Below are 144,179 nucleotides of genomic sequence, written 5' to 3'. Positions count from 1 at the left end.
TCACAAGGGGAAGATGGCCCTGAGACTGCTGAAGCTGAGGCTCAGCATGTGCTTTCTGGGATGCGGGTCCTCCGGGCCAACATCTCCCGGATTCTCAGGGCGGAGGTTTGATGGTTCGGGGCTTAGCCCTTCCACCTCTGGAGAAGTTTGAGAAGGTCAGGGCTCTGGCTCTGACTTTCATCACTTGGTCGCTTGTCCAGGTACATTGGTTCCTCAGTTTTCTGGGGTATCTCAACTCCTTGGCATATGTGGTCCCCCTAGGGAGGATTCACATCGGACCTCTCCAGATGTTCCTCCTGTCTGACTGGGTTCCGTCATCCAGGAGGCCTGGATCCCGCTTACCCAGTCGGTCAGGGAGTTCTCTTGCTGGTGGACCATTCAGGAGAACGTTTTCCACGGGGTACCTCTGACCAAGCCTATCCCCTCTATGATCCTGTTCATGGACGCGTTCATGACAGGAATGTGAGCTTACCTCGATGGGGGAGTGGTCTGGCGAATAACTCTCGGAGCACATCATTGTACTCGAGATGAGACTGTTCATTTGGCTCTGCAGTCCTTTAGGGGTATCCTGCAGTCCAAAGTGTGGCTACCGACAACAGTTGTCGCGTATCTGGAGAGACAGGGGCCACCAGGTCTCATGTCCTGTGTGCCCTCTCCATCCACATCCATCTTCTCTGCCAGGACATGCAGTTGACCATAGCGGTCAAGCATCTTTCTGGCAGGCTGAGTGTGTTGGTGGCCACTCTCCAGGCGCCACCAGCCGGTGTTGACGGAATGGCAGCTGTGTCCCTTGATTTTCAAGGGGAATTGTCAGGCGTGGGACAGACCTATTATAAACCTGTTTGCCACTTCCCTGAACAACCAGCTGCTAACCTTCGTCTCCCCGGTCCCAGACCGTAAGGCGTGGGCTGTGGACGCCCTTTCTCTGGAATAGGAAGGGACGTATGCATATGCATTCCCTCCCTTCAACCTGGTGGGCAGGGTTCTACAGAAGTTCTGGGAGCATCACTGCTCCTTACTTCTGAGAGCCCCTCTGTGGCCGAGGCAAGCTTGGTTTCAGGAGCTCTTGTCGTTTCTGGTGGAGGAGCCCTTGGCTCTCCCCACCAGACCGAATCTCCTTCGCCAGCCTTGGCCCAGAACGACACACTCTTGACCAGAGATCCTCCACCTTCACGCGCTGAGGCTATCTCTGGAAGCCACGCCAAGGCAGGCTTTTCTCAAGAGGTGTCCGATTGCATTGAGCAATCAATCAGGGCTTCCTCTTCTGCCGTCTACCAGTCACGTTGGATGATCTTCTGTGATTGGTGTGTCGGCAAGGAAGCTTATTCATTCGAAGCCTCTGCATTTGATTGCGGAATTCCTAATCTCTCTGTTTAGGTACCGCTATCTGCCACCTGGCACTATTGCTGGCTATCGTACAGCTATTGCCAGAGTTCTTGCTTGTTATGGCAGGAAGGAGATCGGTTAGTCCTCCTCTCTTTCTGCCCTAATCAGAGGCTTTGCTATGAATAGAGTTGTTTTTAGCGAAGAATCAGGTTCCGGGGTTCTCGCACGATCCCATCAGGATCCTGACTGTGACTAGCTCGGAGGAGCGAGATAGGTTGCTTTGTCCTTGTCGGGCTCTTAGGTTTTATCTTGATAAAACCAGGGGGGGGCGGGGCTCTCGATCCCGTCTGTTTTGCCCATTAAACAGGGGCAACGAGATATCTCCTCCCAGTCGGTTTCCAGGTGGGTTTGCCAGGTGATTTAGTATGCTTACGAGCATTTTGATGATCTGGCTCGGGCGAGAGTGAAAGCGCGGTCTCACGAGGTCAGGGCCCTTGCTTCATCCTGGGCCCTTCTCTCAATGAGTCCTCCTTTCAGGAGGTCATGTCTGCAGTATTCTGGCAGGGCAGGGATACCTTAACAGATTTTTATCTGTGATCCCTAGCTTCCCACTCAGAAGGCCTGTATCATTGGGACCTTTGGTGGTGGCATAGTCAGTGGCTGGGCCTCCTCGTTAGCCCCGGGCCATGTCTTTCCGTACGGCGGCATGTGGGTACACCTGCTCTTTCACAGAGAGGTCCCTTCCTTCACTTTAGCACTCTGTTCTCCCTCCCTACTACTTTGGTTGTGCTGAAGGGGCTGCCTGGCTTCTAGTCACCACTACGGTAAGACGAATTCGCATACTAAAGTTATGGTAATTATTACTGAAATGAAATTGAGGTTTTTTAATGTAAAACCAATTTTCATGATGTAATACTTACCATAACTTTATGGAGTCCCACCCTATCCTCCCCTCTTCCTTATCTGCCTGGCTGCCCCTCTGTGGGGTTTACGCCATAAAGGTTATTAGAGGAAGGGAGATCACTCTGCGTTCCTGCCGTGATGGCTCATGGATCGTAGGGAGGGCGGGATTGTTTTTCTTTTGAATCTTTTGTTGTTGGGATACAAAGATGGGTGTAGGTACTGTATTTGCATACTAAAGTTATGGTAAGTATTACATCATGAAAATTGGTTTTACATTAAAAAACCTCAAGTTAATTGTAAAGTCTGAGTACACAAAAAAAAAAGATATTCAACAAAGAACTTAACGACTCGGAATAAATTTTGGAAAAATGCAAACAAAATAGATTTTAAGATAAATGAAGGGTTTTATAGAAATCTTTGAATAATTGCCATGTAATTTTTTTTCAACATTTTGGTCTACAAAATATGGATCCAAGTGCTTGTTTTGGTATTGATTCATGTCTGTAGATCAATTTCTGTTCAAAATTACTGCTGGGGTTCCCTTCACTGGAGATATTAGCATTAATCAATGAATTTAAAAGTCATCTTGTTGATCATCACTTCTATATAAATATGTGTATATGAAGAAAAAATATGTTTTCTTGTTTTCTGTATAGATTCATTTCTTTCTAACATAGTAGAAAATTTCAAAATTCTTTTGAAAACATTCAGTTGCCATAGACTTTGCCACATTCAGAAGCCAAAATAAAATTATTTTGTTTCAAAGATGGAGGTAATGGTATTACAACTTAGTTTTCATTGATATCAAATTGGAAGATGGTTTCTTGGACAGAGTCTAACATATAGAAATCAAACATTTAGGCTACCTAGAATGACTTTAAATCTTCTTGGAAGCTTTGAATGACCTCACTTGACCTTTTGCCTGGGATGACACTTGACCCCTGTACTTTGTAGGAGATATAAGGCAGATGCTTACTAGACCATCAGTAATAGGTGTTAAGAATTCATTCCCATCAAATCTCCATTTAACTCAATTGTCGTGCTAGGTCATCATTTCATTATTCAAAAACATCTCTTGGTGAAAAACTAGGATCTCTCCTTATTTGCCCCTTACCTGCACATATAACAAGCTGATGTGTTTTTAATATGATCTTGGCTTCCTGCTTAAGCTCAACATTAGCATTGTCACCGTTTACAGATATTTATTAATCTGGAGAGAGATAAGTATCGGTTTTAACTAAACATGTGATTAAATGATTCAAATCAGTTGAATCAGGAAGCACTCTTCAGAAATGTACAACCTTACAAGGGCATTAGATTATATTATTTATATCAAAATTATTTCCTTTTTTACATCATTAATGATTTCCTGTGAAGAGCAATGAATCTTATTTAAGATGAAAGAGATTTTAGTACCGCAATGCTCCATATAAATTGTTCACATTTAAGCAGGATTTTCTTTTAGTTGAATGCACTTGAGATTCAGAACATTAAATATCATTGTTTTTCATGGAAAAAACGAAAATGGAACAGGAAGGAGGGGTTGGGAGAAAATATAATGATGAGTATTCCACTGTGGGTTATCTTATTAGACAGGAAGTATGCTCAGTTTACCACGATCTGACATATATCTGGGACAAGTGCTGAGGGCTTGTGTACTAATGTGGTATAGTTATATAAAAATACTCAGAATGGTGGAAAACATATTTGTTCTGTTAAAGCATTTAGATATTGCTGGATTATAGATATTTCAATATAAATTATTCAAATGTCTATCATTACAATTCTTTCTTTCTTTCTCATCTTTTAGAGTGGTCTCGTTTGACCTATTTTCAGGGAATACAATATATATTTTCCTGCCATTTCTCTTATTTCTGTTCATCAATAGTCATCTTACGCAGCTAGTAATGAAGGGTGTTGGCCAAGATATTTAAGAAAATCTTCACAAAGTGTCTTCCCTGGAACTATGACCACCTGAGCTCTGTTATTGTAACATATGTATTATGGTAAAGGCCGTTTATCAATGTGTTACTCCCGGGGGGAAAAAAAACCTGGCTCTGTAGTGTTATATTTCTGCTAATTAACACAATTATAGAAAACAAGACAGAAAAGAGAAGAAATTTACCTCATTGATGACTACCCTGGTCGTCCAGTAAGCCAGTGCTAGACAGATTTTCATGAATTTAAAATTTTTGTTTTGCTCTTTTCAATTACGGTCGATAATATCTTTTGAGGGAAAAACATTGCATAGGAATTCAATTTGATCTAAAAAGTTAGAATTAAGGTCTAAAAATTATTTTTGAAATTTTTATTAGAATTGTTTCAAGTAATTCTTATGATTTGTTTGAGGATTAAAACCAGATGTAAGGACACATATGATATCCTGTAAATTTTCACAGCCACATGCCCAATTAGTAACAACTATACATATAGCATGCATAGAGAGTAGAACAGTATTGCTGAAAACTAAACCAGGTGTACTGTTGGCTGCTGTTAGGACCTCAGTTTGAAACACACAACCAGAGTACTGGGATGGGACTACATCACACTCGTTAAATCATTAGCTCCTACAGAAAAACAATGTAAATGTTTATTATAAAGCACTGAAGTACTTCTGAATGATAGACATGAGTCAGATTTGGAGGATGTCACTGACAGTGAGGAGAAACTGTTTTGTGTTGTAAATATAAAACATGTGTTTTCCAAAAAAAAAAAAGAGAAGAAATCTATGGCAGTACGATTTTGCTTGGTTCTTTTTGAATGTGTTGTACGATGAATGTGTGGAAATAATTCTGCCACAGGTGCCTATTTATTGGGAGTGGTTTGGAAGGGAAGGTGGGAAGTTGTGTGGTCAGGGGTCAAGGTCACATACTATTTATAGATTTTTTCAAAGTTTGATACCCGTATACATTTATACATTTGTCTTTAATGGACATTGATGAATGTTGTTTTTTTTTCAGTTCCCTCCCCCACTAAGTGTTCACTTAGATATAACAGCAAGATTGATCATATGACTAACTTAAAGAAGATTCTATAGATAGTCATGTTGTTGTTATTGAGGAAACAAAATACATGTATATAGTTCAGAATGTAGAATTGTTTGTTTGAAGTTAACATCTTCATAAAGCTAAGGTTCTATCTGGTGACTATCTAACTGAACATTATGCAGGATCTAGTATACTTGAAGAAAATATGTTTCTAGGGGCTCTATATATTCCTCACTTCTGCATCCACTGTGTTTGAAAACTATCAAAGCAATGTCCATAGATCATTTCTAAAGTCCTTTTAGAACAGAATATCTATCAAAGGCTTTAAACTATTTCAAACTAAATCAACAGGGTATGTTAGAATCTTTCTGTGAACTCTCGATGCTACTTAAGATGAAAACTGTATCAAGGAGGATGAAAACCCACTCAGATGTTCATTGATGCTGGAAAAATAACGACATTTGATTTTGGTATTGTACTGCATTACAAGCACTGTAGATGTAGGATGACTAGGGAATGTCTACAATATGGTGGAGTTACATAGTGTAATTTTCTGTGTGATACCAGGGCCCCAGATTTCATTGGGAATGTTTTGTGTTTGTGTTACACGAAACTGCATGGCTTACACGCATGTTAACAAACTGCGTTACTGAGAGGGTCTGGTATTTTATCAATTAATTGAAAAGTGCCCTCTTATCTGGAACAGGAGGAAGTTTGGGATGTTGAATATATCCCTTAGTTTTGTGTATGTTTGAAGGTACCTTCTCCAATATTCCTTTTTGTACACACTCTATGGAACACTATGTGAAAAGGTTGTTTTTATAAATGACCAGATGTTTAACTTTTTTATGAAAAGAGATGTTGATAAAGAAGAAAACTACTGTGGGAGGAAGTTTCTTGTGTTCCGTGTCAGAACTGTTTGTGGATTTATGTCCTTTGTATCTGTCATGAGGTCTACCTAAACCTTTTGACCACTGTGTTAAGAACAAAGGTAGGTACACATTTATAGCTCAAATTGCTTATACTTCGTATTGTTATCTAACAAGTTGACTCTGATTTCGTTCTATTATGTTGCTATTTTTCATAGAATTATGCTTCCTGATGTTTCAAAGAATAAGTTGGAGTACTTTGTTTTTAGTGTTGAATTGGCTGCTGTCAGAAATCTTGATCAGACGTTACCCATGGCAACGAGTCCCCCCCCCCCTCCCCCACCGCCCTTTCCCCTCCTTTTTTTTTTTTTTGAGAACTATAGTACTATATAATGCTGCCTTTGGGAATATGTTTTGTTATGACTATTACACCTCTATATATAAATCTACCACTCAGATATATATATATATAGAGAGAGAGAGAGAGAAAGAACTTCCTGACCCCTAACAGAAGCATGCATGTCAAACTTCAATGGTTAGAGTAATCCATAGTTCTTGGATTGTCTCTAATGGAAAGTTGCTTTAATGTGAGTAAAAATTTTATATATGTTTAAAAAATGTTGAGTAAAGAAGAAGTCCTCTGTGGTTAAATTGGTATTAACAAACTTTGGACATGTAAACTTCTCTGAGTAAGACTCCTAGAGCAGAAGCAATGTGATCAGGTGTCCTGAAGCAAGATTCCCAAGGCAGAAATGGAATGAAAGAGTGTTTTGATTTCTGAGTCAAGATTCTTAGGGCAGAAATGGAATAAGGAAGTGTTTCAAGTTCTGAGTCAAGACTCCCAGGACAGAAATGCAATGAGAAAGTGTTTTGAGTCCTGAGTCAAGACTCCCAGGACAGAAATGCAATGAGAAAGTGTTTTGAGTCCTGAGTCAAGACTCCCAGGACAGAAATGCAATGAGAAAGTGTTTTGAGTCCTGAGTCAAGACTCCCAGGACAGAAATGCAATGAGAAAGTGTTTCAAGTTCTGAGTCAAGACTCTCAGGACAGAAATGCAATGAGAAAGTGTTTTGAGTCCTGAGTCAAGACTCCCAGGACAGAAATGGAATAAGGAAGTGTTTTGAGTCCTGAGTCAAGACTCCCAGGACAGAAATGGAATAAGGAAGTGTTTTGAGTCCTGAGTCAAGACTCCCAGGACAGAAATACTTTTGGAAAATGTTTTTGAGTCCTAAGTAAGACTTCCAGAACTCAGAAACAGTTTAAGAAATCTATATAAACATATATATACTCAATCTAGGTTCAAACCTCACTCAGGTATTCATGTAGCAGGAAGTGATCAAACCATTGAACAGCTTTATGACGAGGATCCAGGTTAGACAGGAGACCATTAGTGGCAGTGAGCCAGGTGAGATACTCAGAAACTTGTGACATACTTATATACCTGTGTGTGTTTGTGATAAGGATTTCAGGGTACATATGAACACAGGTGTTTAAATATAGTTACACAGGTGCTTATATATGTACACAGAAAAATGTTTATCAGAACATGTACATGTATATTTATCTACTTTTTAAAAAAAAAAAAAGTTTGTACTATTTGTGAACTTCTTGTTAGATATAAGAACCTATGATGACCAGACACTTTAGTAGTAGATGGTTTAGTGTCTGTTACACTAAGTATCGTATCCTTGGAATTTCACCTATGTTCTATTGAATGAATTGATGTGGCTATGACTGTGAAAGACTTGTGTGTACATCCTGTACAAGTTAAAAGCCCTCTTTGTGATATTTAAATATCATTACCGGTCATAGCTGAGTAAAGTTTTACTATCTACTTATTTACATTGTGATACTTTAGCCAGAGTTATACTGGTAAAAACTCTGATATAAAATTGACACTGAGTAAACTAACCCACTTCAGAAACATGGTCACGAAAAAGATTCCTGAGGTCAACACAAAGGTCAGATATTATCGTGATACTTGGTCTTCGTGTTAGATATGAAAACAATCTTCAGCTTTTGTTCCAAGTGAATGTTGCATTTCACTGACGCACTTTAATATTTGTTTTTTAATTCACAAGGATATTCCAGCATGTATTCATAGTTTGAGTAGCTTCTAAGAAAACATATTTACAAAGAATTTTTGTAAACACTTCAATATTTTGAAAAGTTCCTAAAAATTGTTTCACAAAACCATTATTCTGTCACGGTTTTTCACAGCTTAAGAACAGGTTTTGGTGAGAAGACATAAATGAAATTTAAGTATTGAGGGAAAACTCAAGAGTTTGTAAGCACAAAGCAAATGAAGCCTGAATGTGCTAGCTAATAAAGTCTAGGTGTACTGGCAAATAAAGTCTAGGTGTACTGGCAAATAAAGTCTAGGTGCACTAGCAAATAAAGTATAGGTGTACTAGCAAATAAAGTCTAGGTATACTGGCAAATAAAGTCTAGGTGTACTGGCAAATGAAGTCTAGGTGTACTAGCAAATAAAGTCTAGCAAATAAAGTCTAGGTGTACTGGCAAATAAAGTCTAGGTGTACTGGCAAATAAAGTCTAGGTGTACTGGCAAATAAAGTCTAGGTGTACTAGCAAATAAAGTCTAGGTGTACTGGCAAATAAAGTCTAGGTGTACTGGCAAATAAAGTCTAGGTGTACTGGCAAATAAAGTCTAGGTGTACTGGCAAATAAAGTCTAGGTGCACTAGCAAATAAAGTCTAGGTGTACTAGCAAATAAAGTCTAGGTGTACTAGCAAATAAAGTCTAGGTATACTGGCAAATAAAGTCTAGGTGTACTGGCAAATGAAGTCTAGGTGTACTAGCAAATAAAGTCTAGCAAATAAAGTCTAGGTGTACTAGCAAATAAAGTCTAGGTGTACTGGCAAATAAAGTCTAGGTGTACTGGCAAATAAAGTCTAGGTATACTGGCAAATAAAGTCTAGGTGCACTAGCAAATAAAGTCTAGGTGTACTAGCAAATAAAGTCTAGGTGTACTAGCAAATAAAGTCTAGGTGTACTGGCAAATAAAGTCTAGGTATACTGGCAAATAAGGCCTAGGTGTACTAGCAAATAAAGTCTAGGTGTACTAGCTAATAAAGTCTAGGTGTACTAGCAAATAAAGTCTAGGTGTACTGGCAAATAAAGTCTAGGTATACTGGCAAATAAAGTCTAGGTATACTGGCAAATAAAGTCTAGGTGCACTAGCAAATAAAGTCTAGGTGTACTAGCAAATAAAGTCTAGGTGTACTAGCAAATAAAGTCTAGGTGTACTGGCAAATAAAGTCTAGGTGTACTGGCAAATAAAGTCTAGGTGTACTGGCAAATAAAGTCTAGGTGCACTGGCAAATAAAGTCTAGGTGTACTGGCAAATAAAGTCTAGGTGTACTAGCAAATAAAGTCTAGGTGTACTGGCAAATAAAGTCTAGGTATACTGGCAAATAAAGTCTAGGTATACTGGCAAATAAAGTCTAGGTATACTGGCAAATAAAGTCTAGGTGTACTGGCAAATAAAGTCTAGGTGTACTAGCAAATAAAGTCTAGGTGTACTGGCAAATAAAGTCTAGGTGTACTGGCAAATAAAGTCTAGGTGTACTGGCAAATAAAGTCTAGGTGTACTGGCAAATAAAGTCTAGGTATACTGGCAAATAAAGTCTAGGTGCACTAGCAAATAAAGTCTAGGTGTACTGGCAAATAAAGTCTAGGTATACTGGCAAATAAAGTCTAGGTATACTGGCAAATAAAGTCTAGGTATACTGGCAAATAAAGTCTAGGTGTACTAGCAAATAAAGTCTAGGTATACTGGCAAATAAGGCCTAGGTGTACTAGCAAATAAAGTCTAGGTGTACTAGCAAATTAGGTCTAGGTATACTGGCAAATAAAGTCTAGGTGTACTAGCAAATAAAGTCTAGGTATACTGGCAAATAAAGTCTAGGTGTACTAGCAAATAAAGTCTAGGTATACTGGCAAATAAAGTCTAGGTATACTGGCAAATAAAGTCTAGGTGTACTAGCAAATAAAGTCTAGGTGTACTGGCAAATAAAGTCTAGGTGTACAAGCAAATAAAGTCTAGGTATACTGGCAAATAAAGTCTAGGTGTACTAGCAAATAAAGTCTAGGTATACTGGCAAATAAAGTCTAGGGTGTACTAGCAAATTATGTCTGTGTACTAGCAAATTATGTCTATGTGTACTAGCAAATAAAGTCTAGGTATACTGGCAAATAAAGTCTTGGTGTACTAGCAAATTATGTCTATGTATACTAGCAAATAAAGTCTAGGTGTACTAGCAAATTATGTCTATGTATACTAGCAAATAAAGTCTAGGTGTACTAGCAAATTATGTCTATGTATACTAGCAAATAAAGTCTAGGTGTACTAGCAAATTTTGTCTATGTATACTAGCAAATAAAGTCTAGGTGTACTAGCAAATTATGTCTATGTGTACTAGCAAATTATGTCTATGTATACTAGCAAATAAAGTCTAGGTGTACTAGCGAATTATGTCTATGTATACTAGCAAATAAAGTCTAGGGTGTACTAGCAAATTATGTCTATGCGTACTATCAAATTATGTCTATGTGTACTAGCAAATAAAGTCTAGGTGTACTAGCAAATTATGTCTATGTGTACTGGCAAATATTGTCTAGGTGTACTAGCAAATAAAGTCTAGGTGTACTGGCAAATAAAGTCTAGGTGTACTAGCAAATAAAGTCTAGGTATACTGGCAAATAAAGTCTAGGTGTACTAGCAAATAAAGTCTAGGTATACTGGCAAATAAAGTCTAGGTGTACTAGCAAATAAAGTCTAGGTATACTGGCAAATAAAGTTTAGGTGTACTAGCAAATAAAGTCTAGGTGTACTAGCAAATAAAGTCTAGGGTGTACTAGCAAATTATGTCTATGTGTACTAGCAAATAAAGTCTAGGTATACTGGCAAATAAAGTGGTGTACTAGCAAATTATGTCTGTGTACTAGCAAATTATGTCTATGTGTACTAGCAAATAAAGTCTAGGTATACTGGCAAATAAAGTGGTGTACTAGCAAATTATGTCTATGTATACTAGCAAATAAAGTCTAGGTGTACTAGCAAAGTATGTCTATGCGTACTAGCAAATTATGTCTATGTATACTAGCAAATAAAGTCTAGGTGTACTAGCGAATTATGTCTATGTATACTAGCAAATAAAGTCTAGGTGTACTATGTATGTATACTAGCAAATAAAGTCTAGGTGTACTAGCAAATTTTGTCTATGTATACTAGCAAATAAAGTCTAGGTGTACTAGCAAATTATGTCTATGTGTACTAGCAAATTATGTCTATGTATACTAGCAAATAAAGTCTAGGTGTACTAGCGAATTATGTCTATGTATACTAGCAAATAAAGTCTAGGGTGTACTAGCAAATTATGTCTATGCGTACTATCAAATTATGTCTATGTCTTGGTGTACTAGCAAATTATGTCTATGTGTACTAGCAAATAAAGTCTAAGTGTACTAGCAAATGAAGTCTAGGTGTGCTAGCAAAAGGAGTCAAGGTGTGCTAGCAAAAGGAGTCGAGGTGTGCTAGCAAAAGGAGACGAGGTGTGCTAATAAATGATGCCCTAGTATGCTAGTAAATGATGTCTAGATGTGCTAGAAAAAGGAGTTGAGGTGTGCTAGCACGTAAATCCCAAGTGTACTAGTAAATGAAGCCTGATTTTATACACTAAATGTGACCATCAGTATTTCTGTCTATATTTAGGTGTTCAATAATAACTGCCTGAAAGCAGCCTTAAACAAACTTAGTAATGTTGACAAACTATTTCACTTCCTTGGCCATTAATTAAATACAAGGCGAATTTGAGAACATCTGAGCGGCTAGAATGAAACAGTTGCTCCATGGCTTGTTAGCTTAATGCATGGTGAAAAATTACAAATTTCTATTCAATAATGAAGAATTTCTTACAAATGTTGTATTTCAAGATTTAGAAAGGCATTGCAAATTAACCAGAATGCCAATGAATAATGTTTTGGGGATAAAGAAAGACAAAAATGATATTTGAAAATAACTGGTAAGTCTCTAATGTGTGTGAAAGCTTTGAGTCTCATTGATCCAGTATACTAGAGTAAGTGTGCTACAGAGGCAATCAGAATATCAAAATACAAGTCAATCATATTAATCTGTTGATAGGGTTGAAAAATTGTATTACAGTTTTAGCTGCATTCATGTCTGTTTGTAAACATTGTTTGACTCTCAAAGAAATAACATTAATGAAATAGAATTGAAGAGAAGTAGGCTTTAAATATTGATGTCGATCAAGTTCAGCTTAAGCAAAGTTTAAATTGTTATATACATTTACAGAATTAGTGATAAATAGAAGTGATGATTACACAATAAAGAAATTTGTTTATCTGCCTGTCATCCCAAAGGCAGATTATTTACAAACTCTTCTATTTTATTGTGGGCCCAGTGGATTACATAACAAGCTGGATAATAATAGTACAACTTGGTAGGAGATAACTAACCGGTATAAATCCATTTCCTGGAGAATATTGATTCACTTGCTTAAGGAGGTATGCTACAATGCTGTGAATTATACCACTCTTTGCTAAAGAGTTTCACACTGAAAAATCAGTATGATGTCTTCTCTGAATAGAAAGGACTTTCAGTTAGGTTTAAATTAAATAGATGGTGACAAAAATCACATTTATAAAGTACACAATAATTTTCGGGGGTTTTATATAATGATATTTAGGAAACAAGAATGAACAGATATTAAGTGTGAGGTTTGCAGAATTTTTGTTTTACTATCAAAACGTGTACGGCATGTGAACTATTTAAGATTAAATGGTAGTATAGTGGACCATAATGGTGTGATCTCATTCTCATCGTTCTGTATCTAATGCTTTACTTATCATGAACTACTGGAATTATTTTAGATCACTACTACATTATATTGCAATCAACATCAAAGCATGTGGCAACTTTAGTGTATGTATTGTATACATCATTTGGAACCTATCTGGATTTTACCCCATGGTACACATGAGAACACATCAGGATTGTACCATCAGTTTTTGTATCAGACATCTTTTACACTTAGTTGTTGAAGACAATAGGTCTGTGATAATATGTTTGAGTTATCTCCCTTATATGGATAAAGTTATCTCCCTTATATAATTTTTTTTATCCTGAATAAGAATTTACAGTTGAATACATATTCCTTTAATTATCTTAATTTAGTGGAAAGTTTTTTTGCTTAAATTTCTCAAGAAGACGTAATTCAAACCTTCAAATCCTGTTTCTAAAGATATTACCGTTAAACAGCCTTTAAGTGAATTTTCTCACTGGTGATTCCAGGCCTTCATAGATGAAAAAAGTCTTCAGCATGAAATAAAATGCACACAGTAATATTAGGCTCACTGCAAATATCACATTGAAGGATACTTAACTGCAGATTTTGAAATATTGTGATCCCTGGAGTTAATGATAAGTAGAGCATTTTTTACTTTTGGAAAAGAAAAAAAGAGATATAACTCAATCAGCTTTAACAACAAGGGGATCACAGGTAAATATATATATATATATATCAGACTTATTAACATCCTATGTAATACTTATCAAATGACAGTGTATATCACAAATCTGTATCAATGTTATAATTCGGTTTGATATTTCAGTCTGTTGGTGTAGAAGTATATCAGCTGTTGTCGGTGCTAATGACTAATTCGTGACTGTAGTAATTGTAGCAGGACTACAATATGATTGTAACTTTCATAGTGTATTTTTTTTTTTTTTTTGTGACAAATACCTTATACATTCCTTTGTCTCCCTGATTTACATAGGGATGGAGCATCTTGTATAATTCTGTAATGATTCCCATTAAGACTGACAAAACATTGATCAGTAACAGTCCTCCCTATCATTACCCCAGTATATCATCAGGTAATTCAATATTAATGGAATATTCACCTTACTTTTGTATATATAGATATATGTAAGTGTCACACTGGCCTGTTTTATACTCATACAATTTTTTAACCTTGTTTTAAAGTTTATATATACTAATAAATGCCCTGCAGACTTGATATTTAGTAAAGTGGCTTTATTAATGTAGCACAAAATTTCAAAGTCTGTAGGTTACTCTAATATAATGTTAAACGTAAACTAACATACACTGGGGTATATTTTTCTACTGTAAGTATAAATAGAATCAATGTTTTACCAAACCATAAGCTCTTTTATGCTTTGTGTGAAAAAAATAATGGATGGAGACATTATATAGGTGTTTTTTTTCTTAGGATAATTATTCACATATCTACTTTCCAGCAGTTCAACTTCCTTTGTCAAATTTTAATTTCAAAATGTATTTGAAAAGGGGGATTATTATGTTCTTTAATAAAAACATATGATTATAAGATTTGTTGAAGTGAAAATAACAATGAAGCTATTCTACCATCTCAAAAACCTCAGCCTTCTCATTCTGAATTTTTAATGTTTGAAAAAGATTGTTTTGCAAGCCTTGAAATTTTAATCAAGGTCTGAAATTAATGTTTTTAAAAACAGAAGAGTTTAAAAGTGATATTTTATTGTTGATAGCAGTTCTGGAATGTATCACCCTAGTTCTGGCAAAATCCTTGTTTGAATAATGATCAGTGTTGTTTGGTGTTTGACACAAACTTGCTTCAGCTGGTTCAAATTTTCATTTAGATGATTTCCACTACTAACATTTACTATTTGTCAAACAAGGATATTAAAGATGGGAACGACATTTTCAATTATATTTTAAAGAGTAAGATTAGAAAGACAATTTCAAATTTATTTTGATTAAATATGTCATTTCAAAATAATATGCTTTAAAATAAGTCAAACTACTATTAAGGAAAAATAGACTGCATTTAACACTGTTACTTAGGTTTTGTGTTGCCCTACCTATGATACCCCTTTTTTGGTTAGAGTTAACCCCCTTTATTTATCATTCTCAATCAATATTACTTTAATCAATTAGTTATGAGAACAGAAAAGAATTCCTCTTAATTCCATTTGAAGCATCTTTTTTTGCTTTTATATGTAAAAGATTGGCCATTCAAACAAAAAAGTTTTTTTCTGTTCCAGGGTTACTTCCCATGTTTTCTTCTTCATTTGGAACATTGATGTTTCTGAAAGTTGTAAAGATTAGAAAAATTTACTTAATATTTTTGTTGTTGAAAAACATTTTTCATTCCTTAACTCGTCAAACTTTATGTTGTAATTGCGTCCCCTGTCTGACAATATAGATGCTGATAGAAGAGTATTTTTGAAGGATATTTTTAGAAGGGACCATGATACATGATTCACTTACATTGCTTATGTCTCCATGTCTTTAACAGTACACTTCAGTACACTTGTCCTTTAAGTTGACCTGTGTTTGACCTTGGGATAGTAACTGTAGGCTATCAAGTTAACCCAAATTGTCACCTCTCTGATGATCCAGGTCTCTGTGTACTGGCCATCAGTTGACCACTGTCCACTGTAAGCTCCATGGTTGAGATTTAAACACTTATTTCATATCTTCATCTGTGAAAAATATAAGGATTTTGTATTAGATAAACTACATGTAATCTGCAGACGTAAATTACAGATGTAAATGTACATGTTTTGAAACTCAATGTTGTGTTATCTAAAAATCTGTTTAATAAGCACACTGTTTACTCAAATCTTTTTAGACGTGAATGTTTAACCTATTTTTTAGTTACCAAATCTTGTATCAACTAGACCAAGGCTAAAAATATCAGGTCTTTTTTAATGATTTTGAAAAGAGATATCTTTGTAAATCAACTTTGAAAAACCATTTGGTGTTCAAACTGATAATCAATTTTTTCTGAGTCCTAAAACGGCTATAAAAAAATTACAATTATGAGAAATCAATGTGAATGTCATCAGATTTCATTTTTTTTTTTTTTTCAAGGTTGTCAAGTGTGTGTTATATGGAACACACAATGTCATCAATTTATTGAGTCTCCTTTTACAAAAAATATGTGAAAAAATTTGTGCTGAAAATGTGAGGAACTCCAGACTTTTTAGTGTAATCCTTCATTTTAAGATTATAGAAGCAGATGGAAGTAATTCATTCTGAACGACCACTCCTTGTGTTTGTGACAAGTGTATTCACATGTATCAAAAATGAATTAATCGGTAACGGGGATTTGATGTCATTGCCCTGAGCCAACAAGAAAAAACACATCTGAAGAAAATTATTATTGGAACAAACCCTCCCCCTCCCCCCACTTCGAAAAAGTGTAAGAAGGCCTTTAATATAAGGCATTAGATGGCCTAAATGTTGTTAACAATCAATAAGATATGCGGAACAGTTTTATTTTGGTCATATAATAAGAAGCCTTACAGAAGGGTAGTGTTGAAGTTAAACAAACACCTGGAAGAGCTAGTGTTTACCTGTGACATATGTGTGTAGGAGCCACGTGTTTACCTAACCAGAATTAGTAGTGAGGCTATTCTCAGGACAGGCAGCTGAGTATAGCAGTGTGTCTATATAACACAGAGAGGTACAGTCAGCCAAACTGTCCCTGTTGTACCACTTCTATGGCCAAGTGTTGACATAGGACTTACTTAGGAACAAGTGGAACCAGCAAGTCAAAGGTCGACCTTTACACAGGTCGTGATATCTTGTATTTATGTCAAATGTACAAACTCAGAATCTATGTGTGACCATTTTTCACTATCAAAGCAGTTGGACATCAGTGGTCATTTCTTTGGGATTAAGTCACTAAGTCTTCCACCAATGGTTTGTATTCATGTATTTATAATCATGGCTATGTTGACTCTATACTTGTATATTTGCTGTGTGCTGTTGTTATTAACTGATTTGTGGGGTCAACTTGAGGTCATCTGGTGCTTATGTTATATCAATGATTTCCAGATTTTGTAATTGCTCTCCTAATGAAGAACATTTGTATATCCGAGAAAGAATTTTGGCAAATATTTATCAAATATTCTTTCATTTCAGATAGATGTAAGTGATATTGGTCATTGTAAACCATTTGTATTTATCAAATCCATGTGATTTATGAAACATTAAATTTCTTGTCCAGTTTATCAGCATTAAGCTTTGGAAGCAGTAAAACTTTAACATGTTGCCACTTTTGTCAGATAAAACCTGATTTATTACCTACATCATACAGTAAAACCTTATTATATTGTCACCATTATACAGTATAACCTAGTTATACTGTCACCATTATACAGTAAAACCTTGTTATATTGTCACCATCATACAGTAAAATTTTGTTATATTGTCACCATTATACAGTATAACCTAGTTATACTGTCACCATTATACAGTAAAACCTTGTTATATTGTCACCATTATACAGTAAAACCTTGTTATATTGTCACCATTATACAGTATAACTTTTTCATACTGTCACCATTATACAGTATAACTTTTTTATACTGTCACCATTATACATTAAAACCTTGTTATACTGTCAATATATAACAGTAAACCCTTGTTAGACTGTCACCATTATACAGTAAAACCTTGTTATACTGTCGCCATTATAGAGTAAAACCTTGTTATACTGTCAATATATAACAGTAAACCCTTGTTAGACTGTCACCATTATACAGTAAAACCTTGTTATACTGTCGCCATTATAGAGTAAAACCTTGTTATACTGTCACCATTTTACAGTAAAACCTTGTTATACTGTCATCATTTTACAGTAAAACCTTGTTATACTGTCGCCATTATACAGTAAAACCTTCCACCATTATAGAATAAGCTTTGTTATACCATCTTGATTCACTCAGAAGCTGTATACGGTAGTTGTGTCTTCATAACAAAGTATTGGTTCATTTGGTGTTTACCTTGGTTTTTACCACAGTTGTGAGGATCCTTTTAGAAATATATGTGGTTTATTCAAATGAATTTTTCCAATAACCAGCACAGTTCAGTGATATGACAGTACAGATTCTGTGTCAATGTAGAAAGTCCTAGAGGCTGCGGTCAGTGTCCTGCAGATTAGTGTAATATAGAAACAGCCAGGCGATGTAAAAATGACTTTTTAATGATCAACACTACCTGTTGGTGCTGAAAAGTCAATTTGTGTAACAGCATGTGTGAAATTAAATGGAAAGAAATTGAAAGTAGAAGAACTACCAATAATGCAAGTCCTCATTCAGTAAGCATGTCAAAACCTGGCATTTCAATTGACTGCAAAAGATATGAAGACCTCCATTGGAAAAAGATAACATTTTCCTACATCAACATAGTATAGGTGTGAAGATTCCCAATGGAAAAAGATAACATTTTCCATCATCAAAATAGTATACAGTCATATTTCTTACGTTTTGTAAAACTGAAAATATTGAGGAAAAAAAGAAAAACATAAACACATGTTTTAAGTGTTGTTATTGATATGCTTTGATTTTGAAAACCATTAGATATTCTAGGAGAGTGGAGGACACTTCTTTGGTATGAAAGTTGTGGTGAAAATATAAAAGGGCATGTAAACACAGTTGTTGAAATCTTTTATCTTTTTAATATGACACAAATTTCCAGTACACCTGACATTTTCCGAGAACAAAAAATTGGTACTCAGTTCTTTGACCTTATTACAACCTGTAAAGGTTTACTATGTACAAGCTTCTAAAAAATAGACATGACTGGTATTTTTATATGAAGTTCAATCGTAGTTATCTTTTATTATCTCACGTTTTTGTTTCAGCTTTTATTTAATGATTACATTTGCGTTTTTCAAAAGATTTGTAATAAAAAAAATATCAACATGGTGAAACAAGAAGGAAAATATACTGATTGATGGTGTAGGTTTGATAAGATATACATTAATGAAAAGATTTGGCTTCAAGACATATTTGGCGTAGCACACTACAAGATACATTAAAATAAGATTGATTTGATAAAATAAGACATTCCAAGCTGTTTTTGTCTTCCTGTTGTTGTTGCATAGCTTACAAGCATCACAGTGACTTAACCACCTGGTTCTTCAAAGTGTTTTAAAGTTTGAAGGTCAGAAGCTATATAATTGATACAAGTTGGGGTGAGAGGTTTATAACCTGTTGCCTTTGTCTTGTCAATATAATTGCTAACTTTTGCCTAATGGAGGCGATTCTAGATTACAATTTTACAGTTTGAACAGAGTTATCAAAACTTCATTAAAATTTAAGAGAGACAGTACACAAACTGCAGTTCAGGAGGGATTTAAACAAATTAAGTATAGAAACCAGATGTTCCTCATATTGTAGAGCAGGGCGCTTTCCAGTAGTTAGGGATGAGGCATTTTTGCCTCAGTTGGGAAGAAAAAATTGTTGAATTGGGAAGGAGGTTTTCAGGAATATATTACAAATTGAGAACGGGGCCCATTAATGGCCCCAAAAGTCCTATTAAAGGCCAAGTAGAGGGCTTTTTATGTTACATCATGAAATCTGGACCGTTGTTACAAGCTTAATGGTTGTACTACAATGACACAATTAAAAACAAAACTACAGATTGTAAATAGAGAATCAGAAGTTATTCTCAAAGGGAAAAAGCTATAGTTATTCTTGAAAGTCCACATTTAGACATCCTGTTATTTTAAAATTTGTAGACATAAGTTATTTGGTCTCTCAATGAAATACATAGGTTCAAAGCAAGACCATGTAACCAGCTTGTGAAGAAAGAAGTAATTATTGGTATTAACATCTGCATATCTGTCTGGTAATGAGCAATTTATTCTATCAATTAATTGGTATATTCCTTCTAGCTTACAATGAACAGAAACCAAACAGATACCAGTTGGTCCAAGAAAGACTACAAATGATTTCTACTGTTGGAAATAATTAACGGTAATTTGAAAGGCTTAAGACAGGTTCTTTTTCTTGTTTGTTAATTGAACAGAAGAGTTCTTGATGACAAAACCAGGGATGCTTTCACCCTGATTCAGAGCTAACAGAAGATTTTGTAAGTCAGAATAATGTGAATGAAACCTTAAAAATTCTGTTTTTTTTTAAAGTTTTAACTGAATTTCAGGAGCTAGCAATAAGATTTCGATTTAGACTTTAAACGCTCGTAAACAAGTCGTATTATATTAGCATTTGATTTGTCGTTTTTGTATACCATATTATTGTTTTGTTATACACTGTCTGTAATAGGTACAGGAAATAATTGTACAATCTGTGCAATTACAGGCTGTGTGTACATGACTTCATACCAGCTATATATTGTTCTAACTCAACAGTTTACTACTGGCATTGTTACGTTCCTTTAATCCCGGAGGCCTGTTTCCGTTCAAGTGTATATCATATGTTATAGGCGGTTGTATATGAATGCAAGTCGTGAAAGGAAATCTATATTTACACGATAAACCAGTCAGTTATGGATTGGAAAAAGAGATTTATAGTCGTGTCCGATTCACCATTCTACTTTGTCTACAAATCGTCCCTTGACTAGAGTTTCATTTCTGGGTTGTTGTGATTAAGGTTTTTTTGTTTGCCAGTTAGACTGACTTCATTGTTGCATTCCTATAATAAAAGTCACCCACCATACAACTGTTCAAAAAGAACGGTTATCAGTTTCATGTCATTCTTTTCTTCCATTTCTATTTTATTAGTCATGTAAAGGAATTATATTCTAATGTCATTGCATCATTGTCTTTTGTATTTTTTTTTCCTTTTTCCTGAAAGTTTCTTGCTTTTGCAGAGAAGAAAGATAAACAGCAAAATCATACAGAGTAATTACTTGTTTGGATACATTTGAAATTGTATTATAAAGTTTGAACAAATAATGATTGGCAGACATGCACTGAAGTTATTTCAATATAGGAGGGATTTACGTATCCATGAACATAGGAATTGAACTATGTAGAGGATCTTACACGAGTGTAATATGGAATTTATTGATGATATGTCGTCAACATTTAAGCAAGTGCCATATCAAATTATTAAATGATACATAGACTCAAATGTACAATTCTATTTATTACAAAACCAGATTTCTGAAGGGAGGTATGGCGGGGGGTGGCACTTTAAAGTTGGTTTTAATGTGGATGGTACAGTTTTTTTTTATACGACAGAAACAGTCATGTGACATCAGAACAAGATTTATTAATGATGTCACAAAAGGTGTAATTGCACCTGTCTTACATTATATTTATGATATGACTAAGCGTTGAGTTATATATTGTAATCAATTTCACTTATGATGAGCCCAGAGTGACCACTGTTCATCTGAATAAAAATACTAGTTCAGAGTTATCAAATGAAAACTTAAATTCCACCTTGTTTAGGTTCTGACTATTAAAGAAAGTTTATGTACCTCTGTGCATACACTTTTTGAGCTTACTTTCTGTAAGTTGTTTTTGTCCTGTGAAATATACTCAGGAAGTATGTTTGATCACAAATAAAATGAGGAATTAAGTACATAAACTATTTGATTTCTGTAATAAAATAATAGTATTTAGACTTAATAATATGTTTTGGATCCAATAACATCTTTCATTTACATTTCTACTTTACAAAATGGGTCTATATAAAAGCATGCACTAAACGGAAACAGTTTGATGCAGAATTAAAAAGATTGTGATTAACTTGACTTCAATATAACTTAGAGTACAATTACAAACTCATTTACAACTTTGTTTACACAAAATGATGAAATATTGCAAATCAATATATTGAAGACGGCTGATGTATCATATCCCTTTATCATACTTCCGAATCTTTAAATTGATTTCAATAATGTGTCGTCGTTGATGTTTGAACTTTACATCCGCCCATCTTGTCTACAGTACTGCCTTGTGATAGTTGGCACAAAATAAAATTGATTTTTCTTTTTTACAAACTTGCAATAACATGTGTTTACATATTCATAACCAATATGAAACTTAAAGGTGTTTGGTGACAAGCATCTGTCTGTGACGGTTGTGGTTATGGTTGGGTTGTGCAATTTTTTTTGGTTTTCACCTCATTTTCTGTGTTTATATAATACTGTATTGTTGTGGTTCATCACAAAATAGACACATATGCTTGTTATGTAAATATGATATGAAAGGTTGAAACTAACTGAAGTGTATGCCACACCCCAGATTGGAGACAAAATTTTTACTTATTTTCAACTCATTACCAGGTATTTGCCATATTTGAATATGGTAGCTTTAACTTTTTTGGCCTTACTTAGCCATGATAGTGAACATGAGATGAGTTTGTGAAAATGGCAGTCATTAAACCACTTCATACACTCAGTAATTCCACATGTGTGCTAATTCACTGCCTCAGAAAAATGTGTCATGTATGATATGCTGAATATATTGCTTACAAAAATCACATTTGATTATAGATTTGTTGTATAGATTTGTTAAAAACATTTATATGCTCCTTAAAAAGTTTCAGTGAAGCATATAGTTGCCACTTTGTCCATCCCCATTTGGTGTCCAAAGCATAACTTTTCCCACAAATAAGCAATTATCATGAAACTTTTTGTGTATATTGTCATACTAAGACAATGTGCAGTGTAACAAATTCAGAGCCCTCAACTCCTCAATCCCAGAGTTAACAGCCTTGGTGTATAAATTTTTCATACGAAGATCATGTGCATTTATTTCAAATTTAGGACCTGCAACCTCTTAAAAGTACAGAGTTATTGCCCTTTGTAAACATTTTCTGTCCAATAAAGTTGCATTCATCATTTTCAATGATGACCTTTTTTTCTATGGTTTGGGATCTTTTTTGCAAGTTTTAATGAAATTTATTGAAAACCAACCAGAAAAAATATATGTACCATCTAAAACGATAAAAGATGAAGTTTTACATTTGTCTACCATATCTATCCAGCAATAAACCAGTGTTTTGTAATAAGCCCTCTTCAACCTACTTTATTTTAATAGGCAATAACAAAATGGTTTTGTCTGCAGTATTCTCTAATAGGCCTTTACTTTACCTTTGAGTCAGATGATACTTTTGGTTGGTGATTTCCATTTTTAGCTTTATCAAAAACATATCTATCCACAGAGTACATAGTTACATGTACTATTCAGATATTGACTAGAATTAAACATTTCTGTACAACAGATACTTAAAATTTGTCTCCGTGCCAGTGATGTCCTGTCTTAATGTAATTTGGCTCAGTTTGACCATTCACTCTCTCTATTCAACATTCTACAATATCTCAGAACTCCTTTAATTGACAAAGATTTACATGTAGATGAAACAGAAGACACTTGCTCTTCCAGAACACCTGGTCTTCTACATTTTCCTAGTGCTTTTACAAGAGTCTCTGTGTAAATCTTTCTTTAGTTCATATTTTTGCTCTATTTTTTATTTAATTTGAGTTTGGAGTATGATATGTTTACATTTGGTGTTTTCTTGCATTTTTTCTTCAACAACATGTGTAAAATTCACATATTTTAACTTCAACTTTGAGTCAAACATCAGCTTCTCTTTGACAACTCTTTGTCAAATCCAACAATATTTCGAATATGATTGACATTGACGTTTTCACACTAGCTTTGCTCCCTTAAATCTTTTCCTGTTTTAGTTACCAACTGCCTCCACCTCTACACCTTTGTATCAATACTGTAATAAGACAAGGTGACTCAAATGGAATGGATTTTTTTGAATGACATAGAAATAACATAAATAACATTTGTTTGCTCTTCAATGAAACAGCAACAAAAATAGATGGGCTTATTACTATGCAAGGGCTTATTGCGGGCTAACATTTCCTGTGAGTTGTAAGCTCTGTTCCTGGCCCCTTTAAAACAATACTGTCAGCCTTTATAGCTTAATATTAGGTATTGAAGAAAGTGTGACAAACGTAAAGTGCTTGCTGTCAGCAAATCATTCAATAAATTCCTAAATTAATTCATTCAGTACTGGAGTTGAAAACTGGAATTAAGCCTTATAGTTCTCTTCCAACAGGAGGAAACAGAAAGTCTTAACCTGACATGCAGTAAATAACAATAGCTGTATAATAAAGAGTTTTAATCGATATCGGTAGGGAAAAAACAGGTAAGAAAAATCACCAGTGTTCACTTAACACTGCATCAGTGTTACTAATGTGAAATCTATTGGTGAAATGTTAATCTCCTGCTTGACGGAGACATGTGGGAATCGACAAACGTAAAAGGGGCGTTTTTTTATACAAGAGTTGTATTTTTGCCATTTTTCAACATGTTCAAGGAAGATTTACTGTCTGTTAATTAATGAATTAAACACTACATTTAATTGTTCGAGACGAGATTTATGTAACGATTTGAGAGGCGTTGTTTTCCTTATAATGGAAAAACACAATATCAATTTAGGCTGATATATTGCTAAAAGGAGTAGTTTGATAGCTACTGAAGGTCGACACAGAGAAATGGGCACCGATTTCGGAGAATTAAAACGAGCGGTTAGGTTTTAATTTGGTTATATTAACTGCAGCATCCAAAGAAGGCGTATTTGGTGGGCTGTTAGCCATCCTATGTGATAGTGTGTTAAAATGTTTCAACTCTTTAAATCTACATCGGGGCTACTTCATAGGGTAAGCTATTAAGACTTATAGGATAATGTTCTTTATATGAATCGGTCATAATATCTTTTTTAGATCAATTAGATCTACATATTTCTTTCTGACATTAATTTTTTTGGGGGGAGAGGGGACTTGTTTCACTAATAGGTCATTACAAAAGATGTCAAAATTTTGAGTTATTCAAAAACAGTTTTGATATTTTTAGCTTATTATTTGTGAAAACTTTGGACACATTCTACACAAAAATGTATCATAATATGTTTTATTATAGATTGATATTTCTGTTATTAAGTTAGTTAAATGAAACATCATCATTTTGTTTCAACTAGGATTCATACAATACTGTATTCAGCGTGAATTTACCTGGTTTTTAATTGATAATTCTTTTTGTTACAGTACCTCTATGACGACGCGGTAAAGATGGATTTGAGGTAAGATTTTTACTCCTAATTTGAAACGTCAGTGAAGAAAATTGTCGTCCAGCATTGTAGGTAGCATTGTGCTTCTAATAACAAAGTTTGATGTTCCTGTAACGTAGAATGACCTTGATCTATTTTTTGTTTCTCTTCTCATTCTGTCTGAATGATGACATATACAACAATAAACACTCAAAATGTCTGACCATTGTAACATTTGGTTAATTTGAATTTTATTATTTCCAGTAGATTTGTTGATATAGATTAAAGAAATTCTGCATTTTGATTTGAATTTTGAAATTAAAAAAAAATTGTTGGCTAAGAAGTGAGACATGAGAAAAATTTGTCAAAAAATAATGCAATTATATAATTTGAATTTCTCAGGAAAATCTGTTATGTATTCAACGTTGTTGGAATGTTTGCTTGCCACTCACTAAATCACTAAATTAAAAAAAAAATTCAACATTAGAAGCAAATATATTTTCAATTTCAGCAGTTCATTGGTGATTTCTTAATATAGATTCTTATATGCTTATAAACAAATTACCAATAAATAACTCCAGATCTTTAACTAACTCTGTCCTGTGTATAATTAAAACAAGCACTCTCCGATTACGAAGGTAAGTTTGAACATTTACTTTCAGGTTTAAAAATTTCCTTCAAGACATTGATTTATTTGTATTGTTATTAAATAAATGTCTTTGCAAAGAATTCGTGATGAAAATTCCAATTTTTACAAGACTAAGTATAGTGAATGTGTGTGTGTATTTCTGCAACATTATGTGCAAAATTGATTCTCGTATTGTTACATAACTGAGACCGTTTTTAAGGAATGACATAAATTTGGTTTGAAATGTAAAATTTAATCTTCATTATTCATACATGTATTTATTAGAGAATTTGTCATCTGAAATATTTTGCGAAAGCATCTAAATTTGTTATTTTCTTGATTAAATTTCTACGTTTTCACTCATTTGATGCTAAAAGGAAAATTTCAGTAAAGAATGTAGAGATCTATAGGTGATCAATTTTATCCGATTTTCTGTTTTAAATCTACCTGTAATTTGTGATTTAAGTTGCAAGTTTTTTGAATATAAAGGTAGAATAAATAAATTGCCAAAAATATAAATTTGAGTTTAACACAGTTATTCATTGTTTAAAACAACAATAAAAGAGTTGAAGAGTTTCCTTCATCTGATTTTTTGAACAGGTAATTTGTTTTCAATAAGATATGTAGATTTGAAGCCTGTGTTTCATTTTGAACATTATTGGTCAAAAATATTCTTCTCTACATTTTTGAAATGTACTTTTTAGTTTGTTTAATCATGCACTTTTCAGTTGAGTTTAAAAAGAAAATGTACTTTTCAGGCAAAAATAAAAATAGAAATGTACTTTTCAGTCTAAATATAAAGCTTCATTATTGTACGAAGGGGAAAAAATGGTATTTGCAAAGTTATTTTCAAATAAAATTGATCTTTCGTTAATTCAATGTTTCATCAAAGAAGAGACAATCATAAAAACAAATTGAAAATTCTTTTTGATAATAAACACCAAGAAGATCAGATAATCCATGATGTCATAAAAACAATTTGTTGAAACTGTGGATGTTCATTTAGGAGACTGTAACCGTCTTGTTATTTATGTTTATAATGAAGATATTCATTTTAATTGATTCATCTAATTAATATCGTAATTGTCACAGACAAAATTGTACAATTTCAAGCTGAAGTTTAAATAACACTTATGTCTGATGTACATTTCTGTTGTGTTTTTAGTTTTACTTTGAATGCCTTAAATGCCACATTTAAAAAAAATCCCATATGATATATATATACTTTTTTTTTGTATTTTCATTATTCTGTGATGGTTTTCATATGAAATATATTTTAAACCATCATATAAATTAATTGATAGTAAATACTTCAGAATATGAGATGTGTATCCAGCAAATGTTGAACCTTGATATGCCAACTAGCAGTATGTTTCTTTAGATATCATTTCCACCAAAAGTTCATGGAAATTTTGAAAACTTGTATAATTTATTGAAAAAATGGACAAGGATCTGACAAAAAGATCCTGTTTATCTCCTATCTAGCTATCTAGACTATGTTTCAGAGACTACAAGGGATAGGAACTCTGGGTACATTAGAGTAGTTGTTCTGTTCTCCGCTACAGCTTTAATGTGTGTGTGAAATGGGAAAGGGTGAGAGAAGGGAAGCAACTCTAAATATTTTTCATGATGTCTTCTCTTACACACAAATGTAGCATGGTAATATTGGTGGAACACACTGCAATGGTTGTCATGGTTACGTGATAACTGAAAGGATGCCATTAAAATATGCTATGTTCATGATTTTTTTATGAAAACGCAGGATGTTGAATGAAGATAAAGCTTTTAATGGTTCATGTTTTACTTCCATTGAGAGATATTTTGTGTTTTTCGCTGAAGATAAAGTAAAATTATTTTAAAATATTGTAATGTATTTGTATATACTAGCATTCAGTATTTTGTTGAGCAGGAAAATCACATGAATATTTCTTATATATGTTTGAAATTTCAAAAACATTTGTGGACCTTAATATATCTACAAAATGTGACTGAAGGGACCGTTCTCTACATGACTACATGACTTTATGTGATCTATATATTTCATTGTCTTGTTAAAAGAATTTTTAAAATGTTGGTATAGCTTTAATAACCCTGATTATTTGATATAGGAAAATAACATACAGTTGTTGAAGGAAAAACAATCTTAATTTGTCTTCTAGAAATCTGCCTGTTTGTTTTGAAAAAGATTTTACCATGAATTGTCCATTTGAATATCATATGAACTAAGGTCTACATGCTTTACAATGTCATCAGTGGTTTGACCCATATCTTAGTATATTTTTTTAGAAATAATATTTGTGGATTTACAATTTTTTCCCATTTTTTAAATCTAAATGCTTTTATTTAAAAACCCAATATTTTTTTGCAGATCCTCTGTTGTGTTAAGAAATTTTTACCCGCTGTATTGATATTGTTGAGTGTAGCCAGAAAAAAACCCAATATTGTAGCTGTCATATGAGTAGATCAGTACATGTTAGATGTACCTGGCTACAGTGCTAATGAACAATACATATCATAATGATGCTTACATTACATACACTACAAAGGTTTTCGTCATTGTGTTGATTATTTTTGTTTTCCTCCACATATAAATTGCATCGTTATATAAGCCACACATCTGGAAATTAAAAAACCTCAAATCACTAAATGTTCAAGTATTCTTGTTACTGATGTGAAAAAGCTCCAGTTTGAGTTATGAAAGCTAACAAGGCTTTTTGAAGCTGCTGACATATGAGTATTTATGAATGTAGAACTGTGATGATAATTAATAAGTAAGACGCAACTCTCACAATCATGTTGTGATGATGATTTTCCAAATGTATTAAATCCCTTCATATAACAAATATCACAACACAGGGGATTTTACATGGCGAGCTTTATTAGGTGGGTTTTGTGTAATCTTCTTTTTGTATTTTTGAAGTGCTGTTGTTAACAACATTTGCCTGTGATGTATTTATGTAATATTTGTAATCATTGATTTAAAAAATTGCAGACTTTTTTTGAAAATTGATCCCACCATTATACAGTTTGATCTGTTCTATATACAATCCCTGTCTAAATCAGAATCTGTGGAAATATGCACAATATATATTTAAACTCAGATATTTTGGTCATTAAGAAAATACAAAAAAATGTAAAAACGTATATCTTGATTTTTTTCAATTTGAACAACCATCGGTATTTGAATAACAATGACAGCTGTCATGTGACCTAGTGTGTTTTGACCTCGAAGTCGTGTCAGATTTTGTAATGTATGTGGGGCTTACCCATAGGGGAAAAATATCTTACCAATTATTCTTGACATGATTAGAGACCTATTGTATTCAGTTGTCAAATCTTGATCAGTTTAAAAGCTGTGATAAATTACATAATATTGTTTTAAGAAAAAATTGTATTGAATGTGTAAGTATCATAGTTGTAGTAGCGTCAGATTACTGAAACAAGTTGGTGGGGCAGTGGAGTTAATTGAATGCAATGTATAGTGTAGGCCTGTAACTAATGCTATCTGTGATAAAAGATCGTGTTGATTGCGACTTAGCTTTATATCTGATCCATGCATGACCGAACTTTACAAAAAGAGATGTGTATTTTTACGACTTAATTATGATTACGTAGCTGGTGTTTTGAGTAATTACCCAAGCGAGTCAATTGGGAGGCAAGTTCTATTTAAGGTTGTACTCCAGCCTAGCATTAGGTGTACTATTAGATATATGTGATGGACTTATCTGGTTCAATTTCTGTCGAAAATAATTTCTGAGTGTTTGAGAATTGGTTGTGATTCCTGGGTGACATTTGTTGACGGTGAAATCATTGTGTGAGAGACACACAGAGGAAGCAGACGACAGACAACCATCATCGTTCTAACACAGGTTTGATACACTGTTGTACATGTGCCTTGTATAATACTGTTGTGTCTAGCCATAGCCATTCAACACACACAATAAGGATTCAAAAGGGTTGAAGCCTGATCCAGGCATAGTACATGTAAAAAATTGTACGTGGTTTAGAAATGGTAAAGATTTAAGTATAAGGAAGGATTCAGCAAGTTTTCAACATTGTTGACACGTGTACAGTATAATTAAGGCCTCTTTTTGTGTGTATGATTTGTGTGATATTATGTGCTTAAAATGTGTTTTTTCAAAATTTAACTCATTAATTTACACCTGATTTGTGATAACTACACCATGACAAATACCTCATGAGATATACTATATATATATTTATGTTTATAATCAACAATTTTTAAAGACATGTTCTTTTGAAAATCTTGTATCACTGCAAGAATTCATGCCTTTTTTATATATAAAAATCTAGTGTTTCTGGGAGAAAACAATTAAATTTATCAAAGAGTTATGCTGTTGATACTAATTTCTTGTGGTTCATTTCTAACAACATCGGCTCTACTCTTAATAATTGATGAAGATATCTTAGCAAGAAAAAGAAATAAATCACTACATTAATGTTTATTTAAATGATACTATAAACAAAGATATGTTTTAAATGTATTAAATAATGTTTATTTAAATGATACTATAAACAAAGATATGTTTTAAATGTATTAAATAATGTTTATTTAAATGATACTATAAACAAAGATATGTTTTAAATGTATTAAATAATGTTTATTTAAATGATACTATAAACAAAGATATGTTTTAAATGTATTAAAAAAAATTTGTAAGTACCATGGTTAAAGTATCAAGAAATTACAAGTTATCCAAAATATCTAAAGGCTGTCTACTTTTGACAAATGCCTGGTAGATTCAGATTTGTATAAAACTGTAAATGTATATTAAGAAGACTGATTTAGCCTTGTGTCATCTTGCTTGAAATGTCTGTGTTACAGTCAGCCAGTTCTCCTTCATGTAGATCACAACTTCTATAATTAACATTATTCAAACTGCGTAATAAAACACTCAATGTAATTTTTCTCTGTGTAGGATTTCATGTCATTCTTATTAAATGAATGTATAGATTTGGATGTGACATTACCTCGACATAAATTTCCTTATTTATCTCCCTTTGCAGAATTGAAAATGTGTTCATAATCAAACAGGTGAAACGGAATAGATTTGAAGCTGTCAATCTATCTGAATTGACATTACACTTGTTTGTGACGTAATTACCATTCAAAGAGATGTTTGTGTGTATATTTATTTTTTGTCTAATTATAACATATTATAAAGTTTCAACTGAAATATTCTTGTTGACATCATACCTAACAGAGCGTAGCATGCAATCCATTTTTCATGGACAAGTCTTGTGAAGTCTCACGTCAGGGAAATCAGTCAACATCACCCTCTGTCTGACATTGTTGCTTGTATTACATGCACTGTATTATTCATAACATGTGGTTCTCTGATGTTATGTTTTTTAGCATGGATGTTGATGTCAAGGATACAAAAGTTGCTTTAGCGTATCGGAGTAATCTCCCTTGCATCAAAAAATGCAGCTTGAAGTCATAGAAAGGAGAATATGCTTATGTAAATCATGAAATATTGATGAACTTAAAAGCTTTGGAGCAAGTTTTCATTTTCTTTGCTTTCAGAAGTGAAAAGAAGAAAAAAATTTTGAGAAAAAAGTTTTCTTTAATGAAGTGGTCCCTTGAGATAATTTCTCTCTCTTTTTTTTTTTTTTTTTAAATTTAGTTGTTGAAAATTGTATGCATCATTATTTGACCAAAACATACAACACTTTAATAGCTAATTACGTAGGTTGGCTAGTGGCTTAATTACCATGCAATCCTCTACTGGAGATGTGGGAACTCTTACTGTGGATACCTGTAGTGATTATAGATTCAATTATGAAGTTATTTCCAAATTGTAAACGCTGACTATAAAACCTGCTTGATGTGCAAGATGAAATGACTTTTCCTATCTTTCCTGACAACCTGTATAATAATACTTTTCTTATATGATCATATGCCAAATATAGTGACTTTTCTAATATGACAAAATGAGCTGCCTGATCTGACCAGTTGTAAAATAGGCATTATCAAATTAAAATTAGAATTTTTCCATTGCCTGTCTGTCTGTACATCCTAAAACTGTTTTCCAGAGTTTTTTTTTGTTTTGTTGTTGTTATCTTTGAAGATAATGAATTTGAATTTGGTGTGTAGCCTTAACTGTGGGGTTACAGATCATGTTTGAATCCCAGCCATGGAATTGAAATTTGCATGTAGAATATTGTGTGTAAGTAGGTAGTGTTTTGGATTCCCTCATGTTTGGATATAACAACTTCAAATTTGGTACATGGATTCAATCTTTAGATCAGGTATAAATAAAAGCCAAAAATTCCAAATTTAGGTGGAGTTATGGCCTTTTTGCACTAAGGAAATCTTGAAAATATCAATTTTTCTGACTTTGTTCACAGCTGATGACTTTCAGGGTTATAGAGGTTTGAATCCTGTTAAAAAAAGTCAAATTCAGATTAAGGTCCTTTGTAAGTAGAATATTGTGCAAGATGGCTGTTTTGCAGACCTTTTTTCATGATGTTCAGACATTATGACTAAATATTTGGTGTTGCTTCCAATTACAGGGTTACAGTAGTAGGTTGAATCTTGGATGACAAATTTTAGATGTAGTTTTTATCAGTTTTCCTAACTTCTTTCTGTTATGTTTGGAAATTTGGTATGTGGGTTCAACCTGTTGGTTTACATAATTTTGCCATCAGATCCCACTGTTAGTTACTGGACTTTGTAATCTATGTCTGTTTGAAATCCTTGTCATCTGTTCCTGCAATATATCACAATATGCAAGGGATTGTGGGGGCATTAATGTTGTACCGACATTTCTAGTTCAAGAAAAATCATTAAAGAAAATATGAAGCAAACTTGAAATATATATATATATATTATCAACAGAATAAAAAATTGTTAATACAAGAAATTACGTTTGGATAGATTATCAACATATGATAAAGAAATTAAGATATAAGGGGCTAATGGATTTTACCACAAATATAAAACTGGTAAATGAATATTGTTTATACAATTGTTTAATATACTTGTGTATAAGGAAACCATTATCCCATATACACTGAGTGTTCAAAACCTAAATGTGATTTCTGTAGACCAGGAAGGTTTTTTCAGAGATTAGAAGTATAAAGTGAGGACAGTGGCTTAGAAAATCCAATTACACATGTTGATAAGGGGTATAGAACCCATCTATGTCGCCCCCTCATTCTCTGGGCTTAATGGAGTATTGATCAATCGTCAGGATCGAAGCTGGCTACACTAACAGCTGCTGTGAGGTTTCCGATATTCAACATAGGCTTTCTGGTGACATCCAAACAGCCCTGCTTTGCTGATGGTCAAATAAGGAAAAAATAAATAAGAACTTGACAACAGGACAACCACATAGACTTCGATAATTAACGAAAGTTTATCTTGGCCATGCCAAGAGGAATAGGAAGGGCTGAGCAGATTGTCTGTTAGACCTTTATATAGCTGTGCTGTATCTGTGTGCGACTTCCTCAGACTTGTGTGTCAGTGTCAATGACCAGGTGACATATCTACCTTGGGGGATATGTTTCTGAGAGAAATATCCAGAGGTGGACAAAGGATGTGTTGATTCCTAAACTAGAAATAGAAAACCTATAACCTCTCTGTGGCCATCTCAGATAAGGAGATACAGAAAACCTGTATAATGTGTCCATCTCAGATAAGGAGATACAGAAAACCTGTATAATGTGTCCATCTCAGATAAGGAGATAAGAAAACCTGTCTAATGTGTACACCAGATACAGAACTGAAATTCCTAGCTCAGACACGGGAAACCTGTATAATGTGTCCATCTCGGATAAGGAGATACAGAAAACCTGTTTAATGTGTACAGCAGATATAGAACTGAAATTTCCAGCTCAGACACAGGAAACCTGTATAATGTGTCCATCTCAGATACAGAAAACCTGTCTAATGTGTCCACCTCAGATACAGAAAACCTGTCTAACATGTCCATCTCAGATACAGAACTGAAGTTTCCAGCTCAGACACAGGAAACCTGTATAATGTGTCCATCTCAGATAAGGAGACACAGGAAACCTGTCTAAAATGTCCATCTGAAATACAGAAAAGCTGTCTAATGTGTCCATCTCATAATGAAACCTGTCTAATGTGTACAGTAGATGCATAACTAAAGTGTCTAGCTCAGACACAGAATACCTGTCTAATGTGTCCATCTCAGATACAGAAAACCTGTCTAATGTGTCCATCTCAGATACAGAAAACCTGTCTAATGTGTCCATCTCAGATACAGAAAACCTGTCTAAGGTGTCCATTTTAGGTACAGGAAAGCTGGTTAATCCTTCCAGATTCTATCCTATCTGATACCAAATTTAATTTGACATAGCAGAAATTGTCAAAACAATGTCTGAATACAGTGAAGGATGCTTCGATAAATCATGTTTTTCAAACAAATGATTTTGTATAGATTTTTTACTTGAGTGACCAATTCAGATGTAATTGTTATGGATGGGGCAGGTTTACTGGGACCACTGTTGCAGGATTGGCGACTGTGATTCAATCACAAGCTGTTCTCTGCATTAGTAAAATCTGTCGTAAGGATTTTTTGTTGCAAAAGCATAATACAAATCTAACGTTTTGTTATGAATATTTTACTGTTTAATGGAGGAAAAATACTGTAACGCTTTGTGTCATGTGATCACCATGCTTTACTTGTCCATCTGTCAAATGAGCTTATAACTGAGCAGATAAGCAGGTTTTAACATACTTTTATGTTGGACTTTGTTGAATTTCATTCATTTGGTGTACTGGGTTAGATTTCAATGAACCAATAGAAGCATATTAAAACAAATGAAGTGAAAAACTAATACAACTGATTAATTTTCAGTGTTTTGTGAATAAAAACATTATACACAAGGAGTCCTTATAGAGAGGTTTTTTCAATAATGTGGTAGTTATAGACAGGTTGTAGAAATTAAAACTGATTGAGTTTATGACTCTTGACTGTTAAGATAGACACACACATATAAGTGCAGTTATAATATGTTAGAGAATATGGTGTGTTTTAATTGTAACAGGCTAAAGTAAGTCCTACAATCCTGTATGATAGTGTTTTGAGAACTGTACATCAGTCAGGCAAAGGATTAGTTTTGGTGTGACCTGGTAAATAATCCAGTTGTTTCTAAAAGTAATGTGACATAATAAACTAAACAGTCTGTCTCAAATTCAGATTTTTATTTCAGAATTTTGTTTGACTGAAATATCATTATCTCTCTAAAGCAGAGTATAAATAAACCAGCATTTTATGGTTTATGCTGTACAAGTTTGTAAGAGTTACTGCCCTTTGATTTCCTGATGCGCTTAATCGAGATGCCTGACTAGGTTTCCACAAGTGGCAGGATCAATATTCTGAGCTAAGACCATCACAAAAATTATTATATTCATCTGCAACAGGAGCAGACTTTCATCTCAATAGGTATAATAGTATCATTTTTATGAAACAGTTGCTATCCTTGCTATTTCTATGAAACATTGGCTATCCATGTTATACACAAAATACGAGAAATGTATTCCTATTTACAATTAGACTACAACAGAAAGGACAAAAAGGTGCAGTGTATCACATCAACTGTGTCTTATCGAGATTGACAGTTTTCTTTCGTAAGAGTTCAGAATGATGATGCCATGTACCGATTCACTGTGATGATGCGTTGGTGGAAGTGAGACGCGGACTATGATTCATAGAGGTCTGTATGTATACTGCAAGCCGGCTCTGTAGCTTTACAAGCTACTCCAGGCTAAAGGGTGCTTAGCACATGACGGTATACTAGATGGCGCGTAGAACTATATGAGAAGGAATACCGCCCTATGTAGATGGTTGAGTGGGTACAAACACATCCCCCACATCAAATAAAAAAAAAACTTAGAAGCTGAAGCCAGCGAGTCTGAGCGATTGATTGGATCTCCGTTAGTCATAGTTTATATAAATATTACATTAGGCCAAACAAGGCTAATGTAGGTGGAACTTATTATAGTGGTCAGTGGATTAATTAACAGATTCACCTAAAGTGGTGGACAGACTGTTCATAGTGAGTCTAGCTGATAAATAGATTCATTAATATATACATAGTTAGGCTTTATGTGATGGCCGATAATTAATTGGCAGGCTGGACTAAAGACAAGGTCAGTAATTAATTGCCAGGCTGGACTATAGGCATGGTCAGTAATTAATTGCCAGGCTGAACTAGTGGCATGGTCAGTAATTGATTGCCAGACTGGACTAGAGGCATGGTCAGTAATTAATTGCCAGACTGGACTAGAGACATGGTCAGTAATTAATTGCCAGACTGAACTAGTGGCATGGTCAGTAATTGATTGCCAGACTGGACTAGAGGCATGGTCACTAATTGATTGCCAGACTGGACTAGAGGCATGGTCAGTATTTAATTACCAGGTTGGTCAGTCTTTTATTGGTAGACTGGACTATAGACAATAACTTAACAGGCCTTAGACCTTAGAGACTTGTGACCTGATACTATAACTTACCAGGCTGGATTAAAGCCATGGTCAGTATTTGATCGCCAGGCTGGATTAAAGGCCTGGTCAGTCTTTTATTAGTAGACTGGACTATAGACAAAGTCAGTACCAGGATAACTTAATTTCCAGACTGGACTCTAGACATTGTTATTATTTAATTATTAGACTGTATTAAAGCCATGGTCAGCATTTCATTGATATAGATATATTAGGTATTTAATTGGCCATGTGGATTAAAAGCCATGGTCAATATTTAATTGGAGGTAGCCAGTTACTGGCGTGATTAATGGGTCAGAAGGGAGAAGTGGTCAGTTTTTACCCTATCTGTCAGTTGATTCACCAGCTGACGGCTAATATACTCTACCTTATCAGCCATGTCTAAAACATGTGTACTTTACTACATATCTATGTACAATTACTCGATAAACGACCCAACATTACGTAAAAATTGGCATGTTGTTTCTCAGAAATCTCGTTATTTTCAACAAAAAATACATCCTCTTTGGCCTAATGTGCTAGTGTTCACATTGTCGTAATGGATGTCTATCTACAGCCGAGTCGAGCTTTCTGCTCGTTTACAATTTGATTAGTGTAGACTCTTGTCCCGGTGTAAAACGTCTTGGTGATATAGATGTATCAAGTCACAGTGCACCTTCTAATAAAAGTCTTTACTAGAAAGTTATCTCTCACGCTCGTTACCGACAAAAAATGCTATAGATTTAGTCTGATGTGCAGTATGGAACATTAACGGGACAGTATTAATTTATTAAAAAAAGAAAGAAAAAAATTGAAAAAAATGTATAAAACAACATTTAATGGTATTACTCAGAGCACAGTGATCAAAGCATTATGTTGGTACAATCTGATGTGTACCGTTAAAACAGTCATTTTCTATAAATAAGGGGAAAAAAAACTGAAGTGATTAGTGTTCAGGCATTACCATTACAGTGTAGCTTTATGCTTAAAGTATTAATGTACGGTCATTAAATTGTAGGTAACAGGCATGCACTCTCTCCAGGAATAATTGTTGTTGTTGTAGTATCGCTGAGAAGTAAAATGTCCTTTTACATTATTCTTTGCTTAATAGAGTTGTATTGACCTAATTTGCTGTGTTTAAACCTCTTCATATAGTGAAAATAATATTGCTTTTAAAATGTGTTGACCAGCTCTGTCTGTAGATTTTTTCTGGAATACTAAGTGGTATAAGAAAGAAAGAAATGTGTGTGTAGAGTTTCAAGATAGTGATGAAATTGCCTGGAAAAAAGTATTTAAGTAACAGCTGGAGCAAAAATGTGTATATAATTCTTCAATAGTTGCTGAATAATATGGTGAAGACGTGTGCTTGGTATTACATAATCATTTGATAGAGGAACTTCTGTCTTATTTTATCAATAAATATACACAAATATCTTTTATATCCTGATATTGAATATTATAGTTACAATTCATATGAAATACACCAAATACAACTTATTGAATTAATGTATTGGTTTATCTGTAATTTGTATCATGTTTTACCATCAAGTCCCTGTAATTCATATCATGTTTTACCATCAATTCCCTGTAATTTGTATCATGTTTTACCATCAAGTCCCTGTAATTTGTATCGTGTTTTACCATCAATTCCCTGTAATTTGTATCATGTTTTACCATCAAGTCCCTGTAATTTGTATCATGTTTTACCATCAAGTCCCTGTAATTTGTATCGTGTTTTACCATCAATTCCCTGTAATTTATATCATGTTTTACCATCAAGTCCCTGTAATTCATATCGTGTTTTACCATCAAGTCCCTGTAATTCATATTATGTTTTACCATCAAGTCCCTGCTCAGTATCACATACATCCTAAATAATGTCGGTAATAAGCCCACCAGATTTTACATGTATTAAAACTAAAGTTCCTTTAACTTTTGCAGATAAATACAAAAGAGGAAAAATATATTTTAACAATTAGAATTTTTCTTAACATTCTAAATTGTTGGAATTTTGTCAGCCTACCCCTCATTATCGGCTAGTGCAAACAATTGAAACATTTTCTTAGACTTAATATGTTTAATCATTATGGTGATATAAGATCTGTACATAATAGGTCAAACTTGATCCTAATTGACGTTCATCTTCATTCCTTATATTGCTATATTGGCATTCGTTATGTTGCTACATTTAAGAAAAATGATAACAAATAAATCTGTCCAAGGAACCAGACATTATAAGTAATAACAAATTGTACAATTTTTCCGGCCTAATCTATTTACTTAAAAGTATATATGTATTAGCCTTGCTGAACTCCATCTATCATTTATGATGTTGCCCATAATATACTCTAAATTATTAGGCTGTTAGTGTCAGAATCTTAAGTAGAGTTGGATGGGAAGCTGTCTTGTTGATATTTAAAACAGACGTGTCATGCAGTGAGCAGGAGATATCTGGGCAGATCATCGTGGAAATGTGAAGAAAAAATGATGTAGATATGATGATACGTACTGATATTTCTGCTGATTTGACAGACTCTGGAAGGTTTCTACAGTTTTTTAATATTTGAATACATATATTATTGCATATTGCTATTTTAAGTTTTTAAATTGTTCAATTGCATATTCCATTATTTTTAGAAATTATTATTATTAAAGTTAATATTATTGAAATTATTTTAGTATTTTACAATCCATCTTTATACAGTGTTATGGGGAAATATTCAGTGAAACCTGACTTTCATTGAAAGCCTCATTAACTGGAAAGATTTACTGATGTACTATTTTGTGTATAATTATTCAAAATAGAATTTTCACAAGGAAATTTCTGTTATAGTCAATTTTTTTGTTTTGTTTTTTTTTTCAACAGAAATTAAAATCCTTTCTCCTTTTTATTATCTTCAGTTAAGTCTTGCTCCCTTTCACTCAGTTTGTAATAGACTTATCTCCCTTGAATTCTTCCCATCATCCTCTTAACAACATTATTTTTATAACCAATTATGATATAAAGATGCAAAATTCTTGCATGACATCATTTAATACAGTCTTTGCAGAAAGCAATATCTCCTAGCATGGAATTCTCTTGGGATGGAGATATTCCATAAAAATAGCTAGCATACATCCTTAAAACCAATATTGATAGTGTAGACTGAAGCTTAAATGAGATGGTGAATTTTATGTCACATTTTCCTGTTGGTGTGTCATATCTAGTCCAGGGGAGGGCTGAATACAGTCCAAAAATCAGGCATTTTTGTCTTAGTCAGACAATCATGCTACAAACATTATAAAGAAACCTTACATGCAATATAAATTCTTATCTTATATTGTGGCTAACTTTCTTCACTGAAAAATGTTTTTCCTGTTAAATAAAATTTTACATTTTCGTTACAAATTTGCTAGTGAAATATCAGAATTTATCACATTGATAACAACCTATATCAATACTGTGCAATGATGATACAAGAAATCTTAAGTCATCACTAACTTCCCATAGTTTTGACCGAAAAAATCTGTGCTGTCTAGTCACTGCATTGAAATTCACCGATTTTCCTGTCTGGACACAAATGAAGTGTAGGAAGAAAAAGTTGCTTTTTCACCAAATAATTCCAGAGTACATTTCTGGGTTATCTAATTTAGTTTATAAAACAGCTATGTAATTGATTCTGACCAGAATAACAGAATAGAATGGTAGAATAAAACGTGAAGCAGTCTTCACAGAATGAAGTTGTCTTGTTTTCAAACATCAATCTATCTGACCTCAGAGAATGCACTTATATTTCCTGTACTTTTTTAACACTGCTTTTCTTTATGTTTGGATCAGCTTTTTTCATTTGTTTTTCCTTTAAAAAATGTAATGAAGAAAATTTAATGGTTTCCTGTGACAGAAGATATCTATTTTTTTCACTCGTGCTTCAAAGTCATGATAAAGATAGATATTCTGACATGTTTGTGGACTATAAACTAAACAAGGAACCGTTAAATATCTTCTATTTCTCTGACTGAACATTTTATCTAATCAACAGTATTATGACAAAAACATATTTACAACTTAAGTAAGTTATAAAAAAGAAAAATAGCAAGAAAAATAAAATTTAATGATGATATGTTCAAACTTTGACAAAACAAACACAGCATTGGTCAGAATGTGGATGATATTGTACTTTTAAAAGCATTTAATAAAGGGCTTAAGCAGCTTTCAGTCATTCAACAAACATATAGTTTTCTCAATCGTTTTCTAATTTTTTTTTCACCTTTCTTTGAAATTTGAAACCTGTAATTTTCAGAAATAGCCAGTCTAAATCACCACCTTGTACCCAAACTTAGATGAAGACCCCATGATTATTTTGACAAATTGTGCGTGTTTTCCAATGTTACCTTTCCAATAGGCTATCACAAGGAGTCACTATTAGGACAAAAATAGACTAGAATTAGAAGATGAAGGGGTCATGGGTCAATGAGCTCCCAAATTACCAAGATTTCAGGGGTTAATTTCATCGCTAGACCTTCTATTTCCCTCACCAAGCCTTCTGTTGAAGAATCCTATAGCTGATAGCACGCACATGGATGATACACTCCAGGGTAAACACATGTGTCGAAATAGGTAAATATCTGTGAATACAGTCACATGATTAGGAGATTGGGTCACTCGGTGCATTTCTCTCACAACAAGCTCTTCACTCTTCAGAGTTGTAAATAGAATGTTGTTCTGCATGTCAATGCTCTAGACAAGATATTGCTTTTTATGACAGGTTCTAGTATCCAATTTAATGAAATTTTCGCTTGGTTACAAACTATAGATGTTCATACCAATTTATTTGCTCTGGAAACCCATGTAAAGCTTAGTATAGTGCTTGATTTGCTTACAGTTTGAAAAGTAAAACTATTCATGGTAAATTTAATTAAATAGTGTTCGTCTAATGCAGACAGCATTCTGATTTATGATATTGCACTGGCCAGCTAGATCAATCAATAAACTGACCATATAAGAATTTGTGGTCAGTATACTTTAGTGCGGAGTGAGACGTGTACACCATTTGGCGAATGGAGACCATTAGAGAATTTCATTTCAAGCACGGAAGGAATCAGCATAGAACTTATTTCAGAAGACTTGCATACATTGAATCGAAAATACAAACAGTTTTGATGTTTTACAGGGTGATGCATGATAATATACAGTTGTGCAGTAAGGTTTCTAAAGACTTTCAATATAATCTCAAGATGGCGAATGGCCACCATCATAAAAACCACAAACATGGATCAGATTAGAAACAATATCTGTGATTTTTCTAATGAAATAATTGTGAATTTTTTTTTTCTTTAATATTTCACAGACAATTGAAGTGGTACAAACTAAATCATTGGGTGTTCCTAAGTTTTCCAATTTACCCCAACAACAAGCCCCACTAACAACAATTAAGGGTCAATTCAGTGGATTCAATACATGTAACTGATGGTCGTTAGTCACCTTAAGACCTTGTGTATGATAAAATCAGTAACTGTATATTATTTTTGTTCTCTGGCGTGTGCTAATGGTCAATTCCTATGTCTCCATCATCTGTTATTTGTTCAAATTATAAATCAGAACTGGGTTGTCAAGCATATTATTATTCGACCCTAAAAAGCACAGTTATTAAACCAAATATACTGTGTTAACGAAATTGTTGTATTTCAGTCACACAGCAGTCAGGAAGAGTATTTTCTGACCTAATTGGGAAGAATATGACCTCAATAACCTTTCTGAACAGCAATATGTTTGTATTGATCAACATTCTGTTGCTAACATAGAGCAGCCAACATTGCATTTCTTTTCCGTATATAACCCTACTCTGTCGAGATTAACTTTTTACCAAATTGACCTGAAGCAGTGATTTTCGTTGCAAATGACATTCTGAAAATGCTTGCGCAGATTTGATATTAAAAACTTGCCGAAGGCTGCAACGTCTAACTAGAGAGATATTTAAGTTTTGAGTTGAAGAAACCCTGTGTAGATAACAACACAAGACACCAGAGGAATCCCAATTTATCAGTGTTCTCGATGACCTTATTTCTACATGGCATAGTGATGAGGCATGGAGGATATGTACTAATTAAAATCAAGTTATTGAGGTATCTTTACATACTCTTGGGAGGACTGATATTGTTCGTATCAAAATGAGAAAAGAAATCAAGAAACGGCTTGTCAGACATGATAAAGAAAAAATTATGGTACTTGTATTTGAATTCAGACTAGCTCGAAAAATCTGGTTGGCTTGATTATGCATGACAAGTTTTGTATTAATGCATATAGTTATTAATGTAGAAAGGTCTAATGTAATTGGTGTTTTAAGTATTTGTAAAATTGGATGGTCGAGTTGTGCAGTGATATTGCACTCACCCAAAATGGAGGGGGTGACCGGTCCATACATGTGGGTTTTCCTATGGTACTCCTGTCCTCCCACAGTAAGACTCCTCCTTACATCTGGGCTAAAATATACCATGTATATGTATAGTGGGGGCGGGGTTGTTCTGAAGTGGAGATAAACTAAATAGGGTTAATCTGAAATCGAAATATCCAAACCTGAGGTGTTAATTATGACAAATCAGTTTTTAAATACATACACATATAAAAATCTTCTTTTAAAGCATATCTTATAATTTGATTTTGATTTGATGTGTGGGCAACATGTCATGTTAGGTTTAGGTTCAAAAAATGAAATTTCAAAAGTACAGGCAAAGTAGAGAAATTTTATGTGCAGAATGTCCTGTTATAGTGAACAATGGTTCTACATTATACATGGGTTGTATACAACAACACAATGTAAAGTGCACAGACACCAAACTCTGTACTTTTGGTTATTTTTTTTTTCTACCACAGATCATCGCTGGTTTGAAAGGATTGGTTGGAAACAGATCTTATAAAACAGGCTACCACAGATCAACAGCTCATAGCATTTCTAGCATCAGAAGCTTTATACAAAAGTATTCTGTAATTTTTTTTCCTTTAAAAATTTAAACAAAAGCACTTTAATACACCAGTGAATTTAAAACTTCGCAAAATATTAGGGTTTATAAATGTCAAAGTGATTCTTATATTTTCTTTCAAGTAAGTTTCGCCCAAAATTGATTGTAGAGGAGACCATTTTCTCCCTGTGTAGTTATTAGTATCATTTTCCCCTGTGGCCTTTAGAGTACATTTTTGACACACCAGTGTGGTGTTGATTTCATATGATAGAAGGGTGGGCTCCAGTTCCTTGTGAATATATATGACAGACTCCCCTGTTTTAAAGCAGGATTGAAATGTCTGGAAATAAGATAGGTTATGCAATCTTTATTTAAACACCACATGTTGGGTTGTTGTTTTTTTCTCATTGTAGCAAATATCCCCTCCCTTCTCAAATTTAATTGTCTGCAGATTCCTGTAAATTGTGCATGTTTAGAAATGAAGCCTAATAAAAACTGAAATTGGAGATGCCATTTTTAATGTGTGTCATGGTGTGCATGGTATTAGTGCAAAATGATCATTTCATTGATGGGATTAGTGTTTTTCGGGAAAGGCAAAAAGTGTTAAAAAGCATAGTTTCACAATTGACAGAAATGGTAGAACCAGACAATGAATTAAACATAGATACTGTATAATATTGGTTTGCCCCCCTCCCCTTCCCTCAGTTATTTCCTAAAGAAAAATTAATTTGGTATGTTATTTTTGTATGATACCGTCTCTGGTTCACTAGGTTATGTAGGTTATGTAAGGTCAAAGGTCATATCTACGAAGGTTTGAGGTTGTAACTTCAGAGGTTTGAGGCCATCAGTACATCAGTACTAATTTGAGGTCATAGGATCAACCCAGGACAATTTATCAGAATCTGGTTACCTTTTTTAACTCTCAAAAGGAAACTTAACACCACATAAGAAAGATGGTGGCATACATGCGTGTCCAAATGAAAATGTTCAAGGCAGTTAGCAAAGGATAAAGGTTCGTGGAAATTTAGTATTTTTCCTCCTTATTAGAATTGGATTTCAAGTCAGTAAGATGTTTCAGATCTTTATTTAACACAGATAGTTTTGTAATTTTTTATGTGCTCATTCCCTGATGTAGGTTTTTCTTTCACCACACTGTTAAATATTAACAACATTTGATAAATACTGCCATTTTATTGTGGATTTTAAACCATTATAAGAATTATGAATGAAGTTTTGGCCCTTCCTTCTTGGTGCTGCTTCTCTACTGCCTCTGGTCCCAAATCTAACTATCAAGTACCTATAAATCTAGTTGACATGTCAATATTGATTCGTTTTAAATCATTTATTTGATCAACAGAGGTTTGGATAATTGATTTTGAGAGGCAATGTAAATCTTCCTTCTAACTCTGTAATATTGGTTTTAACTTCATTCACTCTGAATGTCAAAAGGCACTATATTGTACCATTTCTTTTAGCTAAAAACCTGAATCACCTAAAAAATATACGATTTATTAATGAGTTGAAAAAAAAATGAACACAATTGTGTTAATTTTTAAGGCTTTATATGAAGTATTATTGTACTGTTACATGTTTAAGTCAGTAAATTATTGCAAGTTTTCACGTCAAGCAGTATGATTATAGAAAAATTGTAGAGCTAGGAGATCAGGAATTAGGTGATGTCAAGATGAGTTGTAGGACATAATAATTCTCTTTTACAACATGATTAAGTTCATTTCATTTATCCTAGTTATCTGTGTTGATTTATAGATTTCTCTTTTTTTTTCAAAAAATATATGTCAGCGCTCCACATTAGGACATAATTCCATCACCATGTGTCTTTGCCTAATGTCAATGAGTCATTTCCTACTTCAGGATAAGATTTTCAAGTTTCTGTACTCAATAGAGACTCATGCCAAATTTGTTCTTTCTCTTTCTCAAAAGAATGAAAGAATCTATTGATGACAATCTTTTCTGGTGTGAATTGATATCAGTAATCCTGGGAATAGGTCTGTTACATTATGTTTATTGTTGTGTATTTCAAATACCAACAAAATGTAAGTTTTGAAATCTAAATAATATGAAGTTAAACAGAGTGAGAGCAGTGTACCCAACAGGTGTTGGCAGTAACTTGAGTAGTCCTATTCTCGACCCAGCAGTTCTAGCCTAATACATGTCATTGTATATCTTATTTGTCTCTGAATAATGCTGCACTGTACATATGCACCAACCTTCTGCACAGACAGAAGAGGAAGGTGACTTAGTACAAATTCGGGGCTAGATACAAGTACATGAAAGTGTACATCTTATAAGGTGAAACATGAGCTGGCAAACAAACCTTATAAAACTTTCTGTCAAGAGATATTATTAACCATATTTATCCTTAGTATACCCAGATTGCCATCACCGCACTAGACTCCAAATAGTGGGATGGGCTATTTTAGAACACAGAAGGGGCACTTGTTGGCATATCAATTAGAATGTTATAGACATTGATCTGGTTGTTTTGCACTTTTCATGGAGCTTGGTGACTATTTTTCTCAATTGAATATCATATACATGTGACTACTGTCAAATCTGGTTCTTGCGAAATTCATAACACCTTTCAAAATGAAGTACAATTAAGTTTTATGTCAGATTTTGTGGATTATGGCAGGAGTTAGCAGACGTAGGCTGAATCAAAGCTAGAGGCCTCTCTGTTTATAATATCAGGTAATGAGATGTTTAGGGCCAGTTTGATTTCACATTATGCTTCTCCAATGAATAATTTTGCGATGAAATTCATTATTAAAACACAAAAAAAGGAAGTATTTTGAAATATACATTATAAACATGACGGTCATTGTCTGGGATCTCATCATCATGTGTATATATACATATTGGATTAGCCTGAGCAAGTACAATAAAATAATCCGGACATAAAAGTGTAATTCAATTTTGAATTATTTTTCTATCAATAACCAAGATTCTTGTCATGTTCCGTCATTTTTTGCTCTTCAACATTGCCTTTCTGCCTTAAATGTCCCATTAAAATAAGTATGAGAAAACCGCCCCCTGACGTATACTGCAGTAAATTTGGATCATTCAAAGTTATCAAGCTTGTCATTTTACATTCTGTCAAAATTTAGCCTCCAAAATTGTAGGTAGTTTAGTAATGCACTTGTATTTAAAAAAATGAAAATACTGAAGATATAAGTGAGACACCATCTGACAGGGCTTTAAACGAAATACTGAAGATATAAGTGAGACACCATCTGACAGGGCTTTAAACGAAAATACTGAAGATATAAGTGAGACACCATCTGACAGGGCTTTAAACGAAAATACTGAAGATATAAGTGAGACACCATCTGACAAGGCTTTAAACGAAATACTGAAGATATAAGTGAGACACCATCTGACAAGGCTTTAAACGAAAATACTGAAGATATGAGACACCATCTGACAAGGCTTTAAACGAAATACTGAAGATATAAGACACCAATTTGACAAGGCTTTAAACGAAAATACTGAAGATATAAGTGAGACACCATCTGACAAGGCTTTAAACGAAAATACTGAAGATATAAGTGAGACACCATCTGACAAGGCTTTAAACGAAAATACTGAAGATATAAGTGAGACACCATCTGACAGGGCTTTAAACGAAAATACTGAAGATATAAGTGAGACACCATCTGACAGGGCTTTAAACGAAAATACTGAAGATATAAGTGAGACACCATCTGACAGGGCTTTAAACGAAAATACTGAAGATATAAGTGAGACACCATCTGACAGGGCTTTAAACGAAAATACTGAAGATATAAGTGAGACACCATCTGACAAGGCTTTAAACGAAAATACTGAAGATATAAGTGAGACACCATCTGACAAGGCTTAAATTGGACTAGTGCTTTTGATGACTAGTTAAGGTTGTTAAAGGACTTCAACATCGTTGTATAAGCTTTAATGGTCACCATTAGACAAGCATGTGTAAAATAATTTCAATGTTTTGACTATTCCCTTTCAGTAACAGATTATTCTGCAAATGTGTCATATTTTTATGTAAAAATTATCTGGATTTTTCTGAAAGCAAACATAAGCACATTTCCAGTGGAATCCTTTTTTGTCTCTCTTTAAATGGCCAGTAGTCCATGTATACAGATAGTCATGTACAACACAACAGGCCACAGTTTTCTTACTATCAGTGTTTCACTTGGAAATTATTTCTGATCAATTGATTCTATAAAAGTGTCCCAGTATTTGATAATCTGTTTTTAATTGTACAAGAAATAAATGTTCATGTTTAACTGTACAAGAAATGTACATTAAGAAACATACATTTTTATTGTACTAGAAACATACATTTTTAACTGAACAAGAAACAGATGTTTTTAACTATTCTAGAAACATACAATTTTGACTGTACAAGAAACATACCACCAAATAACTAATAGAAAAAAATCTTCCATCGTGCCAGAGAAAAAAACTGGGGCATTAGAGGTATGCAAATCCTTACATGTTATTGTTGATGTTTCTACATATGTTAACCATGGTATGTATATATATCTAGGCCAGCAGTTAGGATGCACTTGGTGTTCCAGTGGGGGTATTTCAGGGCAGCAGCTCTCACAATACGTAATGTAGTACATATTCACTGATCTCGGGAATAGACCAGAGAGCTCCTCTGCAGATCAGTCGAGAAGAGAGCTTTCCCGAAATGGGCGGCAAGGTTCTGTGCTAGCTTTAGCTCATCCTTATCAGTAAAGTCAAGGAAAAAAGATAGTGCTTGGCTTTATCCACAGGAAACCTTTGACTTTCAGCGAGTTATAATTAACAAACTTGTCTAATTAACCAAAGTCCTGTAGACTGATCAGGGTTGCTGTACCAGACAATTTTGTGTGTGTGTGTTACAGCACCTACCCTCTGTGTCTCTATACACTACCCTAACAGTTTTGATGCCAGAAGAACCAACGATGGAGATTGTAATTAATTACACACAAATTATATCAGTATCCTAGACAAACAATGAATCACTGCCATTAAAGAAACTTTTTTCATAGAAGACTGAAAATAAATCTCAAAATTTAGGAATTGACAAACGGAGACACGCAGTCAGGATATAACTATGTAGTGATATCAGCATAGATAAAGATAGTTTGTGTTCATAAATTTCCTTATCAAATGTGAGATCACTGTGTATGTGGAAGTGATGTTATTAATCGGTATTTTTTTCATAATTGCTGCCTTTGATTCATCATTATTATTTGTATATGTAAAATGTATTATTGAAGCAATATGAATGTGAAGAATAGGGAAATATACACATTCTTGCCAAGCGCCATGACAGGAATCAAGCCCAGGTCTCCAGTGTCAAAATCCAAGGCTCCAACATATGCTCTGTCAGCTCGAGTGACACGGACCATATATTTAAATTCAGTATGAACTGTCTTTTATGATACATTGGCTGAAGAGAGAAAGAAGATCAAGGAATAAAACTTGGCACTTGTATATGTAGAAATAAAGGAGGAAATTCCTAGCAAAGGGAAGTAACTCTTAACTGTAAATATCCTTTAGTTTGCTTCATCTTCAGTATAGAAGGGAGATTACTCATTATTGATGCCTTAGAAATTGAAAATGGCTGTAATTTTCTTTATCTGAAGAAAAAAATTATTGGAAAATCTCCATGTTAAAGTAACACTTGAAATATTATACAGTAGATAGGAAACCAAGTCATAATTGAAACTGTTTTGTGTAAGTTGACATCACATTGAAGAAAACATGGCAAAGATTGACTTGTTTGCATAAGGACATGAGTGAAGGGGAGTGAGGACTGAAAGTTTTTGTTGGAGGATGGCGGAGGAAATGGCTCGGCCTTTGATACCTAGACATGGGTTAGTCAGCAAGCATAGAGTCTGATGTATGGTGAGGTGGGCTGATGTATAGTGAAGTATCGGGGCTGTTAGGGACAGGAAGTTCCTGCCTGATAATATAATGGATAGTTCCAGTCAGTTATGATGACACAACTCTGGTGTAGCAATCTTATTTGTATCTACAAACTATATATTCCCTTATGTTGACAACATTATCTGTAATTTGAAGTCAAGCAGACTATGGATTTTGTTGGAGTTAAATATGTTTAGCGACAGGGTTAGGAAAATGGGTTATGTTCACTTTGTGAAATATTATACTTTTCATGTCTTAATATTTTTCTATGTATCCAAATGTAGGCCAATACCTTAAAATAAGTTTTCCCCCATGTCTACTGCTGTTTAGTGGATTTACATGCAAATATTGACTTGCAATAAGTCCACTGGTTCACTTTGAATCAGAATTTTGATGTTGGCTCCCCCTTGGATTAATAAGGGTGGATCTGATAATGCCAGTCTCTATTGGTAGTCAATCTAAGAAATTATATTTCACGACCAGGTCTCCTAGAATAAGTTAAGCCATTGATGATATCAAAGATACAATTCTTTTTAAAACATTGTGATGGTTTCTCTTGAATTTTCAGTGTCCATTTTGTTGCCAAGTCAATGAAAAGATCAAGATTATCACAAATGGTGTAGCATCAGTATTGCAGTGAAGAATCACCACAAGGTGTTTATATGTGACATGAATAGGATTGTGACATGATTGCATTGATGCATATACCTTGACTTGCATAATCATGAGAGCAAGCCTGATAATGTTTTATCGATAGTATTGAAGTAGAGATTGGGAAACCATGGATGATTTGGATATTCAGGCAGTGTAACCTTACATGTCTTCTAAACTATAATCCACACAACACAGCCGCCTGTCAAAAATGTTGATAGCCATTGACTTTTGTCATCATTTACTGCAGTCAGGGCAACGAATGTTGTCCTTCAAAAACACATATATCAAGTCTTCAAGTTGCCTTCCCATAAAAAGTCTTCATTATGAAAACGTTTGCATAGAATGGCATTGTCCCAGGACCTAGTTACAATTGATGTGTTTTGCTACCGAGACTTGTTACACATAATACATATGATATTGTGTCAGTTTTTAGACCTGAGAGCTCTGATTTATCATATCACTTAACATTAGATTTTGTTTGATGGGGTATCTTCTGAGCTCTAACACTTCTGAACAGCTCACACAAAAATGGCCTCCTGCACCACTGTCTATCATCCTTGTGTACTTCCATTGTACAGACAACGTGAACAGACCTGAATGTCGCCTTTCTCTTTAGAAATATATACTAAGTATCATAAAACAAGGGTGCCCAGTGCAGGTTACTAACAATGGTAGTGTCTATATTGCTACAGAATGTTGAAGACTGCCCATGATGGCATTGGTCACCGCATCAGCTGGTATTTTATCGTGGCTCTGTTTCTAGATAAATGCTGCAATTGTGGCAATGGAAAGTGTCTAGGCAGCTGTTAATAAACAAACTAAATAACTTGAAACCAAAAAAATTATATATGTACTGCTGTGGAAGTGTTAAAAGTTCAAATCACACTCTCTGATGATAACCAAAAGGCCAGGGGCCATAGTGTAATCAGTAGCATGATATGTGAACTTCCAATTTGTTCAACTTAATGACCTTGATCCACTGTAAAGGTCACACAGGTAAAAATTGTTTATATCTTTAAGTAACTTCTCTATAAAAGCCCTTTTGGCCTCTTTTGAACACATTTTGCAGTTACTTTCCTTAGATACAGGTACACACAGTTATCTGTACATTAAAGTTGACATCCCTCCGATACATGCACATGTTTGTGCGTAAAAGATCTGTATATGAGTGATCAGATACATGTACATATCTGTACATCTATAATTTACATCTCTCAGATACAGGTACATATCTGTACATCTATAACTTACATCTCTCAGATACAGGTACATATCTGTACATCTATAATTTACATCTCTCAGATGCAGGTACATATCTGTACATCTATAATTTACATCTCAGATACAGGTACATATCTGTACATCTATAATTTACAACTCTCAGATACATGTTCATATCTGTACATCTATAATTTACATCTCTCAGATACAGGTACATATCTGTACATCTATAATTTACGTCTCTCAGATACAGGTACATATCTGTACATCTATAATTTACATCTCTCAGATACAGGTACATATCTGTACATCTATAATTTACATCTCTCAGATACAGGTACATATCTGTACATCTATAATTTACACTTATCAGATACAGGTACATATCTGTACATCTATAATTTACTTCTCAGATACAGGTACTTATCTGTACATCTATAATTTACACCTCTCAGATACAGGTACATATCTGTACATCTATATTTTTTGTACATCTATAATTTACACCTCTCAGATACAGGTACATATCTGTACATCTATAATTTACATCTCTCAGATACAGGTACATATCTGTACATCTATAATTTACTTCTCTCAGATACAGGTACATATCTGTACATCTATAATTTACTTCTCTCAGATACAGGTACATATCTGTACATCTATAATTTACATCTCTCAGATGCAGGTACATATCTGTACATCTATAATTTACTTCTCTCAGATACAGGTACATATCTGTACATCTATAATTTACATCTCTCAGATGCAGGTACATATCTGTACATCTATAATTTACTTCTCTCAGATACAGGTACATATCTGTACATCTATAATTTACTTCCATTGGATACAGATTCATATCTGCAGGTGTATGATTAATATCTTGCAAGTACAGATGTTTTTTGATGAATTTTTCCCTGCAAATGTTGATGATATCTCATTATCCATATTATAGCACTGTATTATAAGGAAATGTCAATACTTATTCATACAGCTTGGTGGACTGAGGCAATATCAACATTTATAAGTACATTTGTATAAAATATATAGAAAATACATGAAATTCCCTCTGTATAATACCAAAATGTTAAGTGTCTACATTTGTAAGTCAGCCAGTATCAAAATGGAATATATCCTGCTCATTATCCACAGTAAATAATTGAAATACATCCGTTAGATTCTGTTCAATACATTTGATATATGTCATGCAATTTGCTTCTATAAATATTATGCAGAAATCATTAGCTCATTGATTCAAGCTTGGCACACAAAAGACCTAGATACTGTGTAAAAACATGTCAGAAACATTCACTGATCCATGCCAAATTTGGCAGGTGTTTTGGCACACAAGTTAAAGATGCCTGATTTCGCTTCAAATATGTGTGAAAGCCTTCATATTTCTTCTGAATATTTCTGTCAAAATATTATATGTGTGGTTGTTAATAATTATCATATGTAATATAAACTATAAAATATAATTTTATTATTACCTTGGTATATATTCCTACTGTTTGGCTCCATTATTATAAAACTAGACTGTATTAATCCTAAAGCGTGGATGGTACTTAAAACTACTCCAGAGTATCAAAAGTAGGTTACTGTGACCTATATTTTCACTGATTAAGCTCGGTTTCATTTAACAAGACACTATGGAAGGCCATATATACTACTTAAAACTACACCAGAGTAACAAAAGTAGGTTACTGTGAGCTATATTTTCACTAATTAAGCTCTGTTTCATTTAACAAGACATCATAGAAAGCTATATATACTACTTGAAAATACACCAGAGTAACAAAAGTAGGTTACTGTGACCTATATTTTCACTAACAAAGCTTAGTTCTATTATTATGGTGTTTCCTCTAAAGAGACATCATGAAAAGCCATATATGAATGTTTTAGAAACAGGGTCTAGTCTGGGTAATGTCTAAAAAGATGACAGTTTTGTTTGGATATGATTAAACATACACATCACATTTAAATGTAAACAAAATTTTCAAAATTTCAAAAAAACAAAGAATTGAAATGAAGGGAACCGCAGGTGTCAAATATTAGAAAGTATGAAACAATACATTCTTTGTAACAAATTTAATGTAAATTTATTTTGTTTTCTGGGATTATTTTACAGACATAAACAACTTTTTTGGAATCAAGAGTTCTGATGACTCAGGGATGGTTTTTGTACAAAAGCCATCAGCCATTCAATGACAGAATAAGGACACAATCGTGTAGAGGTGTTCTGGTCTTGTAATAGATTCCCTATGTGTAATGTGTCTATTTCATTAATCAAAATGACATGGAAATGTCACTTTAAAGAAAGAATTAGAAATAAAAAGAACTCATACTGCAAGGAATCAAGTTTTTAGTCAAGAAATGTAGAAAGTTGGTTGCAGCTGTCATGCAGAGAAGCACACTTAAAACTGTTGTACTTATTTGGTTAATGCATTACAGGTAAAACAGGTGTCTTCATTAATGTTTCCCCCTGTTAGTAATTCCAGACAGAACTATTAAATTTGCTCTCTGTTTCTTGGCCATGCCTCATTTTCACTATCACTGACAATCTGACTCTCATACAGAAAACTCCCTTGTTTATACAGTTATATTCTTATGGTTAACTTTTTTTAAATGGAGAGCCTTTTTGTGTAAAATTGGGTTTCAGGACCAACAATATACACAGTTATGGCCCTTTGCAAAAATATTTAGATTTTTCTCAAATGGTTTGCTATCTCTAGATCTTGTTTCTATATCACAAGACTTATATTCAATGATTTTTATTATATTGATTCTAAATGTCATTGACAAAGTCAGAACACATGTAAAGACCATTAAACAATTGTCCATCAACCATAGGCTTTTAAACCAAACTAAAATAATTAAGATTAGACATGGTTCTCACAGTCGTAACTTTTTTTTTATCAATTCATATAAGCAGCTTGTTACAAATTGAGGTTATATGTCAAAGGTCAAAGAATGTCAATGGCCAAGGTCACGAGTTTTACTAATCATGTGTTGATCTCAAACGTTTTACTCCCACCCATCCATCCTCAACAAATACATTTACCAGCAAGGCGCAAATGTAGCCAGGCCACAAAGGTCAATGGTCAAGGTCAAAAGGTGACTTGGGTAAACAAGTGTTTTGAAAACTCCCTTTTCTTTAATATTATTGATCAGACTATCACCACACTTAGCAAAATTAGTTACCAGCTAAAATATATGGAAACCAGTGATTTTGATTCTCATGAAAAACTTGTTGAAACTGCTGAACGTTAGATGTTAAAATGAGTCGAAACTTATTTCAAAGATTTTAGAAAAAGCATTAGTTGCAGAGTTTTTAGATAAATATGTGTAGTCTTTTTATAAAGTTTAAAGAACATAATTTGAAATGAAAGAAATACTACAGTGATGTTGATTATTATGTACATGAATGATAGAATTCCTCATTGTCTAAATTTTATTTTTAAAAGTTCACAATGGCAAACAAGCTGTGTCATTAAAATTAATAACTGTTTATTTGAATTGGAAATTTTAAGACTTTGGTGCTTGGAATGTTAGAAGTCATGAACATGAGGTGAAGATGGTTTATCAAAATAAGGAAATAAGCATCTATAATATTCAATGTTTATCAAATTAGATTTAATTTTATATTTGGATATTCAATTTAGTAATGAATTAAAATTGCAAGTATTTTGTTGAAAAAAAAAGAAAAAGGAAAGTTAAATGACAGCTGAGAAAAGTTTAAAGATTTTGGAATGCAAAACTCACCCTTTGATTTATTTTGATGTGTTGGTAGGTTCCCTCTTTATGGGACATATGATGTATAGTTTTTGGGGCATTTATTACAAGATCTGATATTAAGAGAATAGCTATGGCTGTCATTCATTTTTCATCTAATCAGTCAAATGTATTAATAAGGAAACCAGGAATTCTCTTAAAATTAAAATACATATAAAGAAAATGATGTTTAAGTTTTACAGGCAAACACAGAAATAAAAATAATATGGTAAGACTGTTTTGAACAAACTTTTCTGTGACTCTTGACTGATTTAGCTGCACCAGTATTACAGCTCAGCGAGTTTTAAAATTTATCAAATTAAGCAGTTTTCTAGTTTTAATATTGGTAAAATCATTTGATTTTATGGTACACTTACAACATTTATAGTAATTAAAAGTTGTCCTATCCATTATATGCACCGTTTTTCAAATATTATCTTAAATTTTTGTTTTCAATCAATGCAAAAAAGAAATATGGAAAACTCATTAAGTAACTCTTTAAGAGTTTAGAGTTAGTGGCACAGCCCAAAAATCTTCAAATATTTAATGTTTAGATTCTTCACATTTCTTTGCCAAATTCCGATATGGTACTGAATACAATTGTTAGATGAAAGGTTCCAAAATACAGTTCATAAGTTGTAGTTAAAACACTATTTATTGTACCACAATTGACTTGCAAATAATTCCACAAACATTGGGAAATCAATTTGAAGTATTTGAAAGTTAGGTTTTCTTGGGGTTCTAATTTTTGTGATTTTTGAGAATGGAATGAAAACTTGAAAAATAAATGCATTCCAAATGAGGTGAGTAGTAGAAACAAGATCCTCTTCCATGTGTCCAGTAGAAAATAGGTCCTGTTCATTCAAGCTTTTATCAAAACTGCAAAAATTTGAACCATTGAGAGAAAAATAAGAGCTCTAAACATTAAACATGTTTGACAGGAATTAGTTCATCTGGATTTGGAAAATGAAAACAAATTTGTTTAGAGCATAAATTAATATCATTACTGTTTCATTAAATCAAAAGTTCTTTAATTAATGAATTGATTAGAAGAAAATACACTTGATATTATGCAGACATCGATAAGCAATAATTTTCTGTTATAATATTTGAAATATAAGAGTGTCTATTAATCAGAGAAAAACAAATTCTTCAGATGAATTGTTATTTTTAAATTTGTTTTTTTTTTAATTAGAATTGATATCTGGATGGGAAGATTTCAATCTGATTAACAATTAATGTGCCTTCACCTGTCAGCTCAATGTTAAAGTCTGGGATATTTTCATGCAAGCAAGGCTAATTATTATGCATTATTAGATTAAGATGATGTAATAATGACAAGGCTTTGAATTAAAAATGACATTTAATTAGTAAGACATGGTGAAATATAATATAAAGATTATATTTTGATATATTGGCGCTGTCAGTTAAAAGATCTTGAACACCTGTTTTTGTGTTGTTTTCAAATCATTGCGTCTCATATCATTATGTCAGAGTTTTAACAGCTCCATGTGACACTAGATGTAATGTATCAGGACCTACATCACTTGTCAGTTTCGTTGATATGTATTATTTTCTTCCTGGGATATTATCAACAAAATGTGATTCATTTCACTTGGTAATTAGATAACCCTACATAACAAATAGCCTTTTGTCCAATTAAAATGGAAAGAAATAGTTCAAATTTCCCAAAAGAAGGATACAAATTCTTAAGATTAAAAATATTATTTTAAATTGTATAAGGTTTACATGAAATATGATATAACAATCAGCCATATTGAAGGGGCTACAGGTACGAGGGATCCAGTTGCGACTGAAAGGTCACGCAGCCCCAGGGTCAAATGACAACTCTCCAGTGTATGAACCGTCAGTTTTGATTACATCGTTTTACTTACCTTGTCAATAGGCACTCGTAATAATCTCTCCATCCCAAATTCAACAATTTCAGAAGCTGTCATTGCCAATTGCTTCACAGATGCAACTGGTAGAATCCTTGTACAGGTAAACGATTTACCTGATAATATTACAACTGCACACATATCTCAAAATCATTCATTTTCTTGCCAACTAAGTGATTATAATAATGATAGATTGAAGAAAATCAGGAAATCTATATGTAAATGCATTGACTAGGATGTCCTCAGGTGCCCAAGGAGGCGGGGCTTAGCATATTGTATAGGACTGGCTAGCAATGTGGTTGGCTGTACAGTGAAAAGTGTACCGACTCACCCCCGTGACACACTTTGTTTACAAAAGCAGTTGATCGGAGTACCTAACGGCCCCCACTTGAATGCACTGATCAGCAATCGCCTGGCTGAGGTGTACATACAGTTTTAGACATTGGGCTCAAGCTTACAGCCGAGGCAGATCTCTTGTAGCTGTGTACACTATTGGGAACCTATAGGCTAGGAGTCGAACTTGGTTGAACTGAGGTGTACATGGCTGTTTAATACACAACAGGCAGTGATAGAGAGAGGCCATGCATACTTATAGGCAGTGAATGGTATTGCGGAGTGTCTATCCCTGTGTCACCCACACTTGTCCTGACACAACACAACATGGAATAGACCCACTTGTACTATATACACTGACAGGAGTAGTGGTGTTTTCCTTGGCTGGCCCTGGTTATTTTTGGGGCTGACCAAGTGCTTACATGTTGTGCTTTTACCTCAGGGATATCCTCATATGTGTGTGAAAAACTGGGAAAACTTCTGTGTGGTTGTTATTTTCAACGAACTTTATTGGAATGTTTTTCAAGACATCTGACATATATATATTTTTTTAATTGTTACATCTGGTGCTGTTTTTTTTCTGTGGATAGAAAGAAAAATATTGACATTTGTTTGTAAGAAGTTTTAAAAGGAAGGACTTTTCAGCAGTGGAACTTGCACATTATTTACTTTTGACAACATTTTACTGAACGTTTCGGAGCTCAACTTCATCCCGTCCCGATGATGTTTTCAGAATATTCAAATCACATGAGGCCATATCATCATAACCATGGGCATGGTCATAACCATGGGCCCCACCCCGGGATGACCCCCTCCCATCCCCAACACCATCCTCAACATCCACATGGGTACAACAACCCATATATGCGACCGAGGATGGATGCAACTAGTGACGTTTTTACATGTTTGTTTGGAGACCTGTTTGTTAAATGGTAAGCTATGGCTGTTTTCTTGTTGTAATATATTTAACAGATAGTTGATTTTGTCTGCATTTTCACAATGTAACAATTTGTATTATTGAACATAGGTAAGACATATTTAATTTAGTTTGAGCAGTTTTCACAAAATCATGCTCTTTTTCTAAACTTACGTGGCACATAGAGAAGTTAATCTATATATACCTGACTTGTTAGAAGTTTGACAGCAACTGATGAAAAGGGTATTTGGTTATTTTAAAATTTTGTCAAATCGGATAAATGATTTGATTAAAAGTTTTAAAGACAGTTTCTTAGCCAGCTTAGATATTATACTATATGATAAGTGTATTGGTACAGAAAGGCTGTAAGATAGTGTTATCAATATCAATAACTTAACGTTAACTTGTATTAGTCAGTGATATGTTATGTGTAAGTGATGAGAAGTAAGGAGGAAATGTGATATGAATGGGATAGGCTGTCATTATGGAAGTGCTTGTGTATAGGACTGTATTGACAAAAATGCGACATTTAAAAAAAAAAAAAAAAGCCATACCTTTCTAAATCATGAAAAGAAATTATTATGAACCACTTTAATAATTAATAATGATTGATTTACAATAATTCAACTGTATATATAAAACTTAATGTACCAGCTAGAATATTGTTTACTTACATCAACAATGTGGGCTTTTTATTTATTTATTTATTTTATTTCTTTAATTATCTATTTTTATTTATTTATTCATAAGTTGCAAATACCTGAGTCTTTTTCTATCTCTTTTTCTAGCAAATACTTTTTGAATGTCTTAAATAAAACCTGTAACACTTTGTCCCCTTCCAATTTTTTTTTCATGGCTCAGATGAGATTACACTAAAGAATATGTAAAGAATTTAAAAGTAAAGTAAAAGTGAAATGTACAGGTTTTAAAGTAGAATGACCAAGAAATTTCAAATTTTCTGTTTTTTATATATGTATTGTCAGTTGATATTCTCCTGTGAACATTTAAGTTAAGCTTACTGAACTCGCTAACAGTTGACTAGACTTTGAATGAACTTTGAGGATAAGTTATGATAAACAAGAAACTGTTCCTGTGAAGTGAGTTATATATATCAGTCCATTTCCTTTACCTTTAATAGGAAGCCAGCCAGGGTAGGACTACATATTAACCTTAGCTGTTATCACATACGCTGAAATTCAAGGATTGGCATTTTCGGGAACAATTTATGTTGTGACAGTTTATTTATTTAGGGCTGAGTAGAAAATTTATAGGGTTTTTATTCTTATTGTCGAGGTCAGTTTCAGTAAAACACATCCACAGTAACAGAAAAATGTTCAAGATGATAGAGAGTCCCCCTCCCCCAAAAAACCAAAACAGCTATGATAGATTCATCCTAGTTTATTGTTGAAGTAACCCAGAATAAACTGAAAGAACATGAATTTTATTGATTGTGACAAAATATATTTCACTTACCTTGTTAATAGATAGGGAAGGTGATGTCATATGTCAATATTGAGCAGTATCTGAAAGCCTTGTAATGTGACAAGGCTGAGTACAAAAACTATAGGTAATCAAGTTGTCATAACCTCATTTCCATGTTGCTGGATGACACACAGTCATTTAAATATTAGGGCCTTGTTAAATTCTCTATTTGTTTATTTTGGATGTTGACAGAATTCTAATGTCCTATCCCGTGGTTTTAATATCTGTCATAAACACTAGGACGCAGGTACTTGAAGATTTCAAATGTTTCTGTCATGTTTACTTTAAAACCACAAATATCTTGAAACCATCGAGAAAAAAAGCTTCCTTACAGCTTTTTTGTTGATTTACTGAATATCTTTCAGATCATGTAATCTATTCTCTCTCTCTCTCTCTCTCTCTCTCTCTCTCTCTCTCTCTCTCTCTCGCTGAGAGAAGGACATAAATGAGGGAAATAACATTCTTGTTGTTTGATGTTAAATTGTCATTGAACAAGGCTTTACTGTGATAAAAAAAAGAAGAATTGGACCTCATCATAATAAATGTGATTGAAGTTCATTGTGAATGCCATGATTCAGTATATTTAATTACAGATGAAAGTTCATTGCCAATTCCATTATTCTGTAGTTTTAATTAGAGAGCACAGTAGCTATCTTTATAACCAGTGACGATGTTGTCACATGTATACAGGTGCTTGTTACAGGAATGGCGTCTGGTAGATTGCCCGGCCAACATTGATTAGGAAACAAATATATAGAAATGATAAATATTTAATACGTTACCTGTAATTAAGACTGAGTCTGGGGCAGTTACAACATCAACATTTACAATATGGAAGTGCAACCTGTTTGTCAACAATGAATGGTTTTTATTGATTTTTTTTTCTCTCTCTTTTTTTTTTTTTTTTTTCAAAGTTTGATATTTTGTTCTCGTAAGAAGAGAGTTCATTGTTGGCCTCACTGAATTATTTACTCTCTAAACTTGACATACAAACTAAACCTTACCATATTCATGCTATATAAATTCCATGCTTGGTAATAAGCCCAGTCCTATTTGTTGATGTACTGTAGACTTACCAACAAACACTACATAATTATCCAGCACTAAGTCTATCCTCGGTCATTCCACCAGAATTTCTGTGTAGACCCTGATGAGATATTGTTAAATAAAGACATGATATTTATAGATTTTTATCAAAATAGATTTCAACATGAGAAGGCTCTAGTAGAATAGCTCTCTTGGACATGTAACAACAGGTATATTGCTTGGAAAAAATCATTTATGCTATTAATCAAAAACTTTTTAAAGAAATATTTGATGTTGAACTTCCTAGATAACTTGCCTGCCACCTATCGTATTTCTGATAAAGGTTATGATACTGTTTCTGTATATTTTATATGGCGATTGTTTAATAGGTTTTAGGAGTACTTTTAAAATGTACAAGGAAATGCTTGGATTTTACACAAATTTGACCTGATTTCAATTGCTATTTAAATAAGTCATTCAAGATGTGACACACAATTGTTCAAATATGGACATGTGTATAAGATTTTATATTTTTTTCATGGAATGTTGGAATTTTTCAAATAATAATAGAATAAAGACAACACATTGTTTTAAAGAAAATTCTGGAATTCCAGAATAATTTAGGGATATTTAGACTAGCCACCAGTCATTTTTTTTTTTTTGTAAAGAAAGGTCAATCTGCATTTGTGAAATAGTTTATATGCTCCCTAACTTTGAAATTTTAGGAGGATTAAAGAGATCCTAATATTCAGTCTCATATCTTGTTAATAAAATCAGAAATCTGGTGACAGGGGCCTGTCTAGATGTCCTAATGTTCAGGAGTCTTTGTTAGGTCAGCAACAGGTAATCATTATCTTAACACACACATTTGACGCCATCCAATCACATTTTCCTCATCGTTCCTGAATCCTATACATAAATCTAAACTCAGTATTAAAGCAAGACTCTTCAGAAGAACCTCTTAAAACTAATTCAAATGATTACGTTTCCTTTTCTGAATGAGTACAAACCCATAACTCTCATCAATACAGATAGCTGTTTAAGGCTAACTCGCGTGTACATAACTATATGACGAAGCATTTTATAGGTATAAACTAAAAAAGATTAGAGAGAATTTTATGATGTTTTTGGTGTTGGTAATGATCAATATAGAACATTCAATACCTGTAAATTTCTGAAGTAAAGACATTCCAACGCCGTTTCAATTTTGTTGGTGAAACTTGTGTTGCATATCAGAGAAAGTTTAGATTTTGACGCATCTAATGAGGAGAAATGATTAGAGATTTTTTTGTATGATTATATCTGAAGTTCATCGGTGTCTCAGAATTACCAAATTAGGAGGCATTCATGCGCACTAACTTATCTGGTAGATATACGTAACACCATCAGCAGATGTACCCAGAAGGGTTATCACACATCTTACCCAATTATTCTCGCCAATCATATACGCACCAAATGCTCTCTCTGTCCAACTTCATATTTCTTTAAGTTCATGAGTTCAGTTTGACATTTATTAAGACTTTAAAGTATTTTCAAGTAGCTCTGCATCAAAAAGATGTGTCCTTTTCATTGGATGGCTACACTTCAATGTTTATGTGCTTGGAAACCTGGTGGTGAGATTTTAATGTGTTAGGACAGCATGGACGATTGAAGAGGTGTAAATTTTTCTTGCTTGTTGACGTCAATCTTTCTTCTTAAAAATCTGACTGAAAGTGTTCCATACCTACTGGTATGTGTGTTATGTCAGTTCAAGTTCTTCACATGTTTAAAATTTCAAACAGTCCCGACAAAGAATGTTGTTTGATAGCCTGTAAATATTAATAAAGTTAAAAATTTTATTCCCGAGCCAATGAAAAATTTAACTTGGCTTAATATTTATTGCCATTTTCAAATCCCATTTCACAGTGATAAACTCCTCACAAAATAAGATGTAACTAGGTATACTTGTCAAATGAGTGGATAAAACTTGATTTATAACTAGTATCTAGACGTTTAGGCAGTCGTAACATCTATAGCCTTCAGGCGTTCTGAATTTGACACCACACAAACTTTCCTAACCAGCAGGCCATTCTTCTAAAATATAAATTCGTAGATTCTGACCGCTTGACTGATCTTGTATGCATTGAAGTTTAGTATTCAGGTTGCTCCTCAATCTTATTTAGCCTTGTGTATAATGACGGCCATGGATATTGGGATTAGATGCGTATTGTTTACAATCGAACATTGTATACACCACAGTGTGTAGAAGTGGTCTTGCGTAGGAGGTTTTTCTGAGTCGATAGAGATGACGTAAGCAAAGACGTGGGATATAGCTGATTGGAGTGAGTCAACAACGGAAAAAAACACAAACACATGAGCATGAAATCTTAACTTGTTTGTGGCCAAAGTATTTATTTCATCCTAATAGTGCATCTGACAGTAGTTTCTACATGTTTATATCAAGATAGGAAATCAATAATATGTTGTTCATTTCAGACTGTTTAGTGTGTCTCTTTTTGATGTTCATGAGTTAAGCTTTATATACACTGTAAAGTTTTCAATCTTGTTACCAGTCCATGTGATGTTACATTGCTAAGCTGAATTAGCTGAGTCATATTTCAATTTTATAGAATACTGAAATATAATTTCTGAACTCCTTTCACAGAAATGGCAATTTTCTGTCTATAACATAAGGAAGTTGGTAATATCTTGATGTTTAGGTCATCATGAGAGGTAATTTTCATGAAATTAATTACATGATAATGACAGAGTTTCACACCTCCTTGATGAAAATGCCCTCATAATAATTAAGCATTTTGAAAGATATGATTCAGGCTTTTTCCCATTGGTAGATCTCTATGGCTGTGTGTGTATGTGTGAAAGACCGGTTTACAAAAGAAAAAATACTTTTTTTAAGGGAGGAGGGATGTGTTTCAGACCGATGGTCTCTCTTGATGACTGATTAACATTCATCAAAGCTGAGTCTGCCTAGCGAATGCTATCTGCATGTTGGTTTAAATACACTGATGCAGACCAGTTCATCAAAGACATGTTTTGTTTCTTTTTCCTCTTTGATAAATCTATTCTATTACATATGGTCCCCATCAAACAAGTTGTAGTCAATCATGAGGTTTTTCAACTTCAGACTGTGATTTTATGTTAGGCTTGTTCCCACTTATCTCCCTTTAGATGGAACTCTTCATTTAATGGAGGAGAAAAAAATGTTAGAAAACTTTGGAAGAGGCAGAGATCTTTATCTTCAAAGTTTGTTTTTGAGAACAAATTTTTGTAGAAACTTTGGGATTTCCCACGATAAGATTTTTTTTTCCCTTTTTTTACGAGTTTTGATTCAGTAAAAGTTATAAGAAAGTCTCATGGATTAGCTTTAATTATGTATTCATACAGCGAGACATTTCATCATTATAATCCTGGCTGATTCCTGCAGATAATTGAATTATGGCTAGGTCTAGTTTAATGAAAAGTTTGATAAAAAATACTGATAAGATGCCACACAATAATGAAAACTTCAGTTAACTGTAACTAAAACTGGTCAGCAAGTAGTTTGTTTTATTTAAATATTAGTGGAAAATTCAAACTGTGTATGAAAATTTTTATGTTTCAGTTTTGTTTTGTGGATTTTTTTGTCTTTCCAAAACACATTATCATTTGCTGCATCTGGAAGTTCTGGTATACAGTGAACTGTAATCATAAAAACAATGGCGAAAGAAAAAAAAATGATTAGATGTGTCATTTCTGTTACATGGAAAAGATGGTGTCTAATAGAAGATATTTTCATTTGACAAGAAACTATTGGAGGTCTATTGAATTGTTTTATAGTCAGAACAGGACTTTAGGGCACTTGCTTTTGTTCATTTTTGCATCAGCAAGGTAAGACATGGTCGTTAATAAAAACCATGAGATAACTTGTTAGGAGATCAAGATAGGCCTTTACTTTACAGCATCATATTACCGATTCCAAGTCCACAGGCAGACAGTTGAGGGTCAAGCTGTACTTTCTAAAGAAACCAACAGCTAGAAGTACAAGTGAATCTGATGCAAAATCTGTAAAAGATTCGAGAGAGGAGGAGGAGGGTACTGTAGAGGGTAGAGGAATACCAAGACAAGAGTTTTACCGTCAGGGTTTCATTAGAAGGAAGTCATGCTTTGTTAACGAAGAGAAACATAAAAAGATTGATTACACTTTGTAGAAAGGGTTCTCATCCTTGCATTCAGAATGCTTTCAAGCCATACCACTGATCAGTGAGGGCAAACGGTAAAAACTAGAGCTGGATTCCTAGGTTTTATACACTCAAACTTCTGTCAGATCTGTTTCATACTGTGTGCTGTAGGGTTTAGGTATCAGTCAAAGTTCTTGAATGCCTTTAATGAAATTTGTAGTTTTCAAAATAAATGTATAATATTTTCCGCATTTATAAAAGCTTGCATGGATAGTCATGCCTGCCTCTGGATAAGGTTTCAATAATGGGTTTCTTTGTCCTGTTAAAATTGGTAGAGTTATACCAAATTTCTTTTAAGTGTTGAGTTATGTTCCTTGTGGAAAAACACAAAGTAGAACATTAGGATTTTATTGAAATGTGTCCTAAATTTACTTGATTGGTGAATATTTCATCTGGAATTAAAAACCATATGTTATTGTAATTTTTTAAACATATTTATGAGGTACTTTTTTATTTAGCCCCCATTTTCAACTTGAACCTACAGAATTTAAGCAAATCTCAAACAAATTTGATCACATTAAAAATTTTCTTTAACCTGACTGCCGATTAATGCTAATATTGCTGATCCAAAGTATCATTATTGAATCCTGGGAGAGGTTTCTAAGCCATGAGAAAAAGAAATCATGGCACCACAATAAATATCAATTTAATGTTACTTGAGAAGGTTAAATGTTCTGAAAGTTGAATACCATTTCAATTTCTCCACGTCTGAATACACAATCTTTAACGGTTTCATTATAACACAGGAAAGGGAAAGGCAGCTTTCATTTGAGGCAAGTTTATAGGATGAATACGGAAATCAAACATGTCTTTTTGGTTATTTCTATGGGTTTGTTATGTCAGCTATTGTGCACATCTATAACGGTGATTGCCAGTCTAATGTGGAGAGAACTGCAGACGTGTATGTCAGATCAAGTGAATGAGCTGATGGACTGGTTGTAATCCTCTTATGCAGCCACCACATTGCATGTTTTGTAGTTTAAATGTCACAGATATTTTTGCCAGGTAGATATTGCAACAGGCCACCGTTGTATACTTACGTTAATGCATAGATATTCTTCCAGCACTAATTTTCTTCTCATTCGAAAGATAATGATATTAACAAAAAAAGGCATACAACATGTAATTCCGTATTTACAATTTACCGCCTTCACTTTGCAGACAATGATTTTGAAAAACAGATGTTGTGTTTGTTCTTTGGGATATTTTCATTAGGAATTCAGAAACTGGGAATATGGAACAATGAAATTGTAACCCAGATAAAAAATAGCTACAGTTTACTGTTCTGTGAAGAAGAACTTCTCTTGTAGAGCATCAGATAAGTATTGGCTAGAGATCCCAGTTCAAATCCTAGCTGAGGTGTTGGAATAAAAAATGACCTCCATTACATGGCACCCATGTAGGGACTCGGGAATAGTATTTAGCCATGCCCTATGAGCATCACTGCAACCCCTGGAAAACTCCAGGGCAAGTTCTTTCCTGGAATTGGAGTATGTATATTGCAGTTAGTATTTACCAGTGTTTAAACTGCTCGGCTAGAGGTAGCTTCTCTGTAGCTCCATAGTTAGTCGTCAGACTAGTAAGCCACGGGTCACAGTTATATCAAATTGTTATACATGAGAATCTTTTATTTGTTGAAATATATTATTGTATTATTAAAAAAGCAAGGTGAATTTGAATATTTCAACACCTCCTGTATATGACAGAGGCCAGCTTTATACTGTGTTATGTCTAAATGAGAATGAAATACAGCTGATAAAGAAGACTGACCTCTCAGCTGACCAGTCTGGACACTACATGACCTGGGTCTGTCCTCAGCTGACCAGGTCAGTGTTAATGGTTTCTTAAATTACACAGAATAGTGCAAATCTATAAATCAGTTGAAGGGTCTGGTGTCTACTTAACAGGAAGTAGAGAATACATCCAGCTTTGAAACTTTTTGGAGATTTAAGTCTTGCCTGGAGAAGTGAATTCTGAACTGTGGCCTTTTCTCTTCTATTAACAGAAGCATGTAGATAACCAATTGATTTATTAAAATTCTTGTTTATTCTTTAACCCCTTAAACCTGTTTTGGTATCAACTTCAATTTGATTCTTTAAAAAAAGCAATAGGAGAAGTGTAATTGATTTGCTAACAATCTTGTTAAAATTTTAACTAAATTGATATATTCCCGATCATTCATATATTTCTTTAGAGCTAGTGTTAACTGTTACATTTTAAGTCTTCAACAGGGTTCAACATTATTAAGTTCTTCAATACAAGTATATAGTGATACGTTGATATTTTGTGGAACTGTTGTATATACTTATTTTCTAGAACTTTTGTATATATTTGAGATGATATTGACATAAGCAGTGTATTTGATATGGTAAACAATTTTTATCCATATCAATATTTAATTCCAAAGTTTGAAAAGTACAACTCCAGTTCTGAACTGTGAAGGATTTGTTTGCCTAGAATCAACAAATAGTTGACTGGACAAATATTTTACACAAAAATGGAAGAATGAGTTTGATGGAAAGCAATTAACTGCAAGTTTTGAAGGAAATGTTTGGATAAAGGTAATTATAATTCAAACTCTTCATGCATGAAATGTGTTGGGATTGAATTTTGACATCACTTCTCTTGGAAGAGTCAGTCATGTAGATTTTTATGAGCGCAGAAAAGAGGATTTGATCGGCGATCAATTCGCAGGATATAAGGCTTTATACAGATGAGAATTAACATTACGTATGCATTCAAACAGGACCCTAATCATCTAAAGCCGCAAGTTAAAATATCATTGACATGTCGGGTAGAGTTAATAATGACAACGGTATAAATAAGCAATAAAACCAATGTTTGGTCAAAACGGATAGTGTATATCACCTGAGGCTAGCATAATGGCCAAGTAATGGAACATCTTTCACCAGGTAATCTACAGCATATGAGTCTATTATCAAACATTCTCACTGCCTTTGTGCGAATATTAGATACGAGTTTTCAATTTACGTTGAATAGTCCTCCCGTAGTTTCCTCATAGATTATTCTCAACAGTCTATGCATTTCCTTCGCATGACGGATTCGCTGCTGGTGTTGGATTCAGTGAGAAAGTGAAGGGGCCTGGTGGGCTTGCCAATCCTTGAGATCCCTGGTTAGGTACGAAGTCTAAGCCTTTGAGAACGCGATTTTAATGAGGATCTAATCAATGTAAGCCTGATTTCCACATCATCGTGGACCGACGGGATTCCAATCTTTTGCATTTAATCAATCAGCTGGTCCTGCCATCAGGTAGAAACCAGAATGCAGGTGAAAATTTCAGGTACAGAGACGCAGAAAGGTGAAATGTGGTCAACATTATTTCGTGATTCAAGATAAAAACATCAATTAAAAAGTCACTTACACTTCTTATATGTCCATCAAAACTATTTTGTATACAGCATGCTTTTCGAGCATTTTTTCAGTTACAGTATCTTTTTAGAACCATTAAAACAAGCTATCAAGACATGTATACTTCCTAAAACGAAAAAGGTATGCAGAAAATCAATAAAGTTTTTTAGGTATTGTTATACAATGTAGTATAACCAAATCTATAGTTATTCCCAGAAAGCCATTTGTTGGCTTTTCTCTTGCTTTAAAAAAAAAGTTTAAATAGACTGAAAAACACCCAAAACAAATAATCATATTTATGTAGTATTCAATTAGGTTACAAATGCAATATTTTTGTTTTTGTATTCTTATCTAATTCCACATGTTTTGATTTTTTTATTCTGTTTTCTCCTTTTCTTGTCTTCAGTACAGAATGATTGTTTGATTTCTCGATTTAGTGATAAATAAGGTGTAAAATTTTAAGCCTGAAGATTTTCAGATACATTATCATGGTGATGAGAGATATGAAGTATACCCTTTGATCCCTGAAACACTTTTCCCCATTTTATGATGACAGATTGAAGATAAGGAGATATTTATCCAAATGTACAGGAACAGATAGACACTTTTATCAAATGAGATCTGCTTTTAACACATTGTACCCATATTGAGTACACACAGATATTACTTTTGCCACCTGAACTTTGACTGGAATTAAACAGGATTTTCTTGGTCTGCCAGAATATCAAGGACAGTAAAATTAAAGTACAGATAAGTCACTAGAAATCTTCATATTGAAAAATTATGTAAACCGGTTTGGAACGTTATAAGAGATAAATTCTTATTGTATGCAAAAAGGACATTTATCTTTTCCTGCTGCATAGATGTAATAGTTATCAGAGGTGACCTTTGTCTTAGGTACAAAAATGCTGTCGGTGACATTTTTTCCGTTCAATAACGGCTGCAAGTTGTTGGGTTGTGATAAGGTATAATTAAGTGTAGTCCAAAGTGACAGTTGCTAATCTGCAGATTTGTCCTCAATATTGGTTATTGCTACAGATATCAAAAAACGTAACAGTAATAAAAAGAAAATACCAGTCACGTGTGGTTGTAAATTTCTGAAAGGGAAAAGATTTAGGGTTAGCAAACTCTTTAATGTCTGTGTTGGTTTGTAAGGATTTGATGGAATAAAAAAAATAAAATAGAATTTATTCTCAAGTTTCAAGCCTTCTAAACGACGACATGGTAGTTTTAAATGACATGATAATACTATCTATCTATGATACAATGGCATGGCTGGCCCGTACAACGGGATCAGGGAGTGCAGTTCCAAAACACCAGATGTAGATCTGGTAGGCTCTACTCAGAGCCTCCAGATATGTTTGAACTGTAGAGAGAAGAAATCATTTGAATTTAACCCCTGTTAAAAAGCGTTGACATAAATTCAAATGGGCTTCTTTGAAACCATTAGCTCTGTAATGGTAGAGGTGTAATGTCAGAAGTCGATGTTGATGTCGTTGAGAGGTGTTTAGTATCAGTTAGTGAAACAGTATAAATACAGGTGGGCTAAGGAATATTTATAAGTGTTCAAAGTGGAATTTCTTTCTTCCAAATAAAATCTTTACTGAGCCAGAAAGTTACGCTTTAAAAGATTTTGACATCTCTTTCCTGTAATGACAAAGAGAAATTGGAAAAACAGTTATTTGAACAGGAAGTTTACAGAAGTTTTATTTGTTTTGTTTTTTTTTTCCTGGAAAAAATATACAGTTAATTCATATATCAGAGTCTGACTTTATAATGTTTGTTTTAGAATGTTATGTTGAAATAAGAGATTGACAGATGTTGACATACCAGGACAGGTAAATGTATGAACAAGGAATAGAAATATTTATTTTGTGGTTGCCACATGTGATCCTATAGAACAGACATGGAGGATAACAGCAGAGTAGTGCAGATTTCCTGCTTCACATCCCTTTGGAAATGTTGTTAACACAATAGCATAGATAACATCAGCATTGTTACCATGCATCAATATCTTTTAAACAATTACAGGAAGTTTATATTTGATGAACGGCTAGGATTTCCGTAAGGAGGAAATATACATGTAGAGTTCAATTCTGAAAGAATATGTTTAATAATGGTTTAAATATGTTCTCAGAAATATTTTTTTTTGTGATAAAATTTAAGTGATTTCATTACAAAACATTTAAGAATATTTTTTCTTTTTTTTTTGTCCTTTAAGGCTGTACGTGGAAGTTGTCCCTTCATTTCTTGTTCAGCTACCTATTCCCTGTTTTAGTCCTAAACCACTAGAAATGCCTTCTTTATATTCCCTTTTTTAACACCTTAACTTGCCCACCCCAAATTCACCCATCCCTTCCTTTCCCACCCCTACAATAATCCTTAAAATATTTTTTCAATAATTATCTCCCTTCCCATTTTAGGCCCAAATTTCTTATATAGAAGAATGTGTAAGGTTACCTATGGAAGTCATTCACAGATTGTTTTCATGCCTCCATACCATTAATGTGTCTTATGTGTACATCATAATGTAGAAAATATCCCAGAAGGCACTGCTCTTTATGGGCCAAGTCACTCGGTGCATTCCTTCCCAAGGTCCTGGTACAGTGAAAGATTGAACAGATTGTGACATATATTGTGTATATACCATTTTGAGCCGCAGGCAATCTGTCTCACAACCAAAAACACATGTATGACTTTATAGCAGAATTCAACCTTGTCTTTAAGACTTTTTTTCATTTCTGTTTCTTTGATCAGTTGAATGTTTTAACGCTTGATACATTGTTTTTTCCCTTGTTTCCTACTTCAGGCCTTTCTCCCTTGGAAACTATCCATTGTCTTGTCAGCAGAACATTGGCTTGTAAATATTTATAAACTTGTGTTGGATAAGTCATTGAGCATCATCCCATTAGGTTTTATTTCTACGAGACTTGAAATTGACGGAAGAGTAAAAAGTTTACTAAACCTTTCTGTAAAGACCACCCAAGAGGTGAAATTGATTCCCATTTATTTACAAGTGTTATTTATAAACAAAGTCTACTAAAATCATCTCTTCATTTGATATATCAAGCATCAGATCATTTATTTTCTCAATCTCAAACGTGCATTCATTACATGTTACATATTGTATTCATAACAAAATATTTAAAATTTTCATTCCTTTTTTTATCGCATTAAAAACTATGAAAAGGATAATGAGGCTGTTAAAACTTAGACACAGTAACAATTCATAAAAAACAAACCATAAATGTTTAAAATAAATCTAGACCATAAACTATGATACACTCAAACAAACACTGTTGTAAATTTCTCATAAAAGGGAGATCATTTGTTGCTAAGTCCCTAAGGTATCATGTCACTATTTTGAGATTTTTTTTTAAGCAGCTGATGATGTATGTTTTTGGTGCTAGTCACTTGTGTGTCTTTTGTACAATCTCCTTAATATCACAAATATGAAACCCGAGAAATTCACTCCAAATCAACCACAATTTAAATATTGTAGAGGAAGATGACAGATCTTTATCATATTTCAGCTGTGTCAGCAGTAACAGAGGGGGGCCTTACAAGTACATAACACAGGCGTTAATATCATGCTTGTTGGGAGGGGGGGGAAAAATCAATATTCTCTACTGGTCAATTTTCTGATGATGTATAAAAAAGGGCAATGAAAGATGTTATAAATGCAATGCCACTGGAAAGAAGAACGTTTCAATGGAAGCCACAAACGAGGAATGGTTGTCGTTGTCAACAGGTTTCTGTAATTTCCAGGTAAGTTAATAAGGGACGAAGAAGATCAGTTATCAAATGTTGAATATAATATTAGAACAATAGAATTAATACTGAGGTTTCTGAGTGCAATATAAATGTATTTATACCTGAACAGTACAAGGACTGTGGTAACTTTACCCACCGCAATATAACTGTTGTTTTGTGGCACACAGATATTGAATTCACGGCAGGCATATCAAAACGTATTGGATTTTTAAATGGAATATATGTAAACAGCTGATTAAGTAAAGGCTACTGGAAAATCCCTTTTTTGAGGATAAATTGAAACCGATTTCTGTATATTTGATATTAATTGTGTGCAATGAGGTGTGAGAATTACGAGCTGGCCCTCTAAATGGGTTTATTTGTCAAGGGGGTTGCAGAAGTGTCGGAAAGCATTAACGTATACCCCAGGCTACAAACAACAACATGATTCATATGGTATGTTTACTGGTGGAATGTGGCAGGGAATTGTGGGACAGGTCACCGAGTACATTCTCTCAACGCTCTTGAGGGATCACTCATGTGTGTCACTGTATGGTTCGATCTGGATCTTTTCAACGTCTCCCTCCACCCCTCTCCTCCTGAAAAACCCTTCCACTGTACTCAAAAAGACTTCACAGTCATTTTTTTTAAATGATGAAATGTCAAATGTCCAATTCATTATAGGTTTTCTCTGTGTAACTTAGGTATTGATTTAGGGTCAAAGTTATGTATTTAATCTTGAGTTCATTTGTAAAATACAAGTATGTATGAGTTAAAAATATACTGTTAATTTGGTAATATACTTAGCTATAATTAAATTCTGTTATACTTAGGAATATTAAGATATTTACTGTGTAACATGATTGAAGAATCTAAGTTAATGAAATCAGAAAACCAGGGAGGGGGAGAAGATCAGTTTTTTAACGGTAAGAAAACTGCATGATCATTTTGAATTTAAAAAAGAATCATCATTTTAACCATCAAAGACAAATATTTAATAAATTTGATAATTTCTTGCAATAGTTATATCTTGAGCAGTTGTTTCCTGAAATTTATTGCCATTTTTAAAGTCATTTTACACATTAATGGCCTTAATTGTGTAAGTGTTATAGCTTAGGGGATGAAAGTGCAATATTAACTTGTCAAAATTTACTGTTAGAGGTATAAAGTTGAGAGTTGTTTTTCTCCAGGGATATTTATATGACATTTGTTAAACATAAAACCAATCCAATCCCGTCTCAGTTCCCCCTGGAACGGCAGATTAACATCTCCCATCAAATTATCCTTTGTCAGGTGTAATTGGTCAGCGAATATTTCATCAAAGGTTTTTATAACAGGTAAAAAGACACCAGTTGATTGAAACGAATGAGGTCGACAATTATTTCTTATTCTAAAACCTTTAAACATTTTTGTTATGTTTTCATGAAAGACTCTTGAAATGGATCTTGGTGGAATATTTGTCTGTGTAATCTGTTTTATGAGACATTTTTGGCTTTGAGTAGGTTGGGTATTGGAGAGGCATTTGTAACATAGTGTCAGACAAAGTCCCAATGTGAATATAAAATTTTCATTGTCTACTTAAGCACTATAATTGTACTTCTAAAGTTTAAACTGTACTTAAAAATTTCATTTTGTTGTCTTAACAATTACAAAATTCTGACTGTTATCGGAAGTAGATCTGATTGCATGTTGTGTACGTAATTCAGCAAGTTAGTGGAGCTCTTTTGTGTTTTGCTCTTTTTACTGAATCATGTCAGAATATCTTACACATTGGACAAATACCAGGACTTGACATATCAAGTTAAAACATCAACTGTGACAGGAGAAAAATGCTCAAATTACATTGTTTCCCGTGTCAGGAGTGATTGAATTTTACAAAGCCGATTTAATCATCTTGATTTTATTTTTTCATCTGTCAATCAGCTTTTTCTTTCCCGTCCGAGTCAAATAACACTGGTTTTGATTATGATCAGAAGGTGGGTTTAAGCCTTGAACAAATAACCACTACAATAAATGGCCGTTAGGATAAAGAGTTTGACATCTTACTTGATAAATATATTTAAATTAGTCAACATACATTTTTTTCAAGTTTACACTTGTTCATGTACATGACAATAGCTGCAATGACATATGATAAACTACAGAGAGATATGATAATGCCAAAGACATACAGAGTTCTAGACAAATGATAACTTACTCCAAAGACATACAGAGTTCTAGACAAATGATAACTTACTCCAAAGACATACAGAGTTCTAGACAAATGATAACTTACTCCCAAGACATACAGAGTTCTAGACAAATGATAACTTACTCCAAAGACATACAGAGTTCTAGACAAATGATAACTTACTCCAAAGACATACAGAGTTCTAGACAAATGATAACTTACTCCAAAGACATACAGAGTTCTAGACAAATGATAACTTACTCCAAAGACATACAGAGTTCTAGACAAATGATAACTTACTCCAAAGACATACAGAGTTCTAGACAAATGATAACTTACTCCAAAGACATACAGAGTTCTAGACAAATGATAACTTACTCCAAAGACATACAGAGTTCTAGACAAATGATAACTTACTCCAAAGACATACAGAGTTCTAGACAAATGATAACTTACTCCAAAGACATACAGAGTTCTAGACAAATGATAACTTACTCCAAAGACATACAGAGTTCTAGACAAATGATAACTTACTCCAAAGACATACAGAGTTCTAGACAAATGATAACTTACTCCAAAGACATACAGAGTTCTAGACAAATGATAACTTACTCCAAAGACATACAGAGTTCTAGACAAATGATAACTTACTCCAAAGACATACAGAGTTCTAGACAAATGATAACTTACTCCAAAGACATACAGAGTTCTAGACAAATGATAACTTACTCCAAAGACATACAGAGTTCTAGACAAATGATAACTTCAAAGACATGTAATAATTTCATAGATGTAAAATTATTCAAAAGACATGATGACTATTAGAATTCTAGACATTTTAAAACTCAATAGACATATAATTACTCCAAGGACATGCAATAATTTCATAGATATGTTTATTTAAAAGACATGTGATGATTCCAAAGACATATCAAGTCAAAAGGCTTATCATGTAATAACTACAAAGATGGAGAGCCCCAAAGACATTTGATGACTCCAAAGATAAAAGATATTACCAAAACAATCATTTTCGGGACATGCAAGATACACATTAACTCCGAAGACATTCAGTAATTCTTAAGACATTATGCAATAACTGTAAAGACATTCAGTAATTCTTAAGACAATATGCAATAACTGTAAAGACATTCAGTAATTCTTAGGTTGATAAACACTAACTTCAAATACATTGATCAGTTATTCTTAAGGCAATATGCGATAACACCAAAGATATTCTGTTATTTTAAAGACATACATTAACTCCAAAGACTGAGCTGCAACATCAGAAAAATTGTTTGGGACTCCATCAAGAGATATGCCTGATAGCACGAGTAAAACACTGTGATTGTGATTATTGCATCTGCTACAATGTGAAATAAGCATTGGAGGATAATGAAAGTTGGCTCTAAGTCTTGTATGACATTTGGTGACTTGAAATAGGCTGCTTTGATTTCATTTTATAGTTATGATTGCATACCATTAAAACGGAAATCAAATATGTAAAGCAGGTGAGCTGGGAGGATCTGACAATGAATCTGTAGGGTTCTTAATGTGGAGAAATGGTGATTATCTCAATCTTCCCATCCAAACGCACTGATTCCCCTGATGAGACCTATAGTATAATTGTCACCTTTGCAAAAATCCCATCAATTGAAAATTATTGCTGCATGATGGGAAATCTTCATGCTGTTAAAAGGCAAATGAAAACATTTCTAAATGGAAAAAAAATTGCTTTATTTCTTCAGTCAGTGTAATGATAGTTACAACCTTTCCAGTTTCCCTGTAACTGTTTACTGATATATTAAGTTTCAATGTCTTTGTAAGTGACCAAAAAAGTTATATTTCTTAAAAAAAAAGAAAAAGAAATTTTAATTGATATAAGTGTCAGAAGAATATTTTCCAACTTTGTTGAAAATTTTACAAATATGTAAGCATGATAGTCATAGAAAAAAGCCTAGTTGAAAAAGAGCTTTAAACACTGAGAGATGTTTTTACATACAAGAACTAGAGGAAGCTGTGTTTGTTCATTAAGCCTGACGATGAAACTGGTAAAAACATTCATTAAAACGTCCGCCTATATATCCAAATGTTCGGCATATTGTCATGTGGCTGCTGCCAATCTAGAAACTAGAAGGCCCCCACTGGTTAGGCCAAGCCTGGTCGACCAATCAGGCCATACCTATTATTTTCTACATGTCATGTCTTCAGGCAAACATTTCAGAGATTTCTTGTTCTGTTTGAATATTCTTATTGCTTTCCATAGACAAACTACAAAAGTGCAGTTTATCATTCCATCTGATGTCTTCCTTGTGTTAGCATTTTCATTTGTTTATAAAACAATTTATTATTTTCATCCGGTCATTTCATCAATGAAAAAAAAATGTTGTGGGAAGAGAATTCTCATCATAGGAGGGTAATGTTTTGATGTATGTGCTTTAAATTGTGATTATAAATCTTCAGTATAAATGGGTAAATATATAATGGTTTTGTGGTCAATAGCAAAACCACAAACCTAAATATTATGGCTGCCTGACTGTGTTGTGCATAAATCATGGGAACCAGTTGTATATAGTTGGAATTGCCTTTAGCACAATGCTGAAGAGTAAACAAGAAAACTTATTAGATTCTGTTATAAGCAAACAGCAATTTTTTTATTTATTTTTTCGTCTGGCGGAAGGTTTCGGTACAGTTGGGACACAGTCAATATAAGTGCCTTGTGCATAGGGGCAACAAATTGGGCTGTATCTTTTGGCCAAGTTTCCATCTTAATATGTAAATTCATAAAACAGTTTTCTCTGGGGTAGAATTTCTCAGGAAGGCACACCATGATCAGTGTTGTGTGTCTATGGAAAAGAGCGCCACAAAAACATCTGTTTCCCAAGCTCAGGGTGTTGGCGTATAGCAAAACAGAATCTGTAAAAACACCCTTTCACTTGGCTCAGTAGGGAACCAGCATTGGAAAGGGATTCAAGTTGAAAGTCTTTGCAGATTTTATCCCTTGAAAGCAAATGAATCATCCTTTTGGTTTAACTAACTTTCATACCTCCACTAAGGCTTGCACCCAATGACCCCGGGATTAGGCTGTGTGGTGGAATTTTAATGCTTGTCGATTTACTGGCTGAAAGCCAACTGTATATTTATGTTATATGTAATGTATGCATTCTCCGTATATACACGCACAGATACGTAACTGCACAACCCTGATCCTGCGAAGATGTGTCCTTCGAACAATCACCGTTTCAAGTATTAAACCAATTAACAAATTATCTTATTTTTCTCAGAAATGATATCATATGCAACTGTAATTTTTGTTTTATCTCCTGATTGTGTACAATTTTTGTAGTTGAGTTATTTTGGTTATGTTTGTTTGTTAATCTTATTTGTCCTTTACCCCATCAATCTACCCCATCAATCTACCCAGATGTAACATTCATCCACCAATAATATCCCTTACTCTCTCTCTTTTGCTCGGGAAAAAAAGAAAAGAAAACACAATATTTTTAAGTGAATATTCAAAAACATTCCATTTATGATTTGCTGTGCCTATTTAAATCAAATATCTGTTGCTCATATTTGAAATATATGTATTATTCATGTCAAAAGTGGGTTGAAGAAAATGCACTTTTAAAAAAGGTTGGCTGTAGGGGACGGACATCTTTTGTTTAAATGATATAGATGGATGGATGAAAGTACTTTTACCTTGCCAAATATTTGTTCCTGTCATCGAATGGTGAGTTTGATGTCAAATGAAAAATTGCAAAACAGATATATTAGAAGAAAGAAGACAAATTAAAAATGATCAACTGACAGAACAAATATATATCAGGTATGTTTTACAGACATATAATGAAAGATCTTTTTGAAACAAAAGTCCACATGTCTCATCATAGGTGTAAAATTAATTTATCTTCATTAAATCAAATAACTAATTTGCAAATCTGCACCCAAAATGCTGTGATGGAGGTAATTTTGAATTCACGTGTACTTTTACATGGCCTCTTGAAGCAACTAGCTCTGTAAAAACCTACACTTGCGATCACGCCTAATGTCAAATTATCATATATAATGGCAGCAGTTAGAATCGACAGCGTCTCCGACAATGTTGTAGATCCTCACAGAGGATCAGACGTACTTTAAGCGATGATAAATGATTTCCATTTTCAGTGATAAATTTTCTTCTTTTTTTTTACCCACACAACTATATTTTCCTACATTTTGTATAGTGCAGCCATTCATTTTTGTTGAATGGGATTGACATCCTCATTTTTTGCTCAAATACATTAATCAAGTTCCAAAATGAAATAGATATATTCTTTTAGATAATGATTAGTGACCTTTTTTTTTTTAAATTAATAACTATACTGTTTGTGTGCTCAATGTTTTTTGTTTGATTGATTGATGCAAAAATAATTAAAAGTGCAGTTATAAGTTCAAATATGATAATTTTAAGAAGTTTTGGAAATTTTTCAAGAAATCACAGGGGGGTATATTTACATGAATGTATTCATTGTGATAAAGCATTAGATGCTTGGTAATTTTCACAATTAAAATCTTCTTAAATAACCGGAGCCATTTGCATGAAAAAGTCATTCAGTTCATATAGATGACATTTAAGTACCATGAAGAATTCTTCAATAATAAAATTCAAATTGTGAGCCGGATTTACGTAACTGTAGAAGACACTGATAAGAAGACTGATACGAATTTTAAATTTCTATACATAATATTTCCAATTGTGTAATTCCGGTAAATTGAGCTTTTACAGTATATGACTGGTAGATTTTGACTTCGATTGAAACTAGCTTGAACAGTAATGGTATTATAGATGTATATTTCAATGTGTGTTTTCACCCATACATCCGGTTTGGAGTTCACATTTAACCTCAACATGACACATGTTATGTACCTTATTATATGTAGGCAAATGATTGTAGGGTGCTCTGAAACAATTCTAGGTCATGAGATATATACCTATTGTTCCTGTGTTTAACACAATGGAACCTGTTTAAGCTAGGTCAGGTGCCCTTTTCTAGGACATTTTGCTGCACTTGGACTCCAGTTGGGAGATAGGTCACCAGAGAGCTGGCGTCTGGTGCATTCCATTGCTAAACAGGAAATGCTTAGAATTATGATAAAAACACTTTCTCAAATTATATCAAATTACAAAAATTAAATGTATTGTGTAGTTTGATATGCCTCAAAACTTGTTAGATAATTTATAAAACTTCAAAATCTTTTAAATTTGAATATATATATATATTTTTTTTTTCTTTCTTCTTTTTTTATAAATTGATTTGTTTTACAAATTAAAACAATAGAAAAAAGTTTGATCTAGTTTACCAAGGTCATTACACAGGATTTAGACATTGGTTGGTTTAAATCATGATGTCAATATTATGCATGTTCAATTTTAGACATTCTTTGGTATTCAAAAGGGTTTATGTTTGTAATTTTGTAGAAATTATGGGTTTTATCATTATTGAAGTGAGATGAAATGAGATAAAAGTCTATGTTAAAATGCTGTCATCTCTGACTAGAACTCGACACTTATTTGAGATGTTTTTCACCTAACATACGATTCTGAGTGCTTTCATAATTCATTGGGAAGCTTGTTGAAAATCAATCTATTACTTTTTTTCATGTTCAATCAGCCAAGAATCCATATTTGTCTCCAACAATAGCAACTCCAAAAAACATCATGATGAAAATCTATCATGACAGCTATTTTTGTGGTTTGCGATCTGGTAGATATTTGTAAGTTTATCATAAACTCATTGTATGAATTGTTTGTAATACAAATAATAACAAACATAATGATCCTTTTTTAAAAAAAAACTTTTTGAAAAGAAATTTCTTAAGCTAACAACCCATAAAGCACTTTGGCCTGGAAAATGTGTTAACTGGGGCAGTATAGAATTTATAAATAATTGATTTACGTTGACGAAAGTTGAAACTATAATGACACGCTATGTAATGTTGATTTTTTTTTTTCGTTTTTTGTCTCATTATTGTGTAAAATAGTCTCACTGTTTATGTTGATCTTGATCTTTGGTTAATTTTTACCTGCTTACAATAGTGACCATCAAGAGAAAATCACCCAAACAAGGACTTAAAAACAGCTTGCCTCAGCAACCTCTTTCACTGGCTTGTTTGTTTTCTGTTTATAAATCATCAACCATATTTTTTCTTATTTAACTATTGTGTATTATACTTTAATGAAAATGCAAACATTGATTTGTCAATTATGTTTTAGCCAATTTTTAAAATTTTTGTTTTTTAAGCAAAACACAGGTAAAGTATATTAGTAGCAAACATATTGTAGTCATTGTTGAGTTTTGTGTCAGCTATCATTTCTTTCCTGAAGATGGTGTGTTTCCCATCCTTTATAGTACATTATAAGAAGAAGCACAAAACTATGACAGAAGACACCGAAACACAGTTCAACCTAAGGGTCATTCAAGGTAGAAGTGTATTGTGGGAAGGAAATCAGGTGGAAAATTAGGGAGGGTCACATGTATAGCAATGTAGTATCCTTACGTTAATCTGTTTTTATCTGCGCCTTTCTCGACCCGCGGAAACCCTCACCACACCTGGGGTAATCATGGACTTCTTATAGACTGCCAGCTCCCCACGACAACAACAAAGAATTTGTAAATTGTCGTTGGTCTTTGTCTGCAATAAGGAGGCATTTATTGGCTCAGTTTTCATTGTATAGCTAATAATTAGCTGTGTGATCTAAATTTGACAAGGATTTTCTTTGAAAAAGGCACCCATTTAGCCCTTCAAGACATCTAAAAATATTTTATCAAAATAATTCAGGTTTTTTTTGTGTGTGATTTGGTGTGCAATTATTTATGTTTTGAAACAGATTTACAGATAAATATTGCACTGAAAAAAATACAATTAAAATCATTCATATATATCACGAAATCAGCCTTTAGAAATTGTTTTATTTCTAGCATTTTTTTTATGAGTTGAAAGATTTCTTAGATTTTTACACATAATTTCTAAAAGTGAAATAATATGAAAATTTACATATTTTGTTAGATTTCATGTCCAGCTGGAATATAAACAAAGCTTATGACACACAAAGGGGAAAAAAAGTACTTCATTGAACCAGCTGACTGGCATAATTAGAACAGGATGGCTCATAATCACCAGATATTCAAATTTGAAGGACTGGTGGATCGTGGGATAGAAAGTGTATGGAGACCCAGATCATATGGGATATCCTCTGAAATCAGGCTTTGCACCAAATGACCTGCTTGGTTCACTGATCAGAGGGGTGTGTAGTTATAAGTCAAATTGGGGAAGTTTGAACAATTGCCAGTTTTGATGGATACATTGAGAGACAAACATTAGTGGCAAGAAATCCTCTCCCCACCCCCATTCCACCCTTATTCCCCCACAACACCCCTCTAATCATTTTATTATTAACAGAGAGTGTATTTATGTATATAAACTGGGGTTTTTTTTTTTTTTTTTAATATCTGGTAATTTTTTTACGTAAATACACTGTTGGCAAAAAGCCATATAAAACAAAAGTTGGTTGAAGTAAATAGCAGTGATGTAACAGGCAAATGACCCCGGGCTTATTAGCTAGCATTAGGAACCGTGGCTGTCTGATCAGGCATATAAGGTATTAAAGACAGCTGGAGGCTGCAGATCGGTGATAGAGTGGGTCAAAGTGGGCTTAGTGATAGATCCCGTAAAACAACAGGTGGATGAGGTCAATACACAGCTAAATAGTCGTGTTTAAATCACATTCAAAACCCCGCAGTACAATTGTTTCTGTCACAGAATTTACTGAAATTCAGGTTGGCTTGTTTGGAAATTCTTAATCAAGACTGCAGTCTACGTTTCATATATGTAGGTAGATGGAAGAATATACAAAATACACACAAGTTAACAACATCTCAATAAAAACAGAGTTTAAATTGCATTTTACAGAAATGCAAAAAGGTATGAAAGCACGGAAACTGTCTTTTCAGGGACTAAAAAATAATCTTTCTAGAAATTTTTTGTTTGTTTGTTTGGTTTTTTTTTTTTTGAGAAAATGAATTTGAATATGCATAAATATCAAATTTACAGATCTTATTTGTTAGAAGAATTACTTAAAAAGCTGCACAGTAGAATGTTAGGGTCAACAAAGGTCAATGGAAGATGTTTCTTCATTGGGATATAAAAAAATGCCATTGAATTATAAACAGAACGGAAGTAAATGTAAAAATGTTGGCCATAGAGTAAGGAAGTGACAGGTTTTGTAATAACTTAGATACAGAGACATTCATTCATGATTTAGGATGCCATTGTGAAAGCAAAAGTAAATAATTCTATGGTAAATAGGGTGTCATATGAATAGGAAAGCAGGAGGCTAGCATTAAGGTCCAACAATGGATGTATGATATGTTCCATTATAGCTTTGTAGATATTTCTAAAGTAACATTTTCATAAATATTGATATGTCATGATCATAAACATGGTTTAAGATATTTCTCATGAGTTATTTAAACAAAAAAATCAACTAAAAAATCAATAATATAAATTTTGTATTTTTTTTTTCAATTTTAAGCTCAAAAGATATGTTGACATATTAATGTGTAATGTCAATGTGTGTGTATATATGTATACTGCTGTGGCACAAAATCCATTTTAGAATTGAAATTAAAATGATTCAATATTAAATTGTCACACAGGTAGCACTGGGTTTTCAGGGTAGTGACCATGAAGTATTGAATTCTAAAATTTTGATTGATGATGGAAGAAATATCATGAATGTGGTCGATAGATAATTGAAATTTATTGTGACAAATACACAAGAATTTATGTGTAAAGACCTTCAGTATATTTCCCACTGATCACAACATAATAAGCTCTATCATTATTGTGATGTATTTTTCTTTTTGTATTATTTGATATTTATACCATCCATCTAAAAGGCAAAAATGGTCACAGGCCTGCCCTTGGTAAATATGTGTCACAATTGAGGAGACACTTAATGACAAGCCAGAGTAGAGACATCAGTCTAAAGACCACCAGAGGTGACCAAGTGCAGAGGCCAGGGTTCATGTAAGGAGATAGCCAGAGGTCATCAGAGGTCAATAGAGGCCAGTTTGTGGCCAGTTTATGTTGGATACCTTATACACTTGTGTTGGAAACTCTATCTGTGTGATCTGCTTGCCTGTGATTTAGCCATTACACACCTATAGGAGGGCTTCAGGTCTCCTAATTACAAAACAGGCCAGATCATTGATCTGTGTTTAACCTCCAGTTCCAACCCTATCCATGTCTCCTTTTGTATAACTTCAGACTCCGAAGGAGTAATAACACTGGCTTGTCTACTATGTATCAAAGTGTTAAGTCTTTTATCATAAGTTTCTGTAATCAATGATAGCAAACGTTGTCTTGATAAACAGAATAATTAGGATTGAAAATAATAACCTTTTTAATTGATTGTGGACATCGGAGGAAGTGTATAGAAACTGGAATTTTAATGTGTGTCAATTGTTTCTGATAAGTATTTATAAGATACATTTGTTATTGGTTTTATCACCTTCTGAACAGTCAGACAGGGTATTTTAAAGTGGGGTCTAGTAGATGGTGACTACCCCACTGAGCAACATCCAGAAGGCCTGTTGCATGCCATCTATAGTAATTCAGACAACCTCTCTTGCCCAAGGACACAACCACTTCAGCAAAGAACAATCTGTTTCTCAAACTGCCATGGATAGGAAACCTCAAACCTTCCACCTCAGATTTTCACCTGAGGTTACAATGCTGTAACTCACAGGCTATTGCGGCCGTATTTTTTATAAGAAAAAATAATGTACCATATTTATCTATCAATTATCCAAGGAGGCTGACAAATTTCGTCTTCATCTAAATCGAGCATGTGGCTTGTTACAGGACAATGAAATAGTATTTGTTGATTATTGTAAGAGTTTGTAATGGAACAAGTGTGTGGACTTCTTGGTAAAGAAATGGGATGGTTTTTAGGTATTTTCTTAGTTTTGTGATATTTTGTACTTTAGTTCCAATTGAATTTCAAATGTAATAAATATTTATATGGTAACATTGATTGATTGAGTTTTTCAGTAAATTTTTTTTTTTTATGTTAATGATGTGGAAATTAATAAAGAATAAAATTACTTGCTTGATATAAAAACAAGACTCTTGTGATTTCAAGTATTTTTGGTTGAAAAATCCAATTTAGATAGCACAAGAATTAGTATTCTGTGATGACACATTGATGAATCTTTAATGGCGTCTTCTAATTAGCAGCTATTTATAACTTTAAGCTTCCTCTTAAGATTGGATCAGCCAATCGCTATCAAGCTCACGTTGATCGTATAATAGACTCTAAAAAGGCCTCGTTTTTATGAATTATGATAAGTTTAAACCAAGTTGTAAAATTAATCATTTAAGATTTCACTCTCCAAAATTTTAACATAAAGGTGACATCCAATTACATACACTGGTTAAATTGTCAAAACTTGATAATTAGAGGTACATTTATAATGTAATAACAATTTTGTCCCTAACCTTGAATTCTGATTATTCCTAAAGCATGATTCAAAATATTCAATGAATCATCAACTTTGTATTCATATTTTCAAAATAATTTATATCAGAAGTATGTATGAGATATTAGTGGGAAAAATGACATTTCATCAATTAAACTAACAATTATTCACAAAAATTATGTCAACTGTCTTTTAAAATGATAATTAGATTCTCATATTTTAGTAGGAGCTATTTTCCATTTCTGTATATTTTTCAGGATTCTATAAAGCTGAATCAAAGCTGTCCAACTCATATAGTTCAATGTAATGTACTGTACATTACCAAAAGCAATGATTTTCACTTTGATTTTAAGCTTGAGAGTTGTTTGATTATTACTAAAACCAAGATTTTATCCAAGATATTGCTGAATATTTTAAAAAGTTTGCACTTCAACATATGAATGACACTTGCTATTTTTTTTTCAGAGACCTCATTATTTGTAATAATTTGAAGAGTCACTTATATGTCTAGTTATTCAAAACAAAATTTTCTTTCTGTCTTTTCAGTTTTGAAGACTCAAACAGTAACAGTATGCCGTCGATGTCAAATCCATACCGGCCGATGGATGTCCGGGTGGCAGAGGATGTCCACAAGGCACGGAAGAACAAAGAGGATAAATACTGTGGAGTGTGTGGCGATCGCGCCCTTGGCTACAACTTTGATGCCATTTCTTGTGAATCTTGTAAAGCCTTCTTCCGAAGAAATGCTCCAAAGGGTTTGGTATGTACTCAAAATTGATTTGTGTTTGAATTCTGATTTTCTTTCTATGAGTTTACAAGTCACCAAGAATTCATGCTTATTTGGACATACTGATTTTGGAAAAGATGTTAAAAACCTTACTTTTCATTCAGGGGTACTGACATGATGATTTAGAAAAGAGAATAATGGCTTGACAGTCACATGTCATTAATGATATAAAAATTCATTCACTGCCTCATATAGTATTACTGCTAATGCCATTTCAATTATTAAATAGCGACTAGCAAGTTGAAACATTTGTTAGCAGTGTCATTAGTCTACTTCACAGTAACTGTGTCAGTATAACAAGGTGTAGGTGGGGATTAAAGGTGACAGTATAACAAGGTTTTACTGTATAATGGTGACAGTATAACAATGTTTTACTGTATAATGGTGACAGTATAACAATTTTTTACTGTATAAAGGTGACAGTATCACAAGGTTTTACTGTATAATGGTGACAGTATAACAATGTGTTACTGTATAATGGTGACAGTATAACAATGTGTTACTGTGTAATGGTGACAGTATAACAAAGTTTTACTGTATAATAGTGGCAGTATAACAGGGTTTTACTGTATAATGGTTGCAGTATAACAAGGTTTTACTGTGCAATGGTGACAGTATATAAAGGTTTTACTGTGTAATGGTTGCAGTATAACAAGGTTTTACTGTATAATGGTGACAGTATAAAAAAGTTTTGTTAAACATTGGTATATGAATCACATCTTCACGTGTCAACATACAGGATCAAATTGTGTCCGGTGATATAAATCTTCTGATACCAGTTCTGTACTTAACAATAGAACTGTGAATATCAGGTCTCTGGTTAGAAAGATGTTTAGAATAACATTAACTCTGATGAGAATGGCCTTTCTAGTATGATACTCTTACAAACAGCTAACTGAAATATTTTCAAAACATGTTTTGAATTAATCATGCTGAAAATTAGCATTTGAAATAGACATCTGAATATTGTTTGAACTTGTCTGATATCTTTGTAACACCTGACCATGATCTGATAAAAGACAGTTATACCGTAAATGTCAACATCCAAAATATACATCTATCTTTGACACCACGATATACAGGTTTTGATTTATTGTCATTGATTTCATCTAACAAGCATTTTTATTGATCAGCACTTTGGAAAGAACTGAAACCTGACGAATGAAATTACATTGTGAAATTGATCTGTTATGGATGTGTTCCTTCAGGATTTACAACTTGAAATTGATCAAATTGGTTTGGATTCTACACAAAAGCCAGTGAAATGGACAAAGATCATATGAAATAGCATTTCATTGTGAAACTACTGTTATCAATCTCGGAAATATAACCCCTCTCAAATTATTATTTCACACACTAGCCCAACAATGAAAAATTGTTATTAACAAATAATGAAAATGACACCCTACGATGGCGTGTGGAAATTAACATCACCACCAAAGAATAAGAAAATATCTCTATCATTGAAAAGAGTTGATTTGATGTCGAAAAGGGGTTATCAAGTGCAAAATATAAATGGAGATATGTATGCTTGCCCCAATGTAATGCCTACCTATAAAAAAATGCCCTATGTCGGGGAAAATGGTTCTCCCCTTCTAGATCATGCAGGTTCTTATGACATTTCCAGATCAAAGATATTTTTTTACAGTGCAATATAAAACTATATATTACACTACCATGGCCGTATCATTAATCAGAGCCGATATACAGATAACGTAAGTTTTTTATCCCTCTCAGTAAATATGTAGTAAAGTCTACCACTGATAGCATGGTACTGAAGTTTCATAATTGTCTCTTTGAACTGTCTTCCATTGAGAACATGGGTTAACCAGGCAGTCACCAATGTAAAGTCTACCCTATTCCTTAGAGATGTTACTCTAAAGGCTCTCTTAATCAACTAATAGATCATTTGTTTTCAATTAATCACTCTCATGTTGTTGTTTTTTTTAAACACATTTATACAGTGGTGAAAATGAAACGAGTCATTTAGGAGATCGAGGATTTTTTTTGTCTTAAATAGGGCAGGGCGTCTGTAGTAATGACAAATAAAGGTCTGACGTCATGTGTCGTGTGAGATTGATAGTCTAGATATTGCATGCTATGTTACAATTAGAAACAAAGCTTGCGTTTGATTCGTCAGTGGTTTGATGAAACAGACTGAGGTAATAGACGCCTTTTGTACAACTCCGGCTTTCTCCCAAACACCTGACACCGTCAAGTGAAAACAGAGAAGCAAAACACACCACAAAATCCGTGTCAGGAATCGCCAAAATCTCTACAGTGTCACTTGCCAAACTTGAAACATGATCTCTTTCTTTTTAAAGCTTAACTTTATATTCACGCATGAAATATTGCTGTATGCAAACACTGGAACTCTTTATTTGTTTCTTTTTTTCTGATGTCAATTTTTTTTTTTAATTTTATGTCTTTCGTATTTGTTGATTTTTTTTCTGCCAATATTTTATGGTAGAAATAAATGGGTCAGAGATTTGTCATTGAAATTTCCACTATACAATTGATATTTCTAATAAATACAGTCTTGTTCGACAGGATATTCTTTCTTGTTTTCCATGTTAAGATCAAGTTTTTGTTAGGCTGATATTGAAATTTTTTTGGCCTTGATTTGAAGGAGGCCTAGTGTAAGTATTGGGATATCTCTGTGTACTGTACTCAGTCACCCCGAGCACTTTAAACCCAGCAATTGTCCTGCCCAGATAGTGTCCCTGAAGGATGGTATACAACTGCAGGAAATTTGACCTCAATTTAATATAGTCTAAATCTTAGGCCACAGGTATTTTAGCCAAGTGTATACAGATACGGTGCTCTCATTGTCTTGATAAAGAATCATCTCCCTCCCCCCAACCCTTTTTTGCCCCCTCCCACCACCTCTACCTGAACCCTCCAATTAGGTAACACAACCATTATTTCCAAGGAGACGTTGGGAGAAAAATTGCCCGTGGAAAATGATTATAACTTTAAAGCCTGAAAGCATTTATGTTCGAAGGCAAGTCCACTATCATTGTAATCATAAGTAATTTTCGGATAAGTTTACCTAGGTGAATTCTGGCTATTTGTCACTAAGGTTTCACTCTTCAAAGAAAATCTACCTATATGTGTGTTGCCCCTGGTGAAGACTAACCATGGCTGTGATGTTCCAAGACTTCAAATTATACCTCTAGATTTGAAATATTGCCAAGATTACCATTCTAACAAAGTTTAAAAACCTAGGATTAAAGAATATGGTTTCATTTGAACCCATTCTTTGGTTCAAGTGTTGGATTTTATCTTTTATTTTGAGAAAATGATTCTCTCTTATTTTAAATTGTAGAATTCCAGAGTGTGTAAACGTGGGCAACAATTTTTTTTTTTTTAAAATACCCCTGATAATTTTTTTCCTTTTTTGTAAGTTTCTTGAACTAAATTTCTATCTGTTGCAGTAAATTGACTTTCATGAAGTAATAGTCTCTTGTATTACTCTAATTCTTGAAACATCATCCCCATTGTCACTACTTTGAATATACAAATTAAGGAGACTCTTGCAAAAACATTACTCTGATGAAAAATATTTTGGTAATTTTTAAATGTGAAACATCTAAATAAATGTTTTTTATTTGTTTGTTTAGTTATAATTTAAAGATTAAAGTATCAAACATCATTCAAGCCATCGTTAAAATGTATAGTATTTACCAGCAATATGATATTGTTTATACTCATATTAGCGAAGATAGTAAAGTAAGCAAACAATAATTGTTTCTGAATTTGATATCTGACGTCCAGTCAACAAAAAAGAAAAACAAACAAAATTGATTACACTGCACAGGTAATTTATCATTCATATGCAGGTGTCTTACACAGAAATGTAAATTTGTCTATAGTTTGTCATAGTTTTGTACCCTACTGTTTAAAGCTGTTGACTCTACCATCATAAGATAACTACCTGTTACAAGATACAGGTAAGCGCTGTGGACAAAATTATAAAATTATATGGTAATAAGATGAATTATTTTTAAGTTAGAGGGTGACAGCTATAAGGAAAAGATCGCAGAAGTTTATGTTCACATTTTTTCTCCGTTACCTGTGTGCCGGTTTTCCCGATCCATCTTATGGCATATTTTATATATGCGTGTGTTCCTTCGACACATTGCATAATCTATCTCCTTATACACGCAGACCACAGTGATCGATAAGGTCTTGTTTTAATACCTCGAAGTCGTCATAAGTCACAAAATTATTACATATTCCACGACTACCTATACATTCACAGAAGGTCATTGACTTTTTCTCTTTTTTTTTTAAGATGTATATTTGGTTTGAAATATTCACCAGTAAATGTATCAAATAAAACAATACTTTGATAGAATATATAAATTCATTCCTCGGTGATGCAGGAAGTCGATATCCTTTTGTCGTGATAAACTTGTACAACACATCTGTTGATATGTGGTTAGAGAGAGCCCAACCCACTAGATGTTGCTTTTCTACCACAAATATGTCCTGAGTTGTTAGTATCACATCCACAAACATTAACCTTATTGGCTTTCAGTAATTTCTTCAGTTTTTGAAACTCCATTTTTCTTTTGACTTGTCGTTTTGAAACCAAAAAGATTATAAATAGCCTTTTTACTGTGTTTTTTGTTTATCTTTTTTCCTGTGATAATGTTTGAAAAAAAAAAGGTTGTGCAAGAGAGGGGCATTAATCGAGGCCACTGGTGGAAACAGGCGGTTATGTAGGTCATACTATAGCCCTTAGTTATAGTCCAATGTCAGATCTACCTGATGGGGTCATTGGGTGCAGGCTAACACAGGAAATCAGATATGACACCAAACACCAGAGTCAGCCCAGAGGGTTCACCTGATAACAACAGTTAAAACATTTGTTTATTATTTCATTTCTGATTATTGTGAAAACAACGTTTTCAAAAGGCCACCCATACCAATTTTGTATTAAATAGTAAATCCTGAAGGATTATATTGAAAGTATTTTCTTAGAGAAAAGCAGAATTTAATTTCAGTCAAGACAGTATAGTTTGTTTTCCCTTAAGACACTATGCAGGGTAGTTTTTTCTTTAGTGCTGTAAAAATTGTTTCTTATAAATAATGTGGATATGATGCTGCGAAAAATGAAGTTCAACATGCAGTTCTGCAAAAATAGCATTACTCTTTCTTTCTTTCTTTCTGCCTGTCTTTCTTTCTTCTTTCTTTCTGCATGTCTTTCTTTTAAATATTCCAAAAGAATGGATTACTGTCTGCTGCAGTGGGTCCTTTAATGTTTAAACAGGTGTTCAAATTCATACTGCAGACAAGAAATTTATGATAATAGCAAAACATTTATGATGGTTAGTAGTTCTTATGTTGTTAAAAAATGTGACAAATATCATGTAACATCTGTTAAAGAGATAATAACTTATAAGGTCATGGTTTATGTTAGGCTTTATACAGCAGTTCTCAGAAATTGTATGCTTTTTGTATCCCAATGTACAATATGTTACTTCTCAAATGTAATTTTTGTGTGTGTGTGTGTATGTGTCACTTTGAAGAATTAAAATGTGTCTGACTTCAAAGAAACATAACGGAGTAGGAACAGTTTTCCTATTTGAGCCATGTCTATTTAGAATTTTTTAAAGAGGGAGATCTGTTAGAGAAATGTGATTTAAAAAGAGCAGTTTGTAGCTGTGCATTAAAAAGAAATTAGTTGATATGGTTAAAACAGTATGGTCAAGAAATCTTTAGATTTGCTGCCTGACTTTGTGTCCCTGATCCACTATCCTCCTTCTTGGATGTTTTATAATGTAATCTACACCACCAAAGTTGTGCATGACCTTTTCGGCATTGAAAGCAAATTTGAAAATGATATCGAATATATTAAGTGTGGATTTCATTTAGCCTTGATGCCATTTTGTATTAGTGTCAATATTTTTCACCCGTCAGCATTCAATGCACAACCTGTTGCAACCTACTAGTGTCTTGACAGATCAATGTACACCTAACGTGATGCTGTCATCTCTCCCGCTAATGTGGCATGATAAGAATAAACTCCGGGAAACCATACTTCATCTGCAGATGTAGAGCTTTCTATTTCAATCAGGTTTTAATGAAAACAATTTTACACATTTTCTCATAAAAATAAAGTTTATATTCAGTTTAGGTCAAAGGTTTATGAAATGCAATAAGTCTTTTAAATTTATACATACATGAGAAACTGCAGTAATACATTAAACAGCCTATGACATGATTAATCCATTTAATGATTAATGAGTTAATGTAAGTAAGAAAAATCAATTAAAATATATGATACAATTTGTCAAGGGACTTATCTAGAAGCATTTGATCAATTTCAATTACAAATCAATTAGATTGTCTGTATGCATGTGTACTGTTGTACACGACCTTAAAACCTCAACTTAAGTATCCTGTGTTAAAAGCCACCCAAAATGGATATGTGGATTCAGTTTTCTGATTTATTACAAGGTTATAATGCCTGTGTTTAATTATCATTTGATATATAAAATGTGCTTTTCTAGCGTTAGAGTTTTGACATTAATACTTTCTGAATAAAGACACCTCTTATTGGCCTAAAATATGGAGACAGGGCCAAGGCAGTGTCATGTTTAAAGTTTTACGTTACAAGATTTAGTGTCTTCAAGTACATTCAAAAAGCAGTTGAAACCTTAGGACTGTAAACCAACCTGTTTGAAATTACAAAAAAAAAAGAAATTTTTAAATTACATAATATTTATTGAAATGGAAGGTCTTGATAATAGAGGAGAGATTCTGAAATGTTAAATTTGAGGTGCTCTCTCAGAGGTACGAGCAGGTCTTAACCAGGCTGTACTGGTCCACACAGCCTATGTAATTCTTTTTTTTTTTTTTTTTTTAAAGGAGTCTGGCTTTTTTTAGGTTTAAGTTATACACACTTAAGTAATATTTATGGTTAAACTTTATGTTAAAAAATATGTATTTTTTTATATCAGAATTTGATTTGTATGTGTTGCAAACAGGTTTTTAGATAGTGTTTCCACCCTCTAAAGATTAGACAACCACATAGTGTGGTGCACAGTTAGTTCAGCCTGTGATTAAAGCTGTTTATGTGAAACTCAATACATAAAATCTGTAATAAAAACAGTGATGAAGAGATTTGTACTGTTAGAGTGCAGGAGACGAAAGTTGAAAATAAGAGAGAGAAAAATGGTGAAAATGCATTACTTTTACATAATTATAATGCATGTCACTTCATTTGGGTGAAAAAGAAAAATATTACTTGTCAGGAAGTTTAAATTCACTTCAGATTTTAAAAAATGTAGATTACAATGTTCTATGTCTTAAACTATGAATCTCTTGTAGTTCTTGAAAATAATTCCTTTTGTTATTGGACTCTTGAAAAGACATTAATGACAAAAAGTGGTGGGGAAAAAATTCAACCTTAGAGCTGTTCTTCACCAACTAAATTATTTTCATTCTTTGTTAAAGAGTTCTGAGTATTGGAGCAAAATTACTTGACGTTGACTTGGAAAAGGGGAAATGTTGCATGTCTAACTTAGGAAAAGGTTTTATGAAGATGTTTAGTAAACTTTGAATGGAGACGATTGTGTAATATGTGAATCGTCAGCCATGGATATATATGTAGTATCAGCCTCGCTATAACCAGCCAGGTATATCTCTTCACAGGTGAAATAGGACTGTCTCATCAATCATTTACTCTTCCTTTCCCCCAGCGATTCTTATCACCTTCGGCTGATTGCCTGTAGGTCTCATGTACTGATGCAAGTGAAAATGAATAGAAAACCACATGTCTCCTGTAATAAGTTACATACAAAATACTACATGGAAAACATACTTCAATAGGGCTGATGTTTGTTTCATTTTTTTGCATCGTTGGTACATTCTCTGGTAAATTCGATGTAGTAGAAAAATTAATAAATTTCACAAGTTTTTATTCTGTTTAAATATGTGTGTAGTAGTGTATGTTATATATTGATCTTGGTAACATGAATGATTGTGTGATCGTTATCCATGACGCAGTGTAATGTTATCGAGTAAATTGTAGCAAGATGTCAACAAGATATCAACATCTTACCTGGTTTCAATATCACTCAAGTAGAGGACGAACCAATTATATATTTTGGATGTAAAGAAAAATCGAAGCGGCCATGTTTTCTATACAATTTTGTAGTGATGGTTTGTTAAACACTAAAAAGATAGGTCTCTTATTCTCAAGTAACAATCTACAACTTCTAATTATCTTTAAACACGAGTTTCTCATATGTCACCATTTAATATAGTTGATTGTGCTTTTAAAAAATGGTACAAAAATAGATTTAGACTTTGGTAAAATGAATAGATACTTACGAGAAAATAAACCCTGACTGCAATTTTAAAACCACGTACAGTGAATTTAATGACTATGATTTGAGAAACTCAAAAAAGATTCATCCAGGTATATCAAGGTTCTAGATTTTAAATATTTAAATACTATCATGGTGATTGTAAAGGGACGAGAGTTATTTTAGAAATCTTGCCTTTGTGATAACATTGTGTTTGATATCAGTGTAAATTCGAGCAGAGTTATTGCTATTTGAATAGTACTAGTATTTTTTAAGCCTTCTGACCCAAACAAACCTTTTTCTGATTACCTGTGTAATTTGGAAACCTGTACAAAGCAGAAAATCTAATTATTGTGTTATTCAATGTTAATGTAAAATTGTGCTGATAGAAAAGAAACATTTGTTATATGAACAATGTTTAAGGGTCCTGTTATGTAACCCCAAAACCTGTTACTCAATGTAACCCAGACACCAGTTTTATTCACTGTGTAACTTAGAAACCTATTTTGATCACTCTGTATAACCCAGAAACCTGTTTTTTCAGGGCCAAATAAATTTCATTTAATTTGAAACCTGTTGGGTCCATTTTTATTTTCTTCCTAATTTTTGTCTACAGAACTGGTATCTTGAGTTATTTGATTGATATGAGAATCAGGAGGCCATCAGAAATTTTAAATATTCCTATTTTGATCAATTAGCAATAGATAGGAACATTTTTATGCTTATTATTTGATATGTTTCAGGAATATTTCAAATGTCCATACGAAGAGAAGTGCAAAATGGATGTGTCCAATCGCCGTTTCTGTAAGCGATGTCGACTGAGGAAGTGTTTTGAAATTGGCATGAGGAAAGAATACATTTTGACAGAGGAAGAGAAAAGTCGTAAAAAGCAGAGGATAGAAGAGAATAGGTACACGAAAGGACAGTGAGTTTTAAAGACAGCTACCCCTGCACCCAACATTGGAGTCAATGATTAAAATCTTTAGACATTCCAATTATTTCATTTACATATTTACATGTTTTCGTTAAAAGAGATTAAAAAAAAAACCTTCAAATCCAGAAATTTGTTGGGCAAGGGGAGATAACTTGTGAAGAAAAACTCATTGTTTCTTTTTATTCATTGACAACATATACATGGGTTAAGTTTAAAGTTTGGATATTGATTTACATTACAGTATGAAATAGTTTTGTTTTAAATCATATATTCAATATTGAAATAATTGTCCTCGTCTATGAATTTGTAAGATTTATGAGAAATGAAAGCATAGAAATGAAAATTTTGAATGTTGATTTTGATTAGGATGAAGACTTGTCAAATCAACATTCTTTTCAAGTGTTTGACATGATTGTTTCCTATGATTTTTTTGATATACATATATTTTTGTTTTACGTTGTCAATACAATATCTAGATATAATTACCTTATAATAATCAGTACTGTCAAAGAAATATTCTTTGTTTTGCAGAAAAGTACGAGAATGTGATCGTAAAAATCAGATCAGTGATGTCAGTACATCTAATAGCTACACAGGGAAGGTTCGCGTTCTTGAACCTGACGAGGATTACCTCATCAACGAAGTTGTCAACGCTTATCGCCAGTCCTTGGAGGTCAGCATCGACTCGGAAATCCCACGAGATAATGCTTCGTTCTTGGACTTGGTCAATATAGCAGAGTTGAGTGTGCGAAGGGTTATTGATATGGCGAAGAAAATTAAATCTTTCAAATCTCTTTCTCAGACGGATCAGATCAGCTTGCTAAAAGGAGGCAGTATAGAATTGCTTATTATCCGCTCCGTCATCACATTTGATAAAGAAAAACAACATTTTCTGGATCCCTTTGATAATGAGAGCAATGCCATGTCCCTTGATCAGCTCAAGATGGGAGAAGGAGGTGGCTTATTCGAGGAGCACATGAAATTTACAAAATCGTTAGCAATAGATTTGAAGGCAGATGAAACCATGCTTATTCTCTTATTGGTTATCTCCCTTTTCTCACCAGACCGCACAAATGTTACGGACAAAGCTTATATCTGTCAGGAACAAGACAAATATGCCTTGCTTCTTTTACGTTACATGGAGTCTAGGTACCCCTCTAGTCTTGTGCGTTCTCTCTATCCCAAACTTCTGATGAAACTGACGGACATTCGCAACCTGAACGAAGAGCACTCACATGTTTTGCTCAAGGTTAATCCCGAGGGTATCCAGCCTTTGATGAAGGAGGTCCTGGACCTAAATGTGAAGAATGAAGTAGCGTAATGTGGGGAAAAAAACCCAGTAGAAAGGGTCGTGTGATATTTGACAGTATCCAGCCTGGGGTATACTGCCGGTGAATATACGTCTGTATGGTTTGATCCATCGTCATGACACCACTTGAAAACTGACAAAGTTTGGCGATATTCACAGTTCAACTATGTGCCACAATATTCTGCCTTTTAAGCCAAGTGGGCATGCATTGTCTTGCAATTTGTGGTTTGACTGGCATGCCAGAATCGGGTCAAGCTTCATAGTTTGGTGATGGGCTGCAGCAGGGCAAGGGCAAGGTCAAGGTGATGTTCAGGCCCACTTTGATAACTATGTATATTATCGTGAAACTTTTGTCTCGATATCAAATAGACACCCTTCGTCCATACGGTAATACGTGTAAAGTCATTTTAGTGTTTTATGAAAGTAACATTTCAAAACAACATATAAACAACAGAACACGAAAGACAAACAAAAAAGACATTGTCCAGTTCACTACATTATTACTTGATATAAATATATCTCAGGATGAAAAACCGCAAAATGGACTACATGGACTTGTTGAAAATTGATGTACATTTTGCCAAATATTGATCAAGGTCGTATCGGTTTATCAAGATGTGATTGGTCAATGTGAAGTCTTTGTCTTTGTGTTCATGAGACGACCCAGAAATTACTACACCAACTGAGTCATTTTGGAAGAACAACACCCAAAAAAGTGTTTTGTGGAATATCGCATGTCTTCTAGGCCAAAGACAATTATTCTGTGCAGATTTGATCTGGGAAAAAAATAAGAACAGAATTATAGTTGTTTATAAATTTTTGTCATTGTCTCCGGTGATTAATTTTGGTGTTAATTGAAGTTTGAAATGTAGTTGATAAGGTGGCACCCCATTGAAACAGTACTAGAAACACAGATAAAAACTACTTGTTATTTTTTTATGAAGGACTACAGGATCAATTACCATTTGATGAATCTGGTGGTAGGAAGAGAATAAAATGTTCTCTCCAAGAGATCATGTAAAAAATATTCGCAATACAGAACAGCGTTTTTCTGGGTATTAAAATCGTCCTCATATGTTTTTGTTCCAATAGAACATAAAACTTTAAACATAGGGGACATAACTCTGTACTGCTGGCACCATAGAGCGTCATAAAATGGATGTGTTTTAATACCTCCTTGGGTTCAAGCTAAACAGAATACTATGTAGAGATAACAGAGGTCCGTGACACTAGTTAGATAGAGCAGAACAGTGCTTCCTCGTACGTTGTATGTTTATTAGTTAAAACACTCATTTTCATGTTAAGAGAATTATTCGAAGGGAGACAATTCATTTTTATGTGTTTTTGTTTGTTTGTTTTGTTTTTTTTTAGAAATTCATTCATTGTTCATAAATACTGATACAAGTCACAATCAAGTGCCACTGTTTGAGGTGGTCAAGATGATAAATATAATGTTGCATATATACTACTTGAAATGTATGTTTGCCATGATTTTGTGCTCAAGTAAATATAGTGCAAATACTAAGGGAGAAAACTGTACATTTGCCATCATATTTGTTTGCACCTCAAATAGACACTCATTTGCCTATGTGTCATTTACATGTCTAGTACAGGGGAAAAACACTAATAATCGAATAATGCTGAAACGTTGAAGTGCCTGTTTCTCATGTCTATGTGATAAAATAATTATAGTGTCCAACCATTTAAGTGTCCAAAAATAGTTATCATTTTTGTCCCTTCATTATTGCCCTATATTTCATACAGAGAATCCTATTCCTTTTAGATGTTATATAATACAGCAAAACCTGGTGTGTATATTTGATAGTGTTTTCAAAATTTTGAATTAAAAGAACTATAACTTCGATCAAAGTTATATAATGATATTTAGTGCTACGCTTAAAAGTGCATATATAATTGTATTATCCTAGTCATTCTTGATCAGGAAATAGTATTTTGATATTAACACATTAAATGTTGACTAACAGATTTCTACACTGGCTATAATTTCTAAAACGTAAAGATGGATACCATCTTCGTAATTTTTCATCAGAAATCATGAGTATTTTGGGGATTAGATCATGAAAATTATCACATGAAAAAAAAAAAACGTGTTGCATAACCATTATTTTGAAATTTTGTTTAACAATTGTTGGTATTATCCACCTGTTTAGATTTTAGAAAATTTTGAAAAATGATAAATATTTTAATTGTTGTTAAAATTATTGATCCTTCCAAAAATTAACAATGGGGTTGGGAGGGGGTGGGTAATGTAATTGGAAATAAAATGTAATTTTGCATTTAAATGTTTTTTATATACATGATGCGTTCATTGTGAAATATCAATATCAGTATTTGGTAGAGTGATCATAATGAGAAATCTGTGTAACTAGCTTTATTCCTTCCTGCTACAGGTAAAGATACGGACAATGGAATATTGATTCTATAGCCAATGTTTTAATTTCTCTGAAAGTCCAAGCCGATGTTTTAATTTTTCTGAAAGTGAGAACATGTTAGATTTCATGCATCAGATATCAGTTCCATATAATGCAGATGTTTTCTTTGTCATGTTCTCTGCTGGATAGAAAAAAAAAATGTTGAAATATGATGTTGTCATTCCATGGTAATAAGCTCATTCAATAGGCTTATCGATAAACAGGATCACCTAATAAGAGTAACATCATCTATTGCAGGTTATTTAAGAAATCACTAAATTGCATGCAGAGATTTTTCATATTCATGATACTTTGTTCCATATATGAAAGAATATAATTTCCAAATAAGCTCTTCCGAGAGCCTCAGTCTGATGAAATGTAGCATGAAAATAAGTCACGCAAAATTTCAATCTGAAAGTATTATGTCAAAGAAAAATGACAAATTTACACAGGAATCTGTTAGATTCACAATTCTATTATGATATATATTCACTTATTCTTTTTTTTTTTTTTTTTCTTTGTTTATTTTGTTTTTTATCAAAATCATTCGTTTCCAAATTTTTTTGTAAAATTCAATGATGTGTGTGTATCGTTATCTATATATTTGAAATGGTTAACACAGATTTGGTGACAAAAGGATAATATTCAATTATTTACAATTCACCAATTTGTAAAATATTTATTTAATACAGTTTTGGATTCTTATTATATAAATTAAGTTGAAATTGATGAATTGAATAATTATGATAAAGAAATGATAAAATCTGTTCTTCTTGTAGAAATTACTGATGTCTATGGAGAGGGAAAATAAAGTGCTCTATTTATGTTTGTGATAGCCAGTTCAGTGGAAGACACAGGTGTTATTGTGCATGTTGAAATGTGTCCTATATGTGTTACTTTTCATGTGATTATTATAACATTGTTCCTAGATATTATTTTCATGCTTATATCTTAACATGTATACCCGTATTTCCCCCTGATATAATGAGAGGAATTGATTTTTTAAGTTTCTGATTTAAAAGTGTTAGAAATATTGTTTTTGACTGTTGAATGAACTTGAAGAAATCCCATTTGTCAGGAATGATTTAACTTTTTCTAAGTACTACAAAGAAGAAAATATTTTTTTTATGATAAAGATGTCAAAGGCAGTGTACTTTATCTAAACTTGGCATTCATGGTCAATTTGCAACAGTTTTCAATGTCATGCAAGCAATTGACTAACAAAACATTATTGTTTTCGGTACAGTATTTTGGATTAAGCTACATTTGTGGGGTCTTATCAGGGCAGTTTGGATAAAAAAAATTCTTGAAATGCAGGCAAGGCATTTTCAAATTATTCTTTCCTAGATGTATGCACAAATGATTAAAATTGCTTGTAATGACTGTGAAGATGCATAGTGTCTAACTTTATGTGCGATACTGGAATGTCAGATTAGGTAGGGCTCACTGTATAGGCAACTCTGCTGAAGTAAGAAAAGGTGAAGAAGATCAAACAAAGGGAGATAACTGGGATAAACAACATACACTTCATTTTAAACTTTTTTTTAAATTTTTTGATTCTTGCAGTCTAGAAATTTACAGGAAATAGAAAAAAAAATGAATTAAAATATTTGAGTTGTGTTTTTCAGCTATCTTTATTTACAGTTAAAACAGAAACATTAGTGAAGAATTGTTCAGATATCTTGTTAAAGAGATAGTGTTATTGTTCTCAAAAGATCATCTGGATAGTTCTAGACATAGATGGCAGAATTAACACTGTACATTTATGATAATCACTGCATGTTATGTATGCTGAAATGTTAAACACCGATACAGCATATAAATTTCAGATTTGGACAAGGGGTTTTCTTCTTATATCTCAACACAATTATCTATTTGTTATCCTTGAAAAACATTTTTCTTCAGTCAGGCTTTTCAATTTACCTAATAATATTTGTATATTCTTTGTTTGTATTTTTGTTTAAATACTTACAATAGATATCAAATAAAGATGTTGAGTCATCCTTACAAAAAGAAAAAAAAAGTTACTGTGTACCAAATCCCTTTATCAAAAAGAATGTTTAGATTTCTTCACCGTATTTCTGATAATGTTTTTGTTTTCACTATCTTAATGGTGTTTTGAAAGTTTGAAAGGCATAGAACAACATGTCTTGTCATATATAGGTACACGGTAAATAAAAGTTTTTTTTTTTAGGAATGACCTTTATTTGCTCATTTTTCTGGTTTGATCACCCGATTGGTTGATTCTGCATTATTATTGTATTCATTGTTTGTTTGTTTGTTTATAAGGTATTTTAAATTACCTGAATATGCGAAGTATTGGAGAACGATGTAATTAAACTTTACACTGGTATCCAAGTGCAGGAGTTTGTATAAATGGCGTTATTATTATTATTTTTTTTCTTAATGTTCTGATGTGTGACTGTTAGGGCAGCATATTGTATTATACAGATATAATACATTAAAAATAATAATGATGTTCATGGAATGATAATTATGTTTATAACTAATTACTATACGTCATTATATTGTAAAGAAAATAAGAATACAAATATATATATATATATTTCAAGTTTTGAAAAAACTACCAGTCATAATTTCTAGAGCATGATGTTTGTCTTAGAAGTATTCGATGTCATAAATTTTGTGACAATAAACAGGATTTCATTGTTAATCACCATCATCTGTATCCCAGTATATCAACATATATACGTTATACATATATATATATACTTAACATAAATGTGACAAAATTTGGACACTGTAAATATACTGTTTTGTTGTGAAAACCTCACAAGTTTGAGTGTTGGAGGGTTTCAAACTCGAAGAATATCGTGGATCAATTCAGTCCTCTTTATTCTGAGGGTTGAAGAGATGTTTTGATTGTTAAGGAATATGGATGAAATGAAAATTATCTTATTGTCTTAGTGAGGCCCCAAAAGGGTAACCAATTTGATGAGGCCCAAAAAGAGTTATTACTTTTAAGAGGCCCCTTGTGAAGCCCCCAAAGAGGTAGCTACTTTATTTAGGCCTCTTTAGGGGAAATGTCACTTTAGTGAGGCTCCAAGGAGTAATCTTTTTGATGAGGCCCAAAAAGGGTTAATCATTGATCACTTTATTTTGTTGTGTTGTTTAGACACAACCACATGCAGTATTTATTTTAATGCATGTATATTTACATGTAAACTGCCAGTAAGATAAAATTAATCATTTCTTATTTTATAATTTCTTGTTGGTTTTACTTCCTGCTTATTTAACATTTACCGAAGAAACGGTGTTATGTAGAAGAAATCTGGTAGATTTATTTTTAATAATTCAAGAGAAACACCTCTTGATTAAGTTTGAAAACTCTCATCAAATGAGGCAATTTTCACAAAGGGTTGTAAAGGATGCTTGTGATCCTGGGATCTGTTTTGTTAACAAATTACCCTCCCCACCCCCTTACATTTTAAAAAACATTAAAACATCATGTATTTCCACTAACGACATGTCATACTTAATTCACTCAATAAATGGTAGCTTGAAATGATTGTCACAGTGTATGTGTTGTTTATTAAGTCATTTGTCTTTGTTTGGTAATTAAAAAAAGCAAAACAAGGTTCCTTATGGCAAGGTCTACAAAGTTTGAGAATGAAAAAGAAATCGGGTCAAAAATTCAACTTGGACCGATTTCAACAAATTTGGTAGACAGCATCCCTTAGTGAAGAACATATGAAATTTTGTTGAAAAAAGTGATTAAGTCCCCTTTGGGGTCCGTAAGGGGTGTAAAAGGGGCCATATGTAAAAACCTTCATCAAATGACTATTTCTCAAGAACCAGTGGATGGATTTTGACCAAACTTGGCACAAAGCATCCCCATGGGAAGCCACTTCAAGTTTGCGAAGAAAAAGGGTGTGGCTCCAATAGGGGCCGCAGGAGGGGGGAAAAGGGGGTAAAATTAGGTAAATCTTTAAAAATCTTCTTCTCATGAACCAACTGTCAGATTGAATTCATATTTGATAATTAGGGTCCTTATGGCAAGGTCTACAAAGTTTGAGAATGAAAAAGACATCGGGTCAAAAACGGCCCCACTAGGGGGCGCTCAAAAGGGTCAAAAATTCAACTACCAGTATCTACCATTGTAGGAACTGACAATTAGAGAGCATGAATACCAGTATCTACCATTGTAGGAATGACAACTAGAGAGCATGAATACCAGTATCTACCATTGTAGGAACTGACAACTAGAGAGCACGAATACCAGTATCTACCATCGTAGGAATGACAACTAGAGAGCATGAATACTGGTATCTACCATTGTAGGAACTGACAACTAGAAAGCATGAATACTGGTTTCTACTATTTTAGGAAATGACAACTAGAGGGCACGAATACTGGTATCTACCATTATAGGAATAACGACTAGAGAGCACGAATACCAGTATCTACCATTGTAGGAATGACAACTAGAGAGTATGAATAACGATATCTACCATTGTAGGAATAACAACTAGAGAGTATGAATACCAGTATCTACCATTGTAGGAATGACAACTAGAGAGCACGAATACTGGTATCTACCATTGTAAAGACACTAGAAGCATGAATAGTATCTACCATTGTAGGAATGACAACTAGAATACTGAGTAGGAATGAAACTACACAGTATCTACCATTGTAGAAATGACATCTAGAGAGCACGAATACCAGTATCTACCATTGTAGGAATGACGACTAGACAGCACAAATACCAGTATCTACCATTGTAGGAATGACAACTAGAGAACATAAAATCCAGTATCTACCATTGTAGGAATGACAACTAGAGAGCATGAATACCGGTATCTACCATTGTAGGAATGACAACTAGAGAGCATGAAATCTGGTATCTACCATTGTAGGAATGACAACTGAAAAGAACAAATACCAGTATCTACCATTGTAGGAACTGACAACTTGAGATCATGAATACTGGTATCTACAATTTTAAAAATGACAACTAGAGAGTACTCATACTGGTATCTACCATTGTAGGAATGACAACTAGAGAGCATGAATACCAGTATCTACCATTGTAGGAATGACAACTAGAGAGCACGAATACCAGTATCTACCATTGTAGGAATGACAACAAGAGAGCATGATTACTGGTATCTACCATTGTAGGAATGAAAATTAGAGAGCATGAATACCAGTATCTACCATTGTAGGAACTGACAACTAGAGAGCACGGATACCAGTATCTACCATCGTAGGAATGACAACTAGAGAGCAAGAATACTGGTATCTACCATTGTAGGAACTGACAACTAGAGGGCACGAATACTGGTATCTACCATTATAGGAATGACAACTACAGAGCACGAATACCAGTATCTACCATTGTAGGAACTGACAACTGGAGGGCACGAATACCAGTATCTACCATTGTAGGAACTGACAACTGGAGGGCACGAATACTGGTATCTACCATTGTAGAAACAGACAACTATAGAGCATGAATACCAGTATCTACCATTGTAGGAACTGACAACTAGAGAGCATGAATACCAGTATCTACCATTGTAGGAATGACAACTATAGAGCACGAATACTGGTATCTACCATTGTAGTAATGACAACTAGAGAGCACGAATACCAGTATCTACCATTGTAGAAATGACGACTAGACAGCACAAATACCAGTATCTACCATTGTAGGAATGACAACTAGAGAACATGAAATCCAGTATCTACCATTGTAGGATTGACAACTAGAGAGCATGATTACTGGTATCTACCATTGTAGGAATGAAAATTACAGAGCATGAATACCAGTATCTACCATTGTAGGAACTGACAATTAGAGAACACGAATACCAGTATCTACCATCGTAGGAATGACAACTAGAGAGCATGAATACCGGTATCTACCACTGGAAGAACTGACAACAAGAGAGCATGATTACTGGTATCTACCATTGTAGAAATGAAAATTAGAGAGCATGAATACCAGTATCTACCATTGTAGGAATGACAACTATAGAGCACGAATACTGGTATCTACCATTGTAGGAATGAAAATTAGAGAGCATGAATACCAGTATCTACCATTGTAGGAATGACAACTACAGAGCATGAATACCGGTATCTACCACTGGAAGAACTGACAACAAGAAAGCATGATTACTGGTATCTACCATTGTAGGAATGAAAATTACAGAGCATGAATACCAGTATCTACCATTGTAGGAACTGACAACTAGAGAGCACGAATACCAGTATCTACCATTGTAGAAATGACAACTAGAGAGTATGAATAACGATATCTACCAATGTAGGAATGACAACTATAGAGCACGAATACTGGTATCTACCATTGTAGGAATGACAACTAGAGAGCATGAATACCAGTATCTACCATTGTAGGAATGACAACTAGAGAGCATGAATACCAGTATCTACCATTGTAGGAATGACAACTAGAGAGCATGAATACTGTATCTACCATTGTAGGAATGACAACTAGAGAGCACCATTGTAGGAACTGACAACTAGAGAGCATGAATACCAATATCTACCATTGGAGGAATGACTACTAGAGAGCACGAATACCAGTATCAACCATTGTAGGAATGACAATTAGAGAGCACGAATACCAGTATCTACCATTATAGGAATGACAACTAGAGAGCATGAATACCAGTATCTGCCATTGTAGGAATGACAACTGGAGAGCACGAATACTGGTATCTACCACTGTAGGAATGACTCCTAGAGAACCAATGACAACTAGAGAGCACGAATACCAGTATCTGCCATTGTAGGAACTGACAACTAGAGAGCACGAATACCAGTATCTACCATCGTAGGAATGACAACTAGAGAGCATGAATACTGGTATCTACCATTGTAGGAATGACAACTAGAGAGCATGAATACTGGTATCTACCATTATAGAAATGACAACTAGAGAGTATGAATACTGGTATCTACCATTGTAGGAACTGACAACTAGAGAGCATGAATACCAATATCTACCATTGGAGGAATGACTACTAGAGAGCACGAATACCAGTATCTACCATTGTAGGAATGACGACTAGAGAGCATGAATACCAGTATCTACCATTGTAGGAATGACAACTAGAGAGCATCAAAACCAGTATCTACCATTGTAGTAATGACAACTATAGAGCACGAATACCAGTATCTACCATTGTAGAAATGACAACTAGAGAGTATGAATAACGATATCTACCATTGTAGGAATGACAACTGAAAAGCACAAAAACCAGTATCTACCATTGTAGGAACTGACAACTAGAGAGCACGAATACTGGTATCTACCATTGTAGAAATGACATCTAGAGAGCATGAATACCAGTATCTACCATTGTAGGAATGACAACTAGAGAGCACGAATACCAGTATCTACCATTGTAGGAATGACAACTAGAGAGCATGAATACTGGTATCTACCATTGTAGAAATGAAAATTAGAGAGCATGAATACCAGTATCTACCATTGTAGGAATGACAACTAGAGAGCATGAATACTGGTATCTACCATTGTAGAAATGACATCTACTGGTATCTACCATTGTAGGAATGACAACTAGAGAACATAAAATCCAGTATCTACCATTGTAGGAATGACAACTAGAGAGCATGAATACCGGTATCTACCACTGGAAGAACTGACAACAAGAGAGCATGATTACTGGTATCTACCATTGTAGGAATGAAAATTAGAGAGCATGAATACCAGTATCTACCATTGTAGGAATGACAACTAGAGAGCATGAATACCAGTATCTACCATTGTAGGAATGACAACTGAAAAGCACAAATACCAGTATCTACCATTGTAGGAACTGACAACTAGAGAGCACGAATACTGGTATCTACCATTGTAGCAACTGACAACTGGAGAGCACGAATACTGGTATCTACCATCGTAGAAATGACATCTAGAGAGCATGAATACCAGTATCTACCATTGTAGGAATGACAACTAGAGAGCATAATACCAGTATCTACCATTGTAGGAATGACAACTAGAGAGCATAAAATCCAGTATCTACCATTGTAGAAATGACATCTAGAGAGCACGAATACCAGTATCTACCATTGTAGGAATGACGACTAGACAGCACAAATACCAGTATCTACCATTGTAGGAATGACAACTAGAGAACATAAATACCAGTATCTACCATTGTAGGAATGACAACTAGAGAGTATGAATAACGATATCTACCATTGTAGGAATAACAACTAGAGAGTATGAATACCAGTATCTACCATTGTAGGAATGACAACTGAAAAGAACAAATACCAGTATCTACCATTGTAGTAATGACAACTATAGAGCACGAATACCAGTATCTACCATTGTAGGAATGACGACTAGACAGCACAAATACCAGTATCTACCATTGTAGGAATGACAACTATAGAGCACGAATACTGGTATCTACCATTGTAGGAACTGACAACTAGAGAGCACGAATACTGGTATCTACCATTGTAGGAACTGACAACTAGAGAGCACGAATACTGGTATCTACCATCGTAGGAATGACAACTATAGAGCACGAATACTGGTATCTACCATTGTAGGAACTGACAACTAGAGAGCACGAATACTGGTATCTACCATTGTAGGAATGACAAATACCAGTATCTACCATTGAGAGACAACTAGAGAGCACTGAATACCGTATCTACCATTGTAGGAATGACAACTAGAGAGCATGAATACTACCATTGTATCTACCATTGTAGTAGGAATGACATCTAGAGAGCATGAATACCAGTATCTACCATTGTAGGAATGACAACTAGAGAGCATCAAAACCAGTATCTAACATTGTAGGAATGACAACTAGAGAACATAAAATCCAGTATCTACCATTGTAGAAATGACATATAGAGAGCACGAATACCAGTATCTACCAGTGTAGGAATGACGACTAGACAGCACGAATACCAGTATCTACCATTGTAGGAATGACAACTAGAGAGCATAAAATCCAGTTTCTACCATTGTAGAAATGACATCTAGAGAGCAACTAGAGAGCACAATACTATCTACCATTGTAGGAATGACAACTAGAGAGCATAATACCATCTACGATTGTAGGAACTGACAACTAGAGGGCACGAATACTGGTATCTACCATCGTAGGATTGACAACTAGAGAGCACGAATACTGGTATCTACCATCGTAGGAATGACAACTATAGAGCACAAATACTGGTATCTACCATTGTAGAAATGACAACTAGAGAGTATGAATAACGATATCTACCATTGTAGGAATGACAACTAGAGAGCATCAAATCCAGTATCTACCATTGCAGAAATGACAACTAGAGAGCATGAATACTGGTATCTACCATTGTAGTAATGACAACTATAGAACACGAATACCAGTATCTACAATTATAGGAATGATAACTAGAGAGCACGAATACCAGTATCTACCATCGTAGGAATGACAACTAGAGAGCATGAATACTGGTATCTACCATTGTAGGAATGACAACTAGAGAGCAAGAATACTGGTATCTACCATTGTAGGAACTGACAACTAGCGGGCATGAATACCAGTATCTACCATTGTAGGAACTGACAACTAGAGAGCACGAATACTGGTATCTACCATTGTAGTAATGACAACTAGAGAACATGAATACTGGTATTTACCATTGTCGGAACAGACAAGTAGAGAGCACGAATACCAGTATCTACCATCGTAGGAATGACAACTAGAGAGCACGAATACTGGTATCTACCATCGTAGGAATGACAACTATAGAGCACAAATACTGGTATCTACCATTGTAGGAACTGACAACTAGAGAGCACGAATACTGGTATCTACCATCGTAGGAATGACAACTATAGAGCACGAATACTGGTATCTACCATTGTAGGAATGACAACTAGAGAACATAAAATCCAGTATCTACCATTGTAGGAATGACAACTAGAGAGCATGAATACTGGTATCTACCATTGTAGAAATGAAAATTAGAGAGCATGAATACCAGTATCTACCATTGTAGGAATGACAACTAGACAGCACAAATACCAGTATCTACCATTGTAGGAATGACAACTAGAGAACATAAAATCCAGTATCTACCATTGTAGGAACTGACAACTAGCGAGCATGAATACCAGTATCTACCATTGTAGGAACTGACAACTAGAGAGCACGAATACTGGTATCTACCATTGTAGTAATGACAACTATAGAGCACGAATACCAGTATCTACCATTGTAGAAATGACAACTAGAGAGCAAGAATACTGGTATCTACCATTGTAGGAACTGACAACTAGAGAGCACGAATACCAGTATCTACCATTGTAGGAACTGACAACTAGAGAGCATGAATAAATCTACCATTGTAGGAACTGATAGAGAGCATAATACCATATCTACCATTGTGAGGAGCATGACAACCATTGTAGAATGACAAATTAGAGAGCACAAATACCAGTATCTACCATTATAGGAATGACACCTACAGAGCACGAATACCAGTATCTACCATTGTAGGAATGACAACTAGAGAGCATGAAAACTAGTATCTACCATTGTAGGAATGACAACTAGAGAGCATGAATACCGGTATCTACCATTGTAGGAATGACAACTAGAGAGCATGACATCAATACTGTATCTACCATTGTAGGAAACTGAATAATCTACCATTGTAGGAACTGACAACTATCTACCATTGTAGGAATGACAACTAGAGAGCACGAATACTCTACCATTGTAGAAACCACTAGTATCTACCCCCTTACAAGAGATCTACCACTGTAGGAAGAACTGACAACTAAGAACTTACCATTGTAGGAATGACCACTAGTATCTACCATTGTAGGAATGACAACTAGAGAGCATAATACCAGTATCTACCATTGTAGGAATGACAACTAGAGAGCAAGAATACCTGGTATCCCATTGTAGGAACTGACAACTCTTATCAAAAGGTCGTTGGTCCGTCTTTACATGGATATTTGGTCCGTCTTATAATTGGTCCATCTTATCAATATGTCGTTGGTCGGTCTTTTCAATGGATCTTTGGTCCGTCTTTCAATTGGTCCATCTTATTAAAAGGTCGTTGGTCTGTCTTATCATTAGATCTTTGGTCCGTCTTATCATTGGATCTTTGGTCCGTCTTTACCTTATATCTTTGATCCGTCTTATCATTAGACATTTTGTCCGTCTTATCATTAGATCTTTGGTCCGTCTTATCATTAGACATTTTGTCCGTCTTATCATTAGATCTTTCGTCTGTCTTATCATTAGATCTTTAATCCGTCTTATATTTAGATCTTTGGTCCGTCTTATCATTAGATCTTTAATCCGTCTTATCATCATATCTTTGATCCGTCTTATCATTAGACATTTTGTCCGTCTTATCATTAGATCTTTGGTCCGTCTTATCATTAGATCTTTGGTCCGTCTTATCATTGGATCTTTGGTCCGTCTTATCATTAGATCTTTGGTCCGTCTTATCATTGTATCTTTGGTCCGTCTTATCATTAGACATTTTGCCCGTCTTTTCATTAGATCTTTGGTCCGTCTTATCATTAGATCTTTAATCCGTCTTATCATTATATCTTTGATCCGTCTTATCATTAGACATTTTGTCCGTCTTATCATTAGATCTTTGGTCAGTCTTATCATTAAATCTTTGATTCGTCTTATCACTAGACATTTTGTCCGTCTTATCATTAGATCTTTGGTCCGTCTTATCATTAGATCTTTGGTCCGTCTTATCATTGGATCTTTGGTCCGTCTTATCATTAGATCTTTGGTCCGTCTTATCATTGTATCTTTGGTCCGTCTTATCATTAGACATTTTGCCCGTCTTATCATTAGACATTTTGTCCGTCTTATCATTAGATCTTTAATCTGTCTTATATTTAGATCTTTAATCCGTCTTATCATTAGATCTTTGGTCCGTCTTATCATTATATCTTTGATCCGTCTTATCATTAGACATTTTGTCCGTCTTATCATTAGATCTTTGGTCCGTCTTATCATTGGATCTTTGATCCGTCTTATCATTAGACATTTTGTCCGTCTTATCATTAGATCTTTGGTCCGTCTTATCATTAGACATTTAATCCGTCTTATCATTAGATCTTTAATCCGTCTTATCATTAGATCTTTGATCCGTCTTATCATTAGACATTTTGTCCGTCTTATCATTAGATCTTTGATCCGTCTTATCATTATATCTTTGATCCGTCTTATCATTAGACATTTTGTCCGTCTTATCATTAGATCTTTGGTACGTCTTATCATTAGATCTTTGATCCGTCTTATCATTAGACATTTTGTCCGTCTTATTATTAGATATTTGGTCCGTCTTATCATTAGATCTTTAATCCGTCTTATATTTAGATCTTTAATCCGTCTTATCATTAGATCTTTGGTCCGTCTTATCATTAGATCTTTGATCCGTCTTATCATGAGACATTTTGTCCGTCTTATCATTAGATCTTTGGTCCGTCTTATCATTAGACATTTAATCCGTCTTATCATTAGATCTTTAATCCGTCTTATCATTATATCTTTGATCCGTCTTATCATTAGACATTTTGTCCGTCTTATCATTAGATCTTTGGTCCGTCTTATCATTAAATCTTTGGTTCGTCTTATCATTAGATCTTTGGTCCGTCTTATCATTAGATCTTTGGTCCGTCTTATCATTAGATTTTTGGTCCGTCTTATCATTGCATCTTTGGTCCGTCTTATCATTAGATCTTTGGTCCGTCTTATCATTGGATCTTTGGTCCGTCTTATCATTAGACATTTTGTCCGTCTTATCATTAGATCTCTGGTCCGTCTTATCATTAGATCTTTAATCTGTCTTATATTTAGATCTTTAATCCGTCTTATCATTAGATCTGTGGTCCGTCTTATCATTATATCTTTAATCCGTCTTATCATTAGACATTTTGTCCGTCTTATCATTAGATCTTTGATCCGTCTTATCATTAGACATTTTTTCCGTCTTATCATTAGATCTTTGGTCCGTCTTATCATTAGATCTTTAATCCGTCTTATATTTAGATCTTTAATCCGTCTTATCATTAGATCTTTGGTCCGTCTTATCATTAGATCTTTGATCCGTCTTATCATTAGATCTTTGGTCCGTCTTATCATTGGATCTTTGGTCCGTCTTATCATTAGATTTTTGGTCCGTCTTATCATTGGATCTTTGGTCCGTCTTATCATTAGACATTTAATCCGTCTTATCATTAGATCTTTAATCCGTCTTATCATTAGATCTTTGATCCGTCTTATCATTAGACATTTTGTCCGTCTTATCATTAGATATTTGGTCCGTCTTATCATTAGATCTTTAATCCGTCTTATATTTAGATCTTTAATCCGTCTTATCATTAGATCTTTGGTCCGTCTTATCATTATATCTTTGGTCCGTCTTATCATTAGACATTTTGTCCGTCTCATCATTAGACATTTTGTCCGTCTTATCATTAGATTTTTAATCCGTCTTATCATTAGACATTTTGTCCGTCTTATCATTAGACATTTTGTCTGTCTTATCATTAGATCTTTCGAGAATATAGTAGCTATTGTAGGGTTATGGCGGAGTTTGATTTGTCAATGACAAGACCAGTACCTCTGCTGACGATGTTTCATTTAATGGTTATGCAGTCACATCATGTTTAGCAGTGGCTTGCGGCACATATATGTAGTAAGGGAAGTAACTCCCACGGTATTATAGTTTTAAGGCGCCACCCAACGTATGCGAGTTGAGATCATGAAATGAGAATGTGTTTATTGGTACCGGCATTATACTACTACACTGAATTATAAATCTTATGTCGGAGTAAACCAGCTTGTGGAGTAATGCATTCTATGTACAATACTAGGTTTTCAAAGGAATTAGAGCTAAAACTACCAAGAATAATTGTTGCTTTCCTTAAAACCTACACGAATTTGTAAATCAATGTCTCTGGTTTAGTACTTTAATGTTACCCGAGTTGATTTCATTTTCCCGATATTTTGTGTCCTGAGTAGTGGACATCAGCCCTGCGACTTTTCCTGATGTAATTTTACATTACCAACTTTTTGCAAAAAAGCAAACAAAATCTATCAAATAGTAATTTAATATGCCAGTTTCAAATTTGGTGCCTCCTGCAACATTTTTAATTTCAAGAATACTTACAGCTATTACACTAAAACAATGTGTTATATGTACCACGCCTCGTAATCCCCGGTACCCCTTAAAGATAAGTCCAGCCTTCAGACACCCCATATAGCGTGTTCCAGCTGATCCCCTACCTACCTCTCTGCCCTGGAACCTAACTGCTTCATCTAACGACATCAGTGTAACGACATCAGTTGTGGTGAGCAAAACTGATGTCACAGACGATACCTGGAACACGGAAGGAGTCGCTGAGAGGGAAAACTGTCAATCAACTAATAAAAGCTGTATACTATTGTGATGATCATCATCCTGTCCAAGGGACTTTATTCTTCAGTTTTTCCGATTATTTTTTACAGATCACAATATTTTAACAACTCATATTTAAGATATAAATCTGACAACGAAATAAATTCAGTTTAACATTTAACCACGGACATGAATAGCTGGGGAATCCTTTTGCGTCATCTCGTTGCCCGAGATTTCATGTGATTTGAAACATTTTGACAAAATGCAGGATCACGGAAATACCGTGGTTCCTATTCCTTCCTTTGCTGTAGAACTGACGACATGTGAGTTCATCATACATTTAGTGTTTTACGTTAATCAAAAGTGTTCCTATAAGTTTAATCCAACTTTCATTAGCAAGGGAGGCTTAATTTAAATTGCTCGGCAATTTTGCAAGTGATAAATTCAGGTCACCGTCTAGCTAATAACATCAGTTGTGCTGGACCATATAAATAAAATTCCTTTTATCCTGCAACTGGCACTACTGTTGTCGGAATACATCTGCCACATATATTTTGCTGTATTCGGCAGTGACGGAAGACAGCTGTACTTTAACACGTGCGGTAATTCGACAGAATGACTCCCTGAATTTACTTAAATATTACGTTTAGAAGTATAATCATTTGTTAAAATAAGCGATGTCACATCTTGTACTGAACAAATTGATTTATGAAAATTCATAAAATCGCTGTCACCAGTATATCCGATGAAGTTTTGGAACTATGTTTTCGTGCGGAGCAATTACTTTGGCGTCCGTCATCAGACAAAATTCAGCGTAACGTCAACGTCAGGTAAACACAGATAGAACAACAAAACTGTTTAAGTTTCAACAGTCTGATTTCAATCAGTTTTGCAAGATATATACATGTACATGCAGTCACTTTTGTCTTTCTTCATCCTTGCCAAAATATAGCTTATATTTTCAGACACTGACTATGTATTCTCTATGAATCTACTGTTCTACGAGAAGTATTTCGCTCAATAAGCCTCTCTTGCATCGATCCATTGCATTTGATAATGCAGTTTTATTGATATGAAAATCGTCTAAAATCGACATTTCTCCTAAATGCTGGTCGACCAGGCCGATTGCGCGAGAGTTCACAAATTCACTATACATAAATAATTAGATATAGATATATATCATTTTGCGCAGACAGAAACTCTTTGATATTTAATCTTATGTTAAGATTTGGGACGATTTTTTCCCGTTACCGGATATTTAACCACCTTAAAATAGCCCTAAATCTGTCGTTGTAATAAGATGGTGGCCTCCCTTTTCTAAGTCCGCGGTTTAACTTGACAAGTTGGAGAAGAATTTCTTTTTGGTTCTTCATAATACTGATGCATGTATATACCTTATAATAGAAAAACTAGTTCTAAATATTCAACCCCATGGAAAGTGTGTGGTTCGTCTTTCTCTCCTTATTGTGATCATTAGAAGGATAATTACTTATTGGGGCGGCGACTTTGAAGTGCAATGTTTGCCCATTGTGTAAAACTGGCTCTGCGAAATTAACAATATTTCAATGTCAATGAAAATAACAAACAAGTTTTTAAAAAGTCAGTAGGCAATATGGGCGTCATTCAAAAAAATTATCGCGTCCTGAAGATTGCTAAATATCATTCAAATGATGAAGATATCGGCTTCAGTTGTATTTTTGAAACAGTCAAACAAATCATAGGTATCGACACTAATGCTAGCATGACGAAATAAATTGAAATAAGGTGTACAGAAAAAAACACATTGCTTGGATTGACATAAAAACAGAAGATGTGTGCCCTTTAGGGTGTCCAACTTCAAAAATTTCATCGTTTACTGGAAAATGGTGTTGTGAGTCCGGTAGATTCTATAGATAACCCTATAAATAAATAAAGCATTAAATACCACGTGTTTTAATGGCATTTTTCTGTTGAAGTCATGAACACATTATGTACAGTGTAACAATCTTGAGTAAAGGAACAGTTTGAAAACCTAGCTGCTTACTTTTGCATAACAAAACACGCAACAAACAGTCTTTCTCACAAGGTGTAATAATATCGGCAAAATTGTTTGACAGTCGAACGAAAAAAAAATAAATTTGTGAATAATTGATTTCAACCTGAAAATTATTCAATAGAGCTTGGTCTTTAATAAAATTTTGTGAGTAAGAACAATTCTAGAAAATCGGCCTTCACAGATTTTGTATTATGTATTTGGTTTAAGTATTCCATCGTACTTGTTTAAAGTGTTTTTGTAGTTAAAGTTCAGTCGGAATACAAATCTTAAACTGCATCCATTCTGAATTAGAATAAAATTGTACATATGTAGAATAAAAATTTAAGATACATGTATCAGTACAATAGCAATTTTACTGATTTCCATTGATGAAACTTCTTAGTAACTGTTCTTCTTAGAAATTAGGAGACGTTGCGATTTTTCAAATTATTATTCCCAAAATAAAAACACTGAAATTTATTAATTCCTGATAAAATAAACCGATCCCAATTTAATTTGGAGTCCAGGAGAAACAGGAGAGTATGTCTGAAGATGACCTTGGCATGACCTTGCCAGGAAGTCATAGAAAACGGTAACACATGAACTGTCTACAGAACACATGGCTAAACAGGATGGCAACGTAACATCCAACCGATAGAGGGCGACAGCTGTGTTAATGACACGATCATGCATATGTGCTATCCACATCCCGGAAAGTTCTGGAAAAAATAGACGGCATACGATCAAAGCTTGTACAAAATGGTAAATGGCACCTTTTCATAATTCAGTTTGATGCAGTAGTGTCAAACAAATAATTAACCTGCGTTAATCAGCTATTTCGTCAGTAACACTAAGGGCCTAAATTTTGAAGCCTATAAGGCGACTGAGGAAAATCCAACGTGACCGAAAGAAAAGTCGATATTCAGATGGGGAGGTGCAACAGCCACTTAAATCGTTCTTTTCATATATCAGAAATGTTTGAACAGCGTCAAGTACATGTGTATGAACAAACCTTGAACATAAGACGAACTAGTGGGAGAGGCAATACCAATACACAAAGCCGTACGTGTTCTTACTTATAATCATGATGTGCCTTATCTGGAAACATTGTAATATTCCAATCTTTGTTTAGAAAAAAGCAAATATTTAGAGAAATCTTCAAGTAAAGCTCATTAGTGAAGACTATGAAGTGGTCTTACCACGTGATGGCAGAACCGTAGAGATTTCTGTCGTAGTTGTAATATACTTTGTTGTCATTTCTGGTATGGTAGTTGTCGTTCCCTGTGTTGTAGTTTGAAGTGCTGTGGTTGCTGTTGCCTGAGTCGTAGTTGTCGTTTTTGGAGTTGTAGTTGTCGTTTCCGATGTCGTACTTGTCGTTTCCGGTGTTGTAGTTGTCGTTTCCAGCGTTGTTGTTGTCGTTTTCGGTATTGTTGTTGTCATTTCCGGTGTTGTAGATGTCGTTTCCAGCGTTGTTGTTGTCGTTTTCGGTATTGTTGTTGTCGTTTCCAGCGCTGTTGTTGTCGTTTTCGGTATTGTTGTTGTCGTTTCCGGTGTTGTAGTTGTCGTTTCCAGCGTTGTTGTTGTCGGTTCCTGTGTCATAGTTGTCGTTTCCAGCGTTGTTGTTGTCGTTTCCGGTGTTGTTTTTGTCGTTTCCAGCGTTGTAGTTGTCGTTTCCTGTGTCGTAGTTGTCGGTTCCAGCGTCGTAGTTGTCGTTTCCGGTGTTGTAGTTGTCGGTTCCTGTGTCGTAGTTGTCGTTTCCGGTGTTGTTGTTGTCGTTTCCGGTGTCGTAGTTGTCGTTTCCGGTGTTGATGTTGTCGTTTCCTGTGTCGTAGTTGTCGTTTCCGCTGTCAAGATTATTGAGTAACAGTATGTGATTTTACATTAGGACTCAAGATATCGTTATAAAAGAATAATGGTAGTTATGGATGTTTCGTTTCGCAATTGACTATTTTTAAGTCTAACCAGTAAAACATTTTAGGAGATGTTCATTAAGATATGGTTAGTGGTCCAACGACCATGTACCCTAACTATACTCACGCTCGCATTTCTTTACGTAATAATCATAGTTGTTTGAACCCTGTGTTGAAACAAGGCATGTGTGACGTAGACAGCGATTGGTTATTGAATTGTGAGATAATGCAATGCACGCGGTTTCCATCAGGCAATTGTCCCTGCAGACATTTAGGTCGACCACAAGCATCATTGAAGAATCGGTGGAACAAGTCCCTTTGACTAGATATTGAGGTGGGTCGTAATAACATCCGGCTGTGTAGAAAATGAAAAAATCGATGAAATTAAATTCATCATCAAAAATTTGTTTTATGTATACTCAGGTAGTAATCTGTGTTGTGAAAGTAACACGATTTGATTATGGAATAACGGTAACATAATTTGAAATAACACATCTTCTGTATAAAATCTTAAATAGAAACCCTTTATTTCTTATCGCAAATGGGTCTTCGTACACCAAAGGATCAAGATATGCAAACCTTGTAAAACGTACACTCACCAATACAAATATATATTTGTTCAACTGATTTTTGGATCAGTATAACATAATAAAAGTAATTCAGTATTCTATCAAAAAATCTGTTATAAAGATGACAAAATCGTAAGACGGTTTCGAATGATATTAAACAGCCGAGAGTCGATCTAGTCATTTCTTAATACTAGAACGGCTTCACATGCGCCATATTACACATCACGTTACCAATAACACGGAGACTTCGATTTCCAACTTGTGTGAAGATAATCATTGTTTCCTGTTGTCTTGGCTACCTTTGATTGTCCAGATCGACTTTCAGTCGAAATACAGTGAACAATGAAATACCAGTATTGAAAATGTACACAAATTGATCATAATCATAGAAAAGTGTAAAGATATGTTGTATGACCACATTGAAATCGTTTATAAATTAATTGATCTTTCCGTAATTTATTGCATAAACCAGCCTTGGCGACAGAGGATGAATCCGCTTTTAAACGAATTGGATATACGGATGACATGAAATTAATTGTCAATAAAGTTGACGCCATTTGTCCTGAAAGCTTTGCAATCATAAACGGCAAAAACGGTGTCCATAATCCGTCCCTCTTGTGTACTCTTGTGTATTACTCTCTTTAGTAAGTGACAAGAATCCAGCCGTATTATAATCTTGGCTAATACTAGGGTCCTTATCTGTCGTTTTAATTAATTAATTAATGCTTCCGTAAACATTTTACCATTTTTGACTTCTTCTGAAAAATCCCAAAACCTATTTTATTGTAATTTGGCATTACTCAAATATGGTAGAATCAAATACTCTTCGTGGATTGAAGGTTTTAGAGTGCTTCACCAAAATTGTAAATTTCATGACACCAGAGTCTCACATTTCCCACTAGGGAGGGGGTCACTTTTACAATATTTTACCATATAAGTCATTATTACATCATTAAAGCTATACAATAGCGAGATGAAACTTGTTTCCATTTGTACACTCTGGTGATCGGCTAGGCTACTTGGGCTCTCATGTTTTATCGACAATTAACAGAAACAATGATAAATGGTAAATATGTAGATTTCAATTTTGAGTGAATTAACTGTTACCAGGTTCATCGACACCAATATATGATCAGATGAGAGAGAGAGAGAGAGAGAGAGAGAGAGAGAGAGAGAGAGAGAGAGAGTGTGTGTGTGTGTGTGTGTGTGTGTGTGTGTGTGTGTTTGTGTTTGTGTGTGTGTGTGTGTGTGAGAGAGAGAGAGAGAGAGAGAGAGAGAGAGAGAGAGAGAGGGGGGTGAGAGAGAGAGAGTGAGAGAAAGGGAGAGAGATTATATGACGTCATAAAAATTACTTGAAAAACAGTATTTTGAAATTTAAAATATGTTGATTGATTTGATAAGATGATGTGCTTGACATGTAAAAAGATTTCAGAATTAATTTCATGAGACAGAACGTCATTGCCATACCCTGACAAGTCCAAATCACTCGGCCCAGGTAAATTCATAGAGATTACGTGTTGGAAAAGGGTATTTCTTGGAACAAAATAACGACGACATTTAAAGAAAAGTGATAAACATTTTCACAAATATGATCAAATGTAAAGCCAGGTGTATCAAAAACATTTATCCTAAATAAGTCATACTTTGGAGAGCTACAGTGGTGTTTAAGTTTGGTGTGAATACCTGGGTGAGAAGGAGGGGTGTTGAGATCATCTTTTTACGGGTATCAGTTAAGTAAGGCTGAAGGCTTGGTCGAGTCATCCAGGTTATTCCAAACAACGAAGTGTAGATGGCAAGAACGAAGTATTAGTGATAGGCAGTCGGAAAACGGCATTACTATTTCTCAAAGGCATACATGATCAATTGTTAATTTAAATTCAGTGAACTGCGAAAGTATACGTTGTAAATCAAGCAGGATATATAGATGATTGAAATCTGGATTTACCGACTTGAAAACGTATAAGAAATATAATCAAACGGTAGGAATATTGAAAAAGTAGATATCTTTGAAAATGTTAATATAATGTATTCCAAAGACGCACCTGGAATTGTGAAAGGACAGAATATAAAGATTTATTCAAATCTGTTTAACAAATGAAAAGTTTTCGACAAGAGTAGTTTTTCTTGCTATAAATATATTGATCAATCAAACATTTGAATTCTGTACACAGGATATTTGCGTTAAATAACTAATATGTAATTTAATTTTCTACAATTTACCTTTTGTTTCCCAAACACAGAACAGCAGAAAAATGTTTTGTAGCGCTAATCGTCGACAATAGTTACTTGAAATCCAGTCCTCCATGGATAAATCCCGACTCCGAACTATCACTCCACACAGGTGCAAATATGCCACAGCTTCGGTCCGTCTGTTGTTCAGTAAATGACGGCTCGGCTACAACAAAATCTATTTATGTTTTGTAGCGACACTTGTATGGAAGACTTGTGGTCAAACTCCGCCACAGCTTTATCGTCATATTTTTTTCAAACTTTAACATAGATGTTACTTTTAACACGTTTTAATTAAATATAAACAATATGATAATTATCACTGATGAATTGATGTTTTAATAAATAAAAAAACAACTTCTAGAAATTTCATTAATTATGGAGAATAAACGCAAAAAAACTAAAAGTCGTGTTTATAAAATGGTCAATATTCAACCAATACCTAAATTGAAAGTTTCAACAGCTACGATATGTAGCATAACCATGTGTTTCAACATATTTTGCCGAAGCTGTAAATCTCGTGACTTCAGAAATATAAAGCGTTTGATAATTAATGCTAAGGGTGGATTCGGATATTTCGGAGAGTCTAATTAAACTTGATTCATCACTGTTGTAATACCATGACCACGGTAAAACCTCTACATGGTCTCTAACAAGGCTTATTGTAAAGGATATACTCAACAAAAAAAGAAAGGTTAACATGTTTCCTTGGCGAATACCTGTAAATGAGTGAAAACAAAATGACGTTTGTGCAATATTAGAAAATGGTAATGTTTCACATTACAAAATCCAAGGGGGTTACCAAAATCATTCAAGCGTGAAAGTCTGTATTAGCAAGATTCAAGATTCAAGATTTTTTATTACTCTCTGACACACATACGCATGTAACAAGAGGTCATACAATATTTAAATCAGACATAACAGGAAGAGTAGATAGTACACATTAAAGTTCAACATAATCTCATATATTCAGTATCATTTCATGGGCAAATTTAGTAGTATTTTATGGACAGATTAAGTATTATTTCATGGACAAATTCAGCAATAAAATTTAAACAGATTCAGTATTATCAAGGACAGATTAAGCAATATTTCATAGAAAGATTCAATAGTATTTCATGGACAGATTCTGTGTTATCATGGACACAATCAGGATTATCATGGACACAGTCATTATTTACATGAGTAAATTTAACATTAACTATAATGAAATTAAAAAGTTACAAACACCAATTATATAACAGATTATAATTTACACATCATCGTCATCATGAACATCAATCGTCATCATCATCATCATCATCATCAGCGAAAGAGCTGCACGAGGTTTTCTGCGACTAACTTGTATCTTCGCTTGAATTTCATAAACATTCAAACTGACAACTGTTCCTTAGATCCTTAGGACTTAGAAATCACCGAATCTTGCCATCTATCAACTTTATCATTATGCCCCGGATTCACAAGTACAGAGAGAAAGGGCTGTAAGCATGATCCAGGCTGGGGAGTCGCACGGCATTTTGGTTGCAGTGTTAAGACAATTTGCCAGTTAATAAGTCGTTTAAACTAGACTGGGTCAACATCCGATCGTCCCCGAAGCGGCCGACCCCGTAAAACGACCGCCAGTGATGACCGTCGTATACGATTGATACACTTGCGCAATCGATTCGTAACCGCAGTAGAGACTACAAGGACATTGTTTGGGCGTCGTGTGTCTCCCCAAACAGTCCGCAACAGGTTGAGGGCCTACCAATTGAAAGCGCGGCGTCCCTGCACTGGACCCAATTTGTTGCGAAGTCACCGTAATAATCGGCGTAACCCGTGTTCACCGTCGTTGGGCCTTACGACAACGGAACAATGTTCTGTTTTCAGATGAGTCCAGGTTTTGTCTGCAACACGGTGACGGAAGGCGCAGAGTGTGGAGGCGACAAGGGGAGCGTTTTGCGCACTGCTGCGTCGCAGAACGGGACCGCTTTGGCGGCGGAAGTGTAATGGTTTGGGGTGGTATTTGTCGGGGGACTCGTACCAGGCTTGTTGTGTTAAATGGCAATTTAACCGGCATTCGATATTGGGACGAAATTTTAAGATCCAGTGGTTCTGCCATTCTTAAGACGCCATGGCGTTGGCGCCATTTTTCAACAGGATAACGCACGAGCACACACCAGTCGCGTCAGCAGAACTTTCTTGCAGCAGAATAACGTACAGGTGTTAGATTGACCATCTAAATCACCTGATTTGTCACCGATTGAGCATGTCTGGGACGTTCTTGGGCGACGCGTGAGAGAACGTCAAAATCAGCCGTCAAACTTGCAGGAGCTGGCCCAAGCCTTGATCGCTGAATGGAACAACATCTCTCCTCGAATTATCCGCCGGTTTACGAGTTCCATGCTACGACGCTGCAATGCTGTTTACTTCGCAAACGGTGGCCATACCAGTTACTAATGGTGTTACCTTTGAAATTGACCCCAACGTCCTTTACAGTCGAATAAAATCAACTGAACGCAATGTTTTATAATGAACCATGACTGCAGTTTTATCAGAATTGATCAATTACTTTATTCGTACATGATTGGTAAGGATTTATGAAGGGGTTAATTAATTAATCACAGAATAAAGTAGCGTTACCTTTCTTTTTTGTTTAGTATATATACCCGTCCTTTCATTTTGTATGTCAAGTAGAGCATCTGGATCCGCTGCAACGGGGCATTACCAAACAGAGACGAGGGGGGCTATCGCGCATCTATAACGAATCGACTAGAGTACATTGTTACAATTATGTGCACAATTTTTCTATAATCCTTTTACCATCTCGTCACACTATTTTCTACCTCAGTATACAAAGTACAACCGAAAACCCCGGTTTAATCCATATACTCCATTCTAGAATTGTGTATCTATTTCGACACTTTCAGGACGTTTATAGCATTTCATTAATTTTCGTATGTGTTTTCCAGTACGACTTTTCGTTTGTCGGTACACGATCTGATAACAAAATGTTGGACACATATGGCGTTCAAGCTGCTCCGTAGTGTCATCGCAATGACAAATTTAACAAAATGGAAGTCTGGTCAGCTTAGGTTAGGATTTTTTTTTTTTTTTTTTATGAATTGATTGTCAAAATACATGTGAAAATTTGTAATGTTTCACGGTGTGGTGAACACTGCTTTCTACCTTTAACCATTTCTTATCATCAAATTTCGTCCCGGAAAACCAAGAAAAATTAAATAAAAGACATTTGGTTCATAAATTAACAAGTAGCGATAGTGAATAATATCACGGACTATCATGAACAGTGTATATTATCAGTCCGTGATAATATTAATTGATAACGGCCAGCTGAGCAATCTTCAAATGAATTTCTATACTCGATGTGTTATGTACAAAGACCAGGAATTTGAGGATGAACCACAAGCATTCAGCCAAAGGATTTTTTTTCTAAATTCATATCCAATCAATTTTTTTTCTGTTTTTGTTTGTTTGTTTGCTTTTTACTTTCAGTATATTTTAAACTAACAAGGCGTTCTATCGGTATAGATTTCACATATTGGAATACTTATTGAATGTATCAATTAGTAAATTAGATCTTTTAATGGATGAAAACAACACGAAAATAGTCAATACTCTCTTAAGAGCGAATACTTTATCTACCATAAAAAGAACGCTGTGAAACGAACTTGTAGCCATTATCTGACGAATTCATATATTTTTCTTCGTGTTTATATATATATATACTATAGATTCCTTAAGACTTATCTGTAATCAATAACGCGCAGGTCGTCCGAGTTCATTTCCAATATTTTTTCCAATAAAGCCTCTATTAGATGGTCAGTACAAAGATGCTTTTTCAATATATTAACTAGTATGGTTGATGGGTGTCAGGTAGAACAATAAAGCCGCATATTAACAAGGCTACGCATCGGACATTACTGACAAACTCCACGGGAGATGCATGCAGACGTTATGGAAACTGATACACCGACACTTCATCAACAAGTGCGAATTCCGAGAAAAAAGAAACCTGAAAGCCGTTTTTAATGAAATAATCGCTGGATGGCCCTCCTCCCCATTCATCACGTGCCGATAGGTATTTAATTAAAATACCATCCCCACTTCCCTTTAAAACGGGCATTTCAGCAAATGCAAATGACGCAATGGGGACGTTTGTCAATGGGACACATTCTGGTCTCGCAGAGTTACTGCCCTTCGTTTCACTCCGTCGGAACAAAACTTGTGATGGGGCAGTTTATCTATCGCGTTTGTCCCTCTTGCATTCATGCATTCGATTTGATTTCGTTTTGTGATAAATACCTGTTAGGGATCGCTTTAAGCCAGCCCGATAATCCTTCGGTTTCAAACACTTCCGCTTGGTCTATTTTGTTGATTATTGCATGATTTCTGTATTATGTAACAAAAGTACTGATTCTGTGTTTGAAGTTGATTTTTTTTAATGTCGACCATTGTGCGCCAATAGGGCTTCGACGATGGTCCATTGTACCCAGAGGTAACTTTAGTTGCACATAATCTCCTTTTACTGGCGGTCGGAAGGCACGGTGGACAGTAACGCAAGCGCCTTTCACCTTGCCGTCCGGGGTTCGATTCCCGGAACGAACGTGAAAAGATCGGGGTCACCTGTCCCACTACGCTGGTTTCCCCCGGGTACTCCAGTTTCCTCCCACAGTATGACCCCTCAAGCGCTTACATTCGGGCCAGTAAAAGTAATTAGTATAAGTTTCAATTGCTTAATTCGCAATTGATGTAAGCTAATATTACCCCCTTTTCGATAGAAACAACAAATACTTATTATCAAAATTATGGCGTTCCTCTCAGTTTTCACCGCCTATTAATTTTATCATGTCCTGCTCCAATTCAATATGAAATATTTACGCCATTATGAAATGTCATTCCTTCTTACTTTCTAATTTCGTTTTGATGACATAACACATTATTCATGCGAAAACTAATCACAGCTATCTCATTGTTGTAATCGACATATACCCGCCACAAGAACTTGTATAATTAAATCACTTTTGTGAAGCTTCAGTCTGAGAGAAACATCTATTATAAAATCGGATGGACATGCAATTTGGATCTGATTTGATCGATGACGACTCAGAATTCAGTATTCAAAATCGGAACACAAACGATGTATTTAACAATGTATAGTACCATCAGCTCAATAAACCGATATTAATGATTACGAATTCCCAATATTTCATGGCTTTGAATCAGCACTGGTAACCACCGTTGCAACATACGGACATTGCTAACATAAAATCTATTGCGGACGGTGGATAGAATTGATCTAATGGCGACAGCATAATGTAATTGTATAAAATAGATGTAGCATGTGTTTATGGATTCGACTTAGACGCCCCAACGTCACTTTTGACACTCGGGATTGACTCCTTTTCAATTTGTATGTATGTTTGTCTAAAGCTTGTAATATTTATGATAACGGCCTTAATTATAATTACAAATTTGTGTACTGAATCAGTAGATATAGTTTGGGGGACGACATTAGTATCATTATTTCTCTAATCCATTGTGATTCCCATACAACACAAAGTACATGTACACGTAAGTGATATTTCTCTCCGTGCAAAAGTTCTTTTTGTTTTTAGTTGGCTGAGTACGTGATGCATTGGGTTTCTAGGGATGTGGGAAGAGGACAACTAGTGTCGAATGGTAAGCATTCCGTCCATCTCGGCCCAACACATACATCTTATCATCTGTATGAAGGTATGAAAATATGATAAATTAACATTTCAGATTAAGCCTACGTGGCAAGGGTATGTTTATCACATACTTAGGATATATGTGTAAGGCAGTTAGGTTAAACAAATCTAGTCTCTTCCATCCCAACACTAGCGATCTCCGCAGGATGGATATAGTCATCCCACACTGGCATCAGCACACTACGATGTAGGAAGGGAGTGTAAATCAAAACAAATGACTCCAACTCCGCCTTCAGCCCGGCTATGTACCACAAAGGTGTGAACCTTGCGAACAAAGACTCTCACACTGTCTCAGTCTGATTTCCCGGAGTTACTGCCCTTTGTTTAGTTCTGTATGGGATCGCTAGCGCCGAAATTGGCTGAGAATATGATGTCTTCAGATAGAGCAGAAAGTCGATAGGGGAGTTAACCATCTATCCATTTATTTCATTTATTCTCACAACCTGATAACATAATTGTTGAGAACTCACAATATATGGTACAATAGGTTACCCGCATTGGTTATTTATTTTTTCAATAGTCAGAGAATTACACAGGTTGCCAGGCGCTGGCAATCTGCATAATTAATCAAATTATGAAAAATTATACAAACTTGTCTATTACATTATGGAGAGTGAAAGTAAAAATTTCAGTTTTGTACACATAACAGCCTTTGATTCCGATATTTAAATAGGTAATGGAAATCAAGACACACAGACTTTGTATTCCTTTCCTCTATTCGTCCGCAAGTTTCATTTGGAAATGGAGAGACCAAAATTACCTACTCTAAACTTTGATAATTATATGTGTTCTTATTGATAATTTCATAAGATATTTTTTTAGGTTTCAATTCTTTTTTAAACATCTTGTGGTTTATACATTTAGAGATGTTCGTGTTAATTTTCCAATATCACATTAAATGATTGTAGAAAACAAAACTTCTATGAAAAATATTTAAATCAATAGGGTTTTGTGATACGTTGGTAAACCCGCTTTCATCGATTTCTTAAAAGTATTTTCATGGTGAATCGTTTTCTTCAGTAGAGAATACAGTAAACATATCTATTTGGAAACACCTAACATTAGTGAAGTGCTTTCACAGCAAATCTTCAGACACTTTACATTTAGTGTATATGTACCGGTCACTGCGAATTTTAACTTTTTGATAAATATATATACGGTCATTCTTCAATAAGCTATGGATATCAACCAAGGTCTCCATTCACTATACAATAAAGTATAGATTTTTGTACAAATTTAAAATATGACATGTACACATTAATAAAATCCTATACTTAACAGTCCTTTTGTTTATTGTCTCTACACTACGAGCACAATATTCGTCAAAATTTCTTAAATTTATTTACTCTTTTGTCATCTATTAAGTAAAGCTTGATTGTTTTTATTGAATAAAAAATTTATGATAGCGTGATGTAAGAAAATTATATCGATTATGGATTTTTTTTTCGTCGTATTGTCTTGTTTGTTTAGGGTGGGAGTGAGGGCAAGGAAGTCAACTTAATCACAACAGCTAAGAACGATAATCGGTCGACAGTATTTTGGTTATTTAGGATAACTGCTTGACATGTTGATTTTTAAATAATTTTAAAGTTGAAATCATTTCTATTGGCAGTAGTTCTATCATTGATAAAGTGGTTCGCCATATCACTGTCCCTAACATGAAATTCAACAGCTGATAAACGTTGTAGAACATTCATACAGTGCGGCCGTGTCATTCAGTATCTCTTACAGATTAAACTTTTCAGCCTTTTCATTTTTTTCGCTTTTATGTACTTGAAGTATACATTTATAATTCGTTTGTTGATGTACCTTTAAAATGTCACCACCATAGCGCTTGAAGGACGCTAAGCTTTTCTACAGCCCTGCCTTCTGATTTTACAATCATGCTTAAACCATGGTCTTTTTCTAAACAAAAGTAAAGGACGACCTTACTGTATAAGTATCAGTACGTGTCTTTCTTCCAAAAGCAAACTTGGCCGTGTCAGTAATATGATTTTCTGGTTGACAAAATCTTCGTCGAGTTTGGTGTCTAGATCTACCAGCAGTCTTTACCGGCAATCAGGTGGCAAGATTGAATCATGGACTCGCGGAAATGACAGAGATTTAATTGAACAAAGTGGCAAAAAACATATCAGTGCATACGGGTCCGTTTTTTCAGCTTCCTGATAGAAACAATAAGCGGCATCTAGCAGCTTAAGTCAGATCATCACTAAGGTGACGTCATTCACTGCTCAAACCGACGGAAATGTCTCTGTTGTAATAGATAAAGTATAGACAAATATCATCAACAAACCAAGAATCCGATTTCAGTGACTGGTAAAGAGTAAATAGTTTGTAGTCTGATGTTATTATTTATACAAAACTGTGTTCTTAAAAAAATATACTGTTTGGTATTGATCTGGGACATAAAGAACATTATACATCCCTGATTTTCATGGATTGAAAGTAAAGTAATGATCAGTAATAAATTTTTCTCGTTGTTTGTTTTAGATTGGAATTTAGAGTACTTAAAAAATATTGGTGAAAAAATCAATATTGATATTAATGCAAAATCAATATATCAACATCAATTATCCATCGTTTTCCTCGAAAAACAGTCTTTCCTTATGAAATCAGTATTTCCTAAAACATTTGAAAAATATGCTTGTAATAACATCTAGTAAAGAGCAAAAATTCAATAACTGACTTAAACTAAAGTAAAACGACAATCTTTAAACTTTTCTTGGTGTACATATTTATTTGGTTTCATATTTATAAAAGAAAATTATATAAAATACTTTAATTAAGTAAATAAATCTTAAATCTGTCGGTTTCAATGAAATAAAAAAAATCGATAATAATCCTTGTTATGTCTTGATTTGATGGACTTTTCCTGGGTTTCATAACAAAATATTAGTAATCAAAGAAAGTAAAAATGTAATCGTTTTCTTTGATGTAAATAATCTTAAACCAACATCAATCGCTGATTACAAAAAAAATCAGTTAATCGATAAATTATCAGTGTCTATGGCCTAGATTATGTACAAGTCCATTGCTTTTGATGAAACTCGTTTCCTTTGATATATTTGTATCAACTAATGGATTATTTTACCCATAAAGAGAAATGTACAAACTCCATCCATAATTACATACATATCATAGAATTTACTGAATCATTCAGATTATGTTGATAATGGTTCAATTCTTAAACAGAATCACTTACTAATCCCCATATTATCTATTTCCTTTGTCACATTTTCCAAAAATAATCTAGATATCTTAAACTTACCTGTAGCATAATTCTCATCAATATTTGGATTAGTACATAATGTGACGTATCAACTCCAACAGAGCTTTCAGTCTAAGCTAGACTATCTACTATTAAAAATGTGTTAATTTTCTTTCTCCAGAGGTAGGGATTAAACACGATGTTAGTGATTGTGATGAATACGAAAAATAGACTTGTATATGTTGATATCAACGAAGTGCTCAGATATGGTGTCAACGATCTCTATTGAACAAAGTTGGTTAGGTGTTGGGCTCAATTGCAATTAACGATGATTAGCCATTGTTAAATACCGTCCGTTCCCTCACAGTAACAACACAAATGCCCCGGATCGGCCAACGATAATTACCGTTCGACACCAGGTGGATGGATTTCACAGATCGCAATTAGAGGTTACTATCGACTAATTAATTAAGATAACAACGAGAACTTGGTTCAACACTCTACTCGAACAGGTTTTTGAAAGAACTATTGGGCTTGTGTTGTTACAGTTATCACAAATCAACATTGGTGACAAATGGTCAAAAAGGTGACAATGAGGTCAGCGCGACCTTATTTGGACACCTGAGAAATTAGGCGTATAAATAGGATGTCGCTCAAAGGTTGAGTTTAAAATTATTCTGTCATTCAGTGAGTGGAGACCTTTCAGAGATTTCATATTATTATTGTGCCACTGGAAATATTTGAAAACTGTTTAACAGTTTTTCTATTGTGAAAACGATCTTTTCTAATTTTGTGTTTATTTTGTCTGAAAACCTCAAAAAGAGTGACATGAAATGGCGGTTACAAACAATAAGAAAATAACATTTACCATTGAAAATCTAGCGAAAAGCAGCCGGACGGAAAATCATGACGGGGACACAAACGAAATGTATTTCATTAACAGAAATCCGTGGCAAAGCGTCACAAGTGTCCATACTAGTCCGTATATTACAAAGAATGAACCATCATTGTCATGTAATTCTCCTGTACAGTTTCATTCTCCAATTGGAAACATGAGAGACACATTCCGACTCAGTCCCGACGATGGATATTCCTCCTTAAATAGCACACCTGCATCTGGAAGCTGTGATAAGCTCAAGCGCAACGTTACTAAGCACGAAAACACTCCATCTGTAACCGGGAAGTCTGTGAAGCGTAAACGCATTGATGTAGATGTTGATGAAAACATTCAAAGTAGAGCTACAAAGCAGGTTCACAATGAAAGTGTAATAAATTCAAGTTTCGAATCTGTCTGTCTGACTTCAGGTAAGTGTCGTATATTTTGTAATTACATATATATTTATGAAAGTTTATATGAAAACTATAGTATAATGAATTCATAAATGCGATTATTTCTGATACAATGTATTTCAAATTGAAAAAAAAACAATAAACTTTTCCTTACAAACCTAAATAACAGACTCTATTTTAAAGAAACAATGCAGTTTTGTTATAGTCCTCGTTTGCCCGTGTCGATTCCCGATAACAGTAATAACGGACCTATGACGGACTATCACGGATTTAGATATGCAAAATCTAAGTCCGTGACTATGTTTTACGGTTTTTATCAGATTTTTTTTTTCTCAGATTGTGATGAAGGTTTTGGTGAAACTCCGCGCCAAAAGAAAGCCAGAACGGCATTCTCAAACGAACAGATTGAGGCGTTGGAGCGACGATATGTAACACAGAAATATCTACCGGCTGGTGAGAGGTCAAAACTTGCCAGAGAACAGAAACTGACTGATCAACAGGTAACTTCAATAACAGATTAATACTTTTTATCCAAACTGAATAAAGGAAATATTGATAAGCAGAAGAGAATTACTGGTAACTTCCCCAACAATATTGTAAGATCGTACTTTAGTTACCTCCTTTGTACATCATCTAGACATTGTCACGGAGATAAACTATAGATAACCAACAAAATCATCAATGGCGAGGTAAAGGCAGCTTATAAATATGCATGCTATTATTATTATTGTTATAACATTCTTAACGGCCGTCAACACACGAGCCGTTAAAACCGGCAAAACCACTAGATAAACATATATACATTATGCATTTTTTTTTTTGCGAATCCTATGATCTAAAAATGCTCACTAAGATAACATGTTATTGGAATATATATCATTATTTCTCTCTATCCCTCTGAAGAAATGTATGTATACATGTACATGTGTATCTTTCCGTGTAAACCTTACTGGAGATAAAGCATATTTGTTGATCAACGCGAAACCTTGGCCAGTACATTTAGTAACTAAAACGTGAAAACTGAAAACGTTTTGCATTAACATTCAATAGTTGAACTTTGTCTCTGTTGTTACAATACTAATATGCTTGCTTTCTCACTTCTTGACAACGAAACCAATTCAATGTTTAACACAGCATGTCATTTAAGTACACGGATAAGTTTACTGTCAGTAAAATGTAGAGTACGAATGGAAATCCCGATGTTCGCTTCACGGTAGCAATCCTTCACAATATTTCATCTTCAAAAATTGTGAACTTTTAAAACTAACCATTATGCTATACATTTGTTTTCACAGGTGAAAACTTGGTTTCAAAATAGGAGAATGAAAGAAAAGCGGAAAAGAAAGGATGAATCATTTCCGGGAAGTATGCCATTACCAACAGGTGGCGTTGATATCTCTCAGTTACAGGCACTCGGAATACCTTGTCCGCCGCCGTACACAATCAGCAACAAACACCAACAAATGATGAGAGATGATGACATTCCAAGTTCTCCTTTATCAACAATTAGTCCCCAGTCACCGATGTTCCCAGCGGGACAACATGTGCCTTTTTATACGAGATTTCAACCAATGACAACTAGCTATAACTCTTTATCCGGCTTTGCGTCGCCAAACAATCAAATTTCCGGTTATAGATGACAAGAGAAATGGATTTAATCAATGATTTTCGTTATATGGAATGGTCACCTTATTTTGTGAATGTTGTGTAAAGAAACTTTGTAGAGATTGTAAGAAAATGTATGTTTACGTATACATCCACATTGTGCCAAAATGAATAAAATATTATTAAGTACACTGCTTATTTCTCCTATCAATTAAACATCATATAAGTACATACATGTTTGTTAGTACACGATTCAAGGGAAAATCGGACATCTTCGTGTCTTTCAGTCTCGTGCGAGAAGAATCTGAATACGGTTGAATTTCGTATATTGTAACATCGTTCTAACCGATTTACGTTGATTGGGTATTACGTCGTTGAAGCCATTTTGGGAAACAAGAAGCCCACGGGTTTTAACGGTCATTTAACTACAAAGATTCAGCGGGGAGAAGGGTTATTTTTTCTACTTTGAATGAAATATTAGTAAGTAGCTGATGCAGATGGTAGTTTTGGTGAGCAGTATTTAACTGTAACAAGTGTCGCATGTTTTTTGACATTAAAGTTGGAGCTCAATCCAACTGGTGAAACTTGAGAAGTTTGAAATGGATGTTGCAGTGGAAAACCATGATTGCGCAATCATGTTACAAAATGGCCTCCATGGCTGCCATGGCAAGGTCGAAAAATAGCGAAACTTTTGTTGGCTACCTTTCCTTAACATTCTCAGCAACTTTTAGCCCAATGGCACCAGTGGAACTGGAAAAAAAGCATAATGGATATAAAAATCGTATTTTGAAAGTAGGGAAAGTTGATAACTTTACACTAAATAAGACAGTTAAAAAATAAAAGGTAGCTCAAAAACGTGTTATATTAATTATCATGACTTTGACAAGAAGTACGTAGATCGCCATCAGTGGGTTTAACTACGAGTATGCACAGTCAGGTTATTGTAGTTTACAAAATGAACAGGTTAATGGTTGACCAAATAGTCGATATAACATTAGTATAACTATCGAAATGTTACAGACGACAAACGGAGCTGACTCACTTCAGACCAGGGGCGTAGTCCCTGCTTCAGACGTACGTCAAAATGGGCTAAGCTTCACCTACACAGCGGTTGGCAAAAATGATATACCTTTTGTATGATATCATTATTCACTTTTGTCAATCGTATATTTTAACCATATTTTAACTTGTGTTTACATGGCATGACTCGGGTGGGGAATCAAGAATTGTAAGTATGCTTATGTGGACATGTTTCTGACGTTGAACTACGAACTCAGATATAGGTTCAAGTGATTATATCATATGGTTCAGTAGTTCACGTCATCACGTCGACAAAAAATCAGCGAGAATATGCGCCTAGATTTCTCAAACTAATGAGTTATGGGTTAGCAACACAATACATTTTAAATAAAATAAAAGACAAATTGGATTATTGAAACATAAGGCGCCTGCTCCACAGCCAAGGAAAGATGAAGAACGGCACATTCGTGGTCTTGAGTTGAAGAAGCAACGACTTTTTCATCAACGAGATATGGCGTGAAACCGCGTGATTCGACCTCAGTCTGACCAACAGTCGTCTGTCCAATTATAGGGTAGTCCGTGGCTGAACTAGTGAATGCACGCACGCACGCACACACACACACACACACACACACACACACCTTTTTACCGAAACACACTCTTCGATATAACGATTTTATTTACTAATATCTAATGGTTAATTACATAGCACGTGTAAATGCAGCATTTCCCCAAAGCCATTTTTATCTTCTACATTTCAGTCTACAGATAACGTTCCAATAAACAAACTTAATAGTTGTTTGTTTACTTTGAGTATGTATACAGAAATGTGATTTGAGGTAAAATATGAAACATGTGAAATGAAAATATAAATGAAGATAAGACGTTCGAAACAAGATGTTTATTCACAAAATATTAAGCGGTAGCATTTGCAAAATTACACAAAATATCAATAGATCTATATATGTAGTAATAACGGAGATGAAGCACTAGTTATGAACTTTTTTTTTTAGAAAATATATACACGGTGTCGGATCTTGATATACCGCCCCTAACGTTGTCCCCAACCCCCGATAATAGCTTTAGCTAATTCATGTTAATTCAATATAATAATGCTCCTTCATAGCATAATACAGCAATTTTCATACCAGGCAAACGGTGTTGGTATGGAACGACCTTCACGATTAAAAATGAAAAAAAAAAATCATAGCGATCTTGAAAGAGAAATGAAAACACGATTGATCTTCGCTCATAGCGTCAGCTTCAATTGTCAATATTAACAGACAAAGTTTCGTTCACAGAAAATTGGTCGAGTTTTATCTATCTAAAATTGGCGTAAGCTAAAACAAAGACAGGACATGAAAAAAAGTAACAGAGGAAACAAAATGTGTTTTCTCATGAAAATGTCGTTCAGAAAAAGCATAAAATATATACATAAATATGATCTTTAAAATGGAGTACAATCTCTTAACTTTAGTACAAATCGTTAAAAAATACAGAAAGTAAAACTCGACAACTGGTGACTACAAGTTAAATAAAGTCTTGGTAGTTTGTGTCTCATAACATGTACATTTTATGTACACATAAAAGCAAAACACAATTTTAAAGTCGACGAAATATGCGACCAATTTGATATGATGGAAATGAAATTCGCAAAAAATCTTCGCAAAAGACAATGTTAAAAAACTGACATCATTGAGTTTTTCTGTCAGTTTTAAATAATTTTGGGAATAATAAAATCTACCAAGAGTTGTCGTTCCTACCATCTTGGTCACCAAACCTAATCTGTATACGATATGTATATATATAGATAGATATAACGGACAGGTCACACGGCTTCAACAGTTGTCGTTTATCATAATTGATTAATTACAATACAATACAATTATTAATTATTGTAATTAATTAAATATGTGATAGCTATTCTCTGCCCCATTGGCTGTGAAGCTTTTCCCCATAACACGTGCTTTCCGAGTGAAACGAAGGGAAGTAACTATGGGGAATCAACATAAAGTTTCTCGTTGGAGTTTGGGTAAAAAAGCCTAAAACTGTAACGCCGAGCGAATCATATGTAACTTCCACGAAATAAGCCAATACATTAAGTAACATACGGTAATGATCAAAATTTCAACATCTCCAATTTATGGAGTACCGTTACGTATAAAAGTAGTATAAAAGACTAACCGAACCGGCTGAATACCACCAATCGGGCATAAATAATAAAATAATCATATTCACTGTTACCACGAGAACGTAGAATGTTCGTTATAATATTGGTTTTCTAGTTTAGCTTTATAAGTCGCATGGTTTGTAGTCATGCCGCATAAAACAATATGATTTACAAATTTAGTTTCTTGGCGGAAATATAGATAGTTTAAACTCCAGAAAAACGAAAGTTAAGATTCTTTGTTAAATATATAGTTTTTAAAAACTTTAAATGACAAAAGGTCGAAGGGAGATATGTGTGCCTTCTCACTCTAAAAGCTAGGCGGGGCAGTTGTTGCTCTCTGTACCCCGCTTCTTATGTCACTGTCTTGATTGACTTCCAGCAGCTCTTCTCCTGGTATCATTGCTTCCCTGAGGTAACAGTGTCATATGACGGTGGGGCCTGGAATCCCTGGTTTGTGTAGGCACCTCCTCCTGCCATAGGGGCTGTGTTAGGGTCATACGTGTTCCCTAGGTTGTATGGTGGGGCCTGTTGAGGGTAGGGCTGTGTACCCGTGGGGTATGTAGGTTGCGTCGGAGGTGCGTAAGTTCCTACAGGGGGCGGTACAGTGCCAAACTGACCTTCGGGAGGGTTAAGGTAACCGGGTTGTTCTGGTGCTGGTTGTGGGTAACTAGCCATGCCTGCTGTCTGTGTGGTTACTGAAAAAATAATTGTCCTTACCATTTGTTAACTGGCCATAAATTTACATATAGAAATCGTTCTTATCATTTATCACTCTCTCAACAACAACTTGGTCAATCACAACCAATTAAGTAGGCATTTGGTACTATATGCGTTTGACCACATCACTGACCAGTACCCATAGTAATGGCCGTAGATCTCGGACTTCGGTTGGCACAAAGCGTAATAACGCCCGTGAAGGTGAAGGACAGTGGCCTACTGTCATGGCACGTCACTTGTTCGTGTGTACTAGTGAACCAAAAATCATACATTTATGTTATATATTTGAATCGACATTATATGACACATAACAGTATGTTCTAAAGAACCACAAAGCAAAGGGCAATGACATAATGACCGGATCCTTGCAGGCATGCGCCGTAACGTATCAATGACAATATTAACACCCTTTGCACACCACTCTGTGGTATAGAGATCTCTTGTCCAAAATACCATTCATGTAACTTCTACAAATGTCGATGTCATACAAGCAATCCGAAATACAACGGAATGTAGTCAACACTTTAAAATACCAAACTCACACATAGTACAAATGTAATAGATGTTGTGTGTAACAACCTGTTTATATGTATATATATATATATACCAAGCCTACCCATAGTACAAATGTAACAGATGATGTGTGTAACAACCTGTTTATATATATATATACCTTACCTACCCATAGTACAAATGTAACAGATGATGTGTGTTACATAAATACCAAACTCACACATAGTACAAATGTAATAGATGTTGTGTGTAACAACCTGTTTATATGTATATATATATACCAAGCCTACCCATAGTACAAATGTAACAGATGATGTGTGTAGCAACCTGTTTATATGTATATATATATACCAAGCCTACCCATAGTACAAATGTAACAGATGATGTGTGTAACAACCTGTTTATATATATATACCTTACCTACCCATAGTACAAATGTAACTGATGATGTGTGTAACAACCTGTTTATATGTATATATATATATATATACCAAACCTACCCATAGTACAAATGTAACAAATGATGTGTGTAACAACTTATATATATACCAAACCTACCCATAGTACAAATGTAACAGATGATGTGTGCAACAACTGTTTATCTATATATATATACCAAACCTACCCATAGTACAAATGTAACAGATGATGTGTGTAACAACCTGTTGATATATATATACCTAACCTACCCATAGTACAAATGTAACAGATGATGTGTGTAACAACCTGTTTATATATATATATATGTATATACCAAACCTACCCATAGTACAAATGTAACAGATGATGTGTGTAACAACCTGTTTATATATATACCTAACCTACCCATAGTACAAATGTAACAGATGACCTGTGTAACAACCTGTTTATATATATATATATGTATATACCAAACCTACCCATAGTACAAATGTAACAGATGATGTGTGTAACAACCTGTTTATATATATATATATATATATATATATACAAAACCTACCCATAGTACAAATGTAACAGATGACCTGTGTAACAACCTGTTTATATATATATATGTATATACCTTACTTACCCATAGTACAAATGTAACAGATGATGTGTGCAACAACCTGTTTATCTATATATATATACAAAACCTACCCATAGTACAAATGTAACAGATGACGTGTGTAACAACCTGTTTATATATATATATACCAAACCTACCCATAGTACAAATGTAACACATGCTGTGTGTAACAACCTGTTTATATATATACCTTACCTACCCATAGTACAAATGTAACAGATGATGTGTGCAACAACCTGTTTATCTATATATATATACCTAACCTATCCATAGTACAAATGTAACAGATGATGTGTGTAACAACCTGTTTATATATATACCAAACCTACCCATAGTACAAATGTAACAGATGATGTGTGTAACAACCTGTTGATATATATATACATAACCTACCCATAGTACAAGTGTAACAGATGATGTGTGTAACAACCTGTTTATATATATACCTAACCTACCCATAGTACAAATGTAACAGATGATGTGTGTAACAACCTGTTTATATATATATACCTAACCTATCCATAGTACAAATGTAACAGATGATGTGTGTAACAACCTGTTTATATATATATATATGTATATACCAAACCTACCCATAGTACAAATGTAACAGATGATGTGTGTAACAACCTGTTTATATATATATACCTAACCTACCCATAGTACAAGTGTAACAGATGATGTGTGTAACAACCTGTTTATATATATATACCTAACCTACCCATAGTACAAATGTAACAGATGATGTGTGTAACAACCTGTTTATATATATACCTTACCTACCCATAGTACAAATGTAACAGATGATGTGTGTAACAACCTGTTTATATATATACCTTACCTACCCATAGTACAAATGTAACAGATGATGTGTGTAACAACCTGTTTATATATATACCAAACCTACCCATAGTACAAATGTAACAGATGATGTGTGTAACAACCTGTTGATATATATATACCTAACCTACCCATAGTACAAATGTAACAGATGACATGTGTAACAACCTGTTTATATATAGATATCTATATATACCAAACCTACCCATAGTACAAATGTAACAAATGATGTGTGTAACAACCTGTTTATATATATATACCTAACCTACCCATAGTACAAATGTAACAGATGATGTGTGTAACAACCTGTTTATATATATACCTAACCTACCCATAGTACAAATGTAACAGATGATGTGTGCAACAACCTGTTTATCTATATATATATATATATATGTAACAGATCATGTGTGTAACAAAACCTATATATATACCCATAGTACAAATGTAACAGATGATGTGTGTAACAACCTGTTTATATATATATATACCAATATATATATATATATATACCTACCCATAGTACAAATGTAACAGATCATGTGTGTAACAACCTGTTGATATATATATACCTAACCTACCCATAGTACAAATGTAACAAATGATGTGTGTAACAACCTGTTTATATATATACCTAACCTACCCATAGTACAAATGTAACAGATGATGTGTGTAACAACCTGTTTATATATATACCAAACCTACCCATAGTACAAATGTAACAGATGATGTGTGTAACAACCTGTTTATATATATATATACCAAACCTACCCATAGTACAAATGTAACAGATGATGTGTGTAATATATATATACAACCTATTTATATATATATATATATACCTAACCTACCCATAGTACAAATGTAACAGATGATGTGTGTAACAACCTGTTTATATATATATATATATATATACCTAACCTACCCATATGTAACAGATGATGTGTGTAACAACCTGTTTATATATATATATATATATATATATATATATATATATATATACAACCTACCTACCCCCATAGTACAAATGTAACAGATGATGTGTGTAACAACCTGTTTATATATATACCTAACCTATATATGTGTGTAACAACCTGTTTATATATATATATATATATATATATATATATATATACCTAACCTACATAGTACAAATGTAACAGATGATGTGTGTAACAACCTGTTTATATATATATATATATGTACAAATGTAACAAATGATGTGTGTACAATATATATATATAGATGATGTGTGATAACAACCTGTTTATATATATATATATATATATGTTTATATATATATACCTACCCATAGTACAAATGTAACAGATGATGTGTGTAACAACCTGTTTATATATATATATACCTTACCTACCCATAGTACAAATGTAACACATGATGTGTTTAACAACCTGTTTATATATATACCTAACCTACCCATAGTACCTGTAACAGATGATGTGTGTAACAACCTGTTTATAGTACAATAGTACAAATGTAACAGATGATGTGTGTAACAACCTGTTTATATATATATATATATACAAATGTAACCTAACCTACCCATAGTACAAATGTAACAGATGATGTGTGTAACAACCTGTTTATATATATATATATATATATATATGTGTGTAACAACCTGTTTATATATATATATACCTAACCTACCCATAGTACAAATGTAACAGATGATGTGTGTAACAACCTGTTTATATATATATACCTTACCTACCCATAGTACAAATGTAACAGATGATGTGTGTAACAACCTGTTTATATATATATATACCCATAACCCTACCCATAGTACAAATGTAACAGATGATGTGTGTAACAACCTGTTTATATATATATATATATATATAGTACAAATGTAACAGATGATGTGTGTAACAACCTGTTTATATATATATATACCTACCCCCATAGTACAAATGTAACAGATGATGTGTGTAACAACCTGTTTATATATATATATATATAACCTACCCATAGTACAAATGTAACAGATGATGTGTGTAACAACCTGTTGAGATATATATACCTAACCTACCCATAGTACAAATGTAACAGATGATGTGTGTAACAACCTGTTTATATATATACCAAACCTACCCATAGTACAAATGTAACAGATGATGTGTGTAACAACCGGTTGATATATATATACCTAACCTACCCATAGTACAAATGTAACAGATGATGTGTGTAACAACCTGTTTATATATATATACCTAACCTACCCATAGTACAAATGTAAACAGATGATTTGTGTAACAACCTGTTTATATATATATATATATACCCATAGTACAAATGTAACAGATGATGTGTGTAACAACCTGTTTATATATATACCTACCTACCCATAGTACAAATGTAACAGATGATGTGTGTAACAACCTGTTTATATATATATATATATACCTACCCATAGTACAAATGTAACAGATGATGTGTGTAACAACCTGTTTATATATATATATATATAACAGATGATGTGTGTAACAACCTGTTTATATATATATATATATATATATACCTACCCATAGTACAAATGTAACAGATGATGTGTGTAACAACCTGTTTATATATATATATATATATACAAATAACAGATACATATATATATATACTACACCCAATATGTGTGTAACAACATATATATATATACCTAACCTACCCATATATATATATATATACCTAACCTACCCATAGTACAAATGTAACAGATGATGTGTGTAACAACCTGTTTATATATATATACCTATACCTACCCATAGTACAAATGTAACAGATGATGTGTGTAACAACCTGTTTATATATATACCTTACCTACCCATAGTACAAATGTAACAGATGATGTGTGCAACAACCTGTTTATATATATATATATACAAACCTAACCTACCCATAGTACAAATGTAACAGATGATGTGTGTAACAACCTGTTTATATATATATATATATAACCTACCCATAGTACAAATGTAACAGATGATGTGTGTAACAACCTGTTTATATATATATACCTAACCTACCCATAGTACAAATGTAACAGATGATGTGTGTAACAACCTGTTTATATATATACCTAACCTACCCATAGTACAAATGTAACAGATGATGTGTGCAACAACCTGTTTATCTATATATATACTAACCTACCCATAGTACAAATGTAACAGATGATGTGTGTAACAACCTGTTTATATATATATATATATAACAGATATGTGTGTAACCAAACCTACCCATAGTACAAATGTAACAGATGATGTGTGTAACAACCTGTTTATATATATATATATATATACCTAACCTACCCATAGTACAAATGTAACAGATGATGTGTGTAACAACCTGTTTATATATATATATATATACCTAACCTACCCATAGTACAAATGTAACAGATGATGTGTGTAACAACCTGTTTATATATATATACCTAACCTACCCATAGTACAAATGTAACAGATGATGTGTGTAACAACCTGTTTATATATATATATATATGTATATTCCAAACCTACCCATAGTACAAATGTAACAGATGATGTGTGTAACAACCTCTTTATATATATATATAACTAACCTACCCATAGTACAAATGTAACAGATGATGTGTGTAACAACCTGTTTATATATATATATATATATATAAACCTACCCATAGTACAAATGTAACAGATGATGTGTGTAACAACCTGTTTAAATATATAAAGAACATACCCATAGAACAAATGTAAAAGAAGTTGTGTGTAACAACCAGGTTATATATATACCTAACCTACCCATAGTACAAATGTAACAGATGATGTGTGTAACAACCTGTTTATATATATATACCTAACCTACCCATAGTACAAATGTAACAGATGATGTGTGTAACAACCTGTTTATATATATATATATATATATATATATACCTAACCTACCCATAGTACAAATGTAACAGATGATGTGTGTAACAACCTGTTTATATATATATATACCTATATATAGTACAAATGTAACAGATGATGTGTGTAACAACCTGTTTATATATATATATATATATATATTGTGTAACCTAACCTACCCATAGTACAAATGTAACAGATGATGTGTGTAACAACCTGTTTATATATATATACCCATAGTACAAATGTAACAGATGATGTGTGTAACAACCTGTTTATATATATATATATACAAATGTAACACCTACCCATAGTACAAATGTAACAGATGATGTGTGTAACAACCTGTTTATATATATATATATATGTGTGTAACAACCTGTTGATATATATATATACCTAACCTACCCATAGTACAAATGTAACAGAAGATGTGTGTAACAACCTGTTTATATATATATATATATATATATATACCAAACCTACCCATAGTACAAATGTAACAGATGATGTGTGTAACAACCTGTTTATATATATATATATATATATTCCTAACCTACCCATAGTACAAATGTAACAGATGATGTGTGTAACAACCTGTTTATATATATACCTCACCTACCCATAGTACAAATGTAACAGATGATGTGTGTAACAACCTGTTTATATTTATACCTTACCTACCCATAGTACAAATGTAACAGATGATGTGTGTAACAACCTGTTTATATATATATACCTAACCTACCCATAGTACAAATGTAACAGATGATGTGTGTAACAACCTGTTTATATATATACCTATATATATACCATAGTACAAATGTAACAGATGATGTGTGTAACAACCTGTTTATATATATACCTAACCTACCCATAGTACAAATGTAACAGATGATGTGTGTAACAACCTCTTTATATATATATATACCTAACCTACCCATAGTACAAATGTAACAGATGATGTGTGTAACAACCTGTTTATATATATATATATATAGTACAAATGTAACAGATATAACAACCTGTTTATATATATATATACCTAACCTACCCATAGTATGATGTGTGTAACAACCTGTTTATATATATACCTATATACCTACCCATAGTACAAATGTAACAGATGATGTGTGTAACAACCTGTTTATATATATATACCTAACCTACCCATAGTACAAATGTAACAGATGATGTGTGTAACAACCTGTTTATATATATATATATATATACCTAACCTACCCATAGTACAAATGTAACAGATGATGTGTGTAACAACCTGTTTATATATATATATATATATACCAAACCTACCCATAGTACAAATGTAACAAATGATGTGTGTAACAACCTGTTTATATATATACCTAACCTACCCATAGTACAAATGTAACAGATGATGTGTGTAACAACCTGTTTATATATATATACCTAACCTACCCATAGTACAAATGTAACAGATGATGTGTGTAACAACCTGTTTATATATATATACCTTACCTACCCATAGTACAAATGTAACAGATGATGTGTGTAACAACCAACCTGTTTATATATATATATATATATGTATATTCCAAACCTACCCATAGTACAAATGTAACAGATGATGTGTGTAACAACCTGTTTATATATATATATACCTAACCTACCCATAGTACAAATGTAACAAATGATGTGTGTAACAACCTGTTTATATATATACCTATATATATGACCTACCTACATAGTACAAATGTAACAAATGATGTGTGTAACAACCTGTTTATATATATACCTTACCTACCCATAGTACAAATGTAAACAGATGATGTGTGTAACAACCTGTTTATATATATATATACCTAACCTACCCATAGTACAAATGTAACAGATGATGTGTGTAACAACCTGTTTATATATATATATATATATATATATATATATAACCTACCCATAGTACAAATGTAACAGATGATGTGTGTAACAACCTGTTTATATATATATATATATATGTATATTCCAAACCTACCCATAGTACAAATGTAACAGATGATGTGTGTAACAACCTGTTTATATATATATATACCTAACCTACAACCTGTTTATATATATATATACTTACCTACCCATAGTACAAATGTAACAGATGATGTGTGTAACAACCTGTTTATATATATATATACCCATATATAACAGATGATGTGTGTAACAACCTGTTTATATATATATACCTACCCATAGTACAAATGTAACAGATGATGTGTGTAACAACCTGTTTATATATATATATATATATATATTCCTAACCTACCCATAGTACAAATGTAACAGATGATGTGTGTAACAACCTGTTTATATATATATATATACCCATACAAATGTAACAGATGATGTGTGTAACAACCTGTTTATATATATACCTACCTACCCATAGTACAAATGTAACAGATGATGTGTGTAACAACCTGTTTATATATATATATATATACTTACCTACCCATAGTACAAATGTAACAGATGATGTGTGTAACAACCTGTTTATATATATATATATACCTAACCTACCCATAGTACAAATGTAACAGGTGATGTGTGTAACAACCTGTTTATATATATATATACCTAACCTACCCATAGTATAAATGTAACAGATGATGTGTGTTACAACCTGTTTATATATATACCTAACCTTCCCATAGTACAAATGTAACAGATGATGTGTGTAACAACCTGTTTATATATATATACCTAACCTACCCATAGTACAAATGTAACAGATGATGTGTGTAACAACCTGTTTATATATATACCTTATATATATGTATATGTGTGCAACAACCTGTTTATCCAAAACATAGTACAAATGTAACAGATGACGTGTGTAACAACCTGTTTATATATATATATATCAAACCTACCCATAGTACAAATGTAACAGATCATGTGTGTAACAACCTGTTGA

The 144,179-nt window shown here is 33.8% G+C and overlaps 4 protein-coding genes across 5 annotated transcripts; 2 read left to right on the top strand and 2 right to left on the bottom strand.

Annotated features, from left to right (window-relative positions):
- Positions 1-24,960: 24,960 nt before the first annotated feature.
- LOC132564296 (nuclear hormone receptor HR96-like) lies at positions 24,961-96,027 on the top strand. 2 transcript variants are annotated; one of them, XM_060228968.1, is made up of 4 exons: positions 24,961-24,992; positions 84,805-85,018; positions 94,110-94,276; positions 94,832-96,027. In XM_060228968.1, the coding sequence occupies exons 1-4, from the start codon at positions 24,982-24,984 to the stop codon at positions 95,619-95,621; spliced, it is 1,182 nt and encodes a 393-aa protein (XP_060084951.1). In that variant the 5' UTR covers positions 24,961-24,981; the 3' UTR covers positions 95,622-96,027. The 2 variants fall into 2 exon arrangements, with proteins under 2 accessions (XP_060084951.1, XP_060084950.1); XM_060228967.1 differs by having other exon boundaries at positions 94,110-94,291.
- A 19,631-nt stretch (positions 96,028-115,658) lies between these two features.
- Positions 115,659-118,716, bottom strand: LOC132564299 (hepatitis A virus cellular receptor 1-like). Its single transcript, XM_060228971.1, has 2 exons — positions 118,599-118,716; positions 115,659-116,320 (listed from the first exon to the last, which is right to left on the bottom strand). The coding sequence occupies exons 1-2, from the start codon at positions 118,714-118,716 to the stop codon at positions 115,659-115,661; spliced, it is 780 nt and encodes a 259-aa protein (XP_060084954.1).
- Positions 118,717-128,957: 10,241 nt separating this feature from the next.
- Positions 128,958-131,054, top strand: LOC132564298 (homeobox protein Hox-D3-like). Its single transcript, XM_060228970.1, has 3 exons — positions 128,958-129,429; positions 129,751-129,914; positions 130,710-131,054. The coding sequence occupies exons 1-3, from the start codon at positions 128,958-128,960 to the stop codon at positions 131,052-131,054; spliced, it is 981 nt and encodes a 326-aa protein (XP_060084953.1).
- Positions 131,055-134,605: 3,551 nt separating this feature from the next.
- Positions 134,606-134,884, bottom strand: LOC132564297 (proline-rich protein 2-like). The gene has a single exon (XM_060228969.1). The coding sequence runs from the start codon at positions 134,882-134,884 to the stop codon at positions 134,606-134,608; it is 279 nt and encodes a 92-aa protein (XP_060084952.1).
- Between the last annotated feature and the right edge of the window lie 9,295 nt (positions 134,885-144,179).

Source organism: Ylistrum balloti, unplaced genomic scaffold (genome assembly GCF_031769215.1).
Source record: "Ylistrum balloti isolate Yb309-2 unplaced genomic scaffold, AGI_CSIRO_Ybal_v1 Utg372148, whole genome shotgun sequence".
NCBI classification, from domain to species: Eukaryota; Metazoa; Mollusca; class Bivalvia; order Pectinida; family Pectinidae; genus Ylistrum; species Ylistrum balloti.
Note: the sequence above shows the minus strand (reverse complement) of the source record. Positions and strands in the feature narration are given on the sequence as shown.

What these genes read in the sequence shown, in the direction of transcription:
- LOC132564299 (XM_060228971.1), bottom strand. Translation starts at nt 118,716, where the DNA reads ATGACTCGACCAAGCCTTCAGCCTTACTTAACTGATACCCGTAAAAAG. An exon ending in CACCACTGTAGCTCTCCAAA is followed by an intron (nt 116,321 to 118,598) that starts GTATGACTTATT and finishes TAATCTTGACAG; the next exon opens with CGGAAACGACAACTACGACA.
- LOC132564297 (XM_060228969.1), bottom strand. Translation starts at nt 134,884, where the DNA reads ATGGCTAGTTACCCACAACCAGCACCAGAACAACCCGGTTACCTTAAC.
- LOC132564298 (XM_060228970.1), top strand. Translation starts at nt 128,958, where the DNA reads ATGGCGGTTACAAACAATAAGAAAATAACATTTACCATTGAAAATCTA. An exon ending in ATCTGTCTGTCTGACTTCAG is followed by an intron (nt 129,430 to 129,750) that starts GTAAGTGTCGTA and finishes TTTTTTTCTCAG; the next exon opens with ATTGTGATGAAGGTTTTGGT. An exon ending in AGAAACTGACTGATCAACAG is followed by an intron (nt 129,915 to 130,709) that starts GTAACTTCAATA and finishes TTGTTTTCACAG; the next exon opens with GTGAAAACTTGGTTTCAAAA.
- LOC132564296 (XM_060228967.1), top strand. An exon ending in GAAATGCTCCAAAGGGTTTG is followed by an intron (nt 85,019 to 94,109) that starts GTATGTACTCAA and finishes GATATGTTTCAG; the next exon opens with GAATATTTCAAATGTCCATA. An exon ending in AATAGGTACACGAAAGGACA is followed by an intron (nt 94,292 to 94,831) that starts GTGAGTTTTAAA and finishes TTTGTTTTGCAG; the next exon opens with AAAAGTACGAGAATGTGATC.